The 121,116-nt window shown below is 35.8% G+C and overlaps 1 protein-coding gene across 1 annotated transcript; it reads right to left on the bottom strand.

The window, feature by feature from the left end:
* Positions 1-14,252: 14,252 nt before the first annotated feature.
* On the bottom strand, positions 14,253-97,188 carry LOC104866035 (DExD/H-box helicase 60). Its single transcript, XM_033765452.1, has 38 exons — positions 97,036-97,188; positions 91,490-91,599; positions 91,267-91,330; positions 90,651-90,840; positions 89,183-89,524; positions 87,288-87,404; positions 84,664-84,825; positions 83,831-83,989; positions 78,889-79,030; positions 77,733-77,888; positions 73,931-74,036; positions 73,390-73,505; positions 72,348-72,508; positions 63,679-63,931; positions 60,778-60,944; positions 60,128-60,286; positions 58,197-58,346; positions 55,666-55,785; positions 54,387-54,482; positions 50,820-50,935; positions 49,743-49,885; positions 49,536-49,645; positions 43,181-43,285; positions 42,585-42,713; positions 41,038-41,162; positions 37,583-37,741; positions 35,067-35,214; positions 33,564-33,716; positions 30,775-30,879; positions 28,824-29,024; positions 26,062-26,166; positions 25,671-25,812; positions 23,918-24,039; positions 21,408-21,555; positions 20,265-20,407; positions 18,823-18,974; positions 18,030-18,092; positions 14,253-14,706 (listed from the first exon to the last, which is right to left on the bottom strand). Exons 2-38 carry the CDS (start codon positions 91,503-91,505, stop codon positions 14,607-14,609), a joined length of 5,145 nt encoding a protein of 1,714 aa, XP_033621343.1. The 5' UTR covers positions 91,506-91,599; positions 97,036-97,188; the 3' UTR covers positions 14,253-14,606.
* Between the last annotated feature and the right edge of the window lie 23,928 nt (positions 97,189-121,116).

Here is a 121,116-nt window from a genome sequence, read left to right as displayed (position 1 = left end):
CAGCTAATTGGCATCCTATAAGCCTCACTTATCTGTATGTCAAGTTCTTTTCCCCTATTTTGAAAGTTATCTGCCATTACTTCTGTGAACAGTTTTTTTGTTTGTTTGTTTGTTTGTTTTTATGTCCTCTGCACTCTCTCCTGTTTCTTCATTGACTCTGATTGGTCTTATGTTATTCTTTAAATCATCTAGCAACTCTTGGATTGATCTCTCATGGTACCTTACTATTTTTAAGAGATTTTTCTTTTCCTGGTCGCTAATTGCAATCCTATCTTCTACATTTGAAATTCTTTCCTTGCGTTGGCTCATTCTGCTGTGTAAACTTTCTATGGAGTTTTTAATCTCCTGAAATCTGTTTGTGTCTGCTTTATGGATTGCATTTGTTTCCTATGTTGGGATTCCATTGTGCTTCTCAGCTCCTTTATTTTTTAAAAATCTGTGTCTGTCCTACATTTATTCATTATGTCTTGTACTATTGGCACAATCTCTGCTGTTATCTGAGAAATTATTTGGGACTTCATTTTTCCCAGATCCTTTCTGGTTGCCAGTTCAGGGAGTCCAAGTAGTTGAGTATCAGATTGTTCCATCTCGTTTCTCTTTGGAGTTGCCTTAGGTGATCTGGAAGTCTTGTTTGGGGACTTATTTCTGTGTCTTCTCATTTCAACAGATGCAGCCTGCTGTTCCTTTGTTGAGGCAACTTTTTGCTCACCCAGGTCTTCAATTCTCAGCAGCCTTTATTCTGCTGCTTCCCAGTACACCAATTCCTGGGTTTAGAATGGTTGCCTTCTATATAACTGAGCTTATCTGTTGTCTGTGTAGGCTTCTGCCTGGGGCCAGTGCACACTTGAGATGTTATCTAGGTGTGCCTCTTGCTAGGGTTCCCTATGTAGTTGTTGTCTGGGGAGGGCATTTGGCTGGAGGTTGTGTATCCCAGTACTTGTTGTCTGTGTAGGCTTCTGGCTAGGGTTTCCAGGCATTGTTTATCAGTGGTATCAGGGTGAGCCTCTAGTTGTTACTTGTGCATCTGTGAATTTTTTTTGCCAGGTTGGTCCTTGGCTGTGGCCAATGGTATGGTGGGACTCTGGATGAAGTTTGTACACCTGTGCAGGTCTTTTCTAACTGAGCCTGTGGTTTAGACACATGTACCCACAACTCTGGGGTTTGGACAGAGCCTTGTCTGGGATCCAGCTTCAGCTGCACCAGTCTGGTCCACACAGCTGCTCCTCTGGATGTGCACACACTTACCAATAGTATGGCAGAACTCTGGATCAATTTCTTTTCTAGTTTAGAGCAGAATTACTGTGTTGATGTATGTATCTAAAATGAGGCTGCCCTTTCGCCTGTCTTGATTCCCCTGTGTTATTCTGTGATCAGGACCAGAGCCAGGTGGGTGACCATGTGAATGTGGGTAGGGGTCATTCTCACTAGGAGTCTCTGACACAGATTTAAAGTGGTGGGGAGTATGGGATGAATGCAGGAAAGGGATTATGTGGCTATGAACTAAAAGCATGGGAGGAATTGAGAGGGAGCTCCTAGTAAAATGGTAACTTTCTAAAGACCCACTTCTAGATCTTCCATGGGCCTTAGGCAAAATATGTGACAAGTAATTATAAGTCTGAGCCTGGAAAACTAATAGTGTATTAGACTATCTTGGCTTAGTGTTCTGTAGGGCACATTGAAGTGCAGTTTACACTCACAGATGATTTGAGAGTGGACATGAGTACTCTTACTTTCACTGTTGCAATTTAACAGTTTTCATACTGAAATAATACCCAAATTAGGAGACATGACAGATAGTGATGTTATAAACATTTTTAGCTAAACTGACCGATAGCAGAACACGTGAATAAATTTGGAATTTAGAGAGGGCAAAAAAGACGAAATTCTATCATTTGAATTCTCTGAAGTTGGTCAGAGTAGCTCTTAAGGAGAATCCTTGCAGAGTGTGATTTGGGGGTGATGATGTCTACAGATCACACTTTGGAAGTGCTGTTTGGTATCAGATCCTTCCCACAGGTAAATCCCACATCCATAGAACCTACCTGGTGAGCTTCAGAGCTACTCATGCCACACTTGGCCTCCCCATAATGCCTTATAGCCACATCTAACCCATTTAATACTGAGTTTCCAAAATCAGAGCTGAACTTAGGAGGGAAAGGGAAGAATTGTTTTGAGAGTGATGAAAAATTTAATGATGAAGAAAATTTTAGCATTTCTTTTTAAAGCATGTGTCATTTTTGAAAATCAGTCTTGCAATGCTTAATAGTATGCGTGAAAAATCAGTCATTTTAATAGTCCTCATGATACTTTGTTCTTGGCAAAAGAAAAGATCACTTACAGAAATTCTTTTGAGGATTGAGCATTCTAAAATACTGCCTTCTAATCATTAGACTATAATACACTGATACACCATACTTTTGTTGAACTAAAATAAGATTTTCACAAATGAATTTGATAATTTCAAGTATGATATGTCTATATGCTAAAAGATTACAAAAATAATCATTCTAGGAATAGCCAAATTGGGCATTGATGTGAACATTTTATATTATTAATTTGGCTTATGACTTTTTTCTCACTGACTTTTTCTTTTAGGTATTATTGTACTTTTAGGTATTATTGTATCATCTTTACTATGTGAGATATTTTATGTTTGAAACAACGTATCATTGAAAAAATGCATAAATTAATGTTCTTCACCTTTCACTTTGGATGATTGTTATTTGGTTTGCTGCAGCTGACTTGGTATTTGATCTGAAAAATATTCCACAGTGAAAGGGGAGCTCAGAATACCTATGTGAAACAGAAAATCATTATCTGTCAGACAATGTTTAATATAACTACAAAAGGTTTATAAAACATAGTCCTTGAGAGTTTGTCATTGACACACAGAGCTATAATTATGAATTAACAGTTTCCCTATTAATTCTCTTAAGTTCCCCAGTTTATAAATTGGCAAGTTTCTCATTTTCAGAGAATCATTTGGATTTTATTTCTAAATTACTATTAGTAGTAAAATGTTTGCAATGCTGTTCTTCAACCCACCTACGTATTTCTAGTGAAAACTGCTTACTGTTCAGAAGCTTAAGGATGACCTATACATTGCATTAAGCAAGCTCTTCAGTATAAAATCACTGTGGGGTTAATGAATGCTGCATTCCATATTTTTCCTTAGTTTGTTTTCTAAACCTTTTAAAAGTAAATATGATGAGGTTTCTATATAACTGAGTAAAATTTGCCTTTGGCTGTTATTTTGACAATACAGCAAAGATTTTATAGATGGATATATATAGTTATATAAAAAGAGGCATGAGTATCATACTCAAAATCTTTTGACTTTAAGGCACTACATTTTTATTCAAAAGGGACAGTTTCGCTGATCTGAAAATAAAATATAATCAAATATGCAACATTGTAAAGTGCTGACCTTCATATTTTCTCCAAGCTTGCTCTGAGCACCTTGATCATTGGAATTTATCAAGAAAGATTATTATTTTTGTTGTAGTTAGGATATTAAAGGATATCAGTAATCCAGGAGATTTAGTTTGTTTTTCTGATGAGTAGTGTTCAAAAACACGAAGCAGTCTTAAGAGTGACTAAAGAGTGATTGGCTCTGACTCAGCACAAGAAGGCTGAGTTTCATTCACGACATTGCTCTGGCTTGGACCCAGAGCCCCCTCTGCTTGGGAAGCCAACCCGGGCCTCCTCTGGAGCCATGGCTTTTCCAGCAGGCACCTCTGATTGGCTCCAACCCAGCGCCAGGAGGGTAGCTGCTGAGCACAGTGCCCCCCCACTCTTAGATCCCCTGATTGAGCCAGTCCTAGGACGCACTCTGCAGAGACATGGGGGGGCTATAAAAGGTGGTGATTGATCCTATTGCTTTCCTGATTGTTTCGATTGGGATAAAGGATAGGGATTGACTTGATGAGTTGTCTTCTCAATTATAAAAATGAGAATGCCTATAAGTCATTAGAGAATCAAAGGCTGGGATGCAATGATATCAGGAAGAATTAATGACCCAGAGATTGAATCAAGGGCAACCCAACCGCAAAAATAAAGATGAGAAAACACTTAAGCAAGCCACAAAGACAGACTTCCAGTCCACCAATGGCAAACAGTAGAGCAAAGAAGGATGAAAAATCAGATAGTGAACCTTCAGGACACTCAGAACTCACAGCACAGGAAGTAAAAAAAACTGATCAATCAAGCTCTAGAAAATTTCACAACAGTAATTATTTCCCAGATAACCCTAGAGATGGTGAGCAAAATCAAAGACATGATTCAAGAATCCAGAACAGAAACTGACGAAAAAATAGATGAGCTTGGGAACATAATAGAAACCATGAAGGCCCAGAATAAGAAAGAAATGGAAAAATGAACACCCAATGTAGGAAAGAAATGGAATCCATTAAACAGATTCAAATGCATATCAAGGAGATTAAAAAATCTATTGAAAGCATACAAAACAGAATAAAAGATTGCGAAGATAGAATTTCAGACAGACAGTTACCATGGAAAAAGAGGTCTTTTAGAAACAGTAAGGGAGCATGAGAAATTCATCCAACAACTCCTAGATGATGCAAAGAAGAATAACATAAGACTGATAGGAATCCATGAAGTAACAGGAGAAAATTCAAATGACTTAAAAAAGCTGTTCAAAAATTAATGACAGAAGGGCTGGGGATTTAGCTTAGCGATTCAGTGGCCTGCCTTGCAAGCACAAGGACCTGAGCTCAATCCCTGGTACCAAAAAAAAAAAATTAATGACAGAAAACTTCCCAAACAGAGGGGAAGAATTAGACATACAGATAAGTGAGGCATGTAGGACACCAACTAGCCACAATAAAAAAAAAATCTACACCTAGACATATAATAATCAAGATCCCAGAAACCCAACAGAAGAACAAAATACTACAAGCAGTAAGAGAAAAGAAACAAATCACATGCAAAGGAAAGCCCATCAGAATCACAGCAGACTTTTCAACACAAACCCTCAGGTCAAGGAGAGCCTGGAGTGAGGTATTTCAAGTCCTCAAAGGAAACAACCTACAAATAAGACTGATGTATCCTGCAAAACTCTCTTTCAAAATGGACAGAGAAATCAGATACTTCAATGAAGAAGAACACTTGAGAAACTTCATAAATACTAAACCAGCACTACTAAGAATTTTAAACAATATCCTAGAAAAAGACAAGGAAGATCACAACAGCAGGAGGCTCAACAGAGCAAATCAAATAGCCAAGTCAAGAAACTAAAAAGAGAGGACAAAAAATAAAAAGAGTCAACAAAAGGCCAATAACATGACAATAATAAGTCAGTACATGTCAGTTATAACTATCAATGTTAATGGCCTCAATTTACCAATCAAGAGAAATAGATTGTCAGAATGGATTAAGAAGCAAAGTCCAACAATATGTTGTATACAAGAAACACATCTAATGCAAAAAGAAGCCCATAGACTGAAAGTGAAAGGATGGAAAACAATTCTCCATGCGACAGAACCCCAGAAAAAAGCAGTGGTAGCAATCTTATTTGCAGACAAAGCAAATTTCAAACCAAAACTGATCAAGAGAGACAAAGAAGGCCACTGCAATCTTGTAAAGGGAACAATCCAAGAGGAATAAATGACAATCATAAACATATATATGCCAAACATAAATGCCCCCAACTATATAAAACAGATATTAAGTAACATGAAAAACCAAATAACCACTAATCCAATTGTAATGGGGCATCTAAACATGCCACTGTCACAAATAGATAGATCATCTAAGCAAAAAATCAACAGTGAAATACTAGAACTGAATCAAGCTTTTGAACGTATGTACTTATTAGATGTCTATAGAGTTTTCCACCCCACAAAATCAGATTATACATTCCTTTCAGCTGCACATGGGTCATTCTCCAAGATAGATCACATACTAGCTCACAAAACAGGTTTGAATAAATGCAAAAGAATTGAAGTTATTCCCTGTATATTATCAGAACACAGTGCAGTAAAGCTAGAGATCAATAGCATAAGAAACCGTAGGAACTTCACAAACACATGGAAATTGAACAACACTCTCCTGAACAATCAATGCATCACAAGGAAATTAAAGAAGAAATCAGACAGCTTTTACAAATAAATGAAAATGCCAATACAACATACAGGAATCTATGGGACTCAATGAAAGCTACGTGGAAAATTCATAGCATTAGGAAAACAGAGCAAGCTCAAATAAACAATCTAACGATGACTCTTAGACTCCTAGAAAAACAAGAGCAAGAAAAACCCAAAGCTCGAACAAGAGAGGAAATTATAAAGATTAGAGCAAAAATCAATGCAATGCAAACTAAGAAAATGATATAAAAAATAAATGAATTGAAGAGTTGGTTTTTTAAAAGAATAAATAAAATTGATAAACCCTCAGCAAACTTTATCAAAAAAAAAAGGAAAGAAAAGGCTCAGATCCATGCAATCAGGAATGAAAAAGGTGAAGTCACAAGAGATCCCACAGAAATCCAGAGGATCATTAATGCATACTATGAGAACCTGCACTGTAATAAAATGGAAAACAGAAGAAATGGACAGATTTCTAGATACTTATGAATTACCAAAGTAGAATGAAGAAGATAAAAAATTTTAAACACCCATTTACAATCAGTGAAATTGAAAAATGTAATTAAAAACTTACCAACAAAGAAAATCCCAGGTCCTGATGGATTCACTGCTGAATTTTACAAGACATTTAACGAAGATCTACTGCCATTACTCTTCAGACCTTTCAATGAAATTGAAAGGGAAGCAGTGCTTCCAAATTCATTCCTGGAAGCAAATATCACTTTGATTCCCAAACCTGGGAAAGATGTAACTAAAAAAGAGAACTACAGGCCAACCTTAATGAATGTAGATGCAAATTCCTCAATAAGATACTAGCAAACAGAATACAGAGGATCATCAAGAAGACCATCCATCCTGACCAAGTCGGATTTATTTCAGGGATGGAAGGATGGTTCAACATACGTAAATCAATAAATGTAATACACTGTATTAACAAAGTCAAGGACAAGAACCACATGATCCTCTCGATAGATGCCGAAAAGGCATTTGACAAAATTCAACACCCAGTCATGATAAAAACTCTGCAAAAAATTGGAATAGATGGTCTATATCTCAACTTAATAAAGGCTATATATGAAAAACCAACAGCCAACATCATATTAAATGCCCCAAAACTGAAAACTTTCACATTAAAATCAGGAACAAGACAAGGATGCCCACTATCGCCACTCCTCTTTGATATAGTTCTGGAAACGTTAGCCATAGCAATTAGACAAGACAAAGAAATTAAAGCAATAAAGACAGGAAAGGAAGAAGTTAAACTGTCATTATTTGCTGATGATATGATACTCTACATTGAATATCCAAAAAACTCCACTAAAAGATTCCTTGACTTAATAGACACTTTTAGCAGAGTAGCTGGATACAAGGTCAACACTCAAAAATCAATAGCTTTCTTATACACAAATAACAGACTCACTGAATGAGAAATTAGGGAAACAATTCCTTTCACAATAGCACCCCAAAAAATGAAGTATATGGGAATCAGTCTAACAAAAGAAGCAAAAGACCTCTACACTGAAAACTCCAGCACTCCAAAAAAAGAGATCAAGGAGGATATAAAAATGGAAAGATGTCCCCTGCTCCTGGGTAGGAAGAATCAATATAGTGAAAATGGCCATACAGCTAAAACTGCTATACAGATTCAATGCAATACCAATTGAAATCCCAACACTATACTTCACAGAACTGGAAAGAAGAATCCAAAAATTCATTTGGAACCATAAGAGACCTAGAATAGCTAAAGCCATCCTAGGCAACAGACACATGGCAGCGGGTATAACAATTCCCAATTTGAAACTATACTACAAAGCCACTGTGATAAAAACCGCATGTTACTGGCAAAGAAACACACCTGAGGATCAGTGGAACAGATTAGAAGATACAAAAACAATTCCAGATATACTCAGCTACCTCATCTTTGACAAAGGAGCTGATAGTCCCCACTGGAGGAAAGATAGCGTCTTTAATAAATGGTGCCGGAAAAACTGGATCTCAACCTGCAAAAGATTAAAACTAGACCCTTATCTGTCACAATGCACTAAATTAAAATCCAAGTGAATTAAAGATCTAAATATAAAAACAAAAACACTAAACTTTCTGGAAGATAAGTTAGGCAGAACTCTGGAAGACATTGGCATAGGAAAAGACTTTATGAACAAATCCTCAGTAGCACGGGAACTAGCAGAAAGAATCAACAACTGGGATCTAATCTTATTAAAAAGATTCTGTACTGCAAAAGAAACCATCAATAGAACTAAGAGACAACCTACAATATGGGAAAAACTTTTTAACAGTTGCTCCTCAGACAAAGTACTATTATCTCGAAAATATAAAGAACTCAAAACAACCAGCCCCCCCCAAATATAAAGACCCGATTCAAAAATGGACATCTGAAATGAACAGACATTTCTCAAAGAAGTAAAAGCAGCAAGTAAATATTTGAAAAAATTTTCCACATCACTCGTCATTCGAGAGATGCAGATGTAAACAACACTGAGATTTCACCTCACCCCACAAAGAATGGCTGCTATCAAGAAATCACTCAATAACAAATGTTGGTGCGGTTGTGGGGAGAAAGGAGCCCTTCTACTTTGTTGGTGGGAGTGCAGACTGGTGCAACCACTATGGAAGTCAATATGGAGGTACCTCAAAGAACTAGGATTAGAGGTTCCATTGGACCCAGCCATCCCTCTGTTGGGTATCTTTCCAAAAGAATTAAAAGAATCATACCACAGTGATATATGTGCACCCATGTTTATAGTGGCATAGTTTGTAATAGCTAAAACTTGGAAACAGCCCATCTGCTCATCAGTTGGAAACTGAATAAAGAAGATGTGGTTTTTCTATAAAATGGAATACTACTCAGCCATAAAGAATGAGAAAGTAGATTCATTCATAGGTAAATGGGTACATTTTGAGGATATACTTATTAGTGAAATAAATAAATCACACATATGCAAATACCGAATAGTTTCTCTGAGGTGAAAAACTAAAATAACACTCAAGATCCTAATGGGACAATTAGCAATGTGAAATAAGACAAAAATGACCAAAGGTGTAGGGACAGTGAGAAGGTTAGGGAAAGGGGAACAGGGAAAAGGAAAAAAAATATGAGAAAATGTAAAAATGGAATTAAAGTGTTTGAAGGTGGGAGGGAAGGAGGGGGTAAAGGGAGGGTGGGAACAAGGGGAAAAAATGAGAACCAAGACCTGGCATCTAAAGGTACAAGATCCCAGTAATGAATGTAACTGTACTGTCTACCTAGAATGTACCCATAAATTCAATTTAAATAAGAGTGACTAATGAGTTCATTGATGTTTCATCTACTCAAACATTCTGGAGTCATTTATTTGTAAGAGTTCCATGCCTTGAACAAATATAATTATCTGTTGTAGTGTGGAGAGAAGACAGTTTACGATAGATCATTTTTTTTCTTCAGGCCATCTCAGTTCTCTCACTTTCTTCTGGTTCCATGTGAGTGTGGATAGACCGTGTTTATAGTTAAAAGACAGACAGTGCCATGAAATTGAGAGGTGGTTCCATTGTCCTGTTACATTTATGAAGGAGCATCCCCAAACATCCTTTATTTCAGTTTTTATGACCATATTTTCAGAATAAAAGACATTTTCATATTTGGCAAGATTTAGCTCATTGAGAAAAAGCATTATTAGTTTTTAAATGATGAAACTAGCAAAACTAATATGCTGAAATTTAGTACTGCCAGACCAGTGCTTAACAGTGCAGTCTGTTCTCTTGTGCCCAGGTTAGTAACCCCAGTTTGCTTTTCTGTTTATTCTGAGAAATTTTAGTTGGCGATTGGAAAAGAGGTGAGAAGAAAGTGCCATTTCATGTTTTTGTTCCTACATAGGATGCTGCCTAACCAAGTTCAATTCCATATTCTGGTGACTTTATTATTACTCCAGGTGACTGAAAGAAAAGAAAATGATGGGCACCATTAAACCAGCTCAAAAATATATTGTTAATGGTAAAGATTTTTTGTCAAGTTGTCTTGGATTGTAGTTTTGTTGAGGGATGACAGTATAAATAGTTGAAGAATGTTGATGAAATTGAAACATTTGGTTATGGAATTGTGTGTGGGGTAAGAGGCTTACTGTTTGTGAAACATATGTATTAAAAATAAAGTTTCAGAAGCTAATAAAAAAGGAGGAGAAGGACAATAAACAAGCCAGTTTCTTCAAAGAAGGAAAATCTTCAACAAGTCACTTACAACCAGAATATAATGTACTATTAAGAAGATTATATATCATTACCAAGTCAACTTCCTTGATGTAAGAAGTATGCAACATATTTAATCAATAAATATAATTTACTACATAAAGAGAAGTAAGGATAAAAGCCACATGACTATCCCAATAGACTCAGAAAAAACCTTTAACAAAATTCAAAATCCATTCATGATATAAGCCCTGATTAAAATGGGTACTCAAGGACTTTACCTTAAACAAATAAAAGCCTGTTTTAAATAATGCTTGGCAGCATCATACTAAATAAGGAAAAACTGAAAGCATTCCCTCTAAAATCAGAAACAAAACAAATGTGTGTATTCTCACCATTTCTGTTTAATATAGTACTCAAAACTCTAGCCAAGGCAACAGTGAAACAAAAAAAGGGGGGGGAGAACTCAAAGAAGTAAAGCTATCCTCATTAATAGACGATATGATTATTTACATAGAAGATTCAAAAACCTGACCTGAAGACTCTTAGAACGACTTCAGCAAAGTGGAAGAAAACAAAATAAACACATAAAAATCAATATGGTTCCTGTGTGTCAAAAATTAATCCACTGAGGAAATCAAGAAAACAATTCCATTTACAATAATTTCAAAAAAATAAAGACCTAGTAATTAACCTAATGAAAGAAGCAAAAGACCTCTGTAATGAAAATTATGTTTCTCTGAAAAAAAGATTGAAGAGCACATTAGACAATGGAAAGACACCCCCTATTTTTGAATAGGCAGAAAAATGTCAAAATGGCCAAAAAATGATATAAAGATTTATTACAATCTTGTAATTATACTACAAAGCTGTACTACAAAAAACAGCATGGCACATAGCCAAAAAAGTAACATAAAAAAAAGAATAGAGTAGATAGAAACAACCCCAGTCACCTTTAGCCATCTGATTTTTGAAAAAGGTACCTATAACATATGCTGAAGTAAAGATTGCTGTTTAATAAATGATGCTGAAAAACACTTGTTGGCACACAGAAGAATGACTCTAGATTCACATCTCTCATTCTGTATTCAAATAAAGTCAAAATAAATCACAATTAGATATGAAGTATACTCATAGAAAAATGTAGAAAAATTCTTCTGGAAATAGTCATAGACAAGGTCTTCCTCAATACAACTATATTTGTACTAGATATAGTACTGTAAGTCAGCAAATGGAATTATATAAAATTTAAAACTTTCTGCATCACAAAGAACATAACCAACACAGTGATGAGACAACTATCAAATAGAAAAAGAGTTTGCTTTCCACTTCCCAAAGGACTAACATCTAGACTATATGAATAACTAAAATAAATAAATAAATAAATACAATATGAAATTTAAAAATGGGCAATTGACATGAATAGAAACTTTTCAGAAATACAAATGGCCAGCAAGTCCTAAAAAAATATTCTGCATCTTTGATATTAGAGAAATGTAAATTAAACACCAAGAGTCTATCTCAGCCCAAGAAGAATGGTCATTATCAAGGGCTCAAAAAACAGTAAGTGCTGGTGAGGTTTGGGGGTAAAAGGAACCCTTCTATATTGTTGGTGGGAATAGAAACTAGTAATATAGCTACTGTGGAAAGTGGTATGTATATTCCTTAAAAAAACTAAAGCTAGAAACTCAATTTGACCTGGCTAAATCTTTTGTAGCTAACTTTGTGAAAGAATTGAAGCCAGCTTATTAATGTAATACACATACCCATGTTTATAGCACCTGAAGTCACAATGACTTATTCATGTATGACTGTATGCCCATCAACATAAGAATGAATAAAGAAAATGTGGCCTGTATGCACAAAAATACATTCGAGTCTGTTGTAGGAAAATGGATGGATCTTGAAACCTTAATAGTACGTGAAATAGATCAGACACAGCTTAAATAACACTTGGTTTCTCTAATGTTAGATACCCAAAATATTAATGATTTAAAGGCCAAAATAAAAGGCAAGATTCAGGGAGGTAAAGTAGCATGGGGAGGGTAGGGAAGGTACATGTGGTATGTACTAATTCTCGAAGATGAATGTAATTATTATGTATAGCAAATATATACTAATAAAAAACACACATCACAGTATTGTTAACAATAGTCACTGTGCTGCGAACAGAACACAGAACTTGTACCTGTATCAAACCATAGTGTAGGACCAACCTCTTTCCATCTTTCCATCGCCCTACTCTCAGTCTCTGATAACCACCATTGTAGTCTCAACTTCTGTGGTATAATTTTAGACTTCACGTATGAGCGAGATCACACAGGACCCTGTGTTCCACATAAATCGATGTTATTGCAAATGAAAAAATGTCATCATTTTGGGGAAGCCAATCTGGCTTCTTAATATTCAGAAGGACAAGATTATTTTTGCCAGCCAGAATTCTCTTTAAAAAAGTAAACCACCTGTAATTCTAGCACTCTGGGCTGTTGAGACAGGAAGATTACAATTTTGAGCCCAGCTGGGCAATTTAGTGACTCAGTGAGATTTCCATTGTATATGCATATATTTATTATATTCGGTATGGACACAGATTAATTTCATACTGTAGTAATTCTTAAAAGTGCTGTCCTAATTGTGAGAGTGCAGATGTCCCTTCAACTACCTATTTCATCTATTTTTTGAAATACTCAAGAGTAGGACTAGAGAATCTCACAGTAGTGCTATTTTTAAGCTTTTGAGAAGCTCTATACTAATTACACTAGTTTATATTTCACGAGGAGTGTGTACTTCTCTTTTCTCTACATCTTTATGAAGGTTATTATCTTTGATTTTTTTTTTTTACATATTGACCGTTCTGACTAGAGTAAGATGGTATTTCACTGTGGTTTGTATGTGTATTTCCCTGATGATTAGCACTGTTGAGCATTTTTTAAAATGCAGATTGAAGCCAGGTGTGGTGACGCATACCTGCAATCCTAGCACTTGGGAGGCTGAGGCAGGAGGATCACTGTGAGTTCGAGACCACCCTGGGCTACATATACATTTGTATACTCATTTTGAATTCGGTTATTTATTTATTATTATTTGGGGGGCCATATTAAAAAAAAAAAAAAAAAAACCTTCTGCCAGATCACTGGAGACACTAGAAATGCTGCCTGTGGGCTAGGTCAAGACAGAATGTCCTGCAAAGGGGCTCAGGATGATGAGGAATCATGATGTCCTTCTCAAACTCACTTTTTCTAGTGTAGAAACCTTTTGCATCCAGAGGGTTTTCCAGACTCTGGTACCTGCTAACCTGGAGGGTTGCTGGGCTCATGGTTAAAAAAGATCCATGTCTCTTAGAGTTTGCTCCTAGTTTTTCTCTTCTCTGAGATCCAAGGGATCATCCCAGCCTGGGATGGCATTTTGACAACTGGCATATTATGTGAAGGGCATGAAACCAGCTACATCTCACTCAATGGTTTCATTGACGTCATACTCCTAAACTCACCATTTCAGGTTACTCTTTACAGTTTTTGCTAAAATGTCAAAAAGGGAGTGGCCTGTTGGACCCATTCAAAGGAGATTAAATGAACCCTTCTACAACCTGCTGGGAAAGATTGCAGGAGATTGAACCTAGGGCCTTTTTAATGAGCAACATTCACAGTCCTTTTAAATTTTTTTCTTTTGAGACAATGTCACTGAGTCACTAAGTTGCCAAGTTGTCTTCAAAATTGTAATCTTCCTGTCTCAACATCCCAGAGTGCTAGGATTACAGGTAATGTACTTTTTAAGGAGAATCCTGGCTGGCAAAAATAATTTCATCCTTCTGATTATTAGGAAGCCAGATTGGCTTAATCATATGGGAGAAGTTTTTTATGTGCCAATGAGACATAAAGACATTAGAAACTGATATGACAATATATTAATTTGTGTATTATTATTTTAAGCAATGAAATACAGAAAGTAGAAATCACCTTATTTACTAAGTTCACTGATATTCAGAAACTGAAGAAAAGAAAAAGAAGAAAAATTTTAAAAGTGTAATATTTGTTTTGGTCTCACGGAGGAAATATGGTTCTTTAGTTACATTCAAAATCTTTGTGTTGTCTGTCAAACCTCCACAAACTCTGATGTAAGCACAATTAGTCAAACATAAAAGGAAACTATGATTTAGATACAACAAATAATTTGTCCAAGAGCACTCATGAGGGGTGAATCTTTGATGCCAGGGCTTCTTCTTCAAATCCATCATGTGTTTTCTCATGAACAGCATGCAAACCCAAACTGTATCTTGTAAAACTTCCAGGCAATATTTGAAGAGGTTTGCATGGACTTTGCTTTTTAGACTTTACTCAGTTTTTTAAAATAGGTTTCACTCAGTTGCTCAAATGCTAAAACAACGTTGTCATCTTCATTCTCACATAATTCACGCAAGGAAACACTGTAAATAGAAAATATTATATATTATATGCATATATATTAACTTCTTAGTGACATTAATATAAGAAGAGTTTTCCCTAGGTATGAGGAAGAAACTAAATCTCATCAGATGATGAAATACTATCAGCAAAATATGAGGAATGGTGGTAAGAAACATTTATCCCCCCCAAGAAAAAGCTGCACAAAAAAAGAAATGAGGAAAGCCAATTGCCACACACTTTGTCACAACAGTATTTGAAATTCCATCAAATTCCATGTTTCTTGACTCCACCTCCCTTTCAATAGTGTAGCAAGAATAAAATTCCTTTTCCTCCTCTGTCCATCTCTTAATAAGTCATTTTGTGGTTTCTCCGGTGAGGTCTCCAGGACACACTGAAAAACAGTTACCCCTGTGAAGTAATAAATCATTCATTCTTTTACCTACCCTAGATGCATGAGTAATTTAAAAATCTTGGATGATATAATGAAAATAATCACCTTCTTGGGATGCCCTCATCCTAATCCTCATAGATTGATGGATTTGTTTATGAATGTTATAATTCATGAATTTGTTATACAAGTCAAAGAGGAATGACATCAAGGTTGCAGATGAAAATATAGGTTGTTAATATGATCCTGGATTATCTAGATAGTTGTAATGCAATCACAAAGGTGTGTGTAAGTGGAAGAGGGAGACAGGAGAGAGTTAATGTCACAGCAGTACAATATGAGATACTGCTAACAACTGCTAGATTTAAAAAGAGAAAGGAAATTCAAAGAATGCCAGAAATCTCAAAAAGTTGCCGAAGTCAACAAAACAGACTCTGCCCTAGAGCCTCCAGAAAGCAATGATGCACTGGTTACAGCCTAATTTTACTTAGTGAGACATTTTTCAGATTTTCCACCAGTGACCTGTAAGAAAATAAATTTGTATGTGCTATACCATTAATTTTGTTGTAATTTATTGCAGCAGCATTAAGAAACTGATAGGTAAAAGGAAAAAGAGGAAAAAAAATACGCAAATTACCTTTGCACCTGGGCTGATCAAGGACTGAAAACAATCAGGATCTGACATCTCATAAGCCTGTCATTGTTTGTACCTGCCTGCTTTCCACCGGAATTGCAGTTTGTTTGTTCATTTGTTTTGTGTGTTTTTTCAGGGTGATGTGATTTAGATTTAAATGTTCCCCAAAAGTATCATGCATTGAGAGGTGGGGCTTTATGGTAGGTGACCAGATCATGCAGGTGCTATGAGGTAGACTCTGGTCGGAGGGGTGGATCACAGGGGATGTGACCCGGAAGGGTGGATCCATGTTCCCTGCTCCTCTCTCTACTTCCTGACTCTCACAAGGTGAGCAGCTTTCCCTCATCCTGCCATTTGCCCTTCCACGGTGCTGTTTCTCCCTTGAGCCTGGCACCCATGAACTGAAACTCTAAAACCCTAAAAGCATAGGCCAAACTAAACCTCTCCTCCTTTAATTTGTGGTCTTGGTATTATGTTTCAGTGACAGGAAACTTGATTAATATATCTAGTATTGTACTGACCCACCACCAAGAATGATTAGATTTGGATCTCCAATAATGAATTTTTCCTCAGTTGCTGTTCTGTGGTTATGACTACTTGACATTTCTGCCTGAACGATGCCTCACAGGTATCCCATGACATACATAAATTCTAACTCACTAGTTTTGGTTCTTATCACCAAATATCATCATCACTCTATAGCTCTTATGTATCACTGACTAAAATAGAAACCTAAATAAACTTCAATGACTACATCAAATTTACTACCAATTTGTAAAATTCACCTTATAGTTCTTTAACTACTCTTCTGCATCATTAATTTTGTTTCCTTAATTCAGATCTTTCTCTTTCTCACCTGCATTACTGTTACAGCCTTTGACAGTCTTACACATCTCTGCCACATCCAGAAACCCTAGACCCATGCCACACTTATGCTTTTGCACTATATATACAATTCTCAAAATATCAACCCCGAACTTCATGAAGTGACAATGAAGGCCCTGTATAATACAGACCCAAATTCTCTTATTGTTTACAGGAATTCAGCATCTTCTTCCATCCTTATAACAACTCCCATATTCTATGTCACCACAAAGAGCTCAAAACCTATCCCTCATGAGTCCATTTTTTATTTCTGTGCTTTTTTGATAGTACTATTTTGTCTGCCCCATGCTCACAGACTTAGTCAAAAGCTTTACTTCATGTGAGAGCCTTTCTCTGAGTCCAAGTAGAGCTAGTCATTCCTTTTCTACCATCACACTCTTTACTATGCTTGCAATGTTCAAAGGATTCCTAGTTCTGTTTCCTTCACTAGACTGAAGTTTTTTAAGAGAGACCAATTTAATATGCTTTATACTCAGATGCTGAAAAGTGTGCCAAACAAGTACTACTTCAATGCTTGTCACATGAACGCATTAATCTTTCTAAGCCATGCTTTAGATAAAACTTGAAAGTTCTTACAATTTCTTGGGCTTCTCTGGACTTTATAACCTGAGTCACTCTGAGCCACTCAAAAAATACCATATCTAGAACTTTTTGCAATGGGCAAAGCTGTAATTTCTGCTCTAGCATGACAAAACATCCACTGTCTATATAAAATGTTCAAGCAGACCGTATTCATCTCAGATCGAAGAACTAAAAACCATGGCCTGATTAGCAAAAACACAACAGCAGAGGCATTTGTGACAAATTATATATGTACAAGTAAATGACCAAAGAAGGGAACCTCTGTAGATTAGTAAAGAACATGCAGATTAGAAGCCTTAAGAAGGTGATAATTTAACAAGGCAACTTTACATGCCCAAAGGATGGGAATGTCTGAATGAAGTTTGATATCATTTTGGTCTACACCGGGCTCTGATAAAGATAAGAACAGGTAGCCTATGAAAGACCAGGTTGAGATGAAGCCTGAAAAAATATATTACCCATTAAAAGCAAAAGATTCAAGAAGATGAAAGAGAATGTACTGAAGACATGATAGATCTCCGCATCTCATACCATGGATGTGACATTCTGTGTTCTAGATGAGAATATCGGGATGTGGGTTCAACGAAGCTTTGGAATATTTCTGCCTATTGGTGCATGGTGCCTGGGTATGAGATTCCAGTCTCCATGGAACTTAATCTCAAAGGAGCTTCACAATGAAACCCACTGCTGGGAGCATGCAGCAGTGCGTTACAGGGAAGTCTTGCAAACCCTCTTAGCACTAAGAGGCTCAAAGGCACCTTCATGTATCTTACTTACAAGAAAGATCTCAATACTCTTGATTCATAACTATATTATTTTAAAATATGAAGTCAATGTTTAAAAATATAACATACCTGATAGATTTAATAGTGAGTGCAAAATCTTTCAACAAATCATAAGCTGCCCCCATATGTATCCTAAACAACAAACAAAAAATTTAAAAGTTAATGGCACAAAACATTATTTACTAATGGAATAGTTACACTATTCACCATAATGTGTCTTATTTTAAAACCCAAAATGTTTCACATGTCTGAGGCATGTCAGAGTTTCAAACACATTTTAATTATGAGTATTCTAAATGCCATGTAAATATATATTAAATTCCTGTGTTAATGTGGCCCTTTAAACATTTATGTGCTTGACATCTGGGCCAATTTCTGGTAGACCAAAGAGGGTTTACTTGAGTTTAACTCCTGAAAAATAGGTTTTCTGTCAAAGAACTAAAGCAATTGTCATATAGTCATTCCTCGATGTACATATTACATTCTTCGCATAATTCCTACCAGAGAACACACAGCATTTTCATTCGTTATTAATGAATAAACCAATTAGCAAAAAACAAACTGTATCTGTAAGTATCTGAAAATATTTAAACCTGTAGGTTATATCTCTATGTGAAGTAATCTGCTCTAATTACCAATGTTTTGTTGGTAAGTTCCAAACAAAAATCATACAGAATTTGTCCTTGGCCTTGGCCATTAGCAAGAAAAAAGAAAGTATGATATATTTAGCACAATTATCATATATGTAAAACTGTAAAGAGAATTTTCCCATAAAGTTCATTAAATTCATGAGAATGAGAGAGAGAGAGAGAGAGAGAGAGAGAGAGAGGAGGGAGTAGAAGCGGGGAGGGAGAGAACGTACCTATTGTCCTGCATTAATCCTACCAAGGAACCATGTTTGTAGAAGTCCAGGGCATAAGCATTAAGTGGCATTCTTCTTCCCTGACTATCAAATCTTTTTGACCACAGTACAGGAGCTTGAGTATGGTTAATGCCAAGTGTGCGTAGAATGAACTAAAGAAATACAATTGTTAGTTAATGTTATTTCTGTATAGAAAAGTTTATGTTTCTTACACTGTACTTTTATTTTTTGTTCATTGAGTTTATCGGTACATTCAGTTATACAATATGAGGCCACTGGTCATGGGGAATTGTGCTTTCACATGACGTATCTGACATTTGTACTTTCACATGCCAGATCTTGGTTCTTCCCCATTCCCCTGCCCTCCCTTCAACCCTTCCACCCCTCCCTATTTACAGACTTTGTTTCTGTTTTTTTCCTTTTCTCATATTTTGCAAGGAAGTAAAACTAAACAATGACAACAAGAAAAAAAGAGAAAACAATTGGCCAATATTTCTAATGAACATAGATTAACAAATCACTGTTAAGATGTTTACAAACAGAACACAACAGAGCAAGAAAAGATCATGCATCATGATCAAGCCACCTTTCATACCAGGAATGCAATAAATGAAATAAATAAATGCAACACACAACATGTATAGAGAAAAGGATAAAAATCACAGGATCATCTCAATAGATGTGGAAAAAAATCCTTTGACAAACTCCAACATCTGTTCATGATAAAATTCTTGATAAAAATAGTTTAGAAGGACCTCATCTGAAACTTAAAAAAGACATATAACAAACCCACTACCGACATCGTACTAAGTGGGAAGAAACCCAAAGCATTTCTTGTAAAATCAAATAAGACAAGGGCATCCTCTCTTACTACTCATCTTCAGTATCATATTTGAAATGTTAACCAGACCAGCCAGGCAAGAGAAGAAAAAAGGAATGTGTATAGGAATAGAAAAAGCTGAACTGTCTTAATTGATGAGACCAAAAAAGTCACAGAAGATTAGAAAATTATCTAAGTGGCAGCATGCAAAATCAGCATTTGGTTTATCTTATTTGAGTAACCTAAAAATATAAATAAACTAAAGAGTAAAATAAAGAACATAGTAGGAAACAATGAGGTATCCTTTTAGAAATGGGAAAAGGGATCAGGCAAAGAAGGGGAAAAAGAGAAATTACATTGCTGAATAGTTAATATGTCTTCTCTTCAATGCAGTTAGTTACAGATCTCTTATGTCATGTTACTTATTTGCCCTCATCCACGTAAACTACAAGAAAAAAATATTCTAAAAATTTTCTAAATATATTCTCTTCAAGCTAATATGCATTTCTTTATAATTTGTACGCCAGAATTCAAAATTCATCAAAGCTATTCTGGTACAAAATGTTTCCCAGACAGAGGGAAAGCTGTAGAGAACTAGGTACAAACCCCATTTTTCACTTACATCACTTGAAACACCTGGTTGAAGCAAAGCACTATCAAAGTGCCCAGAGAGACAAGCAAATGGTGAAATTGCTACTCTTCCTCCTTTGCAGCTCATCAAGTGAGACACAAGTTGGGAATCTTCACATTCTTTACCTGTGAATTCTGACCGTAATAAATTGGGGTAGATTAGTTTTAAAATTCAGCCAAATTGTCAAACCTCACTTACTTGGTCTGCTGATGAACCTTTTAGAGTTTTCAACAATAATAAACACCCTGCTGTGGTACACACACTATGGTTTCACCACCACGCATCTCAACCACACTATGAGTGTAGCCATTCAAGGGGCCTCAGCACAGTGTGGACTGAGTTACCGAGTAGGCTGTATCACGGAATGGGAGTGGCCCAGTTTGGGACAGGTATATTCAATGAATGCTAGCTATTAACTTTAGTATCACTACTTCACTACTGCAAATATATGTGCTACATTTGATTGCTCTTATCAATAGGAATAGTTAAATTGCATATACATTTTTTAACCAAGAATAATTGTTGATTGCCACTTTGCCCCTGATCTCTGAGTCTGGCTTGAAATCTTTCTGGATATGGTGTCCTAAGTAGTGACTATTAGTAAGTTTGGAAAAGGCACATGATAAGACAGGTATTTTCCACTGGTGTGCTTTTAAAGCTCCACTCATACAGCCACACTGGTTTCTAGTAGCAGAGCCAGGGTTTGGATCCAGGAATCTATCCAGACTCTATTCTGATGGACCTTAAGCACAATTCCTCACAAGCAAAACAATGCCAGAATTAGACTTCAGTTTTTCCCAGTCTCACAGATGTTTTCACTCCATTATCTAGTGTTGAGTCAAAGAAAGGCTTTGATCAAGATGGTTTATAAATGATATATTAAGTTTCACTTCCCACGTTAACTCCCCAAAATCAGAAGTTTTTCTTTGAAAAGTTTTTCTTTGAAACCCTTTATGCAAAACTGAACTGACCCTTGTTGGACTCTAGGTAAGTACTGGGACCTGAACTCAAGGCCTCATGCATGGTAGGAAAGCTCTCTCTCACTGAACTTCATTACCAGGCCCGAGATAGTTTAGTCTTAGGAAAGATTATTTATTGTTAAATTGTTCCACAGTGGAACTGAAATACACTTACTGATTTCGGATAATGGGAGTTGATATTCCTGTTTCATATCAGCCAATTTGGACACAATTAGTAAAAAAGAGGCAAAGTCCTTTGTGACTTGCATGTTGTACTCATCTAAAGCTGCACTAAAATCCTCAGGGAGGTCATCGAGGAATACCTAAAGGAAAAACATTTTTCAGAGAAATTTACAGAGTTTGTTAAAATTGAATCTTTGGAAGAAGAAAGGCAAATAATTAGTATAATTTTATGGTTATCTGTTTATTCAATAAGCCCACTGTTTCTTCATAGTTGTAGCTGAAATGAAATTCATTTTTGTTTCTATTTGCACTTATAAAGTCAAATAATCTACTCTTTAACCTTAAAGGTTCACTTTGAAACTACTTAACCAAAATCTTTTTTTAAAAAATAGAAGCATACCCTCAAATGACATTAGACTGGTGAATTTCCACAAAATCAAGCGAGATATTTAGAGAGCAAGCAACAAGTCAAGGCACACTTGCACGCCTGGTGTAAAGCTCACTTGGTTGTAAGGGTTTTAAGTAACCCTAACCAGATGTTCTTTCAGCAAAGTGAGTTTTTGTATTTGACCAAGAGTGTAAAGGACTGCTCAGCTCCACTGAAGTAGAATGAACTATTATTGTTTTAGGGTTTTAATAAGCCTCAGTCTGTACCTACAACATTTCTGCCCTTAGTCCCAGCTTCCTTGATTCTGAGTATCAAGATGCTGTGTCTCAATTTTCTCAGATCCAAAATACTCCTGAGCAGTCTCCTCTTTTCTGGCGAATTTCATAATCTACATTTTCGTCTTCAATTCCAAAACAATTCTAAATATTTCTTAAGTAAAATACAAGTCTATGCATAAAGGTGGACCCAGATTCTTCCTTCTGGCAAGATTTTTGTTTAATAAGTGCCAAAATCCTTTGGATATTCTTTTCTCTCTTTTAAAGCCTTTTCATATAGCACCCCAAATTTTCATTCAGACCTATTACTCAGAAAATTTTTGGTGATGAAAACTCAAGTGTTTACAGTTTCTTAAGTATCTTATTTATAATTTCAGGACAGTATACTCACTAAGAAATGGATTAAGTATTTTTAGCCTCACTAGAGAGTATCAATGCATATGTTAAATCCAATATTCAAAGTATGTCCTAAACTGGCAAATTCTCTCAGACAAAAACTAAGTTTGAGAATCCTATCATACCTTGGAAAACTTCTCGGCACTATAAAATTTTAGCACAAACAATTATTTTTGTAGGTTTCTACTCAAAGCTATCTTTTATCATATTTATTTTATGATGACCTTCTTATTAAAATAGAAATGCTAGCTTTTCTTTTATGTTAGATGTTAATTTGAATAGAACAAATTACATATTTCAAGAATGCACATGTAGTGAGAAAGTATGAAGATAAGTCTTAGATGATGTTCTAAAGTTGTGATTTCTGGTCGAGAGGACATTTGTAATTCTACACTGTGGGGTTAAATGGTGTAGATGAACTCTTCTTATTTTGTTCTATGACAAGTTTTCACAAGATTATCTAATATAAACCAGCTTATTCCACTTTCTTAATATCTAGTGAGCTGAATCGGTAATGTTCTTTGATGTTGATTAAATGATGGGGGATCATTACCAAAGAAAATGCAAATAAAATTAGAAAAGAGTTTTCATGAGTTGCACCCCGTGATTCAGATATAATATTGTAGGCAGGCTACAACTGGTCCCCTAAAAAGGCACAAGATGATGAAGACTTCCTTGTGGATGAGATTTGGGGGAAGTGATGGATCCTCATAATGCTAACCTAATGCTAAGTTAGTTGATCTATTAGGATCATAATTTGATGGCATTATTTGGAGGTGTTCCGAATGGGGGGTAGGGCCTGGTTGAAGGGAGTGGAACACGGGGCCATCACCTTGTCACTTTGGGGACTCTTTTGGCCCCCAGCACTGCCTTCTCAGCACCCTCCCTCGCCTTCCCAGCTGTCACTAGGTGAGCAGCTTTCTTCCGCCATGCAATTCTACCATGAAGTTTCTAACTCACCACGGATCTCAGAGCCATGGATCCAGCTGGCCATGAATTGAAATCTCTGAAGTGAAATGCAAAAATAAATCCTTTCTTCTCTAAACTGCATTTTGAAGCATGTTGTCACAGTGATACAACCCTAACACAGATGATTTCCTGGACAACTATTTTACTATTATCTGGTGAAGGTATTATCATGTACGACATGTAGTTTTACCCCCAGGTAAAAATGAACTTAAGGGAAATGTAGTTTTGATAATGGAAATAAATGTTTTGCTTAAATGTACAATTAGCTACATCTTTCAGTAGTCTCTTAGTGCTTTAATTAGATATAACCAAATGAAAACATGGATAAGACTTTGATCCTAATTTTCCTCAAGGCATTTAACCTTTTCATAGGTTTACAGAAGAATTATAGATTGAATTACCCACTGATTATAAAAAGAACAAATTATTTAACAAAAATAATTACGCTATGTTCATCAAAATCATATATTTTACCTTTGATTGATAAAACTTCATATTATCATCATAAAATTTTGCTGGAATATACATTCTTCCAAAGAGATTTGCCAGTACTAGCACCAGCTTTTCCATAACATCTTGAGAAAAACACTTTGATCCTATACAAAAAAAAATGTCTTATTGAAAATGTGTTAAAAGTGTCTGTTCATTTGTTCATGTTTAAATTGAAATTTTCATTCCATTTCATTTCATCAAAACTAAGCATTGAGACAAAAATAGCAAGTACATTTTCTAACACATTTCAACTCTAATCGTTTGTATTGTTGTTTCTAATCTATGTCAGATCCTAGTCTCCCAACTACAAATTCCCTTTATCTCCTTACCAACATTTCCCTCACTTTATCTAAGCCTGCAATAGATTTCCTATGGAATTTAGGAGCATGTCTCCTCACACTGTCAAAAATCTCTAATGAGCCGGAGATTTAGCTCAGCGGTTCGGTGGCCTGCCTTGCAAGTGCAAGGACCCGAGTCCAATCCCTGGTACCGTTAAAAAAAAAATCTCTAATGACACCTAAATATATGATAAACAATATTTTCTATAGCTTAGGATTTAAGACTTTCTGAAATTCAGCCTACAAATAATCTCCCAATCTTATCTCCCTACCTTCCCTTCACACCACTCATACTGTGCTTGCCAATTTGAGTTGTTCTGTTCTACATAACACAGAAGCAGTAAACTGCAGGGTTTAAAAACTTGTGAAATGAATGTCGAGCTGTTAAAATATCCTGGGCTGTAGAGGTAGACTCATATTTGAATCTTGGTTCTGAATTTTTAAAAGTGTTAAGACCACGACAAATTATTTAATTTCTCTGTGCCTCAGTTTCCTCATTTATAAAATGATATTCAATATGTCATCTGTCCCTTAAAGTTATCAATTTTTCCTCATCCTTACAACCATATAACCACCAAATTCATATTAATAAACAAAACTTTCTTTCCTGTTTCCTGAAGTTACTTGTCCTAGGTACAGATCTTTCACAGGAATAAAATTTCCTAAGTAACTTTTTGTCACAGAACAATGCATTTTTAGAGTATAACAACTACATCTATTGTGCAGTGAAGTGTTCTCATCAATTAATAAAAGATAAGGTAATGTTGGCAAAGGTACTGAATTCACCAGGTATTAAGCAACATAGCAATTTCAAGCACAAGTACTACACAAGGCAAAATGTATTTTATGGACAATGTGTAAGGACTTTATTGCTTCAATACAAAAAATCAGCTTTCTATAAAAGTTGTGTGAAATGGAATTTACTTAACAATTTACATAATATGAGGAAATTACAATATGCTGAGGAAGAACGCAACTCTAGTTCATGCAGTTAATAAAATGCCAGCTATTTAAAAATACTATACAATTCAACAAAATATATGTGCAAGAAAATATTAATAGTGATTATCTGTGGATAATGCAGTAATGCTCTCCTCCTATATTTTTATTTTATAATGGGCCTTCTTATATTTCATTAGAAGAAAATATTTTCTACAAATCTTGTGTCATTCAATATGTTCTGAATTCCAGAAGCACAGCATCATGCAGGCTAATTCATTCAAGGAGCTGAGATTATACAATAGGTGTCAAAAATATAGCTATCTTCCACATAATCTATATAAGTGGGTATTTAACTCTATGTTGTCTAAAGCGAGGATCTGTAAATTAGTTACATACTAACATTACAGAAAAATAACTTGTGACATAGTAGCTTTCAATAGTCCTCTTGAGCTCACCTTTATTAGTTGGTTGGCAAAGATTATGGAAAAGGCCTCTTACAAGAAAACTGACAAAAACAAGATTAGAAGGTTCATGATAATGCAAATGTGAAACAAGTCCAGCGAACCCTGTGGGATTTCCTTCTCGATCTAGATAGCCCTAAAGAACCAAAATAATTCATTAGTTGGGCTTAATCACCACAAAACTAATAAGTAGCTTGTTAGCTGGCAGTTTAAAAGAGTATTTAATATAAAACAAATTGGCAGCTATTGCCTGGTATAACTTTGACAATTGTATCAATTATAGGTAGTATCAATATTGTACATAACTGTCTAATTTCTATAGTTAGTTCAGCACTGTGAGACAATAGCAAAGCTATTTCACGACATAAACAAAATGCAGTCATACCTGCTTCACCAAGAACTGTAAAGAAAATAAGAAGTAAAGTTTTAATATCTCCATGGCTCTTGGTTGTTTGAAGGACAGCAGTGAATGCTTTAGCACGGACAGCGCCTAGGAGAAGAGCACTTTATTCACACAATGTCAAGTTTGTGAAAAATTTTGTAAGAAACAGCATAAGTTAGATAGTGTTATACTAGACAGATATTAGCAATCTACAGGCCTTATCCATATGTCACAGTATTTGCTTTACTATGTTCCTACATGCACATTCTTCCTTTAACAAAACAGCACAGAATTGTCAGAAATGAAACATACTGTGAGGAATCTGCTAATAAAAGACCTTCCAGTTGAAGAATTTATAGCATTTTGTTTTACAAGAAAATAGATAGATGAAAGATAGAGAGATACATTATTCCACATTCTATGATATTATTGCACAAAAACTGGTACATGTATATTAAAACCACAGAACTCAGAACTAAAAATACCAGTTACTATCTAGTGTCAAAAAGCAGTGCATTTTAGGGCTGGGGATTTAGCTCAGTGGTTCCGCCACCTGCCTTGCAAGTGCAAGGACCTAAGTTCGATCCCCAGTAAAAAAAAAAAGCACTGCATTTCATGTGGCTTTCAAATTCTTACTAAAATGTCTATGAGATCTCAATAAAAGAAAAAGTTCCCAGTATCACCAAAATTTAAGCCTCTTTGCATTTAGGTTTGACAGTTTACAGATAGAAAGTATACTTTTCTAAAAGGCCAGTGGTCTAAGGAAAAGTGAGAGCAGAAGAGAGCTAAAAGAATACAGCTCCATCACTGTGAGGTGATTTTTTTTCAAGATCACCAGAAATGACCTTTTCTACGACCTCTTGTGCAACATTCTTCATGTTTTATTTAGTCAGAGAAGGCAACCATCAGAGAAAATCAGAATAAAAAGAGGGATGAGGAACTTATTGTGCTTCACTGTGACCTTAGAAGTAGAGTCCAAAATTAAATTCTAATTAACATGGTAAGAACCCTGAAACTGCTTACTGTAGTTTATGATGAGTAATAACATCCATCATGACCAGCTAAACTGGTAAAAGTAGAAGATGACCTTTTAGTTGAGAGAATGAAATGGAGATCAGTTAACATTTTGGCAAAGATCTCTTCATCCAGCCTCAGATTTGAAAAGATATTTTAATTAATGACACTCAGCTAGATAGAGTTCACCAGATATTTAACTGTTTGGCAAACCACCAGATTTGAATATTTTTCTTGAAAAAGAAAAAATTAAATAGAAGCAAATAACAAATACATAATTTAAGAATTCTTTTCCAGTTCAAGAAATACCTGAGAAAGTGAATGTATTTAACACTAACAAACTATACATTTGAAATGACTGATGTTATAAATTTTATGTCCCATGTAATTTTATCACCATAAAAATCTGAACATGTCCAGATTGAAAAGTCTCATCATGTGATAAATAAAATGTCAATTTTAAGAAAGACCTATAATAGAAAATGTTCTAGAAGATTTGAAACAGGAAAATGTCTGATTTAACTGACCACACTGATTAATACACAATGATAGAGAAGAACAGATATTACTATAGGATGAATATAGTTTGGCTTCCTAACCTTGTTTAGAAATGTATTCTCCTTTGTGAGGTATTAAGGGTGCAAACTTAATCTGAATCGAGTGTCTAGAGCCTTTGAGACATGATCAAAATTACGTAAATTTAACAGGGTAGAGACACCAAGATGGAACCCTGGTGGTTTTATAGTAGGAGAGGCCAGACAGAGAGACAATCTCATTCTCTTCCCTTGTGCTACTCGGACCTCCACAAGTTCTGACACTAAGACAGTTGTCACTAGATGCAGCCCCTGGACACTGCACTTTCAGAATCTGTGAATCTGTGCTATGCTGCAACAAGCAACAGGAAATGGACTCATATACGTCCTTTCAACAGCATGTCTTCACCAAAATGGAAATGAAATTATTCAATGATGAATGTTAAATCTTTTGTTGTGGGATTAGACCCAAAGTGTTTATGTGAACACAAACATCAAGAAAAGCTTAGAACCATTTTCTGAAGTCCAACTATGCACAACTTCATCTATGCTGAAAAATCAAATGGAAAAAAAAAATCCGAAAGCACAAGCATACCTTGGAAAAAAAATGACCAAACCAAAATAATAATGTGATTGTCTTTGGGTACTAGAGCTAGACATGCATACTCCTTTTCTTCTTTCAACTTTCTACATTTCTTGAATAGTCTTTAATGAACTAGATTACTTTTTATGAAAAAAACAACATTTGCTACAGAATCATAAAATTGTACTACTTTCCTTCTAAAGGGAAGAAACAGGAATCTAACCCAGGTCTTTTAATAGCCACACTCACCATTCTTCTCTACAGTAAGACCATGTCTACCACACAAGAAAACAATATCCGGGCCAGGGATTTAGCTCAGTGGTTCCTCCACCTGCCTCACAAGTGCAAGGACCCGAGCGAGTTCAATCCCTGGTACTAAAAACAAAACAAAACAAAAAACATCCTGGTGATTTCCAAAGCTCTTCAAACTAAAAATTTATGTTGCATACAGCAAACAAACAAAATCAACCATTATCCTCTTCTATTCCCCATAGTCATCTCTAGAAGACACTAAAACAGCATTAAATACCCTTGAAAGTGAAGGGTTGCTGATATAGATTCCTGGAAAAAAACAGCAGACCCAACTGCAGCCAGACCAGTGGCCAAAGTCAGGTGCAGGACACCAAGCACAGTACCTTTGCCTGGCCATCCTCTAGGTCATCCGCCTTGGAAGCGAGCAGCATGAGTCGCAGGATCAGCGTTATCTTGAGAGGGAACTGTCCTCTGAGCTCAGGAACTTTGGATTTTATGAGTTTTCCTACTTTGGGAATTGGAATATCAAAGAAATATACCTCTCCCAGCAGGTCTTGCCCTCGTCTTCCAGCACGGCCAGACATCTGAAACAGAATAGATTTGCAAGGTGAAATTCCTCTAATTAATTTTCCTATGATAGCATAAGAACTCAGCCTTGTCTCTTGTTTTCAAACAAGTGGACTATACATAGGTCCAAAGGTTACTTAACTGACATAAAATCCACCCATCTAAACCTTAGGAGATTTACCATGATTGAGTCAGAGTTGGAAGATGAGACACTTATCATTCTTATGTACTTATTTTATCTCATCAAAGTATTGCAACCTGATTTAACTTCACTTGCAGATGAACTCTGTTGTATCAGTTTTTCCCACCCCAGGTCCTCTCTCTGATTCCTTTCTCTTCTGCCCTTTCTCACATATAAAAGTGTTGAGCTATGAATCACAAAATAAATACTGTGCACAAATCATAGAAATACATGAGCAAGATGAAAGTCAGAAAGGCCACTTACAAAACAAGTTAAGCATAAATTCTTGACAGAGGTTATATTGCTTCTCATTAAGTACATGGAATGGGCTAGATTATCTTTACTGCTTTGTCATATAGCTCTCCCAATAATATATAAGATCTATAACATAATGTAGAAACTAGGGCATGGGGAAGACTGCAAAAAGAACTTCCCCATAGTGAAACAACTAGAAAGTGGAAGATCCAGGACTTGAGCTCTGAAAACTCAATCTCTAAGTCTGTCATCTCAAGTATTCTAACTTCCTGAATACAAACCCTAAGTATGAGATACCCAAAGATGAGATGCCTGGAATGTTTGTGTAGAATATAACAGCAGAAACAGAAATGAAAAGATGGAGGCTTGTAAATTAGTGGAAATGTATAAGAAGGTTCAACTGAGCAAGAACAATGTCTATAAGAAAATACGAAGTGTTTTAGGAAGGAAAGGGAAGGCCTTTGATAAAAACATAAATGTTGGGTGACATATCTAAATCTGCTCTTGCTTTCCGAAGTGTTAACCAAATATCTATGAGCAGTAAAAGTATATGAAGACCCTACTCCAGTGGGGGCAAAATGATAGCACATATTACTGTGTGTTTCTTTTTAGACAAAAGATGTTAATGTAGAGTTGTTTTTTCTACACCAAAACCTCAGTATTCCGGTTTAATTGTAGTGTTGGCACTTTGCAATAAATAAGTAGGTTTTGGGTTTCAGTTTGGCACTCGATCTCTAAGAGGTTCGCCATCCATGCACTGTGCTGTCTTCGGGACATAGTATAAGCAGAATCTAAAGTCAAGGAAATTGTTCCATTTAGCCAACACTGTATCATGAAAGACAGTAGATATGGAGATTTAAAGCAAAAATCCAATATCATTAAGGAGAGCAATGAAGCAGGCTTGATAACAGATTGTGTGTCACAATCAAAGAAGAAAAAGAGCAGTAAACCCAGTGTGCAAAATCTTGTGCACAGTAAAGGAACAGGTAAATATTTTCATCTTGGATATGTATTTTTCTTATACATCACTTCTTGTCATTCTTGTAAATGTCACGAGATCATAATTGTCACCGATGTTCTGGAGATGGATCAGGAAGATAAGGAGGTTTAGATATGAAAGATCACACACCTGATTAGCAGTAGTCACTGACTTCCAAACTCCTAGACTTCCCACTATACCATGCTGAAGATGGCATCCAGGCAGGAGTAAAGTCCAAGTGTGCCATTTAGTGAATTACAACATGTTTAAAAAAGGATGGTTTACATTTTTTTTACTATTTTATGACCACATTTTAGCAATTTATTAAGCAAGCATACACATATTTCAGTACCTGTCTGTAATTTAAAGCATCCAGATAGACTGAGTTTTGGACAAAAACCACAGATCTACAAGGCATGTTGATTCCTAAAGCAAGTGTGCCAGTAGCTGTCACCACCTACAGAGAGAATAAAAAAATACTGCATGCAGGCCTTTCAATAGAATGCAATTATTTCCTCCCACAAAATTACTGAAACCTCTTTGAACTTTAATTAAAAACAGTGTGAAAATTATCACTATTAGACACACTATTATTTTTTTCTGTTTCACAAAGAACGATGCACATTTTCAGATCAAGGCTGTTACAGCGCTAGTTGTGTGTGCAGAATACCCTTCCCCAAACACTCATTTGTGTGGCCCTTCCGTTGTTTGCTCAAATGTCACAGAGAAAATTTCGAGTAACCACATAGTAATCATCCTCTCCCATAATTATCCACTCCTCTGTTGTACACTATTCATTTTTGTAGGACTAATAACTATCTCAGTAATCCTATTTGTCTGTTTACTTGTCTTATATTGGACTCCAAGTATCACCTGCCACTGTAGCCCTACCTCCAAAAAGGGTACCTGGCACATTAGAAGTGTTAATATTTTTAAATAAATTACTAGAAAGAAAATTTACCTGAGGGTCATAATCCTGTTATAAACGTATTGTCAATTATTTACTTCCTCTACTAAAATTAATCGAGATATCCATAGAAATAACCTATCTATGTAATAAGAATAAAATAGCCCCATCTCAACTTCCACAATAACTGCCTATGAAGGGTATGGGGCACACAGGGCTGGGGATTTAGCTCAGTGGTTCGGTGGCCTGCCTCACAAGCACAAGGACCCAAGTTCGATCCCCAGTACCAAAAAAAAAAAAAAAAAAAGTATGGGCACACTGTAAATTTTACTTACATAACCCATATTCATGCTCACTTTTTAATCTCTTAGCAGTTTTTATTTTTGGTTATTTTCTTTTTATAACAACTGGCATCTATGCTCTGCGTAGTGTTAATGTTTAAGTATAAAAACCAATCGTTTAATAAATCTGTAACTGAGGTTATGCATCTGTCAAAATGTAATGATTTTAAATTTTTCTAAAGTGCTTTAATAAGAAAATGGACAAAGAAAGATATTTAATTTAGAAAATAATTTTTAAAATTCTTTTTTTTTCTTTTTTTCTTTTTTCTATTTTTTTGGTACTGGGGATCAAACTTGGGTCCACCGAACCTCTGAGCTAAATCCCTGGCCCTAAAATGTGTTATTTAAAAGAAAGAACTGGCTCTGTATACTTTCTCTAGCGGGATCTACTTAATTTTTCACTAAACTATCAGTAATTCAACAATTACAAATAAGTAGATCCTATTTTAAAAGTATGATACGCTGATCAAAATAAGTATACCTGCATTGACTATGTGAAATAGGAAGAAAAGGGCTAAATGTGTAGGGGAAGTGGGAAGTGTAGGGGGGGAGGAAATAAGGGAAAACAAAAAAATATGACAAAATTAAAAAATGGAAATAAAGTGTTTGTAAATAGGGAAGGGAGGAGGGGGTGAAGGGAGGGCAGGAATATGGGGAACAATGAGAACCAAGACCTGTCATGTAAAGGTACAAGATCCCAATGATGAATGTAACTGTACTGAATACCTAAAATGTACCAATAAACTCAATGAGAGAATAAAAAAGTATACCTGCTTTCCTTTAATTCAGAATGGAAATTTTGGCAATGGATTTTTTAAGAATATTTTATTAGGTAAATAAAAAACTCAGCAAGTTTATTAAAAATATAGTTAGCTCTTTAAGATAAAAAATTCCACTTTAATTATGCTGTCAGATTTTCTGCTACACGTAGTTTATGATGACTAAAAGATTATGCTCCATAGCATAGAAGAATTCATATATCATTTTGTCTCTCTCACTCTCTTTCTCTCACTATCTCCCGAATGCAACATATGTCAGACAAAATTTAATATAGATAACTTTTAAAAGACGGGGTCTGCTCTTAAATACCATTAAAGATTCAAATTCACTAGCAAGTTATCTATACATCTTTATGAATTACTGCAGACCATCCTCATGTTCCCTCACGGTACAAATTAAACACAATATAGCAAGTGTTTGCTTTGGAATTTATCTAAGTTACTCTGGCTCTTTTCTACTGCAGCCACAGGAAAGAGAACATTTAGGAATGACACCTCTTAAGTTTAACTTTGTGGTACACTTATAATCTCAGCACTGTGGGAGGCTGAGCCAGGAAGATCTGAAGTGGGAGCCAAGCCAAGGAAATTTAGTAACTTAGTGAGAAGCTATCTCAAAATGTAAAAATACTGGTAATATAGCTCACATACACAAAAAAGTTAACACATTTAAAAACTCTGCTAAAGTAAGCAGCAGTCTTGGAAAACACATATTCTTGCCTTTATTTCAGTTATTATATTAGACAAAGATCTGATCACAACTTTACTACAAATGTCCTCTAAACCCATGTAGTCAAAATCATATAAACAGCATGCGCAATTTTCTAAATATTATAAATGGTGTTGTGCCAATATCACCATAGGTGTTTTTCATCATAGAAATATTGGGGAAATCATCTGTTAAGGAAATATTCTTATTATCAGAAAACTAACTAAATGATAAACTTTAAATAGCCTCCAACAATTAAATAAAATGGAGAAATACTGTCACATTATGGGTTATAACAAACAAAAATGACAAAAGACATACATGAGAAACGAGTGATTATATTGTTACTTTTCAGGACCATTCAACTTCATATAGTCACTTTTTTTTTTAATGAAAAAGTCTACCTACCCTAATGAATCCTTTTCGAAAGAGAATTTCAACTAGCTGTTTTTCTTTGGCACCCATGGCGCTGTGATGATATCCAATACCACTCTCTGCCAAAGCTTTGAGTTCTTCACCTTTTCTTTGGTGTTTTACACGATCAAACACCATCTTCAGTAACTGAACAAAGCAAGAGATGTAAGGATTCTGACAATTTCTTATTTAACTTTAAATCACTCAAAAACATTTACATGAAAATTATTATCCAATAGGTACGAATTCCCCGTGATGAAAGTGATCATTATTTATATATATCTAAATTATACCAATAAAATTAATGTTAAATAAATAAAAATTTAAAATATAATTTGACCAAATGATGCAACTGTAGAAATAAACTTTACATTACTAAAAAATAAAAAATACCCCCCAAAAAAACAAAAAAATATTTGGGGCATAAATAGTAGCTACAAGACAAATTTTCTCAATTGTTTGAACAGACTGTCTCAAAGGGTTTCATTCCCACTTTGGGGGTAAAAAGTTCTGACAGAGCAGTAGAAAACACCCAGGAAAGACTGAGTTCAGGATTCATGTTTGCCCGGAAGAGAGTGGGTCAGTATGGGAGCCTTAGAAGGTTTCTCTAGAGATACAGTTTTCTGTGAAATAAACTTCTCTGTGCTATAAGGTCAAGGAATGCTTACTTCCCACTGCAGATTGGTTACAAATGGCCTTAAGATGCCCTGTTCTGTGGAGGAAGTCTGGTTGTGTCTAGACTAATTTGTTGGAAAGTAAACACTGCTTATGAGAATTAAGAAAAAAGGTTAAATATCCAAAAGCAAAAGACTGGTTGATGGTTCTTTCAGCTACATAGTCATTTGTCCAATGGAATACAAGGTGCCAATCAAATGATGATGAAAATACATGACTTTGAAAAATGAAGAGACTATGAAGTTTACAAAGATATGAAACAGAATGTGGATGTAGTGGTAGTACTAGATAAAAAATACAAGGTCCATCTTAAATGGCAATTATTCCTGGGTGATGACGTTGTTTTACAGACTTCTCTACTGTAAGCATGAATAATTTGAAGAATAAAATAGCTTCAACGATGAATGGGAAAAGATGTTTAGGAATTCCAGTATCTCACTGGTGGACTGTCTTATCTGTAATATAGAAAATCTCTGGTTTCAAGAAATTCTGCAAATATTTCTTAAAGTATTTTAGACCACATGGATCCAAATTTTCAAATGAGACATGTGACAAAGAAGTCTAGAATTCAGGGTAGGAAAATGCATATAATGGAAAAGGCAGACACTCTCAAAGGTGAATACTCCTTTTTAAATATACATTGAGGAGTCCTTGAGTGTTATGCGTAGCCAGATGGTCTCCTATGGCGTCCTATGAGGGGCTTTTTCTATTTCTAGAGATTGCATCCTGTACTTTCTGTTAATAGCTGTCTATAGTAAAAAAAAATCTATGGCTGATGAATGACATATCCTCCTGGAGATCTATTCCCCTCTAAACACTGACCTCAGCATCCATCACTTTTCGATCACTATATGTGCAGTCCTGAGGAATTTCCAGGTTCTTCTCTAAACTTTTCAGTAGACAATTATGTTCAGCTTCATGTATGAGGCTTTCATCCAATCTTCTCATTTTTTTCTTGCTTTTTTTATCGCTGTTTGTGAAAAATCATATTTTAAGAAATAAATCTACATATTCCACCACTATAGGAATCCTGGGACTCCTAAATCACTCTTATCAGTCAGACGTTCACTACTGTACACCCCTGTGCTCTCAAGATCCTGAACTGGCTGTTTGAACACTCAGCACTTTGTCCTCCAGAGCTTATATTTTTCCTGGGATAACGCCACCACGTACTGGGTCTTTTTCTGTGATATTTCTTCTCCTTGCAGGAGACTCTCAGCAACCACAGTTTTCCCCACATGAATTTCTTTCCCCTCACTAACATGATGATCACGTTCAGCCTTCGTGACACTCGGCTTAGACAGAAAAGTACCTATTCCAAGCTCTTCTCCTTACTTCTTCAAGTGGTTGCAACAGTTTGATTGTTAAGTTTGAGTTCGGCTGCTAAGGGCTCTGAGGAGCAGCAGTCTCAGCTTTACTCTTGGATCTTCCCACGGTGCTAACCTCCCCTCTTCTTTTAACAACACTAATCACTGATTCTTCCACCTTTTTAGCTTATTCCTTAACTATGCAAAAAAGGGAATCTGAATGTAGATAAACACACCTTTAGTTATCATTTGCTGTTCTCACTTCCAAGTATCACCCTAAAATCTAAGAGAATTGCCAGAACTAACAAGAGCCCCCCGGACCTGCCCAGGAAGTTACAACCTCTCTTGGAGGTGAGGAAAGAGGCCCATATCCAATGACTGATATGGGCCAGACAGATCAGCCCCTTTCACTCAGGTATGACAGTTCAGGGCCATGCAGATCCCCTAGGATGCTGACTCTGAGGATATTTCAACAGAACTGCACCCTTTCTTATCTTCCTCACCTTCCCCTTCCTGCTGCCATCACTTTATTTAGCTCCTCACAAACACAGCCCTTCCATAACTCACACAGATATCACCATCTCAGCCTGTGCTGCTAATACACCCCTCCACAATCCCAACTGGACTGTAGGATCATCACCTTGAATCGCCCAGTAGCCTTCAATGTAACAGTCTTTTATAAGTGCTCATCACATACCTTTCTCCAGTGTTTCAGTTTGTCTCTTAACTGCACACAACAGTCAATTTCAATTCTGAGAAGAGGAGCTCGCTTGGATTTGTCATACAGTGTTCTCCCCTTCACCTAGCACTGCCCTTCACTCAGGGAGAATCCATGACTATGCTACAAATAATGCACTTGTGCAGACCCACATGTTGTTAATGGGTTTTTAATCAAGGTAACAGAGGGTGAAGTAAAATACTGTACATGCTATATCCCTAGTGTTGTGGGCTTATACCTCTCATATTGTTTCCATCGTGGCTTGTCACCTTTCCTCCTAAGGAGGAAATAAGAAAACAGCCAGATGGAATGTAAGTGTTTAAGGACATAGACTTTATCTGCTAAACCAGGAAGTAGAAAAAAATTTTGCATGCGGATAATTTACAAACTTTAAATGTTTGCAAGAAGGCCTGTAAACTACATTGGAGAATCATGATCTTTGAGGCAAAAAGAAGGCCTTTGAAATCATCCAATAAAGACATGATGGACCTTTAACTAGGCAGCAAAAAAAAAAAATGAGGAAGAGGCCCCAGGGAGAGAATTACACATAGCAAGTAAGGAAGGCATGTCAAAATAGCCAAGTCCTACCAGGAAGAAAATTGGGTTTCAATCCAATCCCAAGGTCATTCCATGGAGCATGCTGAGGTGTTGTGTAGTGACCCAAGATAATCGTTCAGCTTTTGTGGGCTGACTGAGAGCAAGAGTTCACACACGGTCACGCATGCATTAGTTAGCATGATTATGTGAAGTTATACAATCTTCCTAGACTAACAGACTCTGAACCTGCCTCTCACTTTAAACGAGACCTGTCTACACCATTCTAAAATATGATCGGTTATGTTTATCCATTCTTGAGAGAGTTCAGATGGATTGTTAACTTTTGGGGATCTACTCTCAGGATTAGTAAAGCACACTTCTAAGTGTGTCTAGGTGGCACTCATGTGTGACTTGGGGACCATTTCTGGTTTTTTGTTCCTTCCACTCAAATTTTTCCTCTGCTCTGCTTCCCTGCTGCCTTGAATTAAGCAGCTTTACTCAACCACATGTTTTAACCACGATGTTCCCACTTTGAATATGAAGTCAATCCCCTGAAACAATTAGCCAAATGAAACCTCTTCTCTTTTTTGCTATAGGTATTCATATTGCCTTCCAACTACGGGAAAGATGACTAATACAATTCTCCCTTCAAAATTTGCAAATAACTGCAAACAATATCTAGAACTTCCTTGTAGAACACACTGAATGTATGTTTATTATGGGGGCAGTGAGGTATATTAAGTCTTTGCTGGCCAATTTCTTGGTGAAGTACTTACAATGTTTTTTGTTTCTCAATGGATTTCTTAACTTTTCGAAGTTTGCTAGCCATTTCATGAGCTTCTTTATCAGCTTTGGGGGGCCTTTTCTTCTCCTGCTTTCCCTCTAAGAAAGCGTGTACACTCTTAGCACATTCTTCTACATCTTTTATATTGAATCTGTAAACAAACAAAAGGAATGATTGCCTTGAAAGGAATATCATAAATAAATTTCAACTCATATTTCTATATATGGCCACTATTCTGATAAACCTGTTTTATTTCTTAAAAGTCCATCTTTATGAAGTTTACTCTGAAATTCATACTAGGTGTTCTGGATACACAGACACCTTATTCTCTAACCCTAAGGAATAACTTTCACTCGTTCCTGTCATTGCCCCTCAGACATAGCAATTAGAGCTCATGTGAATTCTTCTGGTAAGAGTAGTCAGGCGTTCATTCCACAGCTAGGAGAAGAACAGTGGATTTTCTCCATTTATATACAGAAGAAACAGCTATACCTCCCTCACACTAACCCTTCCTGAAAAAGGAGAGAAAAGTATTTTTTTTAATAAATGAAAAGTCTTTTTCTTTTTGTAGGAGGAAAAGAATGATAGGATCTCAACCCTAATCTTTGGTGACATGACCATGTCTTTCCAGAAACCAGATAAACCCCAGATGTTGTGGTCTTTACCATCCAGAAATGTCTCCAAGCTCTAGGCTTTATTCCTTTTAAAATGGAAGTACCTAGGAATATTCAGGTCCAATTTTCTCAGCACTTTAATACATAACACATGGGCCTAGTCCAGGTGGTAACCATTAAGACTTCTCAGATTAAATTAAGCAAAGGGCTACCAATCAAATTCTCCCCATTTGCGATGAGTAAAATGTTTTGAGAGGAAATAAAGCAAGCATTCCTTATATTTATTTCACATCAATTTTCCAGTGTCAGGAATCTAGGGCTTTTTACAAGAGCACTGAAAATTTTCATGGATTTTTCTTGCTTTTTTCCCCCACTATAAATTGTTGGCAAAATGCAGAGGCTATAAGGAGCTAATGGGCATTAATCATTGTATAGCTGTAGCATACATAGTGAATAATGGATTGGCTCTATATAATAAAGTTGAAATTGTGAGGCAAAGACCTTCTTTTAAAAAGCATTGACTTTGCTTGATATCAAAAGGAAATGTGTTTCGCTAGTGAAAAGTAAATGAATTGGGACACTGTTGAAATAAAGATTAAGAAAGTGATAGTGATGCCATATATCAAGAGATTTCATATAATAAAAATAAAGTATAGCAATAAACATTTATATTATATGCTTGTCATGTGCTGTGCTAGGTGGTTTAAATATCTTCACTCATGTGATACACCCAAATATCCTTTGAGGAATGTGCTATTATTATCCCTAAATAGCAAATGAAAACAAAAAGAGACATAAAGAGATAAAATCACTGCCCCAAACCCCACAGTCCCTATGTGGCAGTGTTCAGCATCCTAATCCATGTTCTTATCTGTAATAAGCAGTTGGTTCTCTTTCTACATGAATGCAAGTAACTGGGTTCTAAGTACATTTTACTTCACTAAATGGTGTTGTTCTCGTGATAGTTCATCATTTTAATAAATCAAGTACACTTGGAAATAATTTTAATTCAATTTCTCTAATAACCCATATCGGATGAATGTGATCTAGAGATCTGACTTGAAACTAATTTAAATTGCAAAAGACCAAAAATTTTGACAGTTTGTTTTATGCAGAACTCAAGATTTCTAAATCTTTGATAATGGCATGAATATTTTTCTTTTTCTTAAGTATTTGAATTATAAACAAGAGTTCAGAGCATGCCACCCACAACTTCCCCTTCCTGGCATATTAAATATCTTCAACTAAAAGCACGCAGAAAACTCAGGCACATGTATTGTATACCTAAAATATACCAATAAAGAAAGAAGGAAAAAACCCTAGCAGGTACAAGATCTTTTTCATAAAGATAGGAGAATAAAAGCCCACATGAAAAATGTTCCCCTTTTACCTGAAGGAGAAAAAAACATTCTTTGTTTCAAGGATGAGAAGATAAGGCCAGGGGAAATCTACACACATCTTTTCAAACTGAAATTTATATTCTTAGTTGTATCTCCAACAAATTAACCACCCTAGCCCTTTTGCTGTATCACATTTTCCCGAATTATGACTGTCCAACTCAATATTAAGTGTTCACCTATGTGTCCTTGGGTTTTCATTTCCTTATAAAGGCCCCTGTGCAGCATTTATTTTAATTGCATGCTTTTCTCTTGTTGCTCTTCCTAGTATAAATTCAATTTTCAGATCCATTAGAAAAATGCTGAGAGAATACAGGTAAAATCTTGCCTCTCCTATCTATGTATGAGTATACAAATAATGCACAGTTAATTTCTGATTTTCTTTCTTTCTTTTTTGGTAGTTAGACTTTTGGAAATATCCCAGGGGTACAGAATAGCTCTTGTTTCTGAAATCCTAGCTGTTCCTGAATATGAAGTGGATGAGCTACCTGAATACTTCATGGTCCAGAAGTATATTTTCCTTTTCTCAATAACAAAGATAAAATGAATAATATTGTAGCCATCCCCAAATTTCAAAATATAATTTTTCATTCACCTATCATGCTTATTTGAAATATATAACACTCATGAAAATGCATGCTATATCTGCTTTTATGTGAACATGTACCATTAAATTTTACCATATGAGCAAGATTCTTTGGCTTTATGTGAAGATTCATGGTTTGAGGATAGTTTGTAATTATGTAAAGTATTAAGACTATTCCCTTCTGATCTCAAACTCTATACACTGTCAAGGTTAATCCAGCATAAACCACACTATTCATTACATAAATTATACTTTGTGTTACTTTATTAAGATTGGGTTAATTGAACTACTCTAAGTTACTGTATACTGTAACATACAAAATTTAGTAAGATTTCAGTGCCTGCTGGTCACAGTTCTTATCACTATATATTAAAAATACTAAAATTTCCTGCCAATAAATCTTCTGGGATGTCACAAGACCATCTAATTTTTTTGAGAGATATTTGTAAGTATATGTGTGTGTGTGTGTGTGTGTGTGCGTGCATGTGTAATTTGTTTCACAAAAAGCTAGGTATATACTAAAATTAAAAAGATAAATAATAATAAATTAATATGATAATAATAGTAATAATAATAAGAGTTTGCAGTAAAAAGGAAGCAAAAAGTAGAGTACCAAAATGAAGAAGATAATCTATAATATCAAAACTAAATAAAATTTAAAACATTTGAACTAGAAAGGTATATATTGTAAACAAGACTTACACTGACTAACAAGTTAGTCCCCAAAATAACAATGAACATTATATTACAACACTAAGGTTTATATGCCTCATTCCACTGTAAAAAAAGTCTCATATAAAAACAAATTATGATAAATTTACAACAAAAGCAAATTATATAACTTACTTACATAAAAAATAGTGCAGGTAGCTTCCCCATTATCCTTAGCTTTTCAACAAGAAGTGGAAAGTTCTCCAACATATTTCCTGAACTGACTGCTGAATCAGGGCTAAGAATCCTCAGTACCAGTTTAGCCTGTAGCATTAAATAAAAACAAATTTATAATATAATTGCCTAGCAAACAAATAAATTGCTACTACTTTCTGAACTATTTTCATGCTGTCTAATCTAAGTGTCTGTGGTTCCTTAAAATACCACTGAGTATATATTTTCAAAAACATGCTAAAAGCAGCCAAAAAATATATGCAATTAAACGAGAAAACAAAAATGTATGCAATGTAACACATGATTTTTAAGACAACTGGAGTCAACTTAAGAGACGGACTATCAATTGATACTGTTCAAATTGATACTGGTTCTACTACGGCAAGAGGAAAGGGGAAAACGAATGTTTCAAGCCACGTACAAAAGTTACTCCCAAATACATTTGTAAAGCTGTTAAATGGAAACGCAATTACAAAAAATTGTGACGATCTAGATCTGGAAGTTCACCCAAATATCTCATGTGGTCAGAAGTGGGACTTCTGGAAACTGATTGGATTATAGGCTCCCTATGCTGACACGTGTCAGGAGGTGAAATCTGATTGGAAGAAGCAGGTCACAAGGGGTGGGACCTGGGAGGGTGCACAGTAAAAATATCTCCCTCTTTGCTGCTCCCTTCTCTGCTCTCTGACAGCCATGAGGTGTGCACTTCCCTCCCCAGTACCACTTTCCCTTAGATCCAGCTGCCATGTGTGGACTGAGACCTCTATAACTGGGAGCCAAAATAATTCTCTGCTCCTTTAAATTGCAGGCGTCTGGTATTTTGTCTCAGCAAGTAAGAAGCCCACTAAGACATTAATTACCTTATATTTCTAAATAGGAAGAGAGTAAATTAAAATACAATGGAAAAGTCACATGAGAAAACTTTTATGTCATTCTTTAAAAATCAAAAATTTCAATTTATGAAAATTAATAATACAAATATAAAAATCAGAACTGACTTAAAATGAATGTACTGGTGATTCCAGCATAAGTTTTTAATGAAGTTACCACAAGATGAAATAAAAATTATTTTTAAGGGCCAAGTGTTTAGCTCAGTGGCACCTTGCCTGCCTCACAAGCCCAAGGTCCTGAGTTCAATCCCTGGTACCAGGGAAAAAAAATATTTTTAAAAACTCCTAGAAAAGAAAAAAGAATAAAAATTCTTCATAGCTCCCGTTAGTCCAGTTTCCATGCTGATGATCCATCAGGATGTCACCCTACAAAAACGGACCCTCAGTTATGACATCTGTGAGGAACCAATAGCCTCTACTTCACGATTTAGGAGACATTGAAGATCAAAGAAAACCCATTTCTCACTCTTTTTATTCTATCTCAGAATCACTAAACTTCACATTCAATTTAAAATGCTAAAATGAAAATTGACGACTAATAAAATCCAAATTAGTATTACAGATTCAACTCAAGAAAACAATGAAGATAGTATAGTGCTTTGCCAAACCATGAGAAAATTACCTGCTCTATATGGCCATTTTTAATCCAATTTCTTAATTCTTCCTTTAAGCTCTCTTCATATTTTCTAGCATCCACCTTTTTAATGATTAATTTATTCTTGAAATGAATGAAGTTTTCTGGACACAGTTTCTGAAAAAAAGTACCATAAAATCCCTAAAAATCCAAAAATGTCTCAAATATATGTCTCATAAACAACTATTCAAACTCTTAAGGACAGAGCCTGCTGAACTTATTATTCTCTATTACTTCTAATACATAAAACTACAAAGATGCAGAAACTCTTCAAAGTAAAGGAAGAAGACCAACTAAGTTAGAGATAAAAGAGAAACCAATAGGGACAGAAAGAAAGCGCAAGTGTTAGCACAGAAAGAGGACAGTAGAAAACCAAGATGTAAGAGGAGACTAAAATACGATAGTGTCCCAGAAGTTAAAAGAAGAAACATTTTCAGGAATTAAAAAAAAAAATCATTTAATGCCTCTTAAGAAGAATGTTTGAGGGCTACCTTATTTTGAAGAGCCCACTAATAGCTTTGAAAGGTCAGAATAGCATTGTTACCATCTGCTAGCATAGCATTAATTCTATGAATATTATTTACCTGGGCCTGTGGCCAACTTTTCCAGGCCTGAAACATGGTGTCATAAAGCTGGATGCTTTCTCGAGGTGAAAGTGCAAGGTCAGAAGGGAATCCGTACCTTTCAATCTGTTTGAAATAAAATTAAACATCTTGATATTCATTTCACCTTACATCTTTTTTTTGTTGCCTCATAGCTACAAACATAAAAAATTCTACCCATGAGAGTATTTGAATTTTAATAAATTATTTTAGAAATCCAGAAGTTCATAAAAAAGCTTTGGTTTATTACCTAAGACCTTTTAATTAAGTTCACCTTCTAGGAACTACATTTATAGTGCAAGGTAGGGTGCAGGGAAACAAAGATTTGCGGATATTGTCAACAAGACGACAGCAACTCTGCTCTGAAACAATTCTACCCATGAGAGTATTTGAATTTTAATAAATTATTTTAGAAATCCAGAAGTTCATAAAAAAGCTTTGGTTTATTACCTAAGACCTTTTAATTAAGTTCACCTTCTAGGAACTACATTTATAGTGCAAGGTAGGGTGCAGGGAAACAAAGATTTGCGGATATTGTCAACAAGACGACAGCAACTCTGCTCTGAAACCGAATCTGAAATTGTTTCAGTTGTAAATAGGATTCTTTACTTTTATGTGTACCAAGCAAGGCTAAACAGGGCAAATCTTCTTTGCTTAAATTCCAAAATTGGAACTGGGTCAACCTTAAGACAAAGTCTCTCAAATGACCTTGAGGACTCTGTAACAAACACCTCCACATGTCAGGAATTTGGATCTATTCAATATATCTGCCAAAGTTTCTGTTTTTGAAAAATTTTAATGGAAAAAAAGTTCCTGTTCTCAAAAGGTTTTATTGAACATTTCTGCTGGTATCAAACACTACTGTTACAAATTGCCAGCGAAAACCTCTCATTGACCTGTTAATAAATATTTGCTACAGCCTGAATTATTGTGATCCTTTCAAATTCTCAGCTTAAAATGAAGCTCCCTGTGTGATGGTTTTGGGACCTGACAGCCTATGGAAGCTGTCAAGTCAGGAGAGAACTATTATAAATGGTATTAACATTTTTCATGACAGAAACCTCAGAGAACTACCTTAGCTTTTCTTCCATGTGAAAATACAGCCAGAGGGACCCATCTATGAACCAGAAGGTGGTTCCACCTCAGACCTTCCAATCTGCTAGAAGCTTGATCTTAAACTTGGCACCCTTCAGAAATGTGAAAAATAGACACTAGTTTCTAGAGGCGCCAGTCTATGTTGCTTTTGCCACAACAGCCTGCTGAATGGACTATGATAACATTTCCCTGTCCCCCAAGAGAGAAAAAATCCATATATTCTAGTAAATAAATAAGATGTATTAGAAAATTTAAATCACAAAAAGCAGCAGTATGAAGATCTCTCCAAAATAAGTAAACCATAGGTCATTTCATTATAAATAGCTGTTATAAGCTCACAAAACTCATTTTAAGAATTTTAATATAGCATCTTTACCATTTAGGATGGGGGCTTAGATTGAGTTAGGATAAGAGGAGTAGATAAGTGAAAGAATTGGAGAAGGTTTCAAATGGATACATATTGAGGATATACTCCTAAGTGAAATAAATAACTTACACATGTGTAAATACCGAACAGTTTCTCTGGTGTGAATAATCTGCAATAATACATAAGATCCCAATAAGATTACTGACATTGTGAAATGGGAAGAAAGGGGCTAAAGGTGTAGGGAAGGTGGGATGGATAGGGGAGGGTAATAAGGGAAAAGAAAAGAATGTGAGAGAATGAAAAGATGAAAATAAAGTGTTTGTAGATGGGGAGGAGAGGAGGGGGTGAAGGGAGGGCAGAGGTAAGGGGAAAACATGAGAATCAAGACCTGTCATGTAGAGGTACAAGATCCCAACAATGAATGTAACTGTACTGTATCCCTAAAATGTACCAATAAACTCAAAGCTGAAAAAAAAAAGAATTTTAAAATTCTTGGCAAAATGGACCTCTCCAAATATAAAACACAACAGAAAAACAAAACAAAATGAAGACATTCCATAGAACAGAAAGTACAAAAAAGTTTAAGTCAGATAATCACACTTAAATTTTAGATCTCAGTGCTAGTCCCAATATCTTTCATATAGAAATGGAAATATTTATACTTTCACCTTACACACTGTGGTAAGACCAAACAAAATTAAGAAATTATTTACATGCTTTTAAAGCTTTTGCATGAAATCATCGTTTAGCATCTCCCAATTTGAGTAATAAAAACTGGCAATCTGGGTCGAGACTGAACAAAAATTCTAAATGAACATAATATTTTTGGATTTCTAGCATTTTATTTAGTTATTTTATTACTGGAGAGTGGTCACTTATACTGCCTAACTAAATGAAATCTAAGAATCATCAGGAACTTTAAAATATGGACCTTTGGTTTGGTGACCAGAATATCCAATGGATTCTGAGGTTATTTTTCCCTTTTACCAAAGTCTGATTTCACTCCTTTCTAAACTGGAGGGTAATTCTACCTGGGATATCAATTTTTTGTGAGAATTAAATTAAGTAATACACATACCACCTAACAAAATACGTTTTGGGTGTTTGTTGTGCCTTCTGCCAATGTAACTGATTAACTTTCAATTCACAGGTTATAATTTTTAATTCATTTAACAATTCTATGGCTATAAGTGGGAATTTCAACTTTTGTTCTTTATTATACAACAAATGAACTGACAAAACTTGAGCATTCTAGGCAAAAAAATGAAGAAATTTCCACCTGTTGTTTATAAGCACAATAGAACACCATGATTTTATGTTTGCAAACCACATCACCCCAGTGTCACAGGCCGTGGTAGCATTGATCCCTGCTGAGCAGCAAGAGACAGCAGGTCTGTCCAGGACTTCCTGGAGATGACAGCTCTCTAGGAGTCAGGAGTCTTTCCGGTGTGCCATGATAATTGGTGACAAAGGCCGAACAACACACCGCACAGCCAGAGACAAGCTATGTATGGATTGAGGGAAGCCAGCTCACCTGTTCTGTCCCATCCCTTCCCTTCTAAAATCATTTTTTCTAACATAGCGGTAGAAGGAAAAACTAAGCTGGGTGGTTCTTCTCTTTATTGCTCTCTTTGTTGCTAAAGTTCATTAAGTTTTTCCTTGCCACTCAGTCCTTTCATGTTCACTTGAAGTATACTACTCTTTTAGAAATTATTCATTAAGCTGGAATATCCACCTAATATTTATTGTTGCTACTTTAGAAAATGTCCGGTATCCACACATGCTATAACAGAACTTTCAAAACATATTGAATAATGCCCAATATTTTGGATTTATTTGCCCTCCATTGCTGCCACAGAATTGCAGAAGTCTTAAGAAGATTTATACAACACTTCGCACTTTGCAAGGTCAAATGGGGTCAGATCACACTATAGCAGTCTTCCACCTACTCCATTGATAGCTCCTGAGAGTAGAGGAAAGGGATTTGACAAAAATTACTATTTCAGTGAGTGCTCTAAATTACTACATGCTTTGCTGCTTAAAGACAACCTGCCTTGAACCACTTGATACAAAATAGATATTTTAAAATGCTATGCTATTTTTTAATTCCAAGTAATGAATAAAATGTTAAATAATTTCGGGAAAAAAGAAAAGAAAGAAGGAAAGAGGGAGGGAAGAAGGAAGGGAGGAAGGGAGGGAGAGAGAGATGGCGTGGATCTTTTATTACTTATATTTGGGTTATCTATATTCTAGGGTAGGAGTGTGAATTAAGTCAGAGGAATTTCTCAGTATTTTAAGTTTTATTTAGAAATGGGTTGTGTCATTGCCACAAAAGAATAAGGCCTTCATACAATGCTACTGGAAAATTACATTCAGGTTTGTTCATTTCCTTTAGAAGCCAATTCAACCTATATCAAGTGCTGTAAAGTGACACATTCATCCATGTTTTTGTTGGACAGATCTTAGAGAAGCATGTGCAATCAACTATCGGAGGTTGCTTTCTGGTCCACCGTTTACTTAGCACAAAACACTGATTTTGTTAAGGTTTCTGTTGCTCAATTGTAAAAGCGAAATAGTCATAGGCTATCAATCACATAACTGGGATGGTTTAAATAGTGAAATAAGTAAAATTTCTAGAATACATAGCAAGTGCTCAGTTTCAGTAGATCATCATTATTTAATGGGGAAATAGTATATATATGGTAGTTTGTTAGGAACTGTACATAAAATTTGTTTTCAAGGAGTTATTAAGAACATATGCAATTGTCTATTGTACCATTAGGATCTTATGTACTATTATAGTTATTTCACACCAGAAAATCTATTCGGTATTTACACGTGTGTGACATTTATTTCATTTAGGAGTATATCCTCAATATGTATCCATTTTCCTACCAACGATTCTAATTTCTCATTCTTTATGGCTGAGTCATATTCCATTTTATAGAAAAACCACATCTTCTTTATCCAGTTTCCAACTGATGGGCAAATCAGTTTCCAAGTTTTAGCTATTATAAACTGTGTCACTATAAACATAGGTGTGCATATATCACTGTGACATGATTCTTTTAATTCTTTTGGAAAGATACCCAGCAGAGCTATGGCTGGGTCCAATGGAACCTCTAGTCCCAGCTCTTTGAGGTATCTCCATATTGATTTCCATACTGGTTGCACCAGTCTGCACTCCCACCAACAATGCAGAAAGGTTCCTTTCTCCCCACAACCCCGCCAACATTTATTATTGTGTAATTTCTTGATAGCAGCCATTCTTTGTGGGGTGAGGTGGAATCTCAGTGCTGTTTTCATCTGCATCTCTCGAATGACGAGTGATGTGGAACATTGTTTCATGTATTTACTTGCTGTTTTTACTTCTTTGAGAAATGTCTGTTCATTTCAGATGCCCGTTTTTTAATCAAGTCCTTATATTTGGGGGGGGCTAACTGTTTTGAGTTCTTTATAGTGGGAAGGTTAGGGGAAAGTTAATAAGGGAAAAGAAAAAATATGAAAAAATGAAAAAATGGAAATGAAGTATTTGCAAAGGGGGAGGAGAGGAGGGGGCGAAGGGAGAGCAGGGGCAAGCGGAAGAAAGGAGAACCAAGACCTGTCATGTAGGGCCGGGATTTAGCTCAGCGGTTTGGTGGCCTGCCTTGCAAGCGCAAGGACCCGAGTTCAATCCCCGGTACCAAATAAATAAATAAATAAAAGACCTGTCCTGTAAAGGTACAAGAGCCCAATGATGAATGTAACTGTACTGCATACCTAAAATGTACCAATAAACTCAATGAGAGGAAAAAAAAGATTGGGGACTATCAGAATTATGTTAAAGATTGTGTGTAAACACAGAAAATATTTAACTTCATAAGTGTAAGAAAGAGGACAGGCTATTAACCTATTGTCACTTTGATAAGCAATAGGAATTTTAATTGATTATTCATAGAAATAGAATAAGTGAAGAAGAGAAATACTCAAGAAAAACTTAAGAAATTCTACTATATCCCCTCCTAGTATCCCAACTGAAAAATTTTTAGGTCTTTGCAGTCTGATTTACTACCAACATATCATGTGATTGCTATAGAAAGGAGAATTGTTTTTCTTTGTAAACCTGATTCATAATTATCAGACTCTCATGGGAACTAGGTGTTATTCAAATGAAGTTTTTGATGTATTGAGAAAAGGGGACTGATAAGAAAAAACATGAGCAAAAATAATGTCCAAGAATAAATAGAATTTTATTAGATTAATTCATAGGAAAATGGATACATATTCCTAAGTGAAATAAATAAGTCACACATGTGTAGATACCGAATAGTTTCTCTGGTGTGAATAAACTATAATAGTGCATAAGATCCTAAGAAGATAGTTGACAATGTGAAATAGGAAGAAAGGGGCTAAAGGTTTAGGGAAAGTGGGAAGGGTAGGGAAAAGGTAATAAGGGAAAAGAAAAAAATGTGATAAAATGAAAAAATGGAAATGAAGTGTTTGTAAAGTGGGAGGGGAGGAGGAGGTGAAGGGAGAGCAGGGACAAGGGGAAAAAATGAGAACCAAGACCTGTCATGTAAAGGTACAAGATCCCCATGATGAATGTAACTGCACTGTATGCCTAAAATGTGCCAATAAACTCAATGAGGAAAAAAAAGAAAAAATATATAGAATTTTTAAAATTCAGGTTAAATCTTTAGTAGTATTTAAGCTTTGTAGATCCAAATACCACTGAAGAACCAATAAAACTAGGAAGAATATTCCTGCTATTTATAAAATCAAGGAGAAAATATCAGTTGTAAAACATCAATTCTGGTAAGTATCAAGTAAGCAATTTTTAGTTATAGTATATCAATTTGTATTACTTAGAACAAATATGGCAGAGTTGTTACTTACATGATCTATGGTTAGTGCAGCACATGGGTGAAAGTGATCAAAACAAATGTCATTGTGTTTGACAAAACATATGTACTTCTCTAAATCATTGTACCTCTCTCCATAGAGCACTAAAATTGAACATAACATTCCTAATTAATGGAAATAGAATGACTGGGAAAAACTTTAAAGTCAAAGACAAAATTTGCATGAATATATCTAACCTACCAAGTCTGACTTTATATGATTGCTTTATTTGCAAGTAGTCTTTGGAAAAACTGGCACGACAGCCAGCACTTCTTTTGGAGGTCATCCTTTTTCCTATTATTCTGTCTTCTTGTCTCCAGTAATGTTTGACTGATTGCAGCCACCTTAAAAGTAAACTTACACATTATACAGGCAGAAAATGGAAATATTTCCCATTAATTAGTTTTGGGAAAGACAACTGACAAATTCATGTATCTTTAAAAATGTATTTGACAGGGCCGGGGATTTAGCTCAGCGGTTCGGTGGCCTGCCTTGCAAGTGCAAGGACCCGAGTTCAATCCCCAGTACCAAAAAAAAAAAAAATAAAAAAAAAATTTGACAGATTGAATCCCGCCCTAAATTCTGCAAGATATAGCTTTTCTTTGTAACATTTAATCTCTCTGTACCTAGTTTTCCACATTTTAAAACAGAAATAGTAGTAGTAGTAGTAGTAGTACTAGTAGTAGAAGTACTATTGTCTAATAATAGTAATGGAAAAATGGTAAATCATAAGGTTTGTTATCATTTAAAATAAATTATTACAGTATATGTAAAATATTTAGAACAGTAGCTAGCACATAAGAGATATTATAGGTTTCAGTGTTACAATCGTTGTTATTATGCAAAAATCAGCCTCAGTGATAAACATCATAAACAGCTTTCAATTTCAATGTTCAATTAGCTTTGGTATATTTCTAGACATCTCTACTAAGTGAGATACACATCTTAGGGTCTTGGCTGAATGTGTTATTTTATCTATTTTTGGATTCCTGGTAAAGAAAAATGAACATATTTTCATCATTTCCTATTAAGCTTTTTTGAGATATTAGGGGAAGTTTCCTACTAAATTGAAGATCTGGCTGGGGTGGGGAGTCCTTATTATATCTAGAGGGTGCCAGCACCTGCAAAGAAGTGTTAGAAAACACTATCTTGAAGATCTAGAAATAAACTATTAGTTAACCAGACAGTTATGAAACTCTTCAAAACCCACAAAGGAAAGGTGAAATTCAGACTTCTAAGACAGGGAAACATTCATTTCAAACTGGAAGGTAATCGTACTCTGTGAGATGCTCAGGGTTACTTATGGTAGCCGAAAGAGCCAAAAAGGGACATCGGATCATGACAAGGAGATGCTCCCAGACTTCTGCTCCTATTTCTCCACCAAGACAATGGACCTGTTAAAGAAAAAACTTTCTCAGCTGAAGAAGTTGACTTAAAAACAGAAAATGAAAATAAGACAAAAAATTCTTATGCATAGAATCTCATTAGCATTAATTAAGTATGCCAGGTTTAAATATGGATCAGAAAATCCAGGCAATAGAAAAGCTGGAAACTGGATTTCTTGAAATCCTCATTCCCCTTCCAACAATATCTCCTCTTTGTTTTAAGACTTTACTTCAAACGTATGTATTTCTCACCAATTCCACTGGCAAAGAAGCCTCCATCACATCCTGCTGCATGAACACAATAGCCTCTTGAAGAAGCCTCTTCTTCCTTTCTTGATACCCTATATCCCTCACATCACTGCCAAGTAATGTCTTAAATTCTATCAAGCCACATCCCTAATTTAACTTCCTCCATATCTTTCCATTTCACATGAAATAAAATTTCACCTTCTTAATAGGATTTATGATTCCTGACATAATTTGGCCACTGCTGCCAATCTAGATTTATCTTGAGCCACACCGCCCCTTCCTTACTATGGTTTGGACATATCAGTCTTTTCTGTTCCTTGACCACACCATTCCATTTAAGAGCATTCACATTATTCTTCCCTCTTCTTAAGATACTTTTATGAATAAAAATTTAAAACAACAATAAATACTAGTATTTTCGCTTACTGAACCTATAGAATCCATTTGAATGTCATTCCTCACAAAGGAGTTTTATGGCCACCAATTCCAGAGTTGTTATCCTGTGACCTTGTCATTATTTTAGTCATGACAGCCCACTCTTTCCCATTGCAGTACTCACTGGTGTGTGTTTACGATCATGTGTGTGCTTACATGCTTAATTTCTTTCTCAATGCAATTGTAACCTTAGTTGTGGATATTCCTAGCATGGACACAGTGCCAGACACTCTGGAAGCATTCTTTAAATAACTGCTGAATAAATAAATGAATACCTTTTAACCAAACAAATTAAATAGACTAAGAAAAGATTTTAACAAGCCATCCGAATTAACATTCAGAAATAAAAACTTGCATGAACTACAATGTAAATATAAACAAAATTCAAACCAAAATAATCAACTCTGCTTTCACTGTCACACCCAAGGCAGTCTTCACTCATGAAAACTGCATCTGCCATGCACAAGTATGGCTTACACTCATAGCACGTATGTTTTGTTTTCCTGTCCTTTTTGTAGGGCACAGTTGACGTCTTTGTGGTTTCCCTGCTTTAGTAGTAGGACTCTGTGATGCTGTGCTTGCCTATGCACCTGTCAGTTCACCAGCATCCTCCACTAGTTTTTTGCATGGTTCCTGGGGCAGAAACATTTTGTTTGTCCTGGGCTGTAAATGATCTCTTATGAGTTCAAGTCCCAGTCCTCTAAGAAAATGTATCCATGGTATTTTGTGCCTGTTATTTTCTTTGTAAACTATCAAACTAGTTATGCTACACATGTTCAGAATTGAGAAGACACAACCATTGGCCAAGACTTTGTGTTTCAAGTGACATCATATTTTTTGTGTAACTCATCAACAACATCTACTCTGCCTTTGTATTTTTTGTAGAAAGTTACCGTTTTAGGCTTCTGTTTGGTCGTGGTTTCCCTATCAATATCTCCATCGTGGTGCAATGTTGCTATCAGCAATACCAGTTTGATTTTCTTTGCCATACATGAAGCCGATGTTATGTTTCTGAAATCCAAAGACTATACTACACAATTCTCTATTTTGAAATTGCAACATATCACTTGGAAAATTATATATATTTATGCCAAATTTTGAAGGTTTTTTTTTTGGCATATGCTGCCTAAAGCTACAATGACTATGAAATACTGAAAGATGTTCATCAATAGTCATGTATTCAGATAGTGTGCAAATTGCCTTACCTTTTGAAATAAAACTATCAAACAATGAGTGGATAGCAGCCAGAATATCACTTCTTTTTCTTCTTGGTAAGTAGTTTTGTCAACAAACCTCAGGCAATTTTGAAGAAAACCAAATTTCCTCAGGGTTGTTTTTATTCTACACCCCTGAATCCCAGGCCCGTAAGTCTTTTACATTCCTATGATTACTATGAGACAGCCCTGCTATGCATAGCAGACTTATGAATACTTTCAGTTCAGCTAGTGAGGTGTCATAATAAACATATTTTTGAGTCTGGCTATTGTTGCATATAGAATATTTTACTTGTACTTCATTATTTTTGCATTTCCCAACAACTTGTGGCATTTTGTCTGTTACAATTTCCCACACTGAATAGCAGTGCTGGCATTTCATCCAATAGATTTCACCACTGTCAAAATTCTCACTATATCTTTAGATGTAGTTCTAACATTGGATCAATCTATTTGGTTGCATGATAATTTTGTACCATTTTGACTAGTCAAATATGTGCTAACATTGCTGTTTTCTTTGTTATTGATTCAGGGAGGTATTCATCCTCTGTGTCTGTATCAGTCAATTCTTGCTCCATTTCACTGTCACAGGAACTTTGGCTCACATGGCTAAAGTCAATTCTTAAATGAACACCTAGTGCTTCTTTGGAGTTCCTTTACATATCTTGCCATTTATCTACTGAATGAATGCAGATGGGTTCCTGCCTTCCCCACACCCAGCCACGGTGAGCCACACCCACATTTCTTTATGGTACAACACAGGTTTACATAGAAGATGAATGCTATAGGTTTATTTTAACCTTCATTATGCTCAGGGAAATGCAAAAACAGTTATAAAGAGCATTATGTAGGTAAATTTCCCACTTTGACATTTTTGCACACATGCACCCACCCTGATGTTTGTTGTACTAAGTCAGTGAATACAAACATTGTTTCCTGTATCCCTCCAGTGCAGCTACTAAGATGCATAGCTAGTACTATTATGCTAAAGTGTAAATTTACTGTAGACAAGTATAGGAAAGGCTTTTGTTACCCAATGTTAAGTAAATATTTCCTCACCTTTAAGCAAAGAAGTAAGTTACTAGCTCTGGATTACTTCACTGACCCATATGGTTTTCCTAAAACACACCTACAAAAATTAGCCTCCTTGAAGTGTAATTTATTTGTTCCATCTGTTTCCAATTCCGACAATTCTATAGTATGTAATTGACAACTTTGGTAGAACTCAAAATTTTTTGCTTATAATATAGATTTGATTTTGAAATCTTTATGCACTGAAGCATATGTCATGACATTTGAATTCTGTTCACCCTGAAACATCTGTCTCCAATGAAAGTTCCCTCTTCACATAGAGTTTAAAAGTTGCACTAACATACCCTATAGAATCACACAAAGCAAGAGAGGCAAAAGACTGATTATGATTCACTGGGGGAACTTCTCAGAAGAGCTACCATCCACTCTCATCTAAATCTCAGTAGACAGATTCCTGAAGCACCAAAGATCTTCATTGTAGTGTTTATGCTCACTAGAAAATAAACCCAGAGAAGCAAAACCAAGCCTACCTCATCAAATATAACATATTGAATCCTTTTCACCCATTGTTGGCGATGTGGAGCTAGCAGCAGAATTTCAAAGCAGGCAGGCACTGTAACAAGTACCTAAAAATAATATTATGTCAACTAATATATTGAGCATGTAATAGGTATAAGTGTAGTTATAAAACTATATATGATAAGAGTTAAGGGTTCCTAGATGCACCTGCTGATAATTAGACTATAATATTACTTCTGAGACTTAATTATGTGAAAATTCTGATGTATTACTCAGAAAGAGATAAAACTTCCATTTTTTTAGCTCAAGTGGTGAAATATCAAATTTGAAATTTTAATTATCTTATTGTAAATATTAGCATATATTAAGTGTATAAAATAGTGACATTTGCACTCTTGCATGTTGCATACTTTAATCACATCCATCTTCTCCATCACTCTCTTTAGTGAGCATTTAGCATTAGAAAATAGAAACTGTTCATTGTCACGGGTCTGAGTCTTTAAAATCTAACTCTGCAATAGAATTCAGGTTGGATTATGTTTACTAAGAATCAACAAAGGAAGCAGTACTTGGCAGAGAACTAGGCCAAACTGCTGATGGGACAGACCTTCAGCCAGTATGCCTAAAAGATGTGGATGAATGTTGTCTCAAATGGTCCCCTTTGCACAAATGTTTGACTGTTTAGCTCAGTCAAAAGATATGGATGATACAGGAAACCCAGGGACCACTGGCATCTGTCCTCACCACACACGTCAGTCCTAGGCAACAAGTCTTTCCTCAGAAGGTGATTTGAGTCGCATATCTCCATGTCTACTACATGTCTATGATCATGCATTCACTTTCTCTTATTCTGTATTATTGATCTGCGATTTTAATGAGGCAATCTATCTATGATTTCATTAACAAGGTATACCATCCTTAATACATGTTTTTATAGTATTCTTCAAATGTGCTTTGCATAAAGAATAATTATCATTAGAAATTTCTGTGGTTAATTTTTATAACTTGTAGAATTCTTACAATTGTCTTGAATCTATAAACCATCATAATGTAATGAACTATAGCTGAAATCTGAAATCAAAATGCAATAGTCCTTAGAAAAAGATGAATTCTATTTCTTACTCTTCACAATGTAACAAAATTACACTTTCACTAAAGCCTTTTTGTTTTTTATAAATTCAGGGAAAATATTTTCACAAGCACTTGTGAAGATTTGGGGTTTCTAATGAAAGAGATATATAATTACTGTTACATAATTTCATATCAAATTTATTGAAGAACATACTCTACCTGAGAGTTGAGTGCATCGTGACGATATTCCCTTGTAAAAATACCACATAGTGATGCACCTTTTGGAAGATTTTTGGTATAACGATTTTGAACAGTTGCTGCCACTTGATTAACCAGGGCCTGATTGACAAGGAAACAGACCATTAGTCACGTACTAAAATATAGATAGGTGAAATGTCAAGAGACCAGTATTGTTCAAAGGTATGTCATGCTAGACATACAGAATGTTTAGTAACCCTTTCTTCTACCCATCTTTCTAAATAGTGTAAAACAAATAATCCTTTTGAGATACTGAACTAAGAGTATGAACCCCATTAATAAACCTGAATTGAAAGTAAAAATAAAAGAGAAGTAAAAGTTCACCTGTAATACAAATTTAATAATCAAGATATATCAGGTACAGGTACAAATTTCTTATGGTGAATGTATCTAAAATGCAACATTAAACTTAATAGAAATAAATATTTAGAGATAATAAAAAAATGTTGCTTTCATGCAGGAAGTAAAATCCCTAAACGAATTAACACTTGCATGGCCAACACCTAGAGAAAAACTGATTTTACCAAAGAATGAAGTTCAAGTGAGAATACTCAAGACAGACTGTGTCTCCTCTGTTTGGTGATGTACCCTAGACTCCTGAAGCTGAGTGTATACACGAATGACGAGAATCCTGTTCAGGATCAAGTAAGTGGCAAGCTCAGTGGAATTTATAAACCTGCGAACATCTGTCTTACACCTGATTCTACAAAAAATTGAAAATCTATCTAGACTAAGATGTACACTACATAATGCAATCATAGAGGTATTAGGAGGGGACATTTCCATATATTTCAGCACACACACACACAAAAAAACAAATGAAAACATTGATAGTTCTGACTAAGCAAAGTTTTTGTTGTTCTCATTAAAATAATAAAGTGAGAAAAGGACAAATGAAAGAATGTTCCGCTATCATTTTAGTCAAAAGATTTAGCATGTTTTATATAAACTTTTAAATTTATTAATAATATTCAACCGCTTCCATAAGAAAAAGTGAGTAGATACGTTCATAAGTACGTTTTGAGTAAAGAAATCCAATGTGTAAAAAACTGAAATAGTATATAAGATCCTAATGAGATAATTGACAATGTTAGGTGTAGGGAAGGTGGGATGGGTAATAAGGGAAAAGAAAAAAAATGTGAGATAATGAAAAGATGGAGATAAAGTGTTTGTAGATGGGGGGGAGAGGAGGGGGTGAAGGGAGGGCAGGGACAAGGGGAAAAATGAGAACCAGGACCTGTCATGTAAAGGTACAAGATCCCAATAATGAATTTAACTGTACTGTATACCTAAAAGGTACCAATAAACTCAATGAAATAAAAAAAAAACAAATATCATCACCAAAGTGCAGCCAAGTCACTAATCACAGAGATGTTAATCTAAAGATAAAAGAGTGATTTACACTTACGGGACAAGGGGAAAAATGAGAACCAGGACCTGTCATGTAAAGGTACAAGATCCCAATAATGAATTTAACTGTACTGTATACCTAAAAGGTACCAATAAACTCAATGAAATAAAAAAAAAACAAATATCATCACCAAAGTGCAGCCAAGTCACTAATCACAGAGATGTTAATCTAAAGATAAAAGAGTGATTTACACTTACGAGTATGCAAAAATCCATTAAATGGCAATAAAAGTATTGGAAAACTTAACAATGTATACTCATCCTCGTGGAGGGAATTAAAGTGGATTTAAATTTTGAAACAATAATTTGCCAAAATCTTCTGTGTTCAATTTACCAATTCCACTGTTAATTTTTTAGAGACTTACATTTTATAAACTTCCTGCTAAGGCAAGTTATTGCTTTAATAATCATGAAAAACAACAAAGCTACAAGAAAAACGAAACACTAATTTAAACTAATCATGTCTTTCAATTTGTTGTGCAGGCTGATCATGAATCACTCAACACCACACATTTTCCAAAAACTAAAGTCAATCTACTCCATTCTAGTTGGAAGACACCTGAATTAGGTCTACAATTGCCCCAATTAAACTTCTGTAGAGGAACCACATTAAACGAAAAGTTGTGAATGAGAAAACATAGACTTTTACTTCCCACAAATCAAACTTTCTCCTAAAATATAAAAATCATTGTTTTTTTTTTAAAGTCCAAACTTAGCAGAACTAAAATAAAGGAAATTTGGTAACGTAAGCAGGCTTGAGAAACAGCCAGTACCCAATGCCTAACAGCGAATCAAGCATGAGTTTGCGAGCCCTGCAGGGGCAATACCATGCCCTTCATTCACTGCCCAACAAAGTGTGAGTGCTTCTCTTAATTCAAGCATCAAGCTCAAGGCTTAGATTGAAAGACTAGATTTTTTGTTGTTGTTGTTAATGGTTCCATGCAGGTGATATCTTAGACTCTGAAATTGAAATTTAAAAATTGTAGATTAAGAAAAAGGAGAACTAGACTTTTATGACCACATTCAGCATTTTTAAAGGAGGTTCAAGAAGGAAAGAGCAAATTACATGATCTTGAGGCTACCTTTGTTGGTGCTACGTACACAACCACCCCTTCATCACCCTCCTTCAGCACTTTCTCCATGCAGTAGTAGGAAGCATAGGTTTTGCCTGAGGATGTTGGAGCGACAATCACTGCTGACTCATAGTTATCCACCACATCAAGGAGTTCTCGCTGCAGGGTTCAGAGTATCATACGTTTCAGGAATGTAAGCGACACATTAGCAAGGCAAATACGTTAAACGTTTCCAATATAATTTTCTGAGTCCCACATGGAATGCTTGAAATTTGTCATGGCACAGAAAAAAAAATTAAAATATCTGAAAAACACATGTTGTTCTCTCAGAGAATATAATTTATTTGCTTTTGAATATCTGAAAATTGAGTTTTACTTTTGACAAATGGAAAGGAAGCCTTAATCAAACATTCTGTTATTGGGAAGATTTCTTTGTAGTTATTTGTCACTCAGTAAGTGCAGAATGGCTTTGAGGAATACTACTCTACGAAGTAGCAATTTCGTAATTTGTAATGATGAAGAAATGGCTGGTTAGGAAAAACATCAAAGATCTTAATTGTGCTACCCACCTGCTACTTTCTGTATAGAATGCAAGGTGCCTAGTCTGGAGGTCAGGTAGGAGCTTCATTTCCACAGCCTATGTTTTTATTCATCAGTATGACATCTAGTCAAAATAACTCTAAACCTATAAAGTACAGAGGATGGAAAAATACCTCCAAATTCCAACTTGCACCCTTATTAACTCTAGGTCCACTCTCACACCTTATGGTGAAGTGAGCATCAGGAGAGTTGCAAGGTGCACGTAATTAATGGAGAGTATTTGTTTCCCTTATGGCCTGCACTGAAATAAGAAATCAGTCCTCCTGCTGATGGAAAGGAAGCATGAAGGTTTTACAGTAGCCCACTATTATCAGTGGAAGGAAGATAAATTCTATGCTGTGGTTCCAGTATGGTTTTAGTGTCCTTCAAGCGTTCTTGTGTTAGAAACTTGGTCCCCACGGTGTACAGCATTAAGAGAATCTTTACTAAATGACACTGAGTGAGAGGCGCCTAGGTACTGGGAATGAGCTAGGGAAGGTAGTTCCTGTGGGAGTTCCGGGTAGTTCTCCAGACAAGGTAGTTATAAAAAGCACAAGCCCAGCCTTGCTTAGTTCTCTGTCTGCTTGTTTGAAGATATGACATTTTCTCCGACACATATTCCCACCATGAGGTCATACTATTCTGCTCTTGAACCCTCATGGGGGCCAAACTAATGATGCCAACTGCTTTTGGACTTTTAACCTCCAGAACTGTAACCTAAATAAACCTCTTTGTAAAGTTAGCATGCCTCGTGTATTTCATTACAGTAATGAAATACTTACATATAGTCTGATTCTAAGTGAAAGAAACTATTAGACTGAATATAGAAAACTGCATTTTTGTAAGTAAATATGATCAATGTCTAATCAATTTTATATGGCCAATATATGAAAAATTGTATGCACTTCTTCCCAATTTTATATCTATAGATATTTTATATACATTTATAGAAAAATAGTAGTTATAGTATATAAATATCTAAACAACTGTCTCTGTTGTGTAAACTACCACATTTTCTCTGTGTACATATATATATTCATGTAGGAAATCATATTGCCATGGAGAAAATCAGGAGGGTGCTCTCCAAATTGATACAGCTGGATGGCATGAATGTCTTTAATCTTCAAATCTATATAGTCAATTGATCACTTACTTCCAACTAAATGGCATATATTAAATGAAAGTTTTACTTTTCATCAGTGAGAAAAATGTCAGCATTTGGCACTTTGCATAATTATTGTTAAATGACAAAACCCAATATTAAGAAATGTATGCCGGATATAATATTTAAAGTTACAATATTGAGAAATTCCTGCATTCACATATACACAAGATTTTTTCATTGGCATTTGTGTCATTACCTGCCAAGTGTCAGGAATAAAATCCTGAACTCTCAGATCTGGATCTTTTCTTTCTTCTCGTATCAAATGATGGCCCATGTACTGTAGTTGAAACCGAGATGGCCCAATGCCAACTGAATATTTATTCTTTCGCTTTTTCCTTATATCATCTATTACATCCTATATTATTTCAGAGACAATTTTGAAAATGATTTAAATTAAACATCATTTACATCGTTAAATTATTTATTTCTAAGCTTCTATGTAAAAAGCATTTTACCACTTTTTAAATTTTGTAAAGACATTACTTCTTAAATTATCCTCAACTGTGAACAAACTAATAGATATCAAGATTTTAAAATAGCCATCATAGGTCTTATACCAACTATTTGATATATTTTAAAAAATGGAATAATCACACTATAGTTTTGAGAAGTTTTGCTAGGATGAATTATATAATTATTAGTTCTGAGGTCTACACAAATTATCTAGCATTTAGTCTATTTCTCCAGCAAACTATTTACACAAGATGTCTAATTCCATATCACTTCAAGATTGGTCATTTGGGTAACTAATAATGATAATATTTTCAGTTTTTAAAAATCTAAAGGATATTACTATATTTTCAAGAAACTCATGTATACCTAATATTTACACTATTCAAATATTACCTGGCTTGTAAATAAAGACCTTGCCAAGTCATCAAATCCTAAATAATCAAGGCATTTTCCTATGAACTGCCGATCTGTATCTTGCAGAAGATCTGAGTATTTATCCATCAAGGAGTGGATCCTTTTCATCATTTGGATAGCTATATTGAAATCTTTTACAGTCTTGCCTTTGTGAAAAAGAAACATAAAATGGTTATTATAGAAAGCCATCAAATAGTAGGTTTTTGATATCCAACATTAATCATCTGGCCTATTAATCTTAATTATACTCACTATCTTACTTGGCATTAATGGAAGTTTTGAAGTAGAGAGTATTAAATAAAAGTAAAGTTTAATTATCAAAACTTCATTATCTCCATGAATTTTTGAGAATACTTATGCTAATGCTAGAATAAAGAAAAATCTTGTAATTCATGTGAGATTGTTAAACTGAAGATTTTAGAAGTTTATGAGGAATAAGTCATATCTCCATCTATTATTTTATCTTCTGTGTTCAAAAGAAAATGTTTGTATAACTTTAAATGATTGATTAAAAATTCAGCAAAATTTATTGAAAACTGATTTTGACCATAGATATGCATTTGGTGTAATCACTGGAATCTTTTAATTCAATCCTTCTATTTCCACTGCCAGATGCGAACTTGCACAATCCTTCTCCATTCCTGTAGAATCATATATACCCTTTATACTTTTCTCTTCTGCTAATCTTTTCATGCTTACCATGTCAGTGTTCCTGTGTGTCCACTTTTCTCCTAACCAGTTGTTTTCATCTATTCACCAACTGTTGCCAAACACCTAATGAATCCAATAAGAGGCTATCCAAAAAATTTAATATAAAGTTCTTATCCTCCAAGAGAGCCCCATCCAGTTACAAAGTCAATATGCAATAATTTGATTGTTGCACAGTATACAACAGATACTATAGGTGTTATGTGAGCCCTATCAACGAAAGGCTTTATGGTAAGATGCTTCACGAAATGCATTTGGAGAATAGGGAGAATTTAAACAGATGAAAAACAAGGCTATAGACCTCTGTGGCAAATGCTATTATGCATTTCTCTACTCATTACTAATCCTTATTATTTCTTCTATATCATAAGGAACTTCCATATATCCAAGTAAAAGTCTCCATTTACCAATACCCTTTGTGATTAGCTGCAGCCTTGTCATCAAGATCTGGCTCATAATATCTATGAGGAAGTTACTGATAGCAGGAAAACTCCTTAAAAGACAGAAATGAGACTCTAACAGGCATAGAAAAGTTCAAGAGACCAGCTTGAACCCACACTGAGCAGGCTTTAGATATTATTGATTTGTTTTATAATTAGGCTATTGGTTAAATTTATGAGTCATTGCAAAGCCTAAGTGTGACTTGCTAATTGGCCTTTCAGCTGGTGGAAATAAACTTTGCTATGCCAACAGCCACAACTGGGATCTCAATGATTGATGAGGTTATGACTTCTCTAGTAACAAGGAAACACTACAGCTGAGAATCATGACTCTGTGTAACCATTCCCCAAGATCAAACATTAGCTAAAGATAATGCAGGTGGCTCCTTAGGCATGCCCTGTAAGATGGCACAGTTGCCTTGTTAACTGTGGCCTGTCCATCACAAGCACACAGCCTGGCTCATTAGTGCATTAGCTCTTCCTTCACACCCCCTTGCTATGTTGTATAATCATGAATACTGACTAATGCAGAGCTCCTTGTCTTAGCCAGGACAGAGCTAAGATTAGGTGGTCTTTAGCCGGGAAAGAACTAACGATCAATTCCTGGCCCAACTAATAAACTGTCTCTTGTTATTCTCTATTCTTTGTTCTTCGTATATTGTTCTTTTATCCTCTGCTATACACTCATCAGGCAACCAGCTGTCCCCCTGTACATCCTCAGCCTATAAACCTGATATTTCCTCCTTCCTTTTCTCCTCATATTTGCTAGAATGCAGTCATGTAGGAATGTAAGGTAGCCTGAAGCGTGGAACACATGTGGAGTATAAGGGAATCAACATAGAGGTTCCTGGGTCACTGGTGCGACTGTGCAGCTGTCACAGTGGGCTAGACAGACCCCAGGTGAGCTTCATTCAAACGAGTAAATCACTACCTTCTTGAAGCCATCATTGATTCCTCTTACTAGCAGCCAAGTGTAAATCTGATTAATCTTCCTGATTGGTGTGAACAACACACGCTAAATAAAATACATAGCAAGATACTGACTTTGCTGGAACGCACAATGAAGGAAAAGGAATAAATCTTGAAGGCAGATTGTGTGATGGAGAGAATGTGAATATCACGTGTTAATGATTCAAGTGTGGAAATCTCAAGACTAGCAGATCGCCCATGTTGACTCCACCAGACTGCCATATCGGAGGTATTAAGAAACACAATCATTTTCCTGTTATTAATTTACATATGTTTCTCTATCCCTTCCTGTGTCACACTACCTTTCTCTTTCTCTTTTGCATTTCTACTACCTGCTTTAGAAAATGTATTTTAGAGCACATCGAATCTACAGCATCTCTGCGAGAACTCAGCATAGCAGACAAACGTGAACACCAATTCCCAGAGAAAGAAAATATTTATGCTTTGGAATACAAAAGAGAATGACAGATTCTCCCTGCGTGTCTACCATCTTTTAGTTCCCTTAATCACGCAACTACTTAATACGGAGCTTTTGTAAAACCTATCTTTGATTTTGCTTATGACTGTGCTCTGTATTTGCTACTAAAATGTAATTGTTCATGGATAAAATTGAGATTGATAAAATGGAGATAATACTACTTAATAACATCAGATAATGCACATAAATCATCTCACACAAATTTCCAATTAACAAGTGATAGCTATGATAATAACATTTCTATAGTTGTCCAGTTCGCCAAAATAAGAAAACATAATCATGTACCTTCACCTTGACAGTGTTCTTTCCATGCTTTCAAGCAGGCAGTAAGCCCAAACATTTCAACTTGAATTTTCACTGAGTTACTTTTACATGATTTCAAAAAGTCTTCCAAGTCCTTTACCCCAGAGTTTAAATTCTTTGTCATTTCTTCTTCAATAGACAATGACAGAGCATTCCATTTTTGCTCTTCTTTTTGTTCCTCCTTGGCAAATCTCCTCTCCTTATTCGCTCTGGCAATTATTTCAGCTTTGGTCTCCTGCCCAAAAAGAATGAAACATTTTTGCAACAAGTTCAAAATATTCCAAGATGACATTACAGGAAACAATATTTTAAAATATAAATTAATGATTTGACAGTCGTCCTATTCTTTAATAGGCATGAGACATAAAATGGCTTTTCTAAAAATTAAGCTTCAGATGTTAGAGTAACTAACATCTACAACTATTTAGACATTTCAAAGTAACTAGAAAGAAAGTTTGAAGGTTCTCAACCCATAAAAATTATAGTACAGGGCCAGGAATTTAGCTCAGTGGTTCCACTGCTTATCTTGCAAGCACAGGGACCCGAGTTAGATCCCCGGTACCAAAAAAAAAAAAAAATGATAGTTTTATCTGAGGTATATATGCTACTTATCCTGATTTGATCATTACACATGCAATGTATGAACATGTATCAAATTGGAATACTGTACCCCATAAACGACTACAAATATTGTATGCTAATTTAAAAATAAAAATTAATAGTTCAGCCTACTTTGGTGGCCTATGCCTATACCCACAGCACATTCTGGGAGGCTGAGGCAGGAAGACTATGATCAGAACAACTTAGTGAGTCAGCAAGACCTTGCCTCAAAATTTAAAAGAAAAATTTGTTTAATTTTAAGAAGCCTAGAGATGTAGCTCAGTGTAAAGAACTTGGATTCAATCCCAAGTACCACACAATTTAATTTAGTGAGCACAAAGTCACACTGTAGAAAAATTTAAAAATTTTAAGTGTTGTCATTTTAAGAAAAAAGAAATTTTCAAAAGACTCCAAACTGCTGATATTTATTGCACTAGTAACTGTTACTCTCTCTGAAATTACCTTCCCTCTTCCATTCCTCCAAAGTCACTTCCTATTACCTATTTTGTTAAGATATTTCTACCATGAAGGCCTGCCTCTCTCATGCATCGGTCGTTTGTTCCTCCTTTACCTGCTCATCTACTAGCTCTAATCAACATGAACTAGAGTTGTACTCGCTGTAGCACATATAACTGTATTTGTGTGTAGTTTTCCTGGTGCTCTTCTGAGAAACTTGAGACAGGATTATGCCATGTTTTTTATGTCCAAGCACAAAGCATTTCAGTCACAATTTTTTATGAGTAAAATGAGGAAAGAGGAAGATTATCAAGGAAAAGCGAATACAGAAGGACAACCAAAAACAAATTATTTGCTTTATCTATATAATGTTTCCAATTGACTTATGCACTGTATAACAATTTTACGACAGTTTTACTAGCCTGACTTATTATTAATAAAGACAAGCTTAGAGAACAAGAAAATTTTGACAAACTTTCCACTACCCTAGTTGCTCATCGAATTCGTGTAAATATTTTACTATCATGAAGTAAAGTTTAAGTGTCATTTGTCTCTAAACATTTGATTCTAGTCTATAATACTTGAGCTTTCCCAGTGTTTAGCATTCCAAGGGCCCTGCTCAGATCCATGCATAGCAGTTCTCTTTCAGTAAGACAAGGGTGGGACCAAGCCCTTTGCCAATTTACCATGCTCACTTTATGTTGAACATGCAGGCTTACTGAAATATTGGTGGAAGAATATATTCAAATTGTCTTTAGAAGACTAGGCTTTCCAATAAGAGTAAGAGGTTAAAAGTACGAAATATTTCTCAGTCTTCATATCTTGACCTGTGTGATGATATTTCTTGACAGTTAACTATTTGTAACAACATCTCTCAGAGTAAAAAAGGAAGGACAAGAGAGGGGAAGAGGAAGAGGAGGCGGAGGAGGAATACAGTATTCCTGGCAGTGCTAAATGAAAAAGTAAAAGTTCCTTTGGGGAATCTCACCCACAACAAAATTGGCTATAAAAGTGAAAAGAAGGTTGTCACCATGACAAAGAAACAATAATCACATAGATGGTTCATTGAGGCTGCCTTTACAAACAGAAGAGTTGAAGCAGTCTGCAATTCTGATTGGGCTTTTCAAGTAGTTAAAGAAAGCAGACTTCACAAAATAACAAGAACATTTTAGAGTAATTTGAGATTTTTAAATTTTATCTTGAGTAGAATATGAGAGAGCTACTTTGAAAAACCCTCCAAAGGATGCCTGTCCGTCCATGTATTGAAATATGCACTTTTTGCTTATTAATTAGTTGGAGAACTGATAAAGAAATGACACACTTTTTATCTTGATAGAGTATTCCTAAATGTAAATATTCTGCAGATTTTTTGCTTGCTTTGGTTGTTGTTATCATTGTGGGGACAAATTATATGTTTCCTTTCTTATAACTTCATTATGCTTACTTCACTCAATAAGGTAGACATGGCCAATGCCTGTTGGAAATTGGTTTTATTAAGATGGTACTCTCATAAATTAACACATTCAATTTTAAGAGACACTATTAATGAAAGTAAATACCATTCCCTAATCCCCAACTTTGAGTCTCCCAGAACGAAACTGAATTGTAATGACGGCTCATTGTATAAAAGGCAGTAAAGTGTTGCCTTCCATGAAGTCATAATATTAGTAAATCCAGTTTTAACACAATTTTCTTATCTTTTTTTTCTTCAGTAAGTTTATTGGTACATTTTAGGTATACAGCACAATGAAATCATTGGGAATTTGTACCTTTACATGACGTATCTTGGTTCTTATTTTTCCCCATTCCCTTGCCCACCCTTCAACCCTTCCATCCCTCTCTATTTACAAAGACTTTGTTTCCATTTCTTCCTTTTCTCATGTTTTTTTCCTTTCCCTTCTTTTCCTTCCCCTAATCTTCCCATTTCCCCTTCACCTTTAGACATTTTCTTCCTATTTCACATTAATAGTTATACATTTTAATACTTATTTACACTTTCAGTTTGTCACACCAGAGAAACTATTCCATATTTACACATGTGTGTCCTATTTATTTCACTTAGGAGTATGGCCTCAATATGCATGTTTAACTATAAATGTCTCTAGTTTCTCACTCTTCACAGCAGAGTAGTATTTCATTTTATTACACACACACACACAAACACACACTCACACACACACACATATCTTCCTTATCCAGTATCCAGTTCACACACACATCTTCCTTATCCAGTATCCAGTTGATGGGCAATTGGGCTGTTTCCAAGTTTTTGCTGTTACAAACTGGGCTGCTATAAACATGGGATACATATGCCATATATATCACTGTTAGCACAATTTTCTCTACTTAGTTGTTAATATAACAAATGTTAATTGATAATTTTCACATTAGCCTTTAATAGTATTATTCCCGAAATCAGTATAAACTCTGTGCCCTCACAGAGCATCCAGCACAAGCAAGCAGGGTATATCCCCTTCCTGAGATCCTCCCTTCTCTCTCTGCTTCCTGGCTACCATGGGTTAAGCGTCTCTTCCTCTGTATGCCGTCCTGCTTCTGCCTTGGAACCAGAATGCCATGGACTGAAATTGAGAGCCAAAATAAACCTCTCCTTAAAGTTGTGGGTATCAGTTATTTTGGCCCAGTGAAAAGTGACTAAAAACTTACACTGTGTGAAATATCTCAATAAAACTGAACAAAGAAGGCACTACCATCCACCAGTTCCAAGCTGGCTCTACATTTTGCTCCCCTTTGGCATGTGGTAGTAGAGATGCAGACTAATTAACCAACGCGATCCTGGATTCAGCAGACTCCAGACCAGAGGGCCAGTCACCTTTCATATCTATCAATGTGAGCAAGGACACACACTGCCTAGGACTACAACCACAGTCTGGGGTAAATGGACGGACGGGATGCTGGTGTAGAAAGGCACCTCAAAAATCCATAGTTCCTAAAGCTAGGCAAAGAAACCACTGTCTGCACTCTAAGACTGCAAGGCCTAGAAAGAAATCACTTATTTAAAAAAAAAGAGAAAATTTTTTTCTTTCAAACCATTTTAACTTTTCTATTAATTATTTTTCTCTGTCCATTGGTTTATGTGAGGAATTAGGCTTTTTTATAGTTTTATCTCTTTAGTTTCTTCTCTCTCTCTCTCTCTCTCTCTCTCTCTCTCTCTCTCTCTCTCTCTTTTTCTCTTTTCCCTTTCAACATCTTTTTCTCAACCTTCTTGTCTTTCATTTGCTGTATTTTACTTTCTATTTATGTTTTCTCTTTTTTCTTATTTGTTCTTTCTCATTACTGTTTTCTAACACTATTACTTTCATTTACTCCCCAAGAGGACACCTATCTTAGTTTTCTTTCTTCTTATATCCCATTGGTTAATTTTTCAAATTTTACTCTCTTCATTCTCCAGTTTCTTAACACCTCCACCTTTGCAAGTAGAACTATTAAGCTTTTTAAATCTCTAAATAATGAGCCCACTTATGCTATTACTGTAGAATACTGTTCTATTTTAGTAGGGTAAAGCTGATCCACTTCGTAGATATGTACTATACATCAATAGGAGGTCAATACCTGGATCATCTTAGTGTTCATGCTATAATTATAGATATCTTTTCTATGATTAAGGGTAGTACATTATTGATCCTTAGAATCTGTCAATATCCAGTTCATGTTCAACACTATTATTACCACTGATGTTATTAGTATAGCCAATGTGACATAATTGTTGCTATTAATTGGTTTTCTAGGGATTCTAATATATGAGCTGCCTTGGGATCATTAACAATATTGTGTCCCATAACAGGAAAGCTTAGCTCTGGTCCAAATATACTGCAAACTACCTTTGCAAGTACTCAGAGATGGTCAGACCCTGGGATAGAGACAAAGGCAATAGCCATATACATGAATAACCACTGAAAGTACATATTAAGAGCTCTCCATCCTAACAACCGATACTGACACTATAATCAGCTTACAAAAACTCACAATGGAACAGGTTTTTTAAAATGTAAACATAAAAAGAGAAGGCCACAGAATGCCTAACTCAAAACTTATTCAAGAAGCATGGAAGAGCAAGAAACCAAAAGCCAAACAGCAAAATAATTTGACAGGATAAAGAAAGAGATAACAAAATAGATCAATAGGACTCTTGGCAAACTTAGAGAAGATATTGACAAACAAATAATGGGGCAAACAAACAAAACAGTCACCAGGTTTACAAAAGACAGTAAAAGCAAGCTAGCACAACTAAAACATGACACAACACATGAACGATCAGGCTAAAAAATTCAAATCCATAAAAAGGTTCCAAATAGAAACTCAGGTGATTAAAAATTCTATCAAAAGCATGGGCAACAGAAGTGAGCAACATGAGCACAGTTTCAGAGCTACAAGACCGGTCTATTGTTGGTGAATAATTAATCAGAAATACCTTAAAAACAACAAGAACATGAAAAATGGAACCAACAGCTTCTAGATGACACAAAGAAGACTAATTTAAGATTAACTGTACCTACTGTAAAATTAGGTGGCATAAATGACATAAAAAACTATTTACTAAAATAAAGCACAAAACATTCCAAATAAGGTGAAGAAATTTAACATATAGGTAAGTGACGCATATAGAACCCCAAGCACCCACAATAAGAAAAAAAAACTCTCCAGAAAACATCATAGTTAAAATCTCAGGAGACCAAGGAGAAAACACAATTTTACAAGCAATGAATCTCTTATAGAGTTAAACCCTTTACAATTTGTGCGATCTTCTCAATACAAACCTTTGGCCAAGAGGCCCTAAAAAGAGTGTTTCAGACCCTAAAAGAAATGAGTTTCCAATATAGTACCCAAAACATTGTCAAGAGCAATGAGGCAAGAAAAAGAAGTAAAAGAGACATACATAGGAAAGGAAGAAGTCAAATTACTATTTACAGATGAAGTAATTGCCTACGTAGATACCCCCCAAAGAAAATACCAAAAGATGCATAAAACTAACAAGCAAATTCAGCATTGCAGCAGGATACAAAGTCAACCCCCCAAATCCATAGCATTTCTGTACACTAATAATGAACCCACTAAGAAATTAGGAAAAGATGGCATTCACAAGAGCATCAAGAAAATAAATACCTAGGAATTAAATACCTAGGAGTTAACCTAACAAAGGAAGTTAAAAAAAAACTCTATAATAAAAACAAAAGTATTCTGAAAAAGGAAATCAAAGAGGACATCAGAAAATCAAAAGATATCCCTTGTTCCTGGATATTCTAAACAAATATAGTCAAAGTGACCTTACTTTCAACATTGATGAGCAGATTCAATCAAAATACCAACAGGATTCTTCACTGAACTGGAGACAAACCATTCTAAAATACATGAGGAATTGGGAAACCCACAAAACAGCAAAAGCAATCCTAGGTACCAAGGGCATAGGGAGAGGCATCACATTTTTAGATTTGAAGTTATATTAAACTGCAGTGATTAAAAAAAAAAGCAAAACAGCAGGGTTCTGGCACAAAAACAGACATGAGAAACAGAACAGAGGATGCAGAAACAATCCAAACACATTCACTACAATGTTTGATTTTTAACAAAGGAACAATGGGGTCAAAGACATACACTGGAGGAAAGATAGTTTCTTTAATAAATGGAGATGGGAAAACTGACTACCCACAGGCAGACTATGGAATATAGATCCACTCCTCTCACCATGTAATAAGTTAAAATCAAAATTGATCAGAGAACTAAATGTTAAAACAGAAATGTTTAACATGCTGTAAGATAAAATAGGCAAAACTCTTGAAGTCCAAGGGCAGGTGAGGACTTTCTGAACAAAACTCCAACTGTAGGTGAAAGAACAGCAAGAATGGGAAAATGGGATCATTTTAAATTAAAAAGCTTCTGCACACCAAAAGAAACAACCAAATAAACAACCATTATTAAAAAAATAACCTTCAGAATGGGAAAAACATCTTTCCAGCTGTTCCTTAAGCAGAAGACTACTATCGAGAATATATAAAGAAATCAAACCAGGTGAGGAGGTGCATGCTTGGGAGGTTGAGGCAGGAGCATCACAAGGAGTTCAAGGCCAGTATGGGCTACATACTGTAGAGAGTTCAAAGCCAACATAAAACACACAGCTAGACTCTTATCTCAAACACACATGCAAAAAAATAAATTAAAATAGACTCCCAAAATTAAAGGCCCTATCAAAAAAGGGCAAATAAAAAAAAAGGTGAATGAATTGAATATGCACTTCATTTGAAGATGTTCAAATGGCCAATCAACACAGAACAGCACCACAGGCCTTTAGAAAATTGCAAATTAAAACACCTCTCTGGGCTGGTGATTTAGCTCAGCAGCACCACTCCTGCCTTGCAAGCACAAGGTCCTGAGTTCGATACCAAAAAGGTAAATGATAAATAAAATTTAAAAGTAAATAATAAATAAAACAACACTGAGATTCTATCTTATCCCAGAAAGACTGGGCATCATCAGGAAATCAAAGAATAAGAAATGCTGGAGGGAGCACACTGGGGAGTGAGGGAGGTGACTTCTACATTTTTGCAAACTAGTGCAACCACTGTGGAAATCAATATAGAGATTTCTCAAAAACTTAAAATAGAAATTCCATTTGACCTATAAGTATCTTTCCAAAAGAGTTAAAGTATTCCAGTGTCACACGCATACCCATGCTACACTAGCACAACTCATAATGTTAAATCTTAGAAGCCCTCTATATGTCCATCAACAGATGAATGGATAAACGAAATGTGACATTTACACAGCATGCAGCATTACTCTGCCACAAAGAGAGATAAACTTGAGTCATTTGTAGGAAAATGGATGCCCCCAGAGTCCACAACATTAAATGAAATAGAGACACTCAAGCTTAAAAATCGAACGGTTTCTCTTACACAAGAAATCCAAGTAGGGATCTAGACCTTCCTTAAGTGAGAAGAGGACCAAAAGATGGAGGGATGGGGAGAAAAAGGAGAGAGAAAAGATTAAAGAAAAGGAATTAAAGTGTGTTATGTATGCACACCAACTGATTGCGAGGAATAAAAACATTATGTGCTACAGACACATACTAATAAAAATATTAATAAAATAATAAATAAACTTTCCCAATTTACTCCTAGCAATTCATCTTTGATAATAATCCTTGGCTTGAAAAATGACATTCCAAGAAGGAAAAAGAAAAGGAGGAAACACGGAGTTAGATTCACTAATTATATAAATACTTTTTGGAAAAGTGAAGTTATACGTACAATTCAAGTCCCCCAAAAGGAGATTAGTGTTTCTATCAATTTTTACCACCTATGTCAAAAGATTTTTATTGCCATTCCCTAGTAAATAACTGTATTTTCAATATTACTTCAATGTTTCAAAATCTGCATTTGTTTCCAATGAAAGCATGTATTATGGTAGAGAGACACATACAACTGTTTACATACAGGTTAGACCTTCTTATTATGTAAGTAAAATAAGAAGAAGTCATTACAGAAAGAAAGGACTCATGCAGAAAGAAATTACCAAAGGGTTGAATGAATAATAATTTAAGAAAAGTTAACTAAAAGTGGATAGAATGTCTAGAACCTTACATGTGCCTTTTTGCTCTTGGCCTCATTAAAATTCCTCTGCTGCTTTATACCTTGGGTCACAATGAGTTTTGAAGAGACTGGATCTAATGAATTTCCATAAAAGCGTTGAAAATTATGATATTTTTGCAAGTTTCTATGAAAATAAGGGTCATTAGAGTTTTCTGAAAAAGAGATTAAAAACATAAAAAGACTGTGTTTTTCATTGGCATTACCACTAACCCTTCACAACATCCCACACTAACACGCACTTTGCTTTCCAGTACGGAAAACTATTTTGACCTGATTATATTTCCTAAACAGGACATTTTAATTCAGACTATTTCCTGAGTATAGAACAATTTTGTATCTTACTTAAAGGAAAGAGGCAACAAAATTTTTTTCATGGCCCACTTCCAAAAGCAAAATTCGAGGTGCTACAAAAAATGACAGATTCTTCATTACTTCTGTCGTGTGCCCTAAAAATTAGGTTTAGAAGAAGGTACAGGCAGAACAAAAAAAGAAAATAATCTAAGCTGTTATGACCTCTTACATCACTGAGTAGAAAAAGTTCCTACTCTGAATGCAAAACACGATTTGGGCACCTTCAGAAAAACCCAAAGGCACGGGAAGGCCCAATGATTGAAGTTTGACTTATTCCCACACCCTCAAAAAACCCACAGTACTCACCTGCATGCCTAATTCCGCTGGCTTCTTTCTCTGCCTGAATCTAAACATATCAAACCAAACCACTTAGAAAGGCGTGACTCGCTAATTTGCCATAGGACCTCACATCCTGTAGGACTCTGACACATTGACATATGCCAGCTGATAAGAATTCCAAGGGCCTAGCTCTTATGGAGGCAGAGGTCATATTTGTGTGCTCCCAACTCTGAACCTGAACACCAACAAAGCAGGGGTTTTCTTTATTGTCATTCCTAAGGTCCATCAAGGAATCTTGTACACCATTCTTATTTGAAAACACTTAATTTCTGGCTGAAAATGCGATCATTTTTGTCTAAAAATAGAAGGCAGACAAGAAAATAGATTGAGTCTCAGATCTCACCGGCAAAGTTGCTCTTAGTCCGATCATAATCGTCACTAAGGGGTCTGTGAGAATGCCAGTGCACAAGTTCATCGAACTCCTTCTGTTTAACCAGCGACGTTACAATAGGGTCATCACTGTGAGTGAGAAAAGCATGTACACTTTTCACTGCATATACCTCCACATACAACACAGCACAGATTTCATTTAATAATAGTATCTTCCAAGTCAATATCTCCCTTCCTCCTTCTGGGATATAATGTGGATGATAGAACCCAAAGAACTGTTTTTTAAGAAGTCTAAACCATCTGTCATCTCTAACTGTCCTAACAACATCAGTAAAAATTCACTAATTAGAAATGTAACTGGGGTAGTTAAAATCATACAGACGTTTACACAGTTTACTCAAAGGGCATTGAAAGTTTGGACGTTAAATTCATTATGTATTACAAACATATATTACATTAATGTACTCTAATCTGCTGCATTTCAAAGAATCCTTAATAAACAACTCATTGATCCCATACAAGCACTATATTTAGGTATATTTTTAGCTCACTACCTCTTTAGAAAAGGTAAATCTTTCAAAATGTCTCCAACAAATTTATGGACCATTTGGGATGACATTGGAATAAAACCCAAATTAGGCATCTTTTCCTTGGAGTTGTCTGTAAACAAAACATTAAGATAAGGTCAAATGTAAACTTTTCATACAGGAATTGTATATATTCTTTTCTGAAACGTCACATTAAAAATGCTTTTCTTTACATTTATAAATCCTAGCCTTTCCCATAAAAATATTTCCAATATTTAAACATTTTGGAACACAGCAGAACATGAAGAAACACAATATTTAGGCTCAAAAGTGGGTAGATGTGTGGAAGGATTAATGAATAGAAACATATATACCTCTGCTTCTTATTTTCTAATGTTTATTTATTAGCAGGATTTAGTGATACATATCTATAATCCCAGAAGTCTAGGAGGCTCAGGCCTGAAAAAAAATCACAGGTTGAAGCCCAGTTTGGGCAACTTATCAATTTAGGAAGACCCTGTCTCAAAATAAAAATTTAAAACAGACTGAGGAGTAACTCAGTAAAAAAGCCCTCAGCTCCATCTCCCAGCACTGCAAAAAAATAAAATATCTTTATCTTTTATTATTCCCTATTGTGAAACAAGGAATTTTAAAATGGAAGTGTCACTCAGAAAGATGATACATACACACACATTCATGAAAAGGAAAAAGTAGGGAAAAATAAAAATGGCAAAGAAATTATTTGGTGCCATTACAGTACTCTCTTGGGTCCCCACACACACGATGGACAGAAGGATAGATAGAAAGTTGAAAGATAGATAGATAGATAGATAGATAGATAGATAGATAGATAGATAGACAGACAGACAGACAGATGATAGATAGGATGTGTCTGACAATACTGAAATGGACTAGCGAACGGGTTTTTACTCAATGTCTGGTTCACAACTCCAGGTAAACTTCTGTCTGCTGTCTGCTGTCCTGGTAGTGTTCACTGGGACTGTGTTTGTCCTGACATCTTCCTTTTGCAAGCCCCTCAAACTTTGCCTTACTCTTCTGCACACAGCCCATGTGAACCAGAGTAGAAATGTTAAGGACAACCCACGTCCAACACCACGATAGGAGTTGGATGCTAAATACCTCCGCTATCTTGCTTTTCAGGTAAGACACCTCAAGGCACCTGTACACCCAAGATTCTCAGAGAAATTTACCTGTAGCTGCCCACAGTGGAAACTTATTCATCAGTATGTCTACTTCCAGGTTTCATCTAACACTTCCTTACTGGATATTCTTTGAATCAATAAATTATTTGAATTCAATGGTATTTTTCTGATGGAACATATTTTGATAAAAGAAGAGAATATGTACGAGTATGTACGTTCTTCCTCCTGAATCTAAAAAGCATCTTTCTACCAACACACCCTGAGTTCCCCATAGCTTTCTTCTCATGTTTCTTCTGGATAATTTTCTTCTTCCTAAAGTTCTTCAAACAAGAATATTTGCAGTGGTTCAGTGTTGATGAGTAAATCAAGTTTTATTCATCTGAAGATATATTTTATACATTGCTCCATCTTAAATGATATGACTATATTAGAAATGAATCATATGTACTTCTATTGTAAAGTGACATTTACCATTATTAATGGGAAGTCTGTTGTTAGGTTAATTTTTGTTCCTTTGGATACATTTTTTTCTCTTAGCGTATTTATTAATTTCTGACATTCTTTAATTTGTCATATATTATCTAATATATGTTTTTGTTTGTGAGTGTACATTTGTTTAATCTATCACATTGGGATTTATAATATATCCTGACCATACAAATTCTTGTATTTTGTCATTGCAGGTAAATGCCTAGTCATTATTTCTTTCAAAGTTGCCCAACCCATGCTAGCTCATTCTCTCCTGAATCTCCAAAAATAATTAGGTAGATTTCTTCCTATCCTTCATATTAGTTAACATCACCGTGTGTCATCAAAGTTTTTATTGTATTCATTTAAGGCTTGGTATCCCTTTGAGATTAACTATAATTATATAAAAAGATCTTGAGTGCCTCAGTCATCTAGCATTTCAGGCACTACATCATCACCTCGTATTATTACCAATCTTATTTTTCTTCATTTCTTTGATTTTTGTACTGAGTGACTAAAATCTATACTCTTTCCAACTTAATAGTATACAGTGCAATGTTTAACATTTTAACTGCAGGCCTCATGTACACAGGAGCTGTCTGTGTTTATCGCTCTACACACCTGCAAATTTGTTACCCTTTGGCCTATATCTTCCCATCCTGCAACACGCCTGCCCACATCACAGGTAATGTTGTACTCTGTGTTCTTTGTTTGCATGGTTTTTTTTTCAGATTGCATCTTTTAGGGGCATCATGTAATATTTTTCTTTCCATGTCTCATTTATTTATCATAGCATAATGACTTTTACCATTGCTGAGCAATTCCTCCCATCTATTTAAACCTTGTAAATCCTTTTGCCAATATCCAATCCGCTTTCTATCCCATTCATTGACAATATTTTTATTTCTTTTTCTCATTTCATAATTTTGATTGTTTTTCAAAAGTTCATATATTGTTTAAATTTTGGTTTTGTTTTATTTTATGGGTACACTTCAGATATACATAATATTCATCATAGGGAACCTGTAGCTGTCTGTGATATATCTTTCTTCTCTTTTTTACTTCTTGGAGTTTGATTATTTTAAAATGTGAATGGTGTTTTTCAAGCTTCTAGTTATTGCCTCATTTTCAGAATTCACATTTAATTTTCTAAATATTTTAAAACACACATAATATATATGTAATAGTTATGATAACTATAATATATAAAATACTGTACTTAATAGTTCTACTACTATAGCTTACAATTCACTTTGACTTCTTTCCTCAATTTTTAATATTTATATTTGTATTCATATTTGAGAGAAAATTCCATAAAATAAGGATTTACAATGTGTTCCCCATAAGAACCTGCTAGATCCTTTATATTCCTTTAAGATAATTTTCTGGCTGAGTTGCTTTGACCTTAACAGTTTAAATTGAAACCCCCAAACTGTCGGAGTAACTGATTTTGTTCCAGGTACAGTGAGATTTGTTTGTCGCCTTCCTCTGCTCAAAAGCAGGTCCCGAGAGATCTAGCCTTTGAGGTTTGCTCAGAGAATCCCGGCTTTGTGTGGAGATGTCGGTTACAGAACCACCTCCCTCCTGGCCTTCTTTCTTGTCCCCTCCCAGGGAAGCTGGGATCAAGGACTCTGAACCCACTGACACAGCAAATGCTCCCAGGGCAGCAACAGCTTGGGCCCTTGACTTTCATGAAGGGCTGCTCCTTCTTCATTCCTTGGCCCCTGAGATGTTCAGTTGTTTACTTTTTCTTTATTTTTGATTTTATTTGCAAACAATCTCATTATGTTGCACAGTTTGCTTTCTGGCTCAGCCTCCTAAGTGCCAAGAATGAAGATTCACACCACTTGAATCAATTCAATGGTTAGGCTCCATGTTGACCATATGGGAAAATTTCATTCAGTTCTGGTCTAGTTCAGTTTGAGGCCAGGAAGCAGGAATGAATTAAGTTCATAAACTGAGATATCACTGTATATTTATGAATATGTATGCCAATATATGCATTGGTTGAAGGGAAAAACAATGGCAACAGCAAATATAAGCAAAAACATAAATCTTCAAATTATAATCACAGCACACCACTCCAAGAGTATGATCACCAGAATATCATTTGTAATTGAACATTGAATTAGTTGTGTTTTGAAAACATCTTCAGAGGAATAATGCTTTTATTTCAAATTAAATTACAAATCTATTACCTTTGATTGATGATGGATTCTTTTCAAGAAACTGAACTTTGGTTGTCCTCACAGGAAATGGTTTTCCTACTTCAAACTTTCTTACCAACTTGGATACAGTCTCCCAGAGATCTTCATAATCTTTCATAATGGCACTTCCCCAATTCAAATGTAGACCTACAAAACAATTAAAATACTTAGCATTAAAAGATATTTACACAGACACAGAAGCACACACTTTTTACTTAGTTCACAGAACTTTGAAATACATGTTACAAGGTGAAATTTTCACTGAGTCCCACAGTGGACTGAAAGGAAAATGGTAGACTTCAAAGTCAATCTTGTTTTGTTGTTTGATAACTAGAGAGTAAAATTGTAACTCTAATAATAACAGGGAATATTTTATTGTTGTTGTTTTTTAGGGGGGTACCAGGGATTGAACTTGGGTCCCTGCACTTGCAAAGCAACTGCCGGAACCACTGAGCTAAATCCCCTGCCTATTGTTGTCTAAGATAATAAAAATGTTACACCACATATAAACTTATGAATAATAAAACTGAATAAAAACTCATTTTTGAGAGTTGGAAAGTTAGTAAAGAATCATAAATTTACATACAGCCAATTCATTTTAATTCTTGACAATTAGGAAACATCAATGAAGCTTTTACAGCAGTTACACTTCTCTGAAATGTTGTTTTCTTCAACTATTAAGAAACATCAGAGAAGATAGTCTAAGGAAAAAAATTAGATAAAGCAAAACGAACTACACACCCATATACACATACATATGTGTACACACATACATATGCTTTACTTTTGTAAAAAATTAAAATTTCCTAAATAATAGGAGTAAATGGTTACATTAATGAGAGAGTTTTTATGTAGATGCATTCTGCAAGCACAAAAATAAAAATGAACTATTAAAATTATCTGGAAATATCAAATATGGAAACTTTTTTTCAAAAATACTATTGGAATAATATTAAGAAAATAGTTTTTGCAATACAATATTCATTCTAACTGCAACTAAGAAAAAATTACATATATACATGAACAAACTGGAAAAAAACAAAATAATTACTATATCTAAATATAGGAAAATTATTCTAAACATTTAAATATTTTATAGTACATGTATATATTAAAGTATAATTATTATTATATAGTAATGTCATACCTTTTACATTTTCATTTTCATAATAAAAAGTGATATTCTTCAACAAAGGCTCATCACTTAAATCAGAAAGATGAATTAAATTCAGATTCCAAAATTCCAAAACATTTATATTACATAGGATGAAATAGTCACACCACTTTTTCTGAAAAGTTGAAAATAAAACACAATTATTGACAATTTTCATGTTAGCAATAAAATATAGAGTTACTTTATGTATTTCTATATTCAAATCAAAGAGCAAATGAGCAGGGTCGCTCTAATTCTTATTAATATAATTCAGGGTAGATAATGTGAAGCTTTATTCTTTCACTATCACACAAAAAAAATAAAATCAAACTGAAGGAAAACATGAATTCAGTTAAAGTGTTATATCCTGAATCAGGAAAATCTGTAAATGACTCTAAATGAACTTTTTCCTCACACTGTGATCCTCAAAAGCAGTTTTAAAACTGCAGAAACACTTCTACTTTCAGGTGAACCTCTGTTCTTTACTTGGATGTAGATGTTCCAATTATACTTTCCGATCAAGTGATCATATTCTTTCTTTTTTTCCTATTGCATGTATTTTATTTCACACTTTTTCAACATAGTGAATTTTCCATATAAGAAAAACCATGCTATATTTAAGCTTATGTGTCTAAATTACTTCACTTAGCATTATGGTCTCAAGGTGCTCCAATTTCCTACAAATGACTCAAGTTTATCCTTCTTTATAGCACAATACAACTCCACTGTATGTAAATGCCACATTTTCCTTATCTATTCATAAATGAAATGTGCTATGTACATGTACCAATTCTCTAAAATGAATGAAATTATTACATACCACAAACATGTAATCATAAAATTTTAAAACTAAAGAATATTTTTTTAAAACGGAGACCATACTGAAAAAAACCTTTGATTGTCCAGAGATAGATAGAAAAGATGCTGAATCCTTCACACTCAAAGATCTCTATCCAGCTACACAAGTGTCCACACACACACACACACACACACACACATTTATGATTGGGAAGCCTTATTCCCACTGAGCAAAAGCAGAATGTCTTCACAACCTACACTCCAGTCAGAACAGAAAAGACAGGAGCAGGAGCCTAGTCAGGGTTCATTCTGTAATGCTGTCTGAGAAGTTAAAATGAGAGGAGACGGAGGCTTCTCTGCTGTAGCCTCACTTCATAACAAAACACAAGTGTTCTTCAGTTGTTAACAATATATGTATTGGTATTGATAGGAGTTTTAAACTGTCATGGTCCAAATGCAATAGTGTGAATGAGCTAGTTGTTATATTTAATTTGATAAATGTGGCATTTTTAAAGCTGAAATTAATTTTCAGATAATTTTTATAATTTATGATTATTTCAATTTGTGATAAATATAAATATATTAACAGAATGGGTCTTTAAATGCAGAAGGTCTTTAACTTTAGATTGTTTGTATGTTTTGTATGCTAAATTATTTTCTTTGAATGTATGGCACACCTCAATCCAAACTACTCACATTCCAAGAGCTCTGTGACCACTTGTGCCTGTTGCCGCCTGCATTTGAGGGACTGGCTCCAAACAGCTGAGTCAGAGAGGCTGCCCAAAGTTCATCACAAAGTTGTAAAAATCAAATAAGCAGGAACCTCTTAATTCTACTGTAGTTTTATCTACAAATGAGTCACTAAAGAGAGTGTCACAGAGTCATGGAATGGTTGTTCTTTAACTTCAGCATAGGTCTCAACTGGAAAGGTTGTTAAGTGAAACACAGATTCCTGGGCTTCTTATTCAGCAGGTCTGGGGTGAGGCCCAAGAATTTGAAATTCTAAGAGTTGCCACATTCTGTTGATACTGTTGTTCAGGAAATCACACTCTGAGAATCACTGTCATGTAGGATATTTTTCCTGAGTCCTTTCCCATCATACCACTGAGTAAAGAGTAACATAGGAAGGCAGGACAGCAACTGTGTCTCAGTTTCCTCACTGTACAAGAAGTGCCTCTCGTGCAGTCTCTGTGTGTCAGGGTTCAAAATAACCCTCCTGAAGCCACCCTTTCTATGATTTACTCAGTTACTAACCAGATCCTTTTTGGTGAAAATTTCAGGGGCTACCAGAAGTTACATTGCAAGCTACAGGATGTTTCCAGACATGAAGCATGAAGTAAGAGAAAGCCAAGACGGGTGGCTGTCTACGGAAAATCAGCTGCTCAGAGCGGAAGTCACAGTGCAACTTGGTTGTGCACGAGGTCTGCCACTAGAAACTAAGCCCGAGCTTTTCATTTGTAAACTGAGGGCATAACAGGACTATTGGTATTGCTAAATGAAGTATTCATAAAAGCAAGTACAGAATGAATAAATATCAGTTGTGCTTATTGTTTTGAATGCTATCCTACTTACAGACTAATGTTTCCAACCAGCATGAATAACAAGAACAATTCAAAATTTATAAAGACTTTTATAATGTTCTTTTATGTAATTCTTACACATTTTAAAAAGTTAGAAAACTTCATAAATTGCAATTGTATAAAGAGAAAATTCATTTAAATCTGTAAACAGAAATAACCAGTATTTGGTGGTTGAGTACATATTAATTCAACCTATAGAATGTTGAAAAAGAAAATTAAATATTATTGAGGAATAAAATTCACAACAAAAATCATAGCATAGTAATATTGATGCCATAATGCTTTATTTTAATATATGACATGCAGCAATAGGCTTTATATGTTAATCTGAAATGACATATTAAAATACCTAAAGTGAATTAAATAGATAGACATGAAGTCTTCCTATCCCTTTTTAATGCTGCCACCTATTGATGCCCTATCAAAATGCCTCCAGGAAATTTCCCCAGTGGGATTTGGAATAGAGGATAAATTTTCCCATCAAACCATCAATAGAACCTCTATAGTAGGGTGTTCACCACATTCAATATTTACTGCATCACAGAACTACTTAAACCTTTCATTAGAACAGTTAAAAGTGTTCACAAATACAGTCAGCTATTCAAGAATTATGGTTTTCTATACCTTACCTTTAACTGCCAGCCTTTCATGCCCATTGTGCTAATACAGTGAATACCATCTAAGCACTACCAAGCAAAACTGCCCACTCAATTCCATCTTAGTCACACTCAGATCACCTCACTTCGTCTCCAAACCTCCCGTGCCAGACGTTTTAACAGGGGCATTTACGCAAGTGGCATCCTCAATGCCATGAGAAAAGGGTGCCCACTGCTCAGTGCGCCTGTCTGCAGTCACAAATCACTACCCAGTATTCCGCACAACACATCCAGGTCCTTGAATGGAGAATGAATGTCACGGGTCATTTCCTTAGTCTCTCTCACCATCAGCATTTACCAGACTAAAGTAACAATCACTTAATTTCCACAAATCCTCTCTGTTTTCTCTGCAATACACCACCTTGTGGACCAGGGAGATTTTTAAAAGTTAAAGTGCAGTTCTTCTGCTTGAAACCATTCAATTTGCTCTCAGTATGCTTGTGATCATGCTATATTATAGATATGCTCTCCTAACAGGAGAATAGGATTCTACATGATTCGTCCCTTTTCCAGCTTCATTGATCCCCCATATTCTTTTCATTGAAAGATTCTCTTCCTTGGTCATGATTTAATCGGGAGAATCACGTGCACTATTTTTTTCTCTAAATCCAATTTAGATTCTTTTTCCATGCTGCTAACTCTTACTTAACCTTCAGGATTTCGGTCACTTCTAGAATTGAGAAAACAACAAACTCTGAATACTGGAATGAATTTTTTATTATTGGATTCTAATACTAATGTTGTTAATTTCTCCATCTTAGTAATTGTTAAAGTTTAATATCTGCCTTCTCTGTAAGATACAGCTCTATCCAAGTGTTAGGATGGGATAGGTAAGTGTGTCTCTTTCTCACTCTGTCCTCCAGATTACCAGAGTGTACACACACTAGGTAAGCAGGGACTGGCTCCCTAAATGATTTTTTTTGGGGGGGGTACTGAGAATCAAATTCAGAACCTTGCACTTGTGAAGCAGGCAATGGCACCACTGAGCTAAATCCCAGGCCGCCTAACTGATTTTTTTTTTCCAGCTTTAATTGAGTTTATTGGTACATTTTAGGGATACAGCACAGTTACATTCACTGTTGGGATCTTGTACCTCTACATGACTTTTTAAAAATGCCTTCCTAATGGACATTTTGATTATGTGTACCAAGATTCCTTTTTTTTTTCAAAAAGTCCATGTCAATTAGTTCACTTAATACTATTTTTTGATATTAAATCAAACATGATAACCTCAAATTAAGAGGAAAGGCTTGTATTTAAAAAAAATAAGAACATTTATAATACAATCAAATTTTTCTTTTTTATATTCCATGAAAGAGAAATGATATTTCCATTAAAAGATAGATAGTAGCCACTAAGAATGATGGTTTAAAAAATGTAGAATAAAATAGAAAAATACATGAAAAGAAAACATGTGTGTGTTTAATAACATGAGGAACAATGGAAAATCTAGGTATTTAGACCAAAGAAAATAAACTAAACAATTAACAGCTGCCAACAATGATTTGATTGGTGGACCTCTGGAAGTTTTTATTTGACTTTGCTTTCTATTTTCCTAAGTCTCCAAATTTGCACTCGCTATCATATATAATGTAACAACAATAATAAAACAATAATAAAATGTGACACTGATACTTCTTTAATGTCACCAAAGTTCTCCTATTGTTGACATAAAAACTTGAGCTTGACAGAGATTTAAAGAAAGAAAACTAAGTTTTTTTCCTTAGGTTATATATAAATCATGCTATTTGTTACCAACAAAGCTAGTTGTTGGAATTAGTCAACTGATTCATTGAGGTCACTGTTGCCATATCAATCTGTTTTGAAAGCTATCGTTGATTTTACACATCACACAGTTGAGTTTTACACATCACACGCTAAATCAGTAAAGATTATATTCACCATTTTAAAGAATATCTGAGTGTCTTCAGTCCAACTGGAAGTGATGAATCTAGAGCAAGCTCTCTGAGACAGAGGTACGTGTAGTAGAAAAACCACACTGAGACAATGCAGTTTGCACAGATCTTCCACATCCCGCAGGGTTAAGTAATCACTGTTCACCTAAATAAAATAGAGAAGATGAGCCAGGGAATAGCAGGCTATGAAACTGCATAACAAACATGCAGAACCGCAACAGCCGACAGCCGCACTTTGCCCTGTAGGGATTCTGAGATTTTCTTCATTACACATTTTTGCAACAGTGATTTTCAGCATGCATATCTGAGATGAAGAAAGGAAACATCCAGTGTAATACCACTTAAGATATTTCTCAGGATTTCTAGTGAAGCCAAACTTCACTTGAACTGATGAAACAGCTCAAGGAGTCACAATCCCAGAGGACTCCGCAATAGCAGATCCACAAGTTAAAGTTGTTATGTCCAAGGCACCACACCTGGAAACTGATCCTGGGCGGTTCTGAAGGAGAACACGTAATGGCAATGTATCCGAAAATCATGCCTGCCAATGACAAAGGGAGTAAAGAAGTGGATATATTTAACAAAGTGGGTGATATAAATTCTAGCTTCTTTAGCATACACAAGGCCCTAAACTCAATCTCCAGTACTGCAAAGAAGAAAATAATAAAATAAAATAAATTTTAGTGATTTTTCCCATTGTTGAAATTATAAGTAAGGGTAAACCCTGAGTATCGAATGGAGAAAATGATAGATGAAAGTTAATAAAACAAGGAAAGTGGAGAGCAATAGTGTTTTAAAATGAAGTCATGATAGTTACACCGTTTTGTTATCAGTTGTCTCTTCAGAGGGGGTCTTTCTTCTGTTTTCTAAGAAGCGATGGTACATTCCCAAAGCCAGTGAGCATGAAGTGACACAAATGACACGTCGAATGTCAGATCCTTTTGGCCAGACTTGTTGGAGCAGAGATACAGTTTCATATGCCTGTTACATAAGAAAATTGTAGCACAATTTATTAGTATTTAGAAAAAGAGTTTTAGCCTGGTGTAATGGCACACGCCTGTGATCCCAGCACTCGGGAGGCTGAGGCAGGAGTATCACTGTGAGTTCGAGACCAGCCTAGGCTACATAGTGAGTTCCGGGTCAGTCTCAACTACATCGTGAGACCCTGTCTCAAAAAAACAGAAACAAAAAACAAAAAAGAAAAAAAAAGTGTTTTTATTCATAAATGATCTCCTCCTGAAAAGATGAACATATAAGACATCAAATTATAATCAATCAATGAAACCCTGAAAAATGTAAATAGCTAAAGAGCTTATATAAATCAATAAGAAAATGCTCAAAATTTAAATAACACTATAATGCTCTAAAATGCAAATATTAGTAAAATACAAAAGTGTTTAAGCTTTTCAATAATTATTTTCAATATTAGCATATTTTGACTTTCAAATTATTTTGATAATTCACAGCATTGAGAAACATGTATTGTATCATTTCTTTTATATGTTGCTAATCCAAAGATAAATAGATACAGACTTTGCAGAGACATGAAAAAAGAGCCAGAACAAAATAAGCCTCCCAAAATAAGCACATAGTTTAAAAAGCATCAGGATAAAAGTGGGAGGGATCCAAAATGAAATACAAACACTTACCAAGAGCCTAACTATGACAACAGTAACGTAGTCACACAGAAGGAGATGGGTGAGAAAAAAACTAAGGTGCATACCTTCAAAAACATTATAGGAGTCATTGTTAATTGGATCTTGGAAGCAAGACAAAGAACACCAAAACTGAGAAGTTTGAAATGCATCATTTTACGTAGAAAGGGTGGGGAGTTGTGGAGCAGTCAACTCTGACAAGTTCTGTCTTGCACAGTGGGAACCAAACAGTGAGTACCAGGACAAAATTTTCATCAAAGACCAAATTCACTGAGTTTCAGAGCAATTGAGTACTGAGGTATGACTATGTTGAATATTAAAACACTACATAGAAAAGATACAAAAATAGTATAATTGACTCAGTCAATATATTTCTCATGGCATAAATTTAGAAATTAAAACTGCTTGATATCCATAGTGCAGTTGAACAAACAGGTAAATAGATTACCGTGAAGTAAAGCAAGTTTTCTCATAAGTGCACAAAGAAATGGCAAGCAGGAGGCTAGAGTGAAGCCAGAAGTTGAACTGGAGTAAAAGGGAATAAAATGAACACATGATATCTGGTACAGATTGTTAAGAAGGTGACTGGTAATTTGTAGGTTGGTAGAAAGATAATTAAAAATATAGACATGCGCTTACAGAGGAGTTCGTATGCAGATATTTCCTAGCTTGATCACTGAGAAGTCATAATGACACCCTGGTACCTATGAGCAAACATAGTTCCCATATCTGGACTTCTCAATGCTACGGGGGAAACAACAACAACAAAAAAAACAGCAACCAGAACTCTTTGGAAAAGTGATAATTTCAGAGCTCAGGCGGGAAAGCGCAAGATAAGACCAAAACATCCTGGGATTTCAAAAAGTAAGGAAGTGCTTTAAAAAAAAAAAAAAAAGAGGCTGGTAGAACACAAGTACCAACATAAAGGAATCTTTAAGACTCCAACCTGGAACATTATGAGGAACAAAATTATTATAATACTGGATGTTAGCTTATAAATCAAATGTTCATTAGTCCATACTGGCATAAATAAGTAAATAAATGGCAAAACTAAAACAGCTCCTTTTTATGGTAGATTTCTGTTTAATATATGAGAAATAAAGAGTTAAACAGAAGGTCATCATTAGGCAAAAACTTTAATAGCAACTATTGCAGACAAGATACACTGATGAATGCTAAAATTACTTAGCAAAGCCTTAAGAATAAATGAAATTTGTATAGTCACAAAGTGTCTCCCCCAATATACTTATTTATTGACAGGGAAGATAATAAATTTATAAGGAAGGAAGTGCTCAAAGACCCAGCCTGACCAGAGTGAAGAGAACCCTTTGCTACCATGCATCATTAACCCTTTGCTACAATGCACAGAGCATGCAGAATTAATTCAATGACATTCTTGTTAAAAATCCATAACCTCCATTCTGATCAGTACAGAACATCAGACCAGCCCAAAGTGAAGTACATTTTTTTACATAAGTATCAATATGCTTCAAAAAGTTAAGGTCATGAATGACAAGGAAAGACAGAACTATTTCAAACTGGAAGAAACTACTCCCCCCCTGAAAAGGACATTAATGGAAAAATAACTGAAACTCAAATAAGATGAGAGATGGAGTTAAGAGCACCACACCAATGGTAATTTTCTGGTTTTAATAATGCATCATGGTTACACAGGAAATTAACATCAGAGGAAACTCAGAAAGAAGTAATAGGAACCATAGCCTATTTTTGAAACTTTTCTGTAATTAAAAAATATCCAACAAAAGGGTTCATTTTAATGTGCATTACCTCTTCCATCATATGTTTCAATGCAAAGTTTTTAAAAAGAGGTGCTAAAGGTAGAACTCTGTATTTTCTCAATTTTCTAAGGAGCTTTTTATAAGCAATTTGAATCTCATTTTCATTCTGTAAAAAGAAAAGACAAAAAGTCAGGAAAATTAAAATGTAAGTGTTTTCCAAGTATAGAAAAGCAAACACAATGTCATTGGCATAATATATCCCTATATTTTAAAAATTAAGCTAATGTAATCGCAAATATTCAGCATTTTTTTAAAGCCTGCCAGATATCTATTTTATCTCTGCTAGGTATATAGTGAGTCTTTTAACAGTTTCATAAAGGTATAAATAAAATAATACAAAATTCATTTATTTTAAATGTATAATTCAATGGCTTTTAGTAAATTCATCAAGTTGTATAACCATCATCGCAACCTAATTCTACAGCATTGCAACTCTCCCTCAAAAGCAATATACTGTACTATGATTAATTTCAAATCTATTCATTAATAGCATAAAATCCCCAGCAAGTATCAACATCTTTACTTGTTTTCAAGTAGTACTCAAACTGATTAATAAAATGTACCTCACCGCATTTTAATTTTATTTCAGATAGTCCTCAAATGGATTAAGCCCTTTTTAAAGTAAATGATCAACTAAATCGGAAATACATTATTGTACCAGAAATGAAACCCTCCACTTAAGAAAAATTATTCTTTAGGAGGAATTGGACCGGATGTTTGTATGGCACTCTTAAAACTGAGATCCAAAAGTTGACCTAGCTTAGTAAAATGAACTCAGTGATAATAATAATTCTTCCCAATATACAATGAATCCCAAAGCTAATCCTTCTTACAGCAGGCAAGCAGAGTGAGAAATAATTTCTTAAGATCAATACTATCTAAAACAAAGTGAACTACTATTTTATTTCATAACAATCACCTGCATGTCTCTAAATATACTAAGGGTATGGTACAATTCTTAAGGACTGACAAGTGCCAATTGACCCAAAAACTATTTTGATAAAATGTAGAATAATATTAATATTCAGAATTCACTACAAGTATTGAAAATAAATGGAACGTAAAGTTGTTTATGAAGGAGATATGCATTTTTCTACTTCAAAAATTTCAATACAGTTGGCGAATATACCAATACAGCAAATAATAGGGGCATGGAATTAGATTTCTAAAAACTTCAAAAATTATCCTGCTATTAATTTAGTTACTATTAAGAAAGAAACATCTCAGTTCTCTTCCTTCCTCATTGACCTGCTCCACTGTGCTCTTTACTGAAGGACCCCACGGTGAGCTCAGTGCACAGCTGTATCTCAGCAACAGAGACGTAACTCTTGTCTCCGTGTTAATGCATCTCTGGCCTACAGTAAATTGGAGTCAGTATACCACACAGTGGTTAAGAATGAAGGGGCTGGGCGGGGGATTTAGCTCCGTCGTTCCACTGCCTTCCTCATAAGCACAAGGTCCTGAGTTCGATCCTTGGTACTGGAGTAAAAAAAAAAAAAAAAAAGCATGTAGGGGCTGGAGCTGCACTGTGTCTTTTCAGATCCATGTTCTAGTGCCCACTTGGTATTGGCGATCAGCAGACTATTTATTCAAATATCTATTTCCTCACTGGTAAAATTTAGGTGATACTAATATTGGCCCTATGGTATTACAGTGAAGATAAAACAAAAATCATTCAAGAGAAACATCACTGTTCTGTAATAATAAATATTAAATAAATAGTACATTTTCATTTTTGTTATTATATATTACAGTTTTTGTTATTATCAATTTCTCTATCCTGTTAAACTTCAATAATTCTCATATAAAAAGTCAAAACAAAGTGAGTTATTTAAAGTATTTTATAAAATTGTAAAAGAATATTGTCTTTCAGATATAAATTACCTCCTTGAAAAAGTTCTGGTTCCTGTATAGACTTGGCAGAAAGTATGCATAAAGTCGAAGAATATCAGATGTTTGCCCAGAGAAAAGCACAACATTGACTCTCATAGACCAACACTGAATGATTAAAAGGTTGAAAATTTGGGTTTGCAGAGGGTTCAGGCCTTCATCTGCAACTATCAGGAAATACGGGTAATTCTGATCCAAGAACATTTTCCACTCCTTTGATAAGCATCCAGTAAATTGAGTACAAACATTAATGCAGGTATTTTTCTGAAGATGAAGAATTAAAGCAGTTCTCAAAGGAAGAAGTTCAGGAGAGCTGAAATATGTGTACTCAGCATCCTGTGAAGAGGACATGGAAAACTTACTTTGCAAGTTTCATTTAGCATTTCCCTAGTTTACTTGGCAAAGACAACATTAAAGAATTAGAGGAACATGACTCAACACAGCTTTGCTGTGTCATATAGCAAGGAATACACCTTTAAACTTTGACCACCATTTTACAAATATTTTATATAAATCACAAGTTTGGTTTAAAAACACTTATCCCCTGTCTGCAAACATATAACATTAGGACTTTACCATACTTTCCCTTCCCACTCACTAATTATTTTCCTCTCTAAGATCATTCCCAAAAGAAAATGGACAGAAAGTGTGTAAGTATAAATCATCCCTTCTGGGGAGCAGAGGTGGAGCATTGTTCTAGAGGACCTGCTCCAGGTCAGGAATTCCTTCCTTCAGCTGTGCAGATTTATCTCAGAGCAGTGAAGTAGCGTGTGGAGCTAGCTGGATTGTAAACATCAGGCCAGAAAGCTGGCTGCTTTTTCAAAACATTGCTGGCAAGCTGTCACATTATAACAATAATGTGGAATGCAAAATGATTAAATATCATTAAATATCACAACAAAATCTTTGAATAGTGTATTAGTTACCTTTCAGAGTAAGATTAGGAAAGAGTAGTAGGGGTTATGTATCCATATTTGAAATCTTTGAAATTTTCTTAATTATATTCATAAGAAAACCAAATGTGGTGTTCTCTTGCAGATATTTACTGCTGAGCAAGAAAATGCAAAGCAGGGGTATCAAGTTTGCCTGTACCCAAATATATTTTACTTTGTGCTCAAGCAAATTTACTGTTGAGTTTTAAAGACAGAATTAGTTCTCACAGTTGAAGAACTAGAAGTCAGAGGACAATTTGGCCCCTACTGAAATGTTTCGTGCATTAGCGTAATTAAGGATATCCTTACAATAAAATTCTTTTATTGAAAATAAAAAGCAATAATGAACTGGTATGGTCATTGCTGAATACTGTAAATTCAGGTAATTTTTTTTTCTCTTTTCCCTTCAAAATGACTGAATTTTTCAAGATATAGTTTACTTAGGAGTAATGGAAATCTACTTACAAAACAGTTTAATGAACTTTGTTTTAGTTCTAAAATCACAGAAGCAAACTCAACTGTCGTGTTACCTGGAAGAAAATTATGGTAAATTGCCCTCCTTTATTAAAAAGATCCATGAGATAGCGTTCAACCAGGTAGAAGAAATGGAGACTCTGTCCAGGCTCTAATAATTTCTCACATATACATGTGATAAGTAATGAATCCCCATCAATGAGAAAAAATTCAGACTCAACAAAATCATTGAATAAACTGGAATATCTAAAACAAAAATAGAGTTAAAATGTATCATGTAAATAAAATAATGTTCAAAAAAGCAGTAACATTATTCTTATCATTTCAACATTACCATTAATAACTGTATTTGCTGAATAAATATAATTATATTTAGAGAGATTAATATAATGTATATAGTATACATGTTTATAACATATAATGTCTACATTCATTGAGGTTACTAGGTTCCTGTACATGGTGTATTCTGGAAGTTCTTTCTGAGTATCTGTAATTGTGCTGTTGTAGCTACCTCAAAATAATATATACATATATATATATATATATAATATTATATATTATATATATATTCACACTGAGATGAAAGATAGATAAGCACAAGGTCAAATAGATACACATAAAAACAGAAATGTATTATCTCCTAGCTGCTTATTATACTACAAAAATACTCACTCGGCTGTTGGCAATTTGTCTGAAATAAACCGGGAAATTTTCTCGAAAATCTGTGGGCATTTACCTTAAAAAAGAAAGAAAAATAGATTATTTATTGTCAATTGTTTTTAAGTGAACTCAGATTTAATTATTTGAAAAATAAGAAATAGTAATATTATTTTAGTTCCATTAAATATACATGTTATATTTTATAATTCTTTAAATACTTTAAATTGAAAATTACTCGTTCTTGGTGCCATTTCTGCCTCCAGTAGAAACTGGGGATTATTACATACAGCAGATATCCTTTAGTCTGGTTGCTCTAAATGGCAGTTAGTAATGAAAATGGCAGACCTGCAAAGAAAGTGGAAAAATAAGAAATTAAGTACTGAATGATTTTCTGGTGCCAAGAAAATCTGAGGCAAGAAAGAACATAGTCAACATGCACTTGATTCTCAACAAGTTGCAAGTCTATCAAATCACAAAATTATATAAACAGTGGGAAATAACAAACAAAAAATTCAAAGGTGTCAGAGGAAACTTTCCTAAAGTAACACTCTAGAGATGGATTCCAAAGACGTGAACAAGAATTAGGCAAAAGTAGGGAAAGTAGTATTCCCAGTAAAGGGAACATCAGAACATCACATGTACAAGCCCTGTGGCATGAGGGATGTGGATGGAATTAGGGTCTTGAAGCCAACAGAGCTGGGATAGAGAAAGTGAAAGGGCGAGGGGTACTAGAGACAAATACTAGAGCATGAAGAGCCTCTGTGGGCACCTTACAGAACGTTCTCTCCATCCTAGAATTAAAAAGTAGCCACTGATGGGTTTTAAGCAGGTGATGGTCTGATGTGGAGCAAAGTTTTGGTCAATAGATCAGAGAAAAAGCTAATATTCAGATGGGTAACGATGGTACAGTAGTTTGATGCAATTTCATGGGTGTTTGAGCCAACAAAGCTGGAGAGATGTGGATTTCTCTGACGTACATTAGAAAGGAGAATTTGAGATGATTTGGTAATGGATCAGATATGGATAAAGAGAGAAAAGGACAGCTGTCAAAAATGACTCATAGGATTCTTTCTCTTGCAACACGAGGGCTGACTAATCCACTCCAGGGCTGGGGACCATGAAATGAGAATCAAGTAAGGCCACGAAGATGAGTTCATTTTTGGACAACCCAAAACTTACAGTTTGCCATGTTGTAGAAGCGCTGAAATATTAGATTTGAACATAGGAGTAATCTGAGTGTTAGTAATAAAGAATGCCACTGGTACAGATGAGCTTCCTTGGACAGCAAGAGAGAGAGCATCATGGAAAAATGGAAAGAGACAAAATTCAATTTTTAAGATTAGTAATATTTAATAAATGTCACCAGAGGAAAGAAAGAATCTGATAAAAAAAAAAACAGAGAAAGAACTAAAGAGGCAGAAGAAAAATTCCCTTGAGTATTTTGTCATGAAAACAAACATTGAGATATTTGCCATACAATCTATTAGGGCTGTTAAACAATAGGATGGATAGATGAAAGATAGGTAAATGGATAGATAGTTTTATTCCATAACTTTAAAGTACAAGAAGATATAATATTGATGTACATTTCAAAATCCAAATGATAAGGGAATAAAGTGTATGACTGCAAAAATTAGTACACTTGAAGAACACAGAAATTGCTGTGGGCTGGAATGTTTAGGAAACAACGGAGAAAGGCATGTAACGTGATTTTCCACTCACATGGTTTTATTGAGTTTTGCAAAGATTTATAAAGCATCTGCTCTTCACCAAATTGTATTTGCTGCAACATGGGTAAGAATGTATGAAACATGGTCCTCACACCTAGTGGGGCATTAAAGAGTATAAAACAAAACACTGCAGTATAATGTGCTGATTGTTCCAGTATTAATAGCATAGGAAACCAACATGGGATGAGGAATTCTTCAGTTGAATTGGAGGGATCACAGTCCTATGTTCTGAGGTTTCGAGGAGAACCTGGAAAGGTGATGAAGAATGATGGAATCACATTGGAGAATACAAGAGATTTATAAGATGGTATTCTGGGTAGCACAAAAAAAAACCAGCATCACTTAATTTGCAGAGATGTAGAAGTTTATGAGCAGTGTGACATTCTGCAGTCATTCTACAAAGGAAAACAAGTGACTGGCAAGAGAGGAAGTTGGCAAGACTATGATGGATCAAATTTTGAAGGTCCTCTGCCCAGATAAGGAGTTGAAACATTTTCCTGAAAACCCACAGATTTCAAGCAATTCCCAACTTCACTGATTGCACAGTAGCTGTCCTATCTTCTTTCACATCTAGACATTGACCCAGTTTAAGCAGGAAAGAAAAGTTAGTGAGAACTGAAGAAACAAGAGAAAATTAACCTTAGCTATGTTGGAGAGGTAAAGAGAGTTTCAGAAGAGAGAGTATCACAAGGGGAAATAAATTCATTCATAGCTTGCCAGGCATTCATAGCACTTTTAATATTATCATGAAACTACTAGAATAAACCAATATCTAATTAATTCATCTATTAAGCAGTTCACTTTGAATAAATTTCTAAGTAATAATATCCTAACAACTCCCTCCCTCCACCTCTAAATCCTTTTCCCCCTCTTCATTCTTGTTCTTAGCTCATGCTTATGACATATGATGTGTACATTCACTGAGGTGATTAGGTTCCTGTACATGGCATATTCTGGAAGTTCTTTCTGAGTATCTGTAGTTGTGCTGTTGTAGCTGCCCCGATGACCTGAATCAATTTGTCTTTCAAGATTATCTTTGCTTTTGGGAAGAGTCAGAAGCCACACGGTACCAGATCTTTTGAGTAATGCAGATGAAGACACACTGTAAGGTTTTTACCAGCCTACCTTTCTGCTGGAGAGCAGTTAGCAACAGCATTCACTATGTTTTTTTGTCACATCTTATGAAGTTACTCATGAAAGGGGATTTCTAGAACTGCTTCAGAAAGGGGTAAGAACGATGAGCTAAGTGTGTTGAAGTGAGAGAGAGCATTCTGAAAGGTATCCATGAACATGAGTATTTGACTGTGATTTTTTAAAATCTAATGTTCACTGTGTATTTTGGTGACACATCATAGTTCAGTAATATAAAGATCAGGCCAGAAACAAAGAAAACACATTCTTAGATTCCAGAATTTCTCCAAATACTGAGCAGAAATGACATAAAAGGAAACCACACTTGCAAAAGTTGCAGAGCTCTAAGAATAAAGACATAAATGTAGGTGGCTATGAGGAAATGAAAGCGTTATACTCTTGAGGTCTGTGAAGAGGACGACAGCACGAACACTACTCGTAGACTGTGTGAGTTGTAGACCCAGTTCTCAGACATAAAACACAGTTCTTGTAAACACATTGTTTACTTTCTCTGCCCCTCAATTTACTCATCTATAAAATAAGGCAATCATGTTACTCTCTTGTGGTTGTGCTTCCACATTATTAAAATGCATGAACTGATTTATACAAGCTGCTTAATATATTGCTGGGCATATGATCCCAAAAATTAAAATAAGCAATACTATTACATTTTAATAAAAGAAAATAACATTTTCCGCTTTCTAAGGGAAAGCTATCTTGAAACCAGATTTCTGCATCCAAACAATCATACAATTTCTGGAGAAGGCAATAGCACATAGTAGATGTGAAGCTAGAAATACCACCAGCCATATATCATAAATGATCATTTTGTTTAAAGACAGCACAGAAAATGTTTGTGAGGGGGAACAAGGACAATAAAATATCAGTGAGCCTACTTTTGATTCAGAAAATTAGAGATATAAGGAAAAATAACAAAGTCCATGATGCTTTGAATTCAAAAAGTCTATTTCAAACAGTGTCACTGATCTAGAACTACTTTTCCTAGTCAAACACATAGATTGCTTCTACGATGAATAATGTGTACATAATCATGGTTTTTATAACTGTTGTTTTCCGGGTTTCCACTTTTCATGCAACCTAGCAACAAGTAATAATAACTAATGTTACAAAATAATAGAAAACATGATAGATCTTGATGATATAAAATCATAATGATATCAAATAATAATGCGGAATTGAGAAACTTTGAAAAGGAATAATAGGAAAAAAAAAAACAAGAACAATGCATGTTAATTTCCTCATCTTTCCCAGCGGGAAATTCAGAGTATCATCTAGACATAGTGTCAGAAAATAATATCTGGAATCAAAAGTTACCCTACTTATTGCACCACTGTGCTACCTCGGCGTGGGATTGTTTCCGGAAGTGACACAACGACCACATAGAGAAGAAATGACGGAGCGCCACCGTGCTACAACGCCTAGTGTGCTAACAGATACTGGTTTGTCTGGGTGACAGAACAGAACAACAAAAAATAGAGACAAGTGCCTATTTGCATGACCAGGGTTGTACTGCAGCCCACCATCAAAAGAAATTAAAACTGAATTGGATTAAAATTGCAGCTGTGATGACTAATTTATAAAACATAATAGAGATTGGAGAAACATTCAGTGCATGACACCACAAGAACTAGGCGAATCTCTTCAGGACACACAGATTCATTTTAACAAATAAATGGTAAGAAGGCAAAACACTAAAAGAAACTTGAAAGCCTAACATCTAATTAGAGAATCGTCAGAACTGTGTTTGGAATCTGACTCAAGCAATCTTTGAAAAATCAGAAAAGAAGGACGAGAAGCAAAAAGAGGGAGGAAGGGACTAGAAGGCAAATCATGCAAGAGAAAGAGATGGTGCATGAACCAAGGTGTTGATTAATGAAAACCTCTGAGGGGAAACGCTGGACATTCTGAGATGGTCTCCACTGCTCCACATCCTTGGTGTGCAGGCCTTCTCCTCTCTTCTGGTTGAGAAGTGCAGCAGTTTAATGGGACAGCACCTCAGGGACTCGGCTACAGTGTCAGACACTTCATGGTAGACAGAGGGCTCTGAAGGCACAGCCATCTTGTGAGACAGCCAAGGGCAGGGACCGAATGGGATGTAGAGGCAGAGAGTAACCCTCAGCCAGAAGGGAGCAAGAGAACAGGGAGCCGGTGTCCTCTGGCTGCAAGGACCTGACTTGTTCTAAAAGCTTTCATTAGCACCGGGGCTGGGAGGAGAGCGTTGGCCCTGCAGACAGTTTGAGTTCAGCCAGGTGAGATTCTCAGCAAGAGGACTCAGTTCCCCTGGGCAGGATCTTCTGATCCATGGAATTTGAAAATAATTAATGGGCATTGCTTTAGGCCACTAAATTTGTGATAATTGGTTATGCACAATAGGAAAATAACACCTGCCCCCTGTGCGTGAATAGGAGAGTGAGACATAAATTGCCTTAAGCAGCTAAAATTTAAGAACGCTCAGGAATCCCGCTGGATATCTTTCTAAAATGCAGGCTCCCATTCTGCAAGTGTTAGGCGTCCTTCTGCTGTCAGTTCCGAAATCATAGCCTGTGCTCAGGTCTGAGGTCCCTTACTCCTCAACAGCCCAGCGTCCTTTTGCAGAGGACCCCTCCAGCGTCTGAACAAGCAGGTCCGACCCTAAGCTTCCTGCGCTCACCACCGGTATAGCTGCTCGGCCTCTGCCCAGCGCCCTTGCACCCACCCGCCTCAGCCTCCTGGGGCGCAGCTCCTCTCGGACTCAGCTAGTCCCGCGGGCCCCGGCTCGAGCCGAGTACTGCTCGGTCCTCTCCATTCGGACGTGCAAGGAAACCTCGGACGCCCACCGCACAGCTGTGCTCCGCCCCTACCTCGCCTGGACACCCCAAGCACCTCGCTGGCCCTGAAGCAACACCCACCCCCTCCTCACCAGAACCCAGCACCGAACCTGCTACGTGCAAAGAGCCGCTGAGCCGCGCTCCCAACTGAGGAAAAAAGTAGAGGAGCCCGGACCGGCGCGAGCTCCTGTGTCTACCGAGCCCCAGGACAGGGAGCACTGGGCGCGTCTGAGCATCACAGCCAGTCCTTTATACCCAAGGCATCGGTTTCAGTTTCCTTTCTCCTCCAAGGAAACATTCAGTTTCTGTTTCCTTTCGTCGTGAATTGGACGAGAAGGTTTTGGGCAAAGTGACTTTTAGTTTTTCTCTTCAGTCGGTGTTTTAAAGTAGAAAAAGCAGAGGCAATAAAAAGTCCAATGTTTGAAATAATCTAGAGGGAACTGAGGCTGAGACATTTGGGGACATCTGTAAAGGAATCTGACCGTAGCCACCCTGATCAGAGAGACCTCTAAACCTCCCCCTAGGGCACGGCTGCCCCCAGGACTCCTCTGACAATATCAGCTCTGCTGTTGATAGCAGCCACTCCTCCCAGAGCTTTCCCGGGCCTGGTCCTTGAACAACCTTTACTGCTGTGCTCTCTCAGACCACCACCCCTTTCACTGAACTCCTCCCTCCCCACGACCCTACCAGAGTCCAGCACCAGAGAGATCCCTCGGTACTGTTCTGAAATAAACCTGTCCTGTTGAGCTCATACCTCTGTTTCTTCTTTTCCTTTTCAAACAAAGAAGCCAGAAATAGCTGAATTATAACACTGAGAAACGTGAACGCCCTACCCCTGGTGACAGAGAAGCTGATGATCATTGATCCGTGTAAACTTGGGAATTTTCATAGGCCAAGAAATGACTTTTACAAATTATGCTGAGGCCAAGTGGGCATGATGGCACCGTCCTTAGTTCCAGGCACTCTGAGAGGCTGAGGCAGGAGAATGTAAGTCAAGATCAGCCTGGGCAACAAGGAAGAAGAAGAAAAAAAAAATTAAAATGAAATGTAACTTGCTTCCTTTTGTTTCTGCCTTGATGCTATTTTCACTTGATTTTTACCTGCTTATGGTTGCAATTCAAGATTCAACACTAGTCCCCTTTCTTTTTAGTGGCTTAATGTGCTTAGTTTACGAACTGCTATAAATACAAATATAGTGGAATTCTAGGAAGGGTTGGGAAAATAGAGCAGTGAATTTTGATGATCAGGGTGACAACAATGGAAAGCCAGAAGCTTCTCTGTCTGCAAGAAGACAGCAGAGCCACAGCCCCTGTTCCAGACGGTGTAGTTTTGAGCTATAAAAAGTCAACCTGATCAAGAAAAAGGATGGGAAAGAAGGGTATTTTTCACATCCATTAGTCGCTTCTTTATTTACTTGTTTATTTGGAAATTTGTCATTTTTTGCTAATGATAATATTGAGAAAGAAAATAAAAACACGTGGAGTTGAACATATGACTCCCATAAATCCTCCTGTATTTACCTCCATTTTTTATGACCCTCTCTCATGGGGTATGGTAGGTTCAATAGCACCCTTGCCTCTAACAGAAGTCAATGCCCTAAATCCCTATGAGTATTTCGCAGCAGCAGGTGCTCTGCAGAATAAGATAAGTTAAAGACATTGAGATGTAGGGGTTGGCCTGTCTTATCTACACAGGAATCACTGGGTCCTAAGGTGGGGAGGGTGAGAGTCACAAAAGCAAAGTGTTGACAGGAGTAGAGTACAGGGTGAAGAGGGAAGCGAGGTGGAACCACAGGCCAGGGAATCAGATGGTCTCTGGAAGCTGGCAAGGCTGTGGGAACCCGCTCTTCCAGAACATCTGGAAGCCAGCTCAGATGACACCTTGACTTCAGCCCAGAGAATCTGACCCTCAAAACTCTAAGCATAAATTTGTGTTGAAAAAGTCACTAAGTCTGAGTTCATTTGTCACAGCAGCCATAAAAACACAAACACATTATGGAAAGCTAATGTACATAGTAGGAAACTAATGACATATTTGATAGCAAAGATAATGAATTGCTTTATAACAAGATGTAGCATTGATTTGAGAGACCACAGTATGCTAAGCAATATGCAAATATCATTCCATTTATTATCATGTGATCCTCACAACTGTTTCATTAGCTATTACTATCATTTTTGTCATTTTATGGATGAGATTTAGTAAGAACCAAAGGGATAATGCAGCTAATAAATGACACCAAGATTCAAAAGCTGGCCTCACACACAGGTAAGCTGCAATTTCCTACATTATATAATCTCTGACACATGCTTCAAAGTCTACATCTGAAAGCCGTTCAGTGAATGGACAAATGATTTTCTTTGCTTTCCTTTTCGCTTAAATTGTTGCTTTTTAGTACATATAATATTCTATTACTGTTTTGACTTTTAAAGTCTTCACATTTATCAGGTAAGAGTGCAATCAACCTTGATGTGTCCTCCTTAATTTCTCATCCTACCTTACTATAACAGAATACCACAGTAATTTATTTAAAAATATTTTTCACAGCTTTGGAGTCTGAGAAGTCTAGTCTCAAGGTGCCAGAATCCAGCAAAAAGATCTTCGTGCTGTATCATTCTATAGTGGAATCGTGAGAGAAACAAAAGCAAAGAGACTGCAAAAGATCTAACTCGCTGCCTCCAGCTATTTGTGTGGTGAGTCTATTCTTGCGGGCAGAGCCCAGTGACCTAGCACCTCCCCACTAGGCCCCACCCCCAGCTAATCACCAGCTGGTGTACTATAGCACACCCCAAAGTATGTCACCGACACACAGAAGCTCCAAACTAGTTTTCCTGTTCTACCTTAGCTGCCTATTATCATGATTGTGGCCTGGATTTTGTGCCAAAGCTTGATGATCACACCCTTCATTTCTATTTTCATACTTCTCCCTTTACCCTTGCCTTTTCGCATCTTAGACTCCTGTGTTTGTCATGTCCACATGAACTCTGAGCTAATACTTCACCTTCCCTCTAACCAGTGTGTTTATTTGCTTCAGCCTCCTGCCTTTCTTCTACACTTGCTTTCAATTTGATATCCTGGATCCATTCACCTTTTCTGCTTGGTACCTGTGATACAGGGATTAATACCAGAGATGAAATATGAAATATTATATCTCCCAACCTGTTAAATGTCCAATATGCAGAGCTCTGTTCTCTAAACATCAAAGAACAAATCCTAGGAACAACATGGGTTAAGAGTAGGAATGTATTTACTAATAGAACAGCTCCTGAGGGACACAAAGGGTCCCAAATGAGTAGCCCAAAGACCTCACTTTACAGAGGAATTTTATAGAGCAAAACCCACATGAGTACAACATGAGCCATAGCCATAATCAACCAATAGGGTTACAAGTAAAGTCACTTAGGTAGTAGTGGTTCAATTGGGAAACAAGACACATAACAAGTGTGGATGGAAAGGACAAGGATTCTCCTAGGAAATGGTGGGTCCGGAGGTCTCTGTCACCCACCGAGGTGACTAGTGTCTATCTAAACTTCATTAGGCCCAGTGTTTGTCCTTTGAGAAAGAACACAGATCTGGTCATCTTGTCCTTTTCTCGAGTCCCCGCCTCCAACAGATGTGACTCTGCCTACGGTTGTGATGTGTTTCACCTTTGTCCTAACTCTCTGGAGGACTTAGCCCTATCTGACAGCCTATACTATTTCTACCTGACTCAGCTGTCTATAATTCCCGGACCTAGTTGTGTTCCACCAAATTAATTGTTCATAAATAAAGTGAACAAGTGGATCCAGAAGTTTACAGGTTCAGGGCTGCTAGAAACTCTGTGTCCTCAATCCAGTATGTGGCCTGTCTGCTGCTCAAGGACATACAGCACAGGGTACAGGAGGGACAGTATTGTGTCAGAAGTTTGCAGGCAAGTTCCAGAAGGCAGACAGCATAGATGTTTAAGTCCACTGGACTTTTATACAGTTTCAGGAGCAGTTAATGAGACACAAAGCAGGCATCCTCCTGGATGCAGATAGCCCTGGTGTCAGGAATGCAAGCTGCTTCGTTTGCATTTTTCTTTGCCCAAGGTCTCTCCCATTTGTTTAGGGACCTGACTTTGTCCCTTGCAACCCATTAGATCATGATAGTTTGCTTAAGTTAAGTATTCCGGCCCTCTGGTGTGTTAAAAGTCACTTGATCCTAAACTTTTAGTTTACTTTGTTAACTATTCAAGGCCTGTGACCTAACTTCCCCTGTCTCTTTGCTTCATATTCACATCGCGAGTGCTGAAAGGGACAACAGCTATGTCTTCACCGTGTATGAGATGGAGTAGCCCTCAGTTTTACCAAGTAATTTTCAGGAATTTAACCAGGGTGGCAGAACATTGCAGTTCTGTCCCTCCAGGGATAAAGGCAAACTGTAGCAGACAGGCCATTGAAATTGGCGCTGAACAGATATTTTACCCAATCAATAAAAGCAAATTATCTGTTTCTAATTTATAAAATCAGTGATTTTAAAAACAATACTGAGTACTAGGTATGAAAGCCTTAAAAAAAAAAAAACTACGAGAGGTGCATGCTTGTTTATAGTTACAATGAAACCACTCTCTACTAACTTTACTTAAGTTCTAATTGAGAAATCAGAGCTTCAAATTAATAAATACATATGTATACCTATTAAAAAAGTTAGTATGTCTGTGGCACTTTATCTACCTCTTTATTCTGCAGAAACAAATAAAATGTATACTAATTTAAGAAACAATACATTCAAATCCAGCCTCGGAGGCAAGTGACGCAAGTGTAAGGTGAAAATGAGCACACCGGTCTGTGATATTTCTGCCACAGGCTTTTTCCAACACCTGTTGACCAGTCAAGGAGAGGAAACATTGGGAGATTAAGATATGCCAGTTCTGGATAAATTCCTTCCCAAAATAGCAAGAGCTGAGCAAATTGCTAGGCCAACAGAAGATGGAAGACAGGCTCAGGACTGTGTGGCAGAACAACTGTCTTCAATGGTTGGCATTTCCTTGGTGCTTAAATTCTTCTTCAGTCCAACAGCTGATTCCCCCCTTTGTCATAGCCTTTTCTTCTGTTTTCCCAGGGTGTGACAGCCACACCCTTCCACAGTGGGCTTCTTTGAGAAGCAGCTTCTGAAATGGTTATAGAGCTAGCTGTCCACTGTTGGCTGACAGTGGTCACTGTACTGGGAAGATGGTATTCCCTTAAGTTCATGCTTGACACATGAAAACGCAAACTTTAAGAGAAAAAAAAACTGTGGTTACCTTTAATTTAGGTCAAAGAAATGTCAAGGCCATTTCAAAATATTACAATTGTTTTGGTGGGTTTATCTTTCTCCTCTAGTAAAGTAAAGTAAAATAAAATAGAAAGACAATCATCCAGTCAAGTATTGACTTTTATTGAAACAATTAGAACACTAAATCCTCCAGCCATCAAAAAGATGCTTACATTTTAAGTAATATTTTCATGGTGTAATGTAAGTACAAGTAACTTATTTCTAAATACATAGTTTTTTCTAAGCTATTGCCAACATTACTTTCCATGAGCATTTTAAATTTCCTCAAGTTTACTTAATCCTATAAACAGGAAATTTATAGTGTTTCCAATTTTTGGCTATTATAAATAATGTTGAGGTAAAGGTAATTTCATATATGTCCTCAGAATACACTAAAATAGAGAAAATTAAAACATGGAAATATGTTAAATATGATTTATGTTAAAATATAAACATGTACATTTTGTAGAAATTGGTACCTTATATTTCTAAACAGATCTAAAGATACGCAGATATGTATACAAGACTTGGCCTGAAAGAGAGGGCAGCTTGTTTTAGTGATTTAAAGTCAAAGAGAATCACTTTTATTTATTTATTTTTTGAGACAGGGTCTTACTTTGTAGTTTAAGCTGGCCTCAAATTCACTATGTACCCCAGGCTGGCCTCAAATTGACTGTGATCCTCTTGCTTCAGCCACCCAAGTGCTGGAATAACAGGAGTATATCACCATACCTGACAAGAGGGTCACATTTAATAACTTTCTAAATTCATGTGTATTGTTTTAATCCATTATGTTTTAGAGTAACACCCTATTGAGCAATAGAATAATGACAGGTATTTGGGAGGATTGGTTTCTTCATTGTTTGTTTGCAGTTCTGGGGATTGAACCCAGAGCCTTTGGACATCTTAGTTCTAAGCTACAACAACCCCCAGTCCTTGACAATATATGTTGTGACTTAGCGTTTGGAAGCAGTGCCCAGCAAGGGGCTGTGGAATTGAAGAATTGAATATTAAAAAAGATAAAGATCAATAAAGGCCAAAGGGCAAATATAAAGCAATAAAGTATGGTATAGAATGAATAGATAAATAAATGGGTGCTGCTGTCACCCAAAATAATGCCAAAACTTGGGGCAAGAAGAAAACTAAGACCCTAGAAGGATCTAAAGTCTTGATTAAATAAAATAAGGTCCAGGCTGGTCAACTCCAATGGCATGAGCTTCAAAGGAGTGAGATTTTGTGTAAATTTATTTGGAAGTTACCCTGGAACCCAGAAATAGCCTTTGATTTCATTTTCCCACTTCACATGCACATGGAAATGGGCCACAGTGGTAAATACGGAAAAAAAACACAAAAAAATTAGTTTTAACTATATGATCTCATGTGATGTAAGATAAAGCCTGATGTCTAACAAGAATGGCTGAAAGAGGTTTATAACTGTTACTTATCGTCCTCTGGAGACAGTGCAACCATGCAGAACCACCTAGAGGGAGCATGAGACTTACTCTTCACCAGACTTAATCAAGAAACAGAAGGATGTCTACTGTAGAGAGTCACCTTCACTTTATTTGTTTTTGTTTTTGTTTTTTGTCACAGGAGACAGTTAAGCAGGGTAAACAGGGGTAGGATTGACTACATGAATACATTTCAGTGGCACTGGGGCATAGGGCTGTCACTGATTGTCCAGTGCCTGGTCCTGGGGTGACTGTGGTAGGTATATAGTGACCTGAGTTGCCTTGAAAGGTGGTTGAGAGTAGAGTTAACAGGCTGCTCAAGAATATAAAGTGACTCGTATCCAAGTGTGAGCCTCAAAACTGGGTCAAAACACCATAGTTTTGCATAACTACACTGATTTCCAGGCATTAATCCCATCCTTAAGAAATCAGTAGAACCTTGCTATAACTTAAGAGTTTCGTCAAATCATCAGTAAGGGTTCTAAAGAAGAGAACTTTTGTATTTCAGACTTTCATATAATATTGTTTATGCGTATTTTTATAACATATGTTTGTCTTTACATAGGATGAATAAAATGCCATGTTGTTTTATGGTTTTTAATAAAACCACATCTAGTTTTGAGATCTCTTTCAGGAGCATATAAGCTTTCCTCTTCACTTTTTTCTCATTATGGATTTCTCTCTATCCTGGCATTATATCAAGATCTAGGGACCAGATAACCCAGAAGTGTGAGAGAAGACCTTTTTGGTCAGAAGTTTAATTTGACCACCACTGAGTGTCATTGTGGGATTTGCTGTTCCGCCCACTGCAGTTTCCAAGGTCATGGTACTTAATGTTCAGTTTCAGGATCTCTGAGCCTGGACCCTGCTGTGGTTAAACACTGGTTCTATCCTGCGTGATACTCCTGATCCACCATAGAGCCTCTCTGTCCTGTTAGGCTCTTAAGAGCTCAATTCTTTCTCAGGCTGGAACAAACATCTTCCCTGCCCTAGAATCACAAATCCCCATCTCACTGCATATCTGGATTATTTCAGTGACACCAATCGATGTCATCGGGAGGAGTTTTACATTTGCATTGTTGTGTTTTTGTTCTTATGATTCAGAAATACAAAAAACGTTTCGACTTCCCCTTGGAATATAAGAATTTAAAACATATTAAGACTTGGCTAGGCTTCCCAGGAGGTTAAAGGGAGAACCTTCACTTTTTTATATACCCTCAGAAGAAGGGAAACTATTTTCATTTATTTCAATAAGTTCACAGCAGCAAAAAGAAACAAGTAAATCTTTTCTTTTAAAAAAATTAACATTTCTTAGCATACACACAGGCGGGATGTAAAGTACCTGGTGTTTACCAAAGTAACTGCCTGGTTACAGTTTATTTGGGTACATTTTATTCCTTCAATAATAAAACATTTAAAAATATTGATATGATAGATTTACATGTTAATATTTCTGTTTAGAAAGATAGTATTTATTTTATTAATATTATTATTAATATTAATATTTATTAATATGTTGTATATATGGCATTATTCACTGTTTGCCTAATTAATCCTGATATCCCATTCTCTAATGCAAAACCAGAATTTTTCAAATGTTAACATTTTTATATATTTACATCATGTCTTATTTCAAGAAATAAAACTACAGACCTCTTATTCACCCCTCTCAACCCTAATTTGTTTGGATGTCTAGCAATTGATCTAACATCTCTAGTTTTTGTGTACTTGGGATTGAAGGCTTTTGGTCTACTCTATTTGAGAAAAGTAGGGATGCAGAAATAGGATAAACTGATTTTTAACATTTGAAGCTCCCATGATACCCTTCATATATCCATAGTTTTCCAATTAAAAGTATTTTCAACGAAGCCTCTGGTGCTTCCAATTCCTATGTCTATCTGAGTTCTAAATAAATTATTTGCATATGTGCAGCATCTCTAAAGGGATGGTAGTTGTGGCTCTCTCTGTTGTCTTTGATTTAAATGCATGTCATAAAAGGTTGGAATTAGACAATAATTTTTTATGTGGAATCACATACTAGTAACTGATTAAGAATTGGTTAAGAAAAAAAGAAGGAGGTGATGTCTAGGCCCAAAATAAGAGTATAAAAGAACATGTTTAAATCCTGTGTGTAATAGATCCATAAATATAGTTCCTTCTACACTAAGTGGTTATTTCCAAGAACCCAGCCCTCAGACCTGGGGCTGCTTCCCAGCTTACTGCTGGAATTGCAGATTGTGGCACTCTGCTGAAACATGAGTTCAGTTACCAAATATAGCTGTATCGTAAGATGTCATCTAAGAGGCTGAAGCTACAGTTGCCTCAAAGTGCCCCCGCACCAAGAAAATCTTTAATGGACAGGCCAAGCATCTTCACTATTCCAGGAAAAAGAAATGTTTGTCTGAAATTCATCACTTTTCTAGAAAATTCAAACTCACTTCAAAAGTGTTAACAAATTGTGTAACACTTAAAAGACTTTATAAAAAAGTAAAATAGAGCAAGGTTTCAGTGTTAAAAGTTGTGATGCTGTTTAGAAGACTCTTTGATTTTGCTTTTATTTGGAAGGGAAGGTAATAGGAATATTCCTGTTTTTGTACCTACAGGCTTTAAGTATACCTATGCTGTCAGAGAACTGTACTCCTATCACAATCAAGAGTATATTACATTGGTGCTCTGAATCTTTAAAGTTGTGGCCCGAATTTTACCTCCATATGTCCACTCATAGGTCTTGGCTTCCAGAAACCTTGACAGAGATGGATTTAAGTAAACATGCTATCCATGGATTTGGTGGCACATGCCTGTAATTCTAGCACTCTGGAGGCCGAGGAAGGAGGATAGCGATCCTCCAAGCTTGAGGCCAGCCAGCCTGGGCTACGTAGTGAGTTCAAGGCCAGCCTGAGCTACATAGTGAAACCGTGTCTCAAAAAAACAAAAATAAGTAAATAAGTACAACTTCAAAAAATGTTATGCTGGCATAAATTCAATCACTATGTTTCTGAGTGAAAAAATACATTTGTAGAGCTAGCTTTTGTCAAAATTGTACATGTGTCATGATTTACAAAATATAGGAATGTAGTTATGTAGACCTTCACCCATACTTACTGTAAACACTGCTGGCTAAATACTCGTAAACTATATGTTATAGTAGCATTGGAAGTTGTGGATTATATTTTTAAAGAATTTCTAAAATAACTCTCTAGATAGATACATCAATTAAAAATTGTGTACCTATATTTTAATTATATTAGTGCTTGAAGGTTATACATCTGTTTTTTAAAAAGTTAAAGATTACAAAAAAAATACTAGTCTCTGACTTCAGTTAAATAAAAATATTACAAGATAACACATCATATTGCTTTAAGTTGTATGTGAAATTTTCTTGAATTCAGTATATGAACATGATAGGGTATAATTTCAGGTCTGTATCTTTTCTCAGAATTCCTAAAATTACTACTGGCCCACCAGTATAAAGAATATGACCACATGTAAATTATTTCTATAGGATTAATTTCTAGATATATAAAATCATTACAATAAAGTAAATCAATTTTGCACAGAAATAAAGTCCTTATATAATAAATATTCCTTTCCATAATTTAATTTTGTCTATGCTTAAGAGTGTGAGAAAATACCCCAAGAAATTAAAGAAAAAAAAACTGGTCAATGGAATTTTCCAGGATAATAAAGTCAGGGATTACTCACCAGACTACTGCAATTGCAGATAAAGGCTCAGAACTGTATGTGGCTAGCCAATTATTTACCTTCTGAGGAAGCAAATTATGACACATTCTTACCCTCCACTGAGATCAACTCAAATCCAATTTCACAGAACAGAAAGTAATTTTTTCCCCTATTTTCAGGCTTTTCCTGGTCTTTTTCAATGTTTAAAAATAATAAACATTTAAGCATAAAAAATTTATATTCAGTAATTACAAGAAAAAGCCATAGGCTTCCCAGGACCCTCTTCACTATGCAGATGCTGGCTTTTACATGTAGGCCTGGTAGGCTGCTGTTTATCATTCTGACAGTCTGCTTCCTTACGCGCAAGTCTACTGTTTGCTCTAGAAGCCATGGTCCCTCATCAGCAGAATCCTCTCCTTGTTCTGTGAATGATCCCTTCTCCTTTTCGTTATAACAAAAATCCAGTTCTTCTCAGAGGAATTACTGCTCCTGTAGCACCCTAGAGTAATGGCCACAACACATTGGAATTCAGTTCTTATCATAACAGAACATGCAATATACATAGGGAGAAGAATAATATACAAACACCTAAAATGCAGTATAGTAATTCAAATGTTTAACGATTTAAAGGAGAGTGAGAACATATGAAACTGGTAATAAGTCTACTTAAGGAAATTATTAAAAACTCAGAGTGAAACAAATTTTAAACTGAAAAACAAATTAGTGCAAGATGTACAAGATGACATAAGACAGGAACTTGTAGGCAGATGTAATTCCTAGTACATGACCCAGAGGGTGAAGAAAACTTCCTGAGTGGAAAACAATAGAAGATTGAATCTCATCAGAGAAGAGTAGCAGGAAATGATGCCCTCAGTGTGGTGGGGACCAAATTGTGGAGCTCTCTGGATACAAAGCTAAAGAGGCTACCCGTTAACAACTATATTAGGCAATTAAGAAGGAAAATCTTTGTATGTGGGGCAATTTGATTCCGTGTACATGTTAGAAAGACTGCACCAGCAACCGTGTGTCAGTTACACTGGAGGACATGAACATGGAACAGAAAATCACATGAGAAACACACCAGAGTCCCAAGTGAGAAATGACAGGACGATGCATCAAGGTAGACTCAGTGAGCATGGAAAGAAAGGTAAGGAAAGATGAAATATTTTGACCACAGACTTGTCAGAGGTAATTAGACACTGGGGAAGAGGAAAAGTACTCACAGAAGTGAAGTTCTTCCCCAAGCTTGAAATTAGAATGGTCGTGCATTTCCTACACCATTCTTGGCTCACTCTTCCTTACACCACAGCAGGGAAATCTCCATGTTGTGGCCTGAGAGGATGATTTTAAGTAGGTTCAAGGCCCATAGGAGACACAAGTGACACATGTGGAGAGGGTATGACAGTTTGCAGAACCGAATTGACGTAGTTTCAGGTCAGATGGTGGAACTTCAATTGTAGTCTGTGGTTCTGCCTCTCCTACTGCCTAAATGAAATCTATCTGGATGCAACTAGAAAGAGTATGGTTAGGACATTTTGACTTCCTCCCATTCTCTCTCCCAAATTTACTCTATTACAAACAGAATGAACCCATAAAAAAAGCTCCCCTGTGGTTCAGATCCATATACATTTCTGAAGTATTTTAAGCCATCAGTGGCTAATTTGTTTAAATACTTGTATCTCATTTTTAAATTTTTTTTAATCCATGCCACAGACATAACCATAATACTCAATTTGGGAATTTCTTTTCTTTCTCTTCTATAGAGAAGGCACAGACCTGAAGCTGTTCTTATTCCCACATCACCATTCTTAAAACTTAAAAAACAAATGAAGACAAAATGGTTTGAAAGACTATATATCCAATTATATCATATTTCTACCTACTATTACCAACTTGACGTATAACGCATTGGGAAAATGTTTTGGCTCAGTGTATCCAGCAGCCAGTAATGCTGTACTCACTATGGTTTGGGTCCACTCCAGAAAGTTTTAGAAAATTACTTTTAAGGGTCATATGTACTGCCTTGTTTAACAAAGCACACTTCAGAAAGGAATGTCAGTTAGCTGATCAAAATAAAATTGATTCATCAGAAAAATAAAGACTAGGAAAGTCGCAGTCTAACATGTAAGGTAAAATTTGATATGTAAACACCCATAATAATAGTGAACAATTGCAAAGTGTGTAACAAGTTCCAGGTAGTGTTCTACATGGTTTAAATATACTAATTCATTTAATCTTGGCTATGAACATATGAGGAAAGTAATAATATTATTTCTGTTTTGAAGATGAGGAAATAAACTCAAAAGTTTAAAATTAAAATCTTCCCAAGATCAGATAGCTCAAAAAATTGTCAAATATGGATTAGGAGCACGTCTTTAACAGCCGTGCTGAACTTGCCTGCCGCATCATGGTAATGGAATCAGTGTGCAGCATCCATATTTTACTGCTTGTAAACACCATATTATATGGTAGTATTAAATGTGCTTTAAAGAAAACAAGCAAACCTAAGTCACCTGGAAATAATTTACCTTTTCCATCCCTCTGATTACCTATGACAAGAATCCAGTGTAAAAAGAAGGTTTAGCTTTTATATCTGAGTCAATCACATTTTCTACTGATGAATTAAATGCTCTATATTATTTGATTTGATTCACACCCAACCCTGTTTAATCATTAGCATCTCCACTTTTCAAGTGAGGCTGAAAGAGGCTCACTAAGCTTCCAGAAGCCCCACAAAGAAAAGAGCTGGAGTTGAAGCTGAGGACCAGTCCAAAATGTATTATTTCTACCACTCCCATACGTGTGTAGTAGACACAGAATGTACCCTTGATGAATAGCATGTGTGTCTTCCAGAGTCCAGATTAAGAAAGGTTGGCCACTCCAGCTTGAGTCTAAAGCAATTTTTATATAGCTGGAGTTCTAACTACAGCTCTCATACCACCTCCATTGTACTGTAGTTATGGCTTTTCATTTATAATATAAGCATAACAGTAATTTGCATTATCTAAGATTGTGCTGATATTTGAAAGAGTTAAATAGAGTAATATCTTCTTTCTATATTATCCTATGTAATATAAATATGAGTGTGTTTCTTGTTTACAGCATATTGTTGGACTTTGCTTTTGAATCCATTCTGCTAGTTTGTTTCATTTGATTGGTGAGTTGAAGCCATTAACATTGATGGTTATAATTGACATATGTTGACTCATCCCTGTCATGATATTTTGCTGTTGTTGGCACTTTTATTTTTTATTTTTCTCCCTTTCCTTTTAATTTCTTGCCTTGCCTGATGGCTCCACTCTGTTGTTCCTTATGGACTTGCGACCCTCACTGTCTTTTTCTAGGACATTGTTTAGAATTATGTGGAATGCTGGTTCTGTATTCATGAAGTTTCTCAGGTATCTTCCATCAATTTTGAAAGATAATTTTGCAGGATACAGCCGTCTAGGTTGGAAGCTGTTTTCTTTTAGGGCTTGAAATACTTCACTCCAGGCTCTCCATGACGAGGATTTCTGTTGAAAAGTCTGAAGTGATTCTGATGGGCTTTCCATTGTAGGTGCTATGTTTCTTCTTTTCTGTTTGTAGGATTTTGTTTTTCTTTTGGGTTTCTGGGATCCTGACTATGATATGTCTGGTTGCAGTTTTGGGTTTTTTGTTTATTTGTTTGTTTATCATGGCTAAGTGAAGTTCTATATGCCTCACTTATCTGTATGTCAAATTATTTCCTCTGTTTGAGAAGTTGTCTGTCATTAATTCTGTGAACAGATTTTGTCTTGTACTTTCTCCTGCTTTTTCATGGATGTCTATCATTTTTTGTTATTTTTCTTTGCATCACCTAGTAGCTGCTGAATCAATTTCTCATGTTCCCTTACTATTTTTAAGAAATCTCTCTTTTCATGGTCACTAACCACGATCCTGTCTTCTATATCTGACATTCTATCATCACATTCACTCAATCTGCTGTAAATACTTTCAATGGAGTTTTTATTTTATTTTTTTCTTTTCATTGAGTTTATTGGTACATTTTAGGTATACAGTACAGTTACATCCATTATTGGGATCTTGTACCTTTACAAGACAGGTCATGGTTCTCATTTTTTCCCCTTGTCCCTGCCCTCCCTTCACCCTTAATGGAGTTTTTAATCTCCTTGATTTCTGTTTGAATCTGTTTCATGGATTCCATTTCTTTCCTATGTTGGGCGTTCATGGTTTCCAATTCTTTCTTATGTTGGGCATTTATGGCATCCATCACTGTCCTGAGTTCATCTTTTTTTTTTTTAATCTGTTTCTGTTCTACAGTTCCTAATCATGTCTTTCATTCTGCTCACCATCTCTGTAATTATCTGGGAAATTATTTCTGTTCTTAACTTTTCTAGAGCCTCATTCATTTGTTTTGCTACTTCCTGTGCTATCAGTTCAGGGTGTCCAGGTGGTTGATCATAAGATTTTTCTGCTTTGTTTTCCTGAGAGTTTGCCTTTGATGAGCTGGAAGTCTGGGCTTGCACCTTGCTTAAGTGTCTTCTCATTTCTAATTTTGTTGTTGGTGCTGTTTTTTGATTTAATTCCTGGGCTGATACTTCAATATTGTTTATTAGTATTTTTATGAGTATCTTTATTACTTGTGCTTAAAGCTCTTATGGAGTGACTGCTTCTCTGAGATATCTTCCAGGTATTGCTGGTCTTTTTTGGCTTTGAGTTTCTAATGACTTTTAGGCAATCTTATTTTCAATATACCAGGAAGGAAATCTGATTTGCTCAATCTTGACACCTTAGCCCAATTGCTACGATCAGCATCAAAAATAGCATCAAACACAGTTTAGAAAATGATAATTTGTAGTAGCAGTTAATCTATTACCTTTAACCATGTGAGCTAGATCAAAGTGGCAAACCAGCCTCAAGTATGTTTGTAGTAAATAAACCCTTCTATATAGCTAATTTATCCTTTGGGATAAGGATTTGGAAGGGGTTGGAGAGGGAGGGGTAGAGAGATAGAAGGAGAGAAAAAGGTTAGAAGTGAGGCTAAAGGACACAGGAAGAGCATGCAAATTTGGGGGGACTGTTGAAGAAAAGAGGGAAAAACAGAGAGAAGGAACATAGGCAAGAAACAGAAAAAACTAACAGCCATAGGGAAGCTAGAAATTGTGTTCACCTTCCTATAAGAATAGTTACTGTCAAGAGAAGGGAATAGAAAAACAATCCAAAATAGGACAGGAACAAAGAGAGAGAGAGAAATTCAGAACAAGAAAGGAGAAAGATGGACAAAGAAAAGAAAAAAGAAGAATTACAAGACATATTCAATACAGTTTTATTGTGAAGATAACTGGAATGAGGCCAAATTCTTCTGTTCTGGTTGATGCTGATTGTTGATGAAATATTCATCAAACCATCTCAAAAGGCAGAAAAAATAAGGAGAATATTTTGTTTTCAGTATATATGTGTGTTATAGAATCTATATAATCTAATTCTTATATTTCTTCCATTTCATATATATATATATATATATATATCTCCTCCCTTAGGGTATTAGGGTATGTCTCTGTTTTCCTGGTAGACAATGTGGGCAGCAGTGTGCAGATCTAAGTCAATCAGCCTTAACAAGAAAGCTGTAGTTCGCTTAGATTCAGGCTTATTTCTGGCTGCAAGGCCCAAGTTAAAGTCCGTGACCTCTTGCAGGATTGAATTCTGCAAGGCTGTACTACAGTATCCAGCTGTCATCCAGAAGAGATCCTGGGTTTCTATGGGAGGTGCTAATCCCACTAATTTACCAATCATAGTGGCCCAGTGTGCCTTTATTGCAGAGATTTTCTTCATTTTCCCAGTGGGCCTCAATTTTCTGGGTTTTTTTTTTTCAGCTTTAATTGAGTTTATTGGTACGTTTTAGGGATACAGTACAGTTACATTCATTGTTGGGATCTTGTACCTCTACATGACAAGTCTTAATTCTCATTTTTTCCCCTTACCCCTGCCCTCCCTTTCTGTTTTGTTTTTTTCTTAATTAATTTAATTGGTACATTTTAGGTATACAATATAATGACATACATCATTGGATATTTGCATCTTTACATAAACTATTTTGGTTCTTATTTTTTCCCCATTCCCCTACCCTCCCTTCAATCCCTCCACCCCTCCCTATTCACGAAGAAGTTGTATCCATTTTTTCATTTTCTCATATTAATTTCATTCCCTTCTTGAGGCCCTCTCTCTGTTGTTCACTTCTGCTCTATCTTCTGGAGCTCATAACCATGACTTTTATGACCCCTTGGCCTTTGCAGTGCAGATTCAGATACCGTGGTCATGTGATGCTGGGATCCCTGTAACATAAATATCAAGAATCATCGTTTGCCATCATCAGATTGGATTTATGAAGCAAGACAGATGAGAAGGACTATTTTTTAACTGAATAGTAAAGGAAAACATTACTATGGAAGGGGACGATTTCAGTCTCTTACAATTTTCACCTTTTGGATGACCAGACGTTCTGTCTATAAAGAAGGTCACTCCTGACTTAAATAACTAAGAGTTTTCTAAGCACTATCAAGTTTGTAATAATACTATGCATCTATTTCACTGTCTGGAATAATAATGACATAATTTCCAAAGTGTCTCTTATCCTTTTATGAATCTGTTCATTCTTTATCACTTAAACAAGGATAATTACCCTATACCACAGGATTGTTGTGAATATTAAGTGATATAATATGTACAATATGCTGTTAAAATTGGTGTCCCTATATCCTATATGTAAAGGTGATTGATTATCAATTTATAGTTGATGTTTTTCATCAGACTATCAACTCTATCACTACATTTTAAACTCAATTGTTTTCCTTTGTACACGTAACTATCTGGCATATCTTACAGCACAGTAAGATGACAGATGAAAGATCATTGTTTTGTTCTATTTCTTCATCATACATGCAATCTTGTGCTACCACAATGTTCTTTTTGCAAAGTTAATAATAATAATAATAATAATAGTAATAATAATAACAAGTCAAAAGTTGTTGGTAGTTTAATTGGATGAAAAGACTACAGGTCTTTCTAGGACTGCTATTGCTGACAGCCTCTCAGGGAGATGAGCAGTTGGTCTTTTATGATGGCAAAATTTGTACCAAAGGCTATGCAGTTTTTAATCTTTGCGCAGGAACAAGCTGCTCTTATATTGACCATAATCTCTCACTCCATCTGGATTAAAGCCAGCTCACTCACTCTGCTCCATTTTATCCTTTCTGAAACAGTTTTGATGAATGTTACAAAGCAGAGGACAAAGGTTAGAAGAGTACTTTTTATTTTTCTCTTGTATCAATATGTTCTACTTTCCCCTCCCTATGATCACATTTTCTGTTTTTTTGCATTAGCAGTTTAATAAATCTGATGTTACACTAGAGCAATAATAATTTGCTTATTTGAATAAACCAACTTTCTATTATTTTTGCTACCTTAAAAAGCAAAAAGAGAGACCTTGTGTAAATGCACATGCCTAAATTGAACCACAGTTCTCCAAACATTTTTAAAAAGTATGTCTTTGTATCTATTGCCAGACATAGAAACACAAAAGGTAAAAGGGCAAAGATTTAAGTAGGGTAATGCAGCAAGATAGCCATGCTGAAGTCATACAGGATCAGAGCACACTGTACTAGCGCTGTTGCTTTCCAGTTAGTCCATTAATAGCTACTGAGAATAGAGGAAGACACAAGATAAAAACCAATGATTCCAAGCCACTGTACTCAAAACATAAAGATAACCTGTCTTGAGCCACTCTAAACATAGCAAACCACAGTAAAAGACATAAAATATTATGCAATTAGAAACTTCTTGTAAATGCTATGATGAGTATTTTAGGATATTTTTGGAAGGCTTAAGAATGATGTGTATTTCTCATACACTTATACTTTAGGTAGAGTCAGGGACAGAGCAAGGCATGAGAGACAAGAATATGGTTCATAACATTTGATATGAATTGTGATGAAGCAGAGGAAAAGCTACATAGTAAATCCTATTTGAAAACTTCCATGAGACAGAATCACTTTGGTTGGGTTTCATATACCTCAGACATAACAGCCCAAAGTCTATGAAGTCATTCCCATCCAATCCTTCATCCAAATACGCAATCAAGTCCACAAATTGTTCAATAAAGCACTGTGGTTAAGAGTATTAGGCTTCGGAGTCACACCATCTGAATTTGTGTTCTAGCCCAACAATGACTAAACAGAGTTACATAACCTTCCTGTTTCCTACTTTCCTCATCATAGTACATTTCCCATGAAGGTGGTGTGAAAGTTGAAAGAGGAATAGAGCAAGTGCTCACCATGTAAATATCCAAAATAAATTGGCAATTGTTATTCACCAAGTATTTACTGACCAGCTTTTATATAAATGGCATCATATCAGTTAGCCATATGATAATCCAGGAATGAAAAAAAATTCAAAGTTTTTATCAAAGAGTTTGCAATCTTGTAAGAAAAAAAAAATGCAAACGAAAAGATAACAGCTGGCCATGATTGGTGTGATAGAAAATATAAATAATAAATTATATACTATTAGAAAAAGAAGACTACCTCCATATGAGAGATCATAGAAATACATATGAATGAAATCCCACATTAGCAGAGATATGGATGGAGAATAATATCTGGGAATCTAGAGTTTGGCATTTGGGGTGAAAGGTTTCAGGTACAATGCAATCAAAGTGTCAATAAAAAGGAGAATGAAACTTAGTTATTATAGACAATGAATGCCAAGGTAAGAAATCTTAAATTTACTTGTTTCCCATGTTAGTTACTATTGTCATTGCTGAGACAAAATATCTAAAGTTAAAGGAGGAAAGGTTTATTTAGTTCAGCATTTGTAGAAGTTCCATTGCATAACCAGCTGGCTCCAAGGTGGGTGAAATGGCAGAGAGGCATCACAAAGCAAAGACAGTTCATGGTGGGTAGAAAGTAGCAAAGCTAGCAAGGGAGGACCACAGCTCTTTCTATCCATTGTGTTTTATTCAGACTTCTTAGGGCAGGTAGCAGTCACACCTTTAATCCTAGTGCCCTTGATCATAGCATTGCACCATGAATCAATCCCAGCTTGAGATCTGGCTGCCTCTGAAAAAGCCACATCTATGACTGAGGTTTTGCAGGGACATTGAGACACAAGCCGTAACAGTTTTCCCCTGGTTCTTCCCAAAGACTCACACACATCTCTTTAAGCAAAAGAAACTTAGTCTACAGCTAAGAATTGTCAAAGTTCTAATACTTTCAGCATTGCTGAAAGGTCCAAGCCCAAAATCTCCTCTGAGAATTTAGGGAAACTTGTAGCTGCAAACCCCTGCACAGATGAAAAGAAAATTACACACTTTCAATATTCAATGGCACAAGATAGACATTTCCACTCCAAAAGTTACACACAGGGGGATAGCAAGGATTGGGAATAAATAAAAACAAAAATCCAGGAAGCAAACATTAAATCTCAATTAATTCCATTTGCAGCATCCCCAGAAATCTATGATAAATTGTGAACTCCAAAGGGCTTAGGTGGCTCTGCTTTATGGCACTGCTAGTGATTATAGCTCCCGTGGCTTCTCTCTGGGGCTGGCTCCGTTCCCTCCTTACAGTTTTCCTCACAAAATTTATGTTCATGTTCCTAGCTTCTCCAAACTTCTGGGGTATCCGTAGCTTCACACTCACAGCTTCACACGCTGCCCTCTCAGGGGCACAGTGCCTGGCTTCACAGGCCTTCTTCTGAAATCTGGGTGGAAGCCTTCCTGATCCCACAACTCAAGCCACAATACACATCTTCTGTAGTCCAACAGCCAGTGCAGTCTTCCTTCCCAGCAGAAACCTCCTGAGCTTGGTCTTTACCAGCAGAATTTCTATCAGCCTTCGGGTCTTCTGACTTCCAAGTAGAATCTCCCAACGAGTGCTGCCTAAGGCATACCAGTCTACTTTTTCAGCTGGCATTTCTGAATCTTTCCAAACTCTTCCCACAAGTCCCAAAGTCCACAGTCCCAAAGGCTTCTGTACCTCACGGTCAGGTATAGTCACAACAACAACCACATTTTATTACCAAGTTCAGTGTAAATTACTTTTCACATCGTTGTGACAAAATACGCAACACTCAAAGTTGAGGAAAGGTTTATTTAGTTCACAGTTTGTAGAGGTTTCAGCTAATTGTCCTTCTCCAAGGCAGGGTAGCATGGCAGAGGGGAATCACAGAGGAGAGACCATTCATGGTGAGCAGAAGGTAGCAAAGCAAGCAAGGGATGCCCACAGCATTTTTTATCCTTTATATCTTATCAAGGCTACTTAGGGCAGGTAACACTCACATACTTAATACTAGTGCCCATGAGCCTAGCATTGCACCATGAATCAATCCCAGCATCACACACTCTAGATCCAGCCACCTCTGAAAGAGCCCCATCTTTGACTACATGAGGCTTGGGGGGGTGCATCTAGACACAAGCCATAGCACTGCCTCTGAAGAAATAGTGAAGGCTTTTTAGTGAAAGACAGAGGATCATAATTATATTTTAGCATAATTAATGAAGCCAGAAAATTTTGAAAATAACACAATGCAAAGAAAATCAGCTATTGGCTAATGTCATTACACCTTTGCAAGGCAGCTTAAGCATACATGACTTAATCATGGAAATAGGACTAAAATAGAGGACAGGAAAGGAACAAGGATTAATAAATCATTCCACACTCACTAATCGGGGCCTCAAATGCTATGCTTTAAGGGCTTTACCAACCCACCAGGGAAAATTTTATGTAAAGATTTTCAGGTTAATGGAAAATGTCTTGTTCAGATCACTGGATAATAAGCCAATTCTGACACGCACAAGGGGTTCTCGTTGTGATAGAGAAGCAGAAGACAAAAACAGGTGCGAAGAAGCAACTAGATAAGAAAAGTGTCTGAAAATAAAGACAAAACATATATAAACCAAAGGACTCAAGTAAGAATGCTCCATTATTTTCTCTCTAGTGGTAGTTACATAAAAAGATAAATAAACCACTTTAAGAAATTGTCAAAATATCTAGGCAGACGCTTCACAAGTGAAGATACATAGATGGACAAGTATGTGCATCTTTAGCCATTAGGTAGTGCTACAGTAAAATAAAACTACACACACCAAAATGTATAGATAGAACAAAAGAAATGACTGCAAATATATAAAGTGACACTAGAAGTCTTACTCGTGGTTGGAAAAAGGAGGATCGAATGACACAACTACCTTGGGAAAAGTTGTGGCAAATTTTCTTAAAAATAAATCTAAACATTAATCTACTTGATGACCTAATTTCAATCATAGATATATATGCAAAGAAAATGACAATTTACATCCACACAAGTAAGAATTCTCAATTATAAGAATTTCACTGAATGTGCAAGCCACTGGTGGGTCTTAAGCTGGTTTTCTTTTGGAAAATGCTTCTCTAGCTTTAGTACAGACAACAGATTGGAAAGGGAAGTGCATAGATGAAGCTATAGAAGTAATCTGAGAGAGAGATGGGATGGCTGGGATTAATGCAGTAATATTTAGAATCTCAGAAATGTAGATTTTTTTGAAGGAGCATCTTAAAGGTAACTTTGGCATGGCTTGGTAATAGATTACATATGGGGAAGGAAAAGAGAGTTGGGCCTTTCAAAGATGATTCCTTGGATCTCAGGTAGAACAGGGTGGACCCCAGAGTTTGGGATAGAATATCCGGAAAGGCATAACTGGGGAAGAATTTGTAGAAGCTGGATTTGGGCTTGCTTCTTTAATTACCCTGGTTGTTTATCCCCCTAACATAAAAATGAAATATCTACTTTTTAACCTCATGTCATACTTGTTACACAATAAGCTAAAATTGCATGGGCATTAGAGAGAAACAAATCAATCAATATGGTATAAACACCAAACAATCTGTTACAGTTAGAATAAAACAATATGGAAGCAATGAGTACAGATGTCATAATCAGATTGTATAAGAAGGCATGTTCAGTGTTTTGATTTTTAAAGGGAAAGCTGAAATTTTGTATGAAAAACTGTCAAGAAACATTGAGTAAGCGAGGGAAGTTAAGAAATAGAATAAAGAAGGAAGTTGCCCTTACTCTCTAATTTCCTTTTACTTTGCAAACTGGCCCTAGTAGCAAAGAAGTTTTTATCGTAGTACAGTAAGTTACTATGCAATTGCCAATGCATTAGGAAGAGTTTATTTTTGTCACAGACTTTCCAAATCACAGTCAGGCAGGCTCAGCAGTATCCACTGAATGAAGGGAAGAGGACATTAAAGGTCAGGGTGAAGAAAACCTAGTGAGCATAAGTAAATTATAAAAACATGTCACCTATTTCTATTATTATGATTATTCTCTCAGCTCACATCTGTGGCCTCACACAATACTCAGTTAACATGAGAGGGGGAAAGCCTGGCCTGGCCAAAATTAACTATTGTTGCATCATAAGTCCAAACACTGATTACTCTGACAGGCAGTTGCAAGAGGAAATCCTCACAGGGAGCAGGACTCTGGCAGTACTTCTGGCCATCAACCTGATGTATAGGAAAAATGGGAGGATATGATAATCACATATCCTGACTACTCCTAGTTAGCAGCAAATAATTTAACTCATTCATTAGGAACTTCTAGTTGCGCACTCAAAGAATCGTTGATGGGATTCCACATATGAATAACCAAGTTTCCTCTCCACAGTGAAAGAATTGACAGATAAATATTCTGCAGTGGCTTCTAAAAGTATCTAGTAAAATTAGAATAATCATTTCTGCTGATTTTAAAATGATGTGCATGCACATGGCATCCCAAACAAACAGCATATGAGCATTTCTCTAGAATATTTCACTCTAAAAGGACTAGGAAAGGGTATAATTAAACTTCATTCCATTTTAGGAAGAGGTAAGTTAGGGAAGATCAACTCAGCTTTGTTACTAACACTCTAATTTTTTAAAAATGTACGGTGTGAATGTAAAAGTCAGGATTATCAGAATCAAAATAATGATCAGACAGAAAAATGATCAGAAATGAGAAACAAATAAGTGAACTTAAAAACATCAATTTTCTAAAAACACAAAGATTATTTAGAGGCCAGAAGAAACTTTAAAAGCTTCCAACTAGTCTTCTAATAAAGAATAAAAAAATACTTAATCTACATTAAAACATATATGAGGTTGAAAAGAAAAAAAAACTACAAGAACAAGAAAAAAATAGAATGAATTTAGAAACAAATATTTGCTAAACAATAAACAGAAACCCAACTTGGTATGCTAAAAGAGAATTCAAAATTTGTAAAATACATCAGTGTAGGAAAATGATGTAGAAACAAGAGAAATGCAGTTTTAAGACACATGAAAGACTGATTAAATCTATAATCTATTTCATAGAAAATCCAGGAGGAATTAACTGCAGACCAGACTGGGTGGTAAAAATAATTGAATGGAAAATATGAGAAAATGTAATTTAAAACTAGCTCAGGGTTAAAGAATATATGAGTGAATCAGCTAACTCAGTAAAAACCAAGCCATTGACTCACGAAATCAAATAATGAAATCATGCACAAAAAGAAGTTAGGAAGTATAAATTATCATGGGAAGGGAAATATTGATTTAATTATCTCTTCCCCCAGCCTTTGGATTCCCTTACATATGATAAGGCCCAAGTACTTTACATCAAGGCTGCAAAGTTGTGTCTTAGACCTAGAGGCCTCTGTCTGCTAGAAAATTTAGCAGAACACTGATGCCTTGGCTAGAGATCTCTTCTAAAGGATGCATAACCATAATATCA

This window comes from Fukomys damarensis, unplaced genomic scaffold (assembly GCF_012274545.1).
Source record: "Fukomys damarensis isolate Sample0158 unplaced genomic scaffold, DMR_v1.0_HiC HiC_scaffold_18, whole genome shotgun sequence".
Taxonomy (NCBI): Eukaryota; Metazoa; Chordata; class Mammalia; order Rodentia; family Bathyergidae; genus Fukomys; species Fukomys damarensis.
The sequence above is the reverse complement of the archived record's forward strand: the minus strand, read 5'-3'. Positions and strand labels throughout refer to the sequence as shown.

Excerpts from the sequence above, each read along its gene's own strand:
- LOC104866035 (XM_033765452.1), bottom strand. Across the intron at positions 87,405-89,182 it reads ACCAGAACTTTTTCAAGGAG|AATGAAAATGAGATTCAAAT; the intron begins GTAATTTATATC and ends TTCTTTTTACAG. Across the intron at positions 43,286-49,535 it reads CTGCACTAACCATAGATCAT|ATTGAAAGGTACGGATTCCC; the intron begins GTAAGTAACAAC and ends TATTTCAAACAG.